The 121,509-nt window shown below is 37.3% G+C and overlaps 3 protein-coding genes and 1 long non-coding RNA gene across 7 annotated transcripts; 1 reads left to right on the top strand and 3 right to left on the bottom strand.

The window, feature by feature from the left end:
- The first annotated feature begins 5,815 nt into the window (after positions 1-5,815).
- dbh (dopamine beta-hydroxylase (dopamine beta-monooxygenase)) lies at positions 5,816-25,464 on the top strand. The gene is made up of 12 exons (XM_077242014.1): positions 5,816-6,250; positions 8,202-8,348; positions 9,892-10,149; positions 11,813-11,989; positions 13,334-13,436; positions 15,545-15,711; positions 16,267-16,410; positions 19,691-19,729; positions 20,018-20,077; positions 21,813-21,940; positions 22,463-22,622; positions 25,198-25,464. Exons 1-12 carry the CDS (start codon positions 5,924-5,926, stop codon positions 25,321-25,323), a joined length of 1,836 nt encoding a protein of 611 aa, XP_077098129.1. The 5' UTR covers positions 5,816-5,923; the 3' UTR covers positions 25,324-25,464.
- Positions 25,465-26,673: 1,209 nt separating this feature from the next.
- sardh (sarcosine dehydrogenase) lies at positions 26,674-87,552 on the bottom strand. 4 transcript variants are annotated; one of them, XM_077243120.1, is made up of 21 exons: positions 87,430-87,552; positions 85,520-85,849; positions 85,007-85,185; positions 84,507-84,686; positions 84,285-84,408; positions 83,926-84,026; positions 81,090-81,194; positions 74,955-75,084; positions 67,916-68,002; positions 58,347-58,437; positions 55,114-55,255; positions 48,178-48,261; positions 47,807-47,920; positions 47,553-47,691; positions 47,249-47,362; positions 46,939-47,086; positions 40,055-40,148; positions 36,944-37,106; positions 34,026-34,194; positions 30,923-31,058; positions 26,674-27,287 (listed from the first exon to the last, which is right to left on the bottom strand). In XM_077243120.1, the coding sequence occupies exons 2-21, from the start codon at positions 85,839-85,841 to the stop codon at positions 27,132-27,134; spliced, it is 2,778 nt and encodes a 925-aa protein (XP_077099235.1). In that variant the 5' UTR covers positions 85,842-85,849; positions 87,430-87,552; the 3' UTR covers positions 26,674-27,131. The 4 variants fall into 4 exon arrangements, with proteins under 4 accessions (XP_077099235.1, XP_077099234.1, XP_077099233.1 ...); XM_077243119.1 differs by having other exon boundaries at positions 85,520-85,846; positions 87,430-87,505; XM_077243118.1 differs by lacking the exon at positions 87,430-87,552 and adding an exon at positions 86,765-87,163.
- Positions 87,553-91,074: 3,522 nt separating this feature from the next.
- cercam (cerebral endothelial cell adhesion molecule) lies at positions 91,075-106,507 on the bottom strand. Its single transcript, XM_077243112.1, has 12 exons — positions 106,166-106,507; positions 104,887-104,997; positions 104,626-104,743; positions 103,617-103,751; positions 102,130-102,334; positions 101,788-101,907; positions 100,403-100,479; positions 100,174-100,280; positions 99,356-99,488; positions 97,637-97,764; positions 95,626-95,829; positions 91,075-92,484 (listed from the first exon to the last, which is right to left on the bottom strand). Exons 1-12 carry the CDS (start codon positions 106,366-106,368, stop codon positions 92,250-92,252), a joined length of 1,776 nt encoding a protein of 591 aa, XP_077099227.1. The 5' UTR covers positions 106,369-106,507; the 3' UTR covers positions 91,075-92,249.
- Positions 106,508-112,764: 6,257 nt separating this feature from the next.
- Positions 112,765-121,259, bottom strand: LOC143749560 (uncharacterized). Its single transcript, XR_013207025.1, has 4 exons — positions 121,229-121,259; positions 115,592-115,634; positions 115,442-115,500; positions 112,765-113,375 (listed from the first exon to the last, which is right to left on the bottom strand). It is a non-coding gene; the product is annotated as an uncharacterized LOC143749560 (long non-coding RNA).
- Positions 121,260-121,509: the final 250 nt, after the last annotated feature.

The raw sequence follows: 121,509 nt of genomic DNA, 5'->3' as shown, positions 1-121,509 counted from the left end.
GTTATTTGTTTTAAAGTGGGGCGAAGTTATTACAAATGATGTTGTAGGCTAATATTAAAGGTGAATTTCTGCACCACTAGCCTCACCATGGCTGTGTCCGAAATCGCATACTTGGGTAGGTTCTTATTTTGAATAAGTAAATGCTTCACAACCGCTAAAAGGTACATTCTATATAGTATGAGTCTGAGTGAGTAGTGGAAATGTAATTTGGGCGCACTACATTCACCATGTTGTCATTATCATGTGACCTACCAGCGTCAGTGACATCACTTCGCTGTCATTCATGCTCTCCCGTAGCCTCATGGGATAGTAAAGTGTCCATCGAATGCACATTTCAGAATCTCACCGGAATAAGCTGATCATAGAAGTACTTTTACCTACTCTTTTATGAGTCCTGTGAATTCGGACATACTTCTTTTGTCACATACTTTTTTTGTCTACTATATAGTAGAGAAGTATTCTATCTCGGATGCAGCGTTTTTTTTACACTCCCTCACCCCCTCTGTCATTGGTCGATCAAACAGATAGTTCCGCCCCCAAACACACGCCATTGGTTGAGTCGGAGTGCTCCAACAAATGGAGCAACATGTTGATAAGGCCACTCGTTACACTTTTCACGGAAGTATTGCCTCATATAGTAGTGGTCTCTGCACGTAAAATTGTCAAAATCTAAAATCCACAAATGACACACTTTACTTTTAAAGCCCCATATAGTCATAAATATCCTCATTTACATTTTAAACCTAATATTTGATTTATCTACAAGTATTTACTGTAATGGTCATCAATATTCTGATCACACCAAAGAGATCCGAGACAGCTGTTGGGAAATGCGCTAAAACCATGTGTAAGTTATATTTCCATTTCTCATTGATTGCTGTTTCCCGATTTGCAATTTGATTGAACCAGCGGCTGTTTACAGTCAACAGTGGATATAATTCTTCGTTGCAGCGATGAACGATGAGAATTACACCCGCCCTCACAGTCTCCCTTTCTCTTACATGAAATGCTGTCATAAGATCTACTGTAGATGATCATGTCATGTCAGCCACTGATTTCCTGAAATCTGGCTGAAAGGTTGTTCTGAAGGAGAACAAAAGAGCCGGGCAGTGGATCTGGATGAAGCCCAAGACAAGCAGTAGCCAATCTGTAAGGTGTGCTCATTGATTCTGGCCAACATGATAATGACTGGTAGGATACAGAGAGCCAGGGCTCAGCCGGAATGTGCCCGGCTTTCCAGCTCAAGGCACAGAATAGGCTCTGTGGATTAATGGCGGCAATGCAGTTTTGTTTATACAGTGAAGAAAACAAACCAAAAATGAATCATTGCGCTATACAGTGACAGTCAGATCTCTGAATGACTGAAACGGTCTCTTCTTAGTAACATAAATCTGGCGTTATCTTGAGGTTCAGCTTTAGTTTGGTTGTCAGGACAGGACAGATCTGCTCTACTGTTTAACCAACACAGACATTTTTAACTATTTTACGGTTTGGCGAATTGGTACTCATATAAAATCGGCGCTTTGTATAGTTACGTTTTCTCATGAGATTGGGTTGGTTTTAACTGTGAGACCTCAATTATTGATTGCATAATAAAGAAGACTTTGAACAGGTAGATTTGAAGTTTTTGATGCAATGCGTCTGTTATTGTCTGGTAACAGCTATTTTCAAGGCATTCAAGTATAGATCTTTGGCCCAAATGTTAGGGTTAGGGTTAGAATTTGTATTTTTCAGATTGGTCCAGCATTCTAGAGCAAATAACAAGGCCAAATGTAAATTCCACTACCGTTAAAACGTTTTTATAAAGAAATTAACATTTTTATTCTGCAAGGACACATTAAATTGATCAAACGTGACAGTAAATGTATTTATAATGTCACAAAAGATTTCTATTTCAAAGAAATGCTGTTTTTAAACTTTCAATTCATCAAAGAATCTTAATTTACATAAAAAGATTAGCAGCTCATCTGTTTTCAACATTGATAATAATGCTAAATGTTTGTAGAGCATCAAATCATCATTTCAGAATGATTTCTGAAGGATCATGTGACACTGAAGACTGGAGTAATGATGCGGAAAATACAGCTTTGATCACAGGAATAACTGACTTTTACAATATATTCAGAAAGAAAACAGTTATTTTAAATTGTAATACTATTTCAAAATATTACTGTTTTTACTGTATTTTTGATCAAATAAATGCAGCCTTGGTGAGCATAATAGACTTTCAAAAGCATTAAAAAATTGTACTGTCCCCAACCATTTGAACGGTGGTGTAGTTTTCACCTTGAACACCAAGACATTTTAAGCTTAGTGTTTTCTTCATGTCCTTACTCGCCTCAAAATAAAAGTATTTTTTATTGCATTAATTATTAAACTGCCACATATTAAGCTCTATTATAGTGTAAAGCTGTGCATTATACATGACCTGAAATAAAGTGACAGGACCAGAGCTGTTCCCTACCCCTCCAGTGTCTGAAACGTTTCTCCTGAGACACGAGCAAGCAGCTCTTTCTGTGTGTTTAGTGTGTTTGAGGTAATACTGACTGACTGACCGTTCTGAGCTGGATAATGTCAGTTTGAGCCTTAGGCTCTCTGACTCCTCAGTGGTGTGTCTGCATGCATTCGTCCATGTGTGTGACATGCAAAATATACACTAAAACGGATGGGTCACGACCTAGAAATGGGCTGCAGGTCTGTTCTGAACAGCAGGTGGAAAAAACAATGCTGAACGTGAATAGTAAAATCCAACTGACTTTATATGATCATAGCTTGTATCTTTAAAGGTTTAGCGGAGGATTTTCTTTTTCCGGGTGGGTAGCCTATACTATTGATCCACCTAAGTGTCAATCATTCTGGTGATATGCTTACGTAAGGCCGTCGTACGTGCTCGTCCCTATGTAGTTTTCGCTTTCTGCGCATGTGCACTTTCAGGTGTATTATGTGTGATGAGTTACGGTTTCAGCCATTCCTTTGAAAATGGCTGAGGGTCGAAAGAGAAAAAATGTATACGAAGTGTATAAGAAGAGAAAGGCCGCAGAATATAGAAACAATAGCAGAGTGATTTTGGGTGAATATTTCACACGCTGGCGTGCGCTAAAAGCACAGGTTGAGCTTCCCACTGATGCCACAGTCGCGAAGATTCTACTAGACAGGTAAAGTTTGTCATGCTATTTGGAGAAATCCATTTAAAATCACTGCTAGTAAAAGCTAATGTAAGCTATGATTAGCGATACTAGCCCTGGCACAAGTCATGCACCGCGTAGACACGGTGAACATCTCAATTTGTCTAAAGTAGCCTTATGACCAAATGGTAAATGGTATCACGCTGAAATATTCTAAAACCTTGTGTGTTCATTTTCGATAATTACAATGTGTTCACCATAGTATTTATTACACAAATGCAACAAGCTACTTCTCCATTGCATATCATGTCTTCAGTCCTCGGTCACTCAACACGTTTAATAGGCGTTCCCTATCGGGAGCAAATAGTGTTGCGCATGTGCATTTTTAAAAAAATTGGAGAGGGCGAGTCTTCTCTAAAATTCAGAAAGATCCTCCGCTATACCTTTAACTTTTAAAATGGTAGGAAAAGACTTCCCTTATCATAAATTGTTGGCATCAATGGCTATGCCATCAAACTCCGTACCATTTTGGAGTGAATTCATCTGTTGCTCAGTAGATGCCAATCACATTAGGCACAAACCAACATGGGCAGTTTATTAAAAAAAGAAGAACAAAAAAAGACATAGACACATTAAATGATACAGGTTCTCTTGATACATGGATAAATATGGGATTTATTTTTCAATAAATTGAGTGCTGAGAGCATGAAACCACCACAATTCCATTTAGAAACCAAAATTCACATTTCACTAAATTTTATATAACATTCAGAACTTCTTTTGGTCTGCCCAGGTGAGAATAAATCATAATAAACATGTTTAAGGACATATTAAATATGATTTTATCCTCCTTATTTATAAGGTTTGGATGAAGGGAAGAGGCAAGGACTCAATGATGCAGAGTTGATGGGCTTTTATTTAATAAAAAAAAAACTAAACTAAACTGACGACGATCTGGCACAGGACTGAGAACACAAGGAGAAATAATAGGAGAGGAAATTAAGAGGAATCCAATAATCAGGTAACAAGAAATGTGAGGTTAAAGGGATAGGTCACGTAAAAAATTAAATTCTGTCATCATTAACTCACCCTCAAGTTGTTCCAAACATGTATGAATTTCTTTTTTCCGATGAACACAAAAGAAGATATTTTGAAGAATGTCAGTAACCAGACAGTTAATAGACCCCATTGACATTCTTCAAATTACCTTCCTTTGTGTTAAAAGCAAAGAAAGCCACACGTCCAGAGCAGGCCCGGTTTAACGTGTCACAAGCCTGATGATCTGTTGCTCCAGCTCAAGGAACAGTCATGTCTCTAGGGCACAGAAATGCCCCTCTGGCCCCGCAACTTCATTTCATTAGCGGATCAGACCGGCATCTGTTCCTGTCTCGCTCCTCCCACGTTCACACCGCCTGCCGGCCGTTATTGCCACAGGGACCACAATAACCTTTATTCCTCAAACCAGGTATCCATGTTTCTTGATTGAGACGACACAATTGGCAGCAGCTGCAGCGTCTCGCACTGGCTCCAGGGCATGTGCGTTAAGGAAGTTATTATTGCAAGTGTTTCATCTCAATATCTTTTAATTTCTTGAAAACCAGTGAATGGTTTAAGACACAGGTGGTATCTTCCAGAAGCACTGTCATTAGAATTAGTCTTTCTCCAAGGAAACAGCAGAACACGTCTGTCACACATGCTGTGAAATATTGTGCTAACATAAAGCTCAACGAATGTCACAGTTATACCAATATACTTATACTCTTACACTTTATAATAGTTCAAACCAAACAGGTATTTATTGACAGAGAAGCAGAGCAGTTATGCAGGTGAGAAATAAAGAAGTCAGAGTATTATTAAGCAGATGGATACTGAATAACTAAAAGGCCGTTTACCCAACACCGTTTTTGACACAAAAAAAATGTTTTATGCAGTTTTGCCGTTCATTTACATGACAAAGGCATTTTGGGGGCATGAAAACGCTAACTGTTGAAAAAATAAACAATTGACAGATGTTTACTTACTAAGGCACATCCGTTTGAAATGTTTTGCATCTGAAACTTAACTGTATTTATAATCTTTTCTTTTTTGAAACTCCAGACAGTACCATTTTTCACAGACGTTTGAAGTGTATTTTCAAGTTGAAATGTTGTTTAAATTCAGTTTTCATCAAATTAATAAAAGTCATGTATATTAACCTGAAAAAAGTGTTTTTTCGTCTTCAATAAAATGACCCCTTGGTTCTCTGTAAGTGCACAAAGGACATTTTAGCCAATAAAACAGGCAAATGTAAACCGATCAAATGCAGTTTTCACATGCGTATCACCTATTGTGCTCTAACATCCCAAACTGTCTTAAATTATTTTTCATAATTAATTCCACATCTACAGCAACGAAAAAAGACAGTATTGCAGAAATCCGCCCTTCTCGCTCACAACAAGCAGATGTTGGAGAAAAAAAAAAGTTTGACCAGAGGGCAAAATAAACAATTGAATTTTCGTTAACCCAGCTAATAGAATTAGCCGGGATAAAGTAGAGGCTGTCACAGGGTAGTGCTCTTAAAAGCCAGAGAGAGTCCACAGCCAACAGAAGTGGACCAACACGAGGACCAGTGGACACCTACCAACTGAAAAACACATCTGAAACGGGATCAAGAAGTCAACAGAAGAACAATCCATTTGGGTGTTCTCAAAAGACGACAGCATAAGGAGATTTTTGACGATTTGTGACTTCAGAGCAGCCCAAAATCATCATACTAAAGACCAACAGAAAGGGCCTTCAAGTAGAAGACAACATAGGCGATGCGTCTTCTCAACAAAGATCTGCGGTTGCAAGACGTCACCCTCATGTACCTCACCGTTTTGGCCACTGTGGTGGTGCTCTTGGTGGCTTCCTACCAGGCTCCTGCGCTCCCCTCCAGACCCCCCCTGGCCTACCACATCCCCTTAGACCCCTCGGGTCAGCTGGAGCTGTCTTGGAACATCAGCTATCCCACTCAGGAGGTCTATCTAGAGGTGAAAGTCAAAGAGCTGCACCACGGCCTTTTACTGGGCATGTCCGATCGGGGAGAGCCCACCAACGCCGACTTGATCCTTCTGTGGGACGACGGTCAAAAATCCTATTTTGGGGTAAGAATATTCCTGTGATTTTATAATGGTTTTCTTCTTTATGGTGTTGGAAATGTGCTCCGGTGATAGTGTAGGATTATGTGCTTTTATAAAACACTCATTTGAGATGAGCAGAAAAATGATGCAACAAAGTGCAGAATCTTGTCAATATGAGTGTTTTTCTTTTTTTGGTAAAAGGATTGTTCAGCCACAAATTAAATGTTGTCATCTTTATTCACCCCACCATGTAATTCCAAACCTGCATGACTTCCTTTCTTCGGTGGAGCATAAAAAAAAGACATTTTGATGAATGTTTCAATTGCTTTTGTATGTACAATCAGTGGAGTCCAATGTTGTTTTGGACCCCATTGACTTGCAATGTTTACACTCTAAAAAATAACGGTTCTTTATTGGCATCGATGGTTCCATTAAGAAACTTCAACATCCATGGAACCTTTGCTTTGCACAAAAGGTTGTTTATAGTGGATAAAGGTTCTTCAGATATTTAAAGCTCTTTTAAGAACTGTTCACTGAAAGGTTCTTTGGGAAACCAAAAAATGGTTCTTCTATGGCGTCGCTGCAAAAACCTTTATTTATGGACAAAAAAATATTAAGAGATTTAAAAAAAAAAAAAAAAAAAAAACTTTCGTGTTCCACAGAAGAAACAGAAGTCATCCAGGTTTGGAACAACATAAAACATGACAGAATTCAGAGACCGTACCTTTTTTGTTGTTGACTAATGAACGACTAATGATGAATTTCTAACCTCTCGGTCACAGCAACCTCTCTCTCGTTGCTCTTGAGTCTGAAGAGTCTGGCTTTATAAATCTTGTTATGATTGCCTGGCTACAGCAGACACCTACACACACACACACACACACCCGTGCACTTCCAGTTCAGCCGTATAGTGCAACACTCCTAACATTGAGCTGAACAGCTCACATCTGGGTTTTGCCCGCCGCACCCCAAATAAAGTGGTTGAAGGAAGGTCATGCGTGTATCAAGGCCCCTCTTCATTCATTATGCATGATTTATTTCATTATTTTGGCTTTGGATTGCACTGTTCTGTCCGTTCTGAATAAATGTTGTATGGCCAGCCGCTCGCCCTGCCTCCTTCAGCGTATGTCCAGGAGAGTTACTGACAACAAGTCAAAACATTGTAGGCTTGCGGAAAATTCTCAAAGAAATATTGGTTAAAATGGACACTTTCAAAATCAATTATAAGTAACATAAAAACCATAGTAAAATATTTCTTAAGTATTTATACAAACATTTTATGATGGTTTTAACACTTTTTGGCAAATTGGTGGCAAATTTTTTTTCTAAAAATCATACATTTTTGTATGAAATAACTAACTCGTAAATTATTTTTTCTCAGGAGATTGTGTCGGGTAGTTCATATATTAATTATATATTTTAATTATATATAAACTTTTTTTTTCAAGAAAATGTATAAAACATTTATTCAGCAAGAATGCAATAAAATTGATTAAAAGTGACAGTAAAGACATTTATAATGTCACAAAAGATTTCTATTTCAAATAAATCCTGTTCTTTTTTAGCTTTCCATTCATCAAAGAATCCAATTCATCAAAGAGAAAAAAAAATGTATCATGGTTTCCACAACAATATTAAGCAGCACAACTGTTTTCAACATTGATGATAATAATAATAAATGTTTCTTGAGCATCAAAACACCACATTAGAATGATTTCTGAAGGATCATGTGACACTGAGGACTGGGTTGATGATGCTGAAAATACAGCTTTGACCACAGGAATAAATTACATTTGAATGTATATTCAAATCTAAAATTATTTTAATTGGTAATAATTTGTTACTGTGTTTCAAATAAATCAAATAAATTTAGCCTAGGTGAGGATAAGGGAGCTATTTCTAAAACATGAACTTACCGACCTCAAATAGAGAAACAATGATGATGTTTGTTTTTGTGATTGAATGATATTCTTAGGATGCATGGAGTGATAATGAAGGCAGAGTGATGTTGGACACTCGACAGGACTATCAGCTGCTGGAGACTCATCAGTCCTCTGAAGGCTTCTTTCTGCTCTTCAAAAGACCATTCAGCACCTGCGACCCACACGACTACACCATAGAGGCACGTTACTAAACGAAAGTAGAATAGAAGATAGAGGGGGTTGAGGTGGGACAAAGAGACATTTGCATGATAATAGAGTGCAATAGTCGGGTTCCGAAAGGAAAAACTCCATAGGATAATTAATTTTTGAACGATAACTTTTAGACCTTTAAAGACAGACTTACTGTCAGCTACGAGGTTGTTAATCCATAGTTTTTGCTTTTGTTGAAGCTGTCAGGCTGCATTATTTCAGCTAATTTTAACCTACTGGTGTTCTTCGGCCATTTTTGACCGAAAATCTTTGTTTTTTTAAGATATCAAGCTCAAATTTGGAAAACAACTCGTTTAGATTTATGGCTTTGATTTTCTTGCAGTTTTAGAGTAAAATATTTTTTTGAAAATATATTTTACATAAAAATTGAAAATAATATTTTTGTGCATTTTTCATAACAATAAACGTAAAATTCTGTAACTTTTTAAAACTTTTTTCACTTCAGAAATAATTTGCCAAGTGTCATCTTTGAAAAGAGATCAAACTTAACTATGTGCTCTAAAGATTTCAAGATTTAAATGTCCTTTTCAGGTCTATGCTCAAAAAGTGAATAAATGGATTACAAATACAGTGTAAATATAATTTAGTACCATAAAATCCCCTAAAAATACAAAATATTAAATAAAACACATCATCGAACTAACATTCGATTGTTATATATATTCGATATTATATATTACATATATTATTTTATTTTATATTATATATATTATATATTCGATTGTTATTTTGTACATTATACAACATAACACATCATCGAAATACATTCATCTCATTGCAAAAAAATTAAAAATTCTGTTATTTTTGACAGACACGCAAAGAGCACCTGAGGGGTAAAATAATCGTATTTAACAGCAGGATTCCTGAAAGAATACATAACCCATGATGCTGTACAAAAAATTATACCAATCAGGGAGACATAAAGTCTTCTTTTTTTAAATCCCTAAGGGAAAAATACTTTTCGAACCAGCACTGCTGAAAAAGGGGGCAGGCATTGTTGCACTCTATAGTCCTTAGTCATGTTAGACGCCATATCGAATTTAACACGGGTGAAAATGAGGCTGTGAGGTATAAGTAGACTTAGTTTTTACAATGGCATGCACTATATAAAGGTCCAGATCACAGCCTCATTTTCATTCCTGTCAAAAAATAAATATGGCGCTACCATGACTAAGGGATATATTAGGTCAGAAAATTACACGTTTTAGCTTCATTAAAAAAAAAAAACTCTATCTTAAGTATTCTGAGGTGCTATTTTTGAATTCAAAAATGTTTGACTGAAATTTTTCAGTCAAATGTATCAAAGACCTTGTCTTCATTTACTCACCCTCATGTCATTCCAAACCCTTTCATTCTTCCATGAAATACAGAATGAGAAGTTTTGAAGAATATCCATGCTGCTCTTTTCCATAGAATGATCATCCTTGCCATTCCGTTAACATGTTATTTAGTCATATGGGTCTGAAAAAACATATTGGTGATTAAATGATAACAAAAAATCCTTATTTCCAGGAAGGCACGGTCCACATAATCTACGCCTTGCTGGAGCATCCGATCCTATCTTTGCATGAGCTCAACATTTCCCGACTCCAGACTGGCGTCCAGCGGGTTCTGCTCCTGCGTCCGGACACTCTGTCCCTCACTCTCCCGAGGGATGTGCACACCCTGGAGGTCCTGGCCCCTGAAGTCATCATCCCCAAACAGGAGACCACGTACTGGTGCCACATCTATCAGCTCCCTCCTAATATGCCCAAGAACCACATTGTCATGGTAACTTGAAACTCTTGGAGCCACTTTGACCAATTATAATGCTCTTTAGTCAAACACTTTTGTAAGTTTGTACTTACACAAGAGTGATGTAAACTGAATCTTAATATAATTATGGAATTTGCTAAGGCAATTATAGGTATTGCTATTAACTCTTCCCACGCCAGCGTTCTTGGAAAAAGTTGCCAGCCACTGACAACTTAAAAAAAAAAAAAAAAAATCACAAAATTTGGCCCCCAGGATATTTAGTTGTATGAATATCTGAACATGCAATATCAAAAGAAAGAACAGACCCTCTGCGTTTAAACAAAAACAAAATACGTTTTATTCTAGCTTCATGCATTCCTTTTTTATCAACACTTGAATATGGGTAAGTTTCATAAAAAAGCAACATTTTGACGCATTTTTTGTCAGAGACTATGTCTGAATTGGATTCAAAAGATGATCAAAACACAGATGGAGTAAATTGAGTCCATCAACACCCCCTAATGCTTCACCGTCCTATACCTCGTCCTGAGTGGACATTTCATTCAGTGACGTTAGGCAGTTTTGATTTATATGCTTATTTATATGCATTGCAGTAGGTCCCTCTCTTTTCAGTGAATTGCAAAAGAGAGCCTTGTTTTTAAGTCAGAAATTTCAACGTCCATTTTGAGATTTGAACAAAACACTATGTGGCTGTTCAAGTAGAACTTTCCCTTCTTTTAAAAATGTAAGACATAATGCTGAAGGATGGAAAAAGACAACTTATGCAACAAAAAAAACAAAAAAAAAATTCCTCCAAGTATTATGTCCAAATTCATAACAATCGAAAAACAGTAGGCAAAAAACTGAGATTCTGGAGTGTGCATTTTATGGACACTTTACTATCCCATGAGGCCACAGGAAAGGATTTGTGAATAGCAGTGAAGCGACGTAACTGGCGCTTACGAATATGGTGTATCCGAATTCAATTCATACTACAATACATTCAGTGTTGCCAACTTAACGACTCTTCAGGCCCCCTTAATGACTTATTTCTCCCCCAAAAAAGTATTTAGCAATAAATCTAGTGACTTTTTGGACTGTTTAGTCAGTCCAAATGTTGTTGAAAATTTAGTCAGTCACTCACACTCGTTATGTTGTCTGACAAAAAATATGTAAATGAGATTTATTTACATCATTTATACTTTTTGACCACTGCAGTAGGTCCCTCTCTTTTCAGTGAATTGTTTTAAGTCAGAAATTTCAGAAAGCCAGAAAGTCCATTTTGAGATCCTGCATTCTGAGACAAACCCGTCTCTGGGGTGTAACTAGGGGGCATTTACATGACACCGTTTTCGAATAAAAACTAAAAACTTATGCGTTTTGACCGTTCATTTACACGACAACAGTCGAGTTTTGGGGGCCTGAAAACAATAACTTTTGAAAAAAGGTTTAAAAATGCAAATGCTTGTGTATTGTGTGTTCATTTTATAGGCGTGTAGTGTTTCTTTACAAAGTGACATCGTCAACAACTGGCCTGGCATGAATAATACAACATTTTTAGTCGTTTTCGCAGATCCTTGTGAACAGGGATTGTCTTGACAACGTTGGCGTCTGTACGTGAAAAACGCACAGGAAAAACTTGGTTTTATTGCCCCACCTGTTTTTCTGCAATTTATATCACTTCATCTTTTTTTTGCAGTACGAGTCTGTAATCACTCCTGGTAATGAAGCCATTGTTCATCACATCGAAGTGTTCGAATGTTCCCCTCAGATGGACACCGTACCTCCATACAGCGGCTCCTGCGATTCAAAGATGAAGCCCCGCAAACTCAATTACTGCCGACATGTTCTGGCTGCCTGGGCCATGGGAGCGGAGGTACACACGCAACTACGTACTGCATTTTCATAGTATATAATTAAAGCCACAGTTCACTTAAAAATGGACAAAAATGGATTTGTTATCATTAACTCAACATGACATTCAAAATCTCAATGGCTTGCTTCCTAGATAGCACACGTACGTATTGCAGATGAACAAACACTCTAAAAAATACGTCTTCCAGATGTAAACACGCACATCAAATAGACGTCTTCGTGATGTACGTGTGCTGTGGAACACAAAAAAAGATATTCTGAAGAATGTTCACACTGCTCTTTTCCCGTACAACTAAATAAATTAGGGAGTGTCAAGCTCAAAAAAGACAACAGAAATTACAATAAAAGTAAAATGACACATAAGTCTCCTGAAGCCATGTGATAGTTTTTACATGAGGAAAAGACATGAGAAAAAGAGTGAAATTACGGTCTTCCCCTGCTGTAGATCTGACACTTCTGCATATCTCTTGTCACAAATGTCTACTTCCATGGTTATCCTCTTTGACTGCATGCTTTTACAATGTTTCATCATGAGGCATATCCACAGAGGACACTTTCTACATCAGTTTCTCCCTTTTTAGTGCTAAGTTTGAGAGCTAAAAACAGAACATATGATTATCAGCATCTTTAGGAGGCACACATACAGATGGGCTTTTTCTGCGCCAATTCACCCACTCTAGGTAGGTGCCAGTCAAGGTTTTGAACAGAGCAGTGAGCCAATCTGAAAGCAGAGGCGTCCTGATAAATCAGTTATGGAGCCAAGGACCGATGCCGAGCTTGAAAGATAGATAAATAGAGAGAGAGAGAGAGAGAGAGATAGGCCTGCAATGAGATTACATGGGAGTACAACAAACACAAATCATGTGTTCTGCTAGCTGCCAATGTCAAGCTGGAGAGATGAGATTATGTAGCAAAATTTAGATGTTTTTCTTCAATAGATTGCAGTTTGCCCCCCCCCAACATTTTGTTTTTAAATGTGTTTTAATGCCTTGTGAGAGAAGGAGGAGTGAGTGAGAGCCAGGAGAGTGTGATAGAGGAATGGGAATGGGGCGAGAAACTGGAGGTGGAAGGAGGACGGTTATGTAAAGCGGTCCTTCGCACACGAGTTCTAAAACAGATAAGGGTTTAGGTTTCAACTTTGCAATCCTTCATAAGTCTAAAACGATGGTCGTGGACTGTCATGGATCTACAGGACTTTTCTGGCTCTGACTGAGCTGGAGTTGGCATAAGCTTCTTGTGCATTGGCTCAAATATCTTTTAGCCTGCAAAACATAAATCAGAAGCTTTACTGCACCACGATCAATCTTATTAAAGTTCACATACAGTTCTGTGTCTGTACGCACAGCCGTTCTACTACCCTGCCGACGCTGGTTTGCCTCTGGGAGGAGAAAGTTCTTCGAGGTTCCTTCGTCTTGAAGTTCATTACCACAACCCTCTTCTTATATCAGGTATGCAACAGGCACACCAACATTGTGAAATACTTCAGCCCAGTTGCTTATGGCTATGTTAAAAATGCTAAGTCATATTACACAGTATACACTTACTATTTATAGGCTACTTTTTTTATAAGGCTTACTATTAAAAATATATGTAAAATAGTTGATGTTACGAAATACTTTCAAGCAGTAGTATGCTATATTTTTTTATTTTGATGATATTAAGACACCTTATAATGAGGTCATGTGGCAATTATTTCATGTTTTTAGTATGGTTATAAAACCATCTTTGCCGTTCAAAAAGTGCATTGCATTATGGGATACAGTATTCTGCACAGTGAGCTGCAATATTTTCATGTATTTACTGTATATATTTATTTATAATTTATATTATATATAAATATAAATATTTTATATATAAATAAAAAAATTCTTATATGTATACATGCATGTGTGTGTATTTATATATACAAAATGATTATACACAGTGCACACACATATATAATGTAAACACAAACTTTTATTTTGGATGCGATTAATCTTTTCCCAGCCCTACTTTTTTTGTTTTCTTCTATTTTGTTTGACCCTTGTCCCAGAGCCTTTAAATCCTAAATATGAAAATTCATAATACAAATATGATTTGGTACAGTACATGTTTAATTTTGCCCATAATCCTCCTCCACCCCCTTCCGCCTAGTTTTAGCAAGACAGAAGGCCCTTTTATTTCAAAACTGTTCAAAACATTAGCACAAATTTGAGCATGAAATTGTGTGCGAATGTTTTCACTAACAAAATCATGATTCATTAGTAAATTTCATTCAAAAATATATTCCAGATTTACATAATGTAAAAACAAATAAAACCACACTTATGCAAAAAACAAAACAAACAAAAAAGTTTAGGGGAGGCAAGGCACCCACACACTACAAGATAATCAAGCCGATTTTAGGCATAGTCAAAGCCTCGATTATCTTGATGGTTCTATTATTGATGGTTCAGATTGTCATGTGGTGTGAGATGTGTTAAGAGTGATTGAATCTGCTCGGAAGAACGTTGGGCCGTACTGATGTCAAAACGTTAATATCAAGGCTTGACCGCGAAAGATTTTGCAAGATTTCCTGTGTTCACAGTCGGGACTCTAGTTCATTGTGAAAGGAATCTTTTGGACTGCAGGTAAATGAGGTCCAAATCAGAATTTTTTGTCATGATCATTACCCATGATAATTGCCCATTTGTCATGATACATTTTTTTTTTCAAATCAGTTTTTGTCATGACAGCGTGAACAACACAAACCACATGGAATATGATCTTTTCGATTACGATTCGTGCCACTTCCATATGAGGTCCTAAATCCTATTCAGGTCAGATGTTTTGCAATGCGACTTCAGTCTGAGCAGTCAAATCGGAATTCAGTACTTTTACGTCACTCTGAACTCTTTACGTCACAAATCTGCACTCATGGGAGTCGCTTCAAAGATTTTACATACCTGACGTTATTAAGACAGTTGCGAAAGGTAGTCAGTGAAGGACAGTGATGTGTCAGAGCTCATAAGTATTATAATAACAGCTCTACATACAAGCAAAACACAACATAAAAAAAAATCACACTAGAAAAAAACATGTAAACATGTCTTTAATGGTCAAAGTTTTTACTTCCGTATGACAGCGTGCCGCGTGATGTCTTTTTATCGTTCTTTTGTGCATGCGGGTCAGTCTGGGACGATGATCTGTTCACACTTGAATCTGATATTGGCCACATTTAAAACAACAATGTGAACAGCTATACAAAAAAATCATATCTGAGCAATAAATCAAAATTGAGAACTAAGACTCACAGTGTGAACGTAACACTTTGAAAACCTGATAAGAAGAAAAATCGTTTATTGTGGGCCAGCCTTTAGAAAATGTACGAATAACCCACAATTATTAGTGGCTATAGTTAAAGAAATACCCCATTTAAATACTGTTCAAAAACTGTATACTGCAGCAAGCGTAAGAATAGCATGCTAGTATGCTAATATCTTTCTTAACTCCTCAACAGCCTGATTTCTTCAGTCTACTTCCTTTGATTTCTAAATACAAAACTTTTCATCGCTCGTTGTGTGTGTGTGTGTCACAGGACGGAGGGACTCCTCAGGCATACGTTTATGGTACACTCCATCTCTGAGGAGGTTTGACGCAGGCATCATGGAGCTCGGGCTAGTCTACACTCCTGTCATGGCCATTCCTCCCCGCCAGCGCTCTTTCCAGCTGACTGGCTACTGCACCGACAAGTGCACACAGACGGTCCGGGATCCTCACAAACATTCCTAAATACTGCACTTCACTCAGGCCAGCCGAATAAATTCAAGATAAATTCAACCAAAGCTGTGACTGAAGATAAATCTAGAGCAACCAGTTCTAACTGCATTCAGACTTTGGATGCAATTAAAAAATATTGGGTGGCTTCCTGAAAATAGATTAGGACCAATTTTCAACAAATTATGCAATCAAAATAGACTAACTTACTAAAAAAAGAGAAGCAGTCCCATTTAGGGTGTAATAAAAGTCTAATTAACCAGCCCACAGTGGCAAAAGCTCATTAACAAAAGGAAAATTGTGAAAAACAAAGCATTGTTATATAAGAAAGCATACTGTTTAACTTCAAGTAACTCTGTTTGGGCTACTATATCATGAATGATAGTTAAAATCATGTGGCTTGTTGAGGTTAAGTTGCAAAAAGCAACCACTCAAAATACCCTAGCAACACCCCATCATTAAAACCACTTACATTTTCTTCATAAAATGACAAATATAGTTGACATATTAATGATGAAATATATTTTTTTTTCTGTCCTCCAGGCTCTTCCTGCTGGAGGTGTACATATATTTGCATCCCAGCTACACACTCATCTGGCCGGCCTTGGGGTGAGAACCGTCCTGGTGCGAGGAGGCAGAGAGGTGGAAGTGGTGCAGGAGGACAGACACTTCAGCACTCACTACCAGGTGTTACCAAGTTTGTTTAAGTATAGAATAAGATTTATAAGATAAAATTAGTTTATCTTTTACCCTTAATACATTTACCTGGTCTTATTGTGCATGATTCATGAGTGCACGTTATTCCAAAATAAAAGTTTTTCCATAACATTTTATCATAATGTAATAACTCTCTCTCTGCTGAGCACCAAGCCCTCTTATTTTTCAACCAATCCCCTCCAACCACATAGAGACCACACCCAGCTAACTGTTCATGAGGAAACTGCAGGGGGTTTGTGGTTTGATGAAAATCTAATAATTAATTGAATAAAAAAAGTAAAATTAAAATAACAAAATAAAACATTTTATTAACATATTTTATTTGTTTACCTGTATGTCATGTGACCATTAACCGACCCTAGACCGTAAGCAAACTAAACATGCAGATGTGCTGTTAAAGTGCCACTATTATGCTTTTTTTTTTTTTTAAATATTACCGTTCCTGTAGTGTGTAATATAGCTGTTTGTTACCTCAAAAAGTTCTGCAAAGTTTCAAAGATCAAAGTGGACGATTTTTGTAGTTATTGTCTCCTAAAAGAAAGACACGATTCTAAACTGCCTGAAAAGAGTTGTCAGTAATTCAAATCATACAGGAACCTACGTAATTTTTGTAACAAATTTGCATAATGCCAGCCTATGTTCTTCATTGGCTCCCTGCAAATAACGTCTAGTCTGACCCTCAAACACTGTGGTGTATCTGAGGCCTGGAAGAGTTTGGTTTCTGTTGTCGAGATGTTGAGAGGATGCAGTTTTCTGTGCTGTGAAAGCAAATCCACTTTGATACACTTACAAAGGATGAGGACTCACACTCGGATTGATGCCATCGTTACTGTTCATCATATCACTGTGTATCAAGTGCTAAGGATAATCTGGAGCTAAAATTCAGATATGGCAAAGGCCGTTTGGTTTCCGACAAGACCTTTAAGTGGTAGACCAATCACAACAGACCGGTCCAACTGACCAATCAGAGACGAGTTGCCCTATCACAACAGATTGGGTCATCTGACCAATCAGAGCAGAGTAAACCAATCACATCAGACCGGGTCATGTGACCAATCAGAGCAGAGTAGACCAACCACAACAGACTGAGCCAACAGAACCAATCAGGGAAGAGTAGACCAATCACAACAGACTGGGTCATCTGACCAATCAGAGCAGAGTAGACCAATCACAACAGACTCGGTCATCTGACAAATCAGAGCAGAGTAGACCAATCACAACAGACTCGGTCATCTGACCAATCAGAGCAGAGTAGACCAATCACAACAGACCGGGCCGTCTGACCAATCAGACCAGAGAAGACCAATCACAATAGACTGGGTCATCTGACCAATCAGAGCAGAGTAGACCAATCACAACAGACTGAGCCAACAGAACCAATCAGGGAAGAGTATACCAATCACAACAGACTGGGTCATCTGACCAATCAGGGAAGAGTAGACCAATCCCAACAGACTGAGCCAACAGAACCAATCAGGGAAGAGTATACCAATCACAACAGACTGGGTCATCTGACCAATTAGGGAAGAGTAGACCAATCCCAACAGACTGAGCCAACAGAACCAATCAGGGAAGAGTAGACCAATCACAACAGACTGGGTCATCTGACCAATCAGAGCAGAGTAGACCAATCACAACAGACTGGGTCATCTGAGCAATCAGAGCAGAGTAGACCAATCACAACAGACCGGGTTAGAAGAGTAGACCAATCAGAAACAGACTGGGTCATATGACCAATCAGAGCAGAGAAAACCAATCACAACAGACTGGGTCATCTGACCAATCAGAGCAGAGTAGACCAATCACAACAGACTGGGTCATCTGACCGATCAGAGCAGAGTAGACCAATCACAAGTGACTGGGTCATCTGACCAATCAGAGCAGAGTAGACCAATCACAACAGACCGGGCCATCTGACCAATCAGAGCAGAGTAAACCAATCACAACAGACCGGGTCAACTGACCAATCAGAGCAGAGTAGACCAATCACAACAGACTGGGTCATCTGATCAATCAGAGCAGAGTAGACCAATCACAACAGACCGGGCCATCTGACCAATCAGAGCAGAGGAGACCAATCACAACAGACCGGGCCAACTGACCAATCAGAGCAAAGTGGACCAATCACAACAGACTGGGTCATCTGACCAATCAAAGCAGAGTAGACCAATCACAACAGACTGGGTCATCTGACCAATCAGAGCAGAGTAAACCCATCACAACAGACTGGGTCATCTGACCAATCAGAGCAGAGTAGACCAATCACAACAGACTGGGTCATCTGACCAATCAGAGCAGAGTAGACCAATCACAACAGACTGGGTAATCTGACCAATCAGAGACGAGTAAACCCATCACAACAGACTGGGTCATCTGACCAATCAGAGCAGAGTAGACCAATCACAACTGACTGGGTCATCTGACCAATCAGAGCAGAGTAGACCAATCACAACAGACCGGGCCATCTGACCAATCAGAGCAGAGTCGGCTCTCAGAAAGGAGAGATTTAGAGAGACCGGTTCTTTTATCGAACACTTTCAGACACTGTGAGAAATGCTGAAATGTATATTATAAGAACATTAAAGTGTTTTTTGACCTTGGATACATGCAAACGTATTGTAGGAGACCTCCAAAACAAAATTAGGAGCCTTTAAAATAGCATAATAGGGGCACTTTAAATGATTTATGTATTGACTTAGAATCTCAGGGGAAAGGGAAAGTGTATATTTAAGGTGCTGTAACTGTTCACCATTTATTTTTAATTTAACTTTTTATCAGATGACTTTAATACTTTTTAAAAGTACAAATTTTCATTTTGTTCTATGAATGCAGTTAATAATAGTTTCAGATGACGTGTAGCATGTCACATTGACTGCAGCACACTGTTCCCTGCTTGAGACGTGTCAACTACCCACGTTTCCCTGCAGTATACCTGAACAGCTGACGGGTTCATCACACCCACGCCATTTTTCATGCTCACATACTCCTGTAATAAAAACCTTTAAATGAAATACAAGTGAATGTGCTCTGATTTATTTCTGTCCTTTTCAAATTACAAAAGTAACAATATTATCGCATATTATTGTATATATTTTTAGGGCACTGCTATGCGGTCGATAAAATTCTAATAGGCCATAGAAAGGTGCTATGCTAACAAATTCAGATGCATTCAGCTTGGGTTCTAATACATATTGTAAAAAGAAAAATCAATCAAATGCTAACATTTGTAACCTTTTCCTTTTTTGTGCAGATTATCCGTGTTTTAAAGAAGATGGTGACTGTTTTGCCAGTAAGTTGCTCTTCACACATGTAAAAGCTGAGGCATATTTAGATGAGAGAAAGAGAGACGCTGCGGTGCAGACATTACAGGAAACGCCTGGAGCCAGCAAGCCACCAACAAAAGCACAGATCTACTGCATTTAGACTGTCAATACAAGCACCCACACACGGCTGAGGCTGCCAATCTAATGCTAACCTGCCAAGAAACATTCATTCTAACATGCTCTACAAATAGCGGAGCGCTAAACCCCATCTGAACGTGTGTGATTGCAGCTTTGTGCGTTTGTCTACCCCACAGGGTGATGCTCTCGTCACAAAGTGCACGTATAACACTGAAGACAGGAACAAAGTTACAGTGGTAAGTCTGAGCAATAGCATATGCTTACATGTAAAATGACATGAGCTCAAATACATTCTATCGAGTATTTGGAGGATCGAGACACCACAGATTGATTGACTGGAAATCAAAGAAGTTCAAAACTCTCAGAATAAGATTGTTATCAGCCTGCACAATATAACACCATTTTGTAATACAAATTTAACTTGAGCAAAATTAAACCCACACTGATAAACTATTACATTTAAGCTACTACTGTTTAATAGGATACAATTTGTCATTCATCCAGGTAAACATTTAATATGTGCAAATAGGCATTACTGACCCAGTCTGATGTGATTGGGCTACTCTGCTCTGCTCAAATTAACGTCCCCCTGTAGTCAATAATTGTATCCTTAAAACTAATTTTTTATCACAAAAATTACATATTAAAACATTTTCCTGTAACATTTTTCCCCCTCATGCCTTAAAATAGATTGAATGTAACTCTACACCCTTGCTTCATTTAATATACGCGGCTCCATGGATATGCTAATTAGCCCCACCTCCACGCACGCCAGCTCACAGATTCACTTGGCCAATTTACTGAGGTAAACGATGCACAGTGATATCGCTCTTTACAACGTCAGACACAAGGGTAACTGACATGAGTAGCCTTTTGCTTGACTAGACAGCTGAGGTCAGGCACTGATGTTGGACGAGAAGGCCTGGCTCGCAGTCTCTGCTCTAATTCATCCCAAAGCTGTTCTTTAGGGTTGAGGTCAGGACTCTGTACAGGCCAGTCAAGTTCCTCCACACCAAACTCACTCATCCATGTCTTTATGGGCCTTGCTTTGTGCACTGGAGCGCAGTCATGTTGGAACAGGAAGGGGCCATCCCCAAACTGTTCCCACAAAGTTGAGAGCTTGAAATTGTCCAAAATGTCTTGGTATGCATTCCTTTCACTGGAACTAATGGGCAGAGCCCAAGCCTTGAAAAACAGCCCAACACCATAATAGCCCCCCCTCCACAAATCTTTACACTTTGCACAAAGCAGTCAGGCAAGTACCGTTCTCCTGGCAATCGCTAAACCCAGACTAGTCCATCGGATTGAGTCCAGTGAGAGTCCACTCCCACTGCATCCGACGCTTTGCATTGCACTTGGTGATGTAAGGCTTGGACACAACTGCTCGGCCTTGGAAACCCATTCCATGAAGCTCTTTACGCACTGTTCTTGAGCTAATCTGAAGGCCACAAAAAGTTTGGAGGTCTGTAGCTATTGACTTTGCAGAAAGTTGGAGACTTCTGCGCACTGTGCGCCTCAGCATGCGCTGAACACACTCTGAGATTTTATGTGGCCTACCTGATTTCGTTCAGAATCGCTTCTTTCTTTTAGGAGACTAAAACTCCATTGCAAATAAATTTGCAAACCTTTGACATTCACAAACAGCTATATTACATGCTACATGAAAGGTAATATAAAAAAAAGCATTATAAGGGAACTCTGAAATGAAGTTCACCTCAAAATGGAATCATTATTTACTTACCCTCGTGTCATTCCAAACATGAATGACTTATTCAAAAGGAAAAAATGGTGAGTAAGTGAAAGAAAACTGAACCTGTCAAGCTCCGAAATGACAAAAAAAGCATCATAAACTGTCCGTAGGATCTGTGTGTATTGTTCATAGTCTTCTGATGCTACTGTATATAACAGCTTTGTGTGAGAGAAACAAACATTGGACTTTTTTACAAATCAAGTGTTTTCTCACTTCCGCAGGGGGGTTTTGGGATCATGGAAGAGATGTGTGTCAATTACGTCCATTATTATCCCCGTACACAGCTGGAGTTGTGCAAGAGCCACGTGGACATAGATTACCTGCAGAAATACTTCAGTCTCATCAACAGGTACACCACAAGTCCACAAAACATCCACTCAGACTAAACTAACCATCAAAAACACCAAACATGACCTTCCTGTATGACGTCTAACACATCCCAGACAGTCATTACCTCCCAATGAGAAGAAAACCTTGAAAACGGTAAACTGCTGTTGATGTATTACACCGCTCTGATGCAGTCAGGCTAAAACAACAACAGCATACCTGAAAATAATGTCTTGCTTTGAGACTAACTGCCTGAGGACAATTGGAATACTTTCAAATCCTGTACGAATTCAGACGGAAAAACTGAAATGAGTTTTCTTCTGCAATGCATACACAAAGAGAAGGCAATGACATTTGTATTCATCCATTTTGCACGGGCAAATTGCATTTTCTAGCTTTAAAAAAAAAGCAATTTTACGACATTGTTGTGGGGTCAGACGAATTATGAAAGTGGTTTTGTGTCCATGCAACCAAATTACCACTTCTTGAGATGTTTTGGGGGTGGAAAGGTCTACCAAGTTTTGTTGTATTGTCATCTGTGTAGGTTTCAAGGACGTGAGAGTTGCAGTTGTCCTCAGACTACTGTGGAAGAGCAGTTCTCCTCAATAACCTGGAACGGCTTCAGCGGGGAGGTGCTAAACTCCCTCTACATCACTTCCCCCATCTCAATGCACTGCAACCAATCCACCGCTGAGCTCTTCCCCGTAAGCACAACATTTAAGCCAAGATTTCACTATCTCGGACAAACTGGAAGCCATTCAATTCCAACGGAGGGTAATACGGGAGCTGTGTGAAGTTATGATGACCATATGCGTATGCAGAAATTTTAGATTCAGATGTGTATATTTAAACTTTTGTGGCTATACCTCATGTGAACCACCCAAATGTATATGGTGTATTCTAATCAAAACTGAGATTAGTGAAGAACAAAGTGAGAATTAGCAATATTTCTTACAAATTGGCAGGCATTTGTTTTGCGTGGATAAATTCATATATTCATTTTACCATCGTGAATAAGCGGAGGGTAATGGCCAATATTGGTGAAAGTAACTTTTACAACATTTTTACAATATTGCGATACCGTACTCCCTTAAAAAAGTTACTAATTACATTACTTTCCATAAAAAGTAAAGTAATTAGGGCCCGAGCACCGATGGTGAGAGGACCCTATTGTTATTGCTCCGTTTATTATTATTCCGCTTCTTCTTCTTATTCTCCTAAATCAATCGCTTTTTAGAGGGCCTAAACATGCTCGAAAACTCATGATCTTTGCACACGCTTCAGAAGTGGTGAAACTTACGTGTGATATAGTTTTCAAAATTGGGTGGGGCAAATTCTGTAAATTATTGCCCCAACATTTTGCCCCGGTTCTACGTTTCAGTTACAGGTATGAAATTTGGTACATACATGTAATGACTCAATACCTACAAAAACGTCTCTTGGAGCATAGCCCTAAACACAACAGGAAGTCAGCTATTTTGAACTTCCTCCTAGATTTTGTGCATTTTTCATTATTTTCTGATGTTGTACTTTAACAAACTCCTCCTACGGTTTTGATCTGATCCTCTTCAAATTTTGTGAGTGTAATCTTAAGGCCTTTGCGACGTTAAATTGCGAAGATCTTGAGTTTTTGTCGAAAGGTGTGCTCTCGGCGGCCTGACAAATGTGTGTGGCAAAATGGCTCAATAGCGCCCCATACATTATTGCCCCGGCTCTACGTTTGACGTACAGGTGTTAAATTCGGTACATACATGTAATGACACAATACCTACAAAAAAGACTCTTGGAGCATAGCCCTAAACACAACAGGAAGTCAGCAAATTTTGAATTTCCTCTCAGATTTTGTGTCGTTTTTGCCATTTCCAGACGTTGTACTTTAACGAACTCCTCCTACAGTTTTGATCTGATCCTCTTCAAATTTGGTGAGTGTAATCTTAAGGCCTTTGCGACGTTAAATTGCAAAGATCTTGAGTTTTCGTCGAAGGGTGTGCCCTTGGCGGCCTGACAAATGTACACCCAATTTCAGCCTTTTGGTGATTTGTGCATGAATATGTCATATAGTTCAATATTGCTTGCAGTTCCGATGTTGCTAGGCAACCACAGACAGCCTGCAGTAAATCAGGCATACAATGTCCGATCTGCCCCAAACTTCACATGTTTGATAAGAGTCCTGTCCTGAACACATAACCATGCTCATATTTGGTTATAGCAATAGCGCCACCTGCTGGTAGCAGGAAGTGTGCAAATACAAATCCTTTGACATAGTCCTCCTATATTTATTATCATTAAATACTGCCCACCATGCTCTGTTTTCATAAAACCGCCGGGTGGTGGTGGCACGGGTGCAAAATTTACATCTGATATGGGTTTCAGAATTGGGTGGGGCAAATGGGCAAAAAGTTGTGCAAACAAATATTTCGACTAATTGCCCCTGGCGCTATGTTTCACGTACATGGACTAAATTCGGTACATACATGTAATAACCCAATACCTACTAAAAAGTATCTTGGAGCATAGCCCTAAACACAACTGGAAGCAATGAACTTGGCAGGGTTCATCCAAACTTCACATGTTTGATAACAGTCCTGTCCTGAACACATGACCATACTCATATTTGGTTATAGCAATAGCGCCACCTGCTGGTAGCAGGAAGTGTGGCAAATACAAATATTTTGACATGGTCCTCCTATATTTATTATCATTACATACTGCCCACCATGCTCTGTCTTCCTAAAACCGCCGGGTGGTGGCGGCACGGGTGCGAGGGCCCTCTTCATCGCTGCTAGCAGCTTTAATGTTACATTACTTTTGCATTTACTTTTCCTCTTCCAGGCCTTGCAGGTTTTTTTTACTGAGAAGTCCTTTTTTGCAAGTGTTTAAAGCACCTTCATTGTGTTTTAAGGAATCTTAGAAAGTTCAAAAGAACAGCATTAGTTTGAAATAGAAATAAATAAAAAGAACATTAGAAATGTCTTTTCTGTCATGTGTGATCAATTGAATGCATTCTTCCTGAATTAAAGTATTAATTTCTACCAACATTTACCAACAGTTTTAAATTAAATCTGTAAAAACCTGAAATGAAAAAGAAACAATATATGCCCTTGAAAGCTTCTGTAACATTACAAATACAAATATGTGAGGTTTAGGGTTCATATAAACAATTTTGAAAATGGATTAATTTGGATTGACAAAAATTAGCCAATGTAACCATACCTAATGAGAGTGCCACCTCAGGTTGAAGGATTTAGGATATCTTTACATATTAGTCTTTTCTCTTAGGGTCAATGGGAGAAACAGGAGATTCCGGTGGTGACGGCAGAGTTCCAGAGAGCCCCGTACCCGTGTGAATTAAGCCCTCGGGTGAGTGACAACCCTACAGAGGTCAGGCCTGACAGCAGCGTCTGATGCCCAGACATGCACCCGCCTCCTGCTGAGCTCGACCTTTACCACTCTGTGCCAGCCTGGTGGATCTATAACACATTCACACAGCAGCCTGTACACTATGGAGGAGATTACCACGTATTACCGCATACAGTTATCACATAAAATCAATCACTAAAGTACTGTTTTGCTTGTAGACTATTATCTTAGATATTACATTAATATTTGTTTGAGAAGGTGCAGTATGTAAAAAACAGCATTTATATGAACGAAGGTGCACTACACTTAAAACGTAACATTATTGTGAAGTATATACTGAATACTGTCTACTATTTAGAAGATAGTATTAATAGTGCACATTATGCAATGATGAACATTTCAAATAGTATCAGGTTAAATAATGCATGCTTAATTCCATCACAGTTTTCTCATAAATATTTATTTTTTACAATTTTTTCATAGTTATTTTGTTTTGTGTGGAAACATCTGAACAGTCCAATGAAATAAATCAAGTTGGTATTAAATACAGTTCTTTGAGTGCAATGCATTATGGGATATTTTTCCAAAGCAATATGCTGTACAGTATGCATCCGGGAATTCCATGTGTACAGAAGATCTACACTGCCGTTCAAAAGTTTGGGGTCAGGAGTTTTTTTTTTTTTTTTTTACAATTTAAAACAATTGTTTTGTATTTTAATATATTTTTAAATTTGATCCTGTGATCAAAGCTTAATTTTCAGCACATTTCAGCATCATACTAATATAATGATTTGATAGCATTATTATCAATGTTGAAAACATTTATGCTGCTTCATTGTTTTTTTTTTTATGAATAGAAAGTTGAAAAAAACAACATATTTCTGAAATAGAAATCTTTTGTGATAATATAAATGGCTTTACTGTCACTTTTGATCAGTTTAATGTATCTTTGATGACTAAAAGTACTATTTTCTATATATAAAAAAAATCTTACTGACCCTAACTGAAAGTTTTGAACGTTAGTGTATGTTCTCCTATAAGTCAGAAAAATACAAGATACAGATTTCACCATATGACAAAAATTTGGTTTAATTCTTTCAAATTTATCAAATTTTCACTTTCCATTTAAACAAAAAATAAAGTTAAACAGCAGTCGGCTTCAAAACCAGACTTTAGAAAGAGTTCGACTATTATTAATTATTACTAGTAATAACGAAAATAGGTTAAAATAACATAAAATATTAATTTAAGTCACAGTACATGGGTGAGGGAATAAGCTGATGACCCAACATGCAGAAATCATGATCGGTTTCTCTCGTTCTGTCAGGAAAATAGCGTACAAGATGATTTGTAGCGTACAAGATGATTTGTAACGTACAAAAAACAGACCTTCAATTCAAGACAATATCTTTATTTAATTCCATAGATATATATATATTTGGCAAACATTCATTAATCCCTATTTTTAAATTTGACGTGACCACTGAATAACATCTTTTATGCACAGCTATTCAATGAAAAAAGTCACAAATGTTCAAACCAGCACCAATAATTGAGTCAGGCTCATGATTGCTCATTAAAATATTATTTTCTGAATGATTTATTTCTGAAAACAATGGGGTTAAGGGTTCTATATGGTTAAGGTTAAGGCACAGGAAGATGCTGAACACTATTACACTGAATAACCAGTTTTTTTTTATTTTTGAATTCACATTAGTACTTTGTTCTTCTATGATCCGTTATGGTGAATCATCCCTTTAAGACAGTGAGTATAAATCCACTTATAAAGTCATTTGTTTTGTATTTGTCTTGGAATGCTGATGCAAATGTGTTGGGATAAAGGTCTAGATCAATTACATTCTGGCCTCGTGCACTTGTGGAGAGCCGTAGATGCCCTTAATACGCTTGTTTTCGGGGTCGAAGGGTGATTTCAAGTGAGCTGTAGCTTTGTATATGACGCCCATCCTCTCCAGCGTGAATTCACCACTGCGGACGAAATCAGGGCTCACCTGCAGGCCATTGAACACAGACACATTTGAGTAAGATGGATATATGATTAAAACTAAAAGGCTTTTATTTCCATTGATATCGGTGTCAAACCATGCAATGCAAATGAGGTCTGCTCTCCTCACCTCCCTCTCTTTCTAGCTTTCCCCTCCTGCTCGCTCTCTGTCAGGGGTTGCATCTCTTTTTAATTAAATCTGAAGAAGCTGCAGGCATTACCCTGTGGAGTCGAGATCAAGACGCATTCGCTGGAAAACTAGCCTGACCTCTTTAAGTGGGCACATTGCAGCATTAATGGACACATTGGTAGATGTCCACTGATTGGCGATGAGAATGAAGCAGAACGCTGTGGCTACTACTATGAAGCAGAACTACTGTGCAATGGCTCTATGTACAGATGAAACATAGTGTTTGCTCATGTTATTAATACAGAGTGCAGTGTCTTGAGCTCCACATACTCCTGGCTATGTGCATTTAAAGGTGCAGTAGTACAAAATATTAATATGCCCTTTTAACCCTCTATTAAAATATTTTGCTTCTTCAGAGAAACACAAAAAGAGACAGAATGCTGAAGCTTCTGTTTTCTATACAACGACCGAGTCGGATTCAAACTGCCGACTCACACGCAAGTTTGAAGCTGTTTTGTGAATCTTTTAGACTTACTGATTAAAAAGAACAGGTTAGTTAGAGTAATTTGTTCTTGAATTGGACATAAGGCAGGCTAGGGCATTGTTCGTTGTTGAGTGTACGAAACACTGACACACACTTGAGATGAGATTTCATAAACCTGTATATGAGGTACATTTTAAAATATTTATTTTTTATATTTGAAACCATTTTAGTCACAGTTTGAAGCCCTGGTCATGATAGCTTTGTGGGACAAAAGTGTAAGATGTTACTTCACTGAAAATATTGACATTGGCTTTAGCTCTCCTTGGTAACTTTAAGAGAATTCATGAAAGGAAAAGTGACAACTGATTCATAAAAAATAAAACTCTAATACTGCACACCGACCAGTATGGACTCCAACAGTGCTTTTACATCCTTTTGAAGCTTGAAAACTCTTCATTTCCAGTTACTACATGGAAAAGCAATGGAACAACCAGGAGATTTTTCTTTTTGTGTTCCACGGTAGAAAGTAAGTCACATGGAAACTTTAAACTAGAAACAACATAAAGTCTTATGGAGGAAGTCTCAAGGTCTCTCTTCCATGAATAATACTTGTGTGACATTATGCCCAGTGATGTGTCTGTTATCGTCTTCCGCGCTGTGGAATGGAGATGTCTCAGTTCTCCCTCCCCATCTGTCCCTCCTCATCTAGTTGTCTGTCAGTTAGCATTAACTACACATCCCCCTGTATCCTGTCATACTTGTAGTACACGGACTTCAGAGTGTCCAAGCATTACAACACACACACACTTACTTGGTCTCCCTTCCCTAAACCATCACACACACACACAGACAGACACACAGTAATTTATGTCAAGCTCTCTCAAACCTTTATATTTTCAAGTATTTTCTACCTAAAACGTTTAATTAACCATCACGCGCACGCACACACACACACACCATTTAAATATATTTAATAAATGACGAGTTAATTTCGTTAGAATTTATTACATAAAATGTTATATATTCATGGTTAAGAAACCTTGAGACTTCATTCATAAAACTTTTTTTGAGTTTCTAATTTAATAAATATATTATTTATTTTTTAATTTTGTAGTTTATAGTTTAAATGTAAAAAATGTTGAAACCTGCCTTTCTCCATTATTTAATAAATTAATATTAACATTTTATTTGATTTCTTTTCATCGTTTCTTATGTTAAAGGTTGTTCAATAATAAAATGTTTTTTTCAGTGAAATTCCATCAAAACCTAATGTGTTATTTGCAGTGATCATACGATGAGGTTTAGGTCATAGCACCCACCGTAGCCCATCGTTTGATACTGGATTAATGCAAATGAGCACTTGACAATAATGGCAGTATGAGCTCAGCAGAGAGCATGAGAGACACACACACACACACACACACACACACACACACACACACACACACACACACACACACACACACACACACACACACACAACCCTTCATCTAATCATCACTCTTTAAATGACCCTATATGAGGAGCAACTTGCATGACTCACCCTGAATCATAAAAGCAGAAAAGGAAAAATGAGTGCGTATGCGTCAAAGACCCAAATCAGCAGATTGTCTTAATACTTATCTCTTAAAAGTACTTGACCAAGCTCAAGTTCAGTTATACTTAAAATATCATGTTGATAATGACCCATTCTTATATTTTGATGTCTGATCTGACTGTGTGAGTAAGACAGTCGTTAAACCCACATTTTGTAGCACTAGCTGCAAAAAAGAAAAATGTTCTTTCTCAGTATTCCGTCTTGTTTTCCCAGTACAAATATCTAAACATTCATACATTTACAGGTCCTTCTCAAAAAATTAGCATATTGTGATAAAGTTCATTATTTTCCATAATGTAATGATAAAAATTAAACTTTCATATATTTTAGATTCATTGCACACCAACTGAAATATTTCAGGTCTTTTATTGTTTTAATACTGATGATTTTGGCATACAGCTCATGAAAACCCAAAATACCTGTCTCAAAAAATTAGCATATCATGAAAAGGGTCTCTAAACGAGCTATTAACCTAATCATCTGAATCAACAAATTAACTCTAAACACCTGCAAAAGATTCCTGAGGCTTTTAAAAACTCCCAGCCTGTTTCATTACTCAAAACCGCAATCATGGGTAAGACTGCCGACCTGACTGCTGTCCAGAAGGCCATCATTGACACCCTCAAGCAAGAGGGTAAGACACAGAAAGAAATTTCTGAACAAATAGGCTGTTCCCAGAGTGCTGTATCAAGGCACCTCAGTGCGAAGTCTGTGGGAAGGAAAAAGTGTGGCAAAAAACTATGAAAGTTTAATTTTTATCATTACATTATGGAAAATAATGAACTTTATCACAATATGCTAATTTTTTGAGAAGGACCTGTACTTGAGAAGCAAAATTATATAAGATGTCAAGTCTTCTTGAAAAACGGATTAAAATTGAGTTATTGCTTAATACAAGAAAGAAATATTTGCAAATCAGAAAAATAATAAATTTTTCCCTTTGACTTATATTTATTTTTCATACCCCATTAGCATAAACTCATTTAATTGATACACTTTTCAAAAAACAAGACTTAAGTCTCTTGCAAACTGAGTCCGAAATTTTCATATGCATTTTTTCGTATTCATCATCCATGCGAAAAATGCAGAAAATTAAACCTGATCCAAACAAAACCAGGCCATAACGGAGTTTGGAATTTGTTTGGAGTTCATTTCGAAACAGCTTGCCAAAGTGAACTTTCAGGAAAAGTTGTATATATAGTTGATGTATATAAATTTCTTTAGATAAACACAAGTAAAGATTTTTAGAAGAAAAATCAATGCTTCCAGTCTACTGTCCTACGAGCGTTCATGAGAGGAATTTTGTGACACAAGTATGTTGTGAAGAGTTTCTATGCAGCCATAAAATGCTAAACAGATAAGCATCTATATATAGATAAATAGATAAACAGCTCACTAGTTTTAGAAAGACAGCTATCGCACAGTACTTACCACACCACCATCTGGGTTGCGAATATAACCATAGCCAATGGTCTTGTCAATGGCAAACCCAAATTCGGAGCGCCGCAGGTGGCCCACAGGAACGCCGTTGCGGAAAATAGCTTCCAGACCAAACATTGGCACTTTCCTGCAGGAAAGACAAACAACACATTAGTGCTGATCAAATGAGGATCCCTAAATAACATGAAAAACTGCATGGCATTTATGCCAGATCCTAGAGGCCATATTTAGATCTGGCTGTTTGATTTTAAATTCTAAAATGTTTTATGATGATCATAGATTGATTTCAAATTCTACATTCAATTTTTACAAACTGTTTTGGATGAAGCTGTTTGGGCAATATGTAAAACATTAGACTGCTGAAATGGCAAGAATGAAGCTCTAAGCAGACAATCATGAAAAGTGGTGGGCAAAATCTCCTTGAAAGACCTTATCAGGCAAATGTAAGGTGACATATTATGGCATTAGTTCGGCATTACAGCAATTATTCACTTTTAAGCCAGACGCTCTGTAAATAAATGTCAGAAAACTTGCCAGATACCCGAGGCTATGAAAACACTGATAGCCAACATAATAGCCTGCTGCGCTTTGAATTTTAACCTTTAAGATCACATTTAGGAGTCTGAATCTGCTCAGTCGATGCTTAATTTTCACTGTTGTGATATTTTAAAGCAAAACAGAGCAATAGCCACAAAAATGATCAAAGTCAAGGGTCCATTAAAGGTGCAGTAAGTGATTTCTGAGAAACACTGTTTGTTGGCACTGTTGATGTCTCTTTATCATAGCTAAAGCGAAGCAATATAATGCTTTGTGAAAAATAAAGAGAAGACGACGAATTAAAGTCAAGGAGGAACAAAACAAAAAATGGACATACAGTTCACCAGAATATATCCAAGCAAGAGTTTATTGTTAGTCACAGGCAGCAGCACAGCAGCTCCAGACAAACAGTGACACTCATGTTACTTTAGCTAACGTTACAACAACAGCATATCTGTGAAACACAGCAAAAAACAATGTTACTCAGGTATGAAGCAGAAACAACACAAACGTGCTGTCTGTTATTCAGGCCTTCCCGCTTCATTCTCTCCAGCGCTGGAAAGCTTTTCTAATATTAACGCGGGTCCTAAATCTCTTGCCTGATCATAACCTTTCTTGCGATATTCCTCTTACCTTTTCTCTAAGCCATTTTCTCTTTCTTCAAATCTCCCTCATGCTCTCTCTCTCCTCCCCATCATGATCGGACACGCCCCCTACTGCTGATTGGCTCTCTCTCCTCCCCCATCATGATCGGACATGCCCCCTACTGCTGATTGGCTCTCTCTTCCCCTCCCCATCTTGATCGGACACGCCCCTACTGCTGATTGGCTCTCTCTTCCCCTCCCCCATCATGATCAGACACACCCCTACTGCTGATTAGCTCTCTCTTCTCCTCCCCCATCATGATCGGACACGCCCCTACTGCTGATTAGCTCTCTCTTCCCCTCCCCCATCATGATCAGACACGCCCCTACTGCTGATAAGCTCTCTCTTCTCCCCTCTATTCATGATCGGACACGCCTCCTACTGCTGATTGCTGATTAGCTCTCTTCCCCTCCCCCATCATGATCGGACACGCCCTTACTGCTGATTAGCTCTCTCTTCCCCTCCCCCATCATGATCGGACACGCCCCTACTGCTGATTATCTCTCTTCTCCTCCCCCATCATGATCGGACACGCCCCTACTGCTGATTAGCTCTCTCTTCTCCACCCCCATCATGATCGGACACGCCCCTACTGCTGATTAGCTCTCTCTTACCCTCCCCCATCATGATCGGACACGACCCTACTGCTGATTAGCTCTCTCTTCTCCTCCCCCATCATGATCGGACACGGCCCTTACTGCTGATTAGCTCTCTCTTCTCCTCCCCCATGATGATCGGACACGCCCCTACTACTGATTAGCTCTATCTTCTCCTCCCCCATCATGATCGGACACGCCCCTACTGCTGATTAGCTCTCTCTTCTCCTCCCCCATCATGATCGGACACGCCCCTACTGCTGATTAGCTCTCTCTTACCCTCCCCCATCATGATCGGACACGCCCCTACTGCTGATTAGCTCTCTCTTCTCCTCCCCCATCATGATCGGACACGCCCCTACTGCTGATTAGCTCTCTCCTACCCTCCCCCATCATGATCGGACACGCCCCTACTTCTGATTAGCTCTCTCTTCTCCTCCCCCATCATGATCGGACACGCCCCTACTGCTGATTAGCTCTCTCTTCTCCTCCCCCATCATGATCGGACACGCCCCTACTGCTGATTAGCTCTCTCTTCTCCTCCCCCATGATGATCGGACACGCCCCTACTGCTGATTAGTTCTCTCTTCTCCTCCCCCATCATGATCGGACACGCCCCCTACTGCTGATTAGTTCTCTCTTCTCCTCCCCCATGATGATCGGACACGCCCCTACTGCTGATTAGTTCTCTCTTCTCCTCCCCCATCATGATCGGACACGCCCCTACTGCTGATTAGCTCTCTCTTCTCCTCCCCCATCATGATCGGACACGCCCCTACTGCTGATTAGCTCTCTCTTCTCCCCCATTCATGTTCGGACACGCCCCCTACTGCTGATTGGCTCTCTTCCCCTCCCCATCATAATCGGACACGCCCCTACTGCTGATTAGCTCTCTCTTCTCCTCCCCCATCATGATCGGACACGCCCCCTTCTGCTGATTGGCTCTCTTTCCCTCCCCATCATGTTTGGACACGTACCCTATTGCTGATTGGCTCTCTTCCCCCTCCCCATCATGATCGGACACGCCCCCTACTGCTGATTGGCTCTCTCTCTTCCCCTCCCCCATCATGATCGGACACGCCCCTACTGCTGATTGGCTCTCTCTTCCCCTCCCCCATCATAATCGGACACACCCCTACTCCTGATTGGCTCTCTCTTTCCCCTCCCCCATCATGATTGGACATGCCCCCTACTGCTGATTGGCTACTAGTGTGTTGTGTTGGTCGGTCCAATACATTTTCTACAGCAGTTCTCAGAAATTGTGTACTGCACCTTTACACTCCTGTTAATTTACCATGTTAATATTCAACACTCACTCATCAACTGTGAAACAGACTATTCGTCTGCGCAGACCCTCAGCCTTTTGGGCCTCCAACGCATTCCGACCCAGGAAGGGAATGGAGGTCTTCATCTTACAGGTAAACGCAAGTCCCGCTTCCAGTGGAGTGTCATCAGGACGCAGATCTGCATGCCAATGCCTGTAACCTGATAGAGACAGACAGTTAATTCAAAATCATTTCAATAATAATAAAACGATTCTTATGTTCTTAGAAAATTGAATCTTTGTATTCATGTTGGTTTCATATTATATTATATAGTTTGATTTATTAATTACTACTAATTACTTAATTAAAAAACGTTTTGAACAGAATGACTTCCCTCATGTACACTACCGCTCAAAAGTTTGGGGTCGGTACTATTTTTGTTGTTATTGATTAAGAAATTTATACTTTTATTCAGCAAAGACACTTTAAATTGATCAAGGTGACAAAAACGATTTCTTGGATTCTGCTTGAATCCAATAATGCATCACAGTTTACACAAAAAAGAAAAACATTGATGGCATTTATTTGATTTCCAACATTGATAATAATAATACATGTTTCTTGAGAATCAAATCATCATATAAGAATGATTTGTGAAGGATCATGTGACACTGAAGACTGGAGTAATAAAGCTGAAAACTCTGCTTTACCATCACAGGAATAAATTACATTTGATCATATATTACAATAGAAAACAGTTATTTTAAATTGTAATAATAATAATGAACAGTAATACTATTTTAAATATTTTAAAAAAAATCTTATCGACCCCAAACTTTCGAACGATAATGTAGGCTATAAAACAATAACTTTTTCTATGGACATTTTTTAATATCAATATTTTTCAACAAATCTTTTTCTTTTTATGAAATAATAATTTAATAATTTTGATTTTTATCAAATGTATATATAATTTTATTAAAATTTTATAGAGGTCCTTCTCAAAAAATTAGCATATTGTGACGAAGTTCATTATTTTCCATAATGTAATGATAAAAATGAAACTTTCATATATTTTAGATTCATTGCACACCAACTGAAATATTTCAGGTCTTTTATTGTTTTAATACTGATGAATATGGCATACAGCTCATGAAAACCCAAAATTCCTTTCTCAAAAAATTAGCATATCATGAAAAGGGTCTCTAAACGAGCTATTAACCTAATCATCTGAATCAACTAATTAACTCTAAACACCTGCAAAAGATTCCTGAGGCTTTTGAAAACTCCCAGCCTGTTTCATTACTCAAAACCGCAATCATGGGTAAGACTGCCGACCTGACTGCTGTCCAGAAGGCCATCATTGACACCCTCAAGCAAGAGGTCTGGAACCAAGGTCTGGAATCGGTCCTTCTCCACAATCTTCCTCAGTGTCCGGTCACCTCTTCTCGTTGTGCAGCGTTTTTTGCCACACTTTTTCCTTCCCACAGACTTCCCACTGAGGTGCCTTGATACAGCACTCTGGGAACAGCCTATTTGTTCAGAAATTTCTTTCTGTGTCTTACCCTCTTGCTTGAGGGTGTCAATGATGGCCTTCTGGACAGCAGTCAGGTCGGCAGTCTTACCCATGATTGCGGTTTTGAGTAATGAAACAGGCTGGGAGTTTTTAAAAGTCTCAGGAATCTTTTGCAGGTGTTTAGAGTTAATTAGTTGATTCAGATGATTAGGTTAATAGCTCGTTTAGAGACCCTTTTCATGATATGCTAATTTTTATAGATAGGAATTTGGGTTTTCATGAGCTGTATGCCAAAATCATCAGTATTAAAATAATAAAAGACCTGAAATATTTCAGTTGGTGTGCAATGAATCTAAAATATATGAAAGTTTAATTTTTATCATTACATTATGGAAAATAATGAACTTTATCACAATATGCTAATTTTTTGAGAAGGACCTGTATATATATATATATATATATATATATATATATATATATATATATATATATATATATATATATATATATATATAAATTTAATTCAGAATTTGAAAACATGTTTATCATAAAAAGTGCATTCATGCCATTGTCTGTATGAATTGCATTTTTAGATATTTTTAAATTATATAGCTCTAAAGAGCATCACGTCATTGAACCAAATACAAAAAACATCAAAAACCCTATCCATAATTACTAGCACGCTGATGCTTTCATATAAACAGAGATGGAATTATTTCTTCATCATACTTAGTCATGAACTCAGGTAGAGTATGAATACACAGTCTATTAGGTATATGACCTACATAGTGAACAAACAGTGAGCTGAGTTGAGTCTCAAGAGTGCAGTGGAAGTGCTGAAGTGTACAGCTCCAGTAATGAGTTTTTATTGTGTCCAGCTGTCTACTTTTACCTTTAATTCCAGGAAGAGCTAAATGCATAAGGGACACCTACCAACCTACAGTACATCTGAACTGTTTTCTCCACCTGACCTCCAGCAGCATGTGTGCTTTTACTGCTGCTGGTGCAAGAGAACTGCTGCGGTTCAGTTTAAAGCTGTATTGAAAGCAGCACTAAGAATGAATTATATATGTGGCTCTATTGGAGAGCTATACAATGATGTTTTATGCTTGCAGTGTGAATCAAAAATGCATCTACAGAACTCTAAACGATCAATGGAGATCTGTTGAGAGAAACTCTTAGTGGCTCAAACAGTGTTCATCAACAGAATCCCAGAGTAAATCAATCTTGACACACTAAAAGCAAAGTTTTACTACGCCACCTGGAGAAACACATCTCATAATGCATGAGGGATTGTGAAAACATCTTTTACCACTGAACTAGATTTTCAGAAGAAAAAGTAAGGGATCGTGTTTTGGATGGTTGCTAGGCATTTGCTTACTGGCCCAAGTCAAAAGAATTTTGATAGTAATACCAATTACAGTGATAGTAATAGTAATGACACAAACCATACCTTTCTCAATGCTCAGGGAGTCAATGGCCCTGTATCCAGCATTACAGATGCCGTATTTGCCACCGACGGCCATGATGGAGTGGTAGACGGGGAGACAGGACTCTTTCGGGATATGAAGCTCCCAGCCCATCTCACCCACGAACGACAGACGCATGGCCCTCACCTACACACACACGATGAAAAAGAAATGCAACTTTATAATACGTAAAAAAGAGATTCCTGGATATTGAGACAAGTTTTATGTATAAGGAATGGACTCGTTTTCAAAGTGGAATTTTTGAGCAAATCTATAAAAAGATAAAATAATTTTAACTCAAGTATTTAATGTCCATAAATTTTTTTATTTTCTAAGTAGTCATGCAATAACCGGGATAACGTAAGTGTCAGGTGGTCATTATCAAAAAAAAAAAAAAAAAAGTGATAAAGGGTGTTAAAACCAAGACAGATGAGACTAAAATGAAACAAAACTAGAAAACAGTGTAAGCATAATATATCTGAAGTATAATAGTATCTTCTATTATTCTATAATAATAATAATAATAATATGTCATGTTAAAATTTTATTACATTTTGGATACCTGAATAAACTGTTTCCATACGAACAAATTTTGGCTGCTTTTATTTGATCAAAAATACAATAACAATACAGTAAAAAACATTACAAAAGAAATTTCAAAAGAACAGCATTTGAAATTACAAATCTTTTGCGACAATGTAAATGTTGGATCAATTCAATGTGCCATTGCCGAATAAAAGTATTTCTTTCAAAACAAAATTCTACAGACCCCAAATTTTTGAACGGTAGTGTAATTTAAAGCAAATTTTAGTGTCGTAATTCCAGGTTAAATGATTATCATGGTATAAACATGTGACAAATGAGGTGAGCTCATGTTCTTCCTGGCGTATCTGTCCAGCCTCGACAGAAAGCTCAACTGTTCATTAAACTGAGCTGAATACAGAACACACATTAACACCCAACCAGGGATCAGGATACAGTACCAACAGCGCTAAACAGTCACTTAGATAATAGGCTGGCCGCTCTCCAGAACCTGCAGCAGTAACAGACGCACCCGAGTGTGTTTGCAGTGATCGGAGAAAGCGGTTCATTGTGCCAGGCCTGAGGGGCTGGAAGAGCTGAGATCATGTGAAGGACACCATTATCAGCCAGAAACAAGCACTGCGTTCACAACTGTAACCTGCAGGGAGATACAGTGAAGCATTTCTGGAGTCGAATTCAAGACACTGTTAGATTGGTACACTGTTACCCACAATCCACTAGTTTTAGCCTTAGACAACCCATATGCAGACTGTTCACGGACCGCCTCATGCATATTCAGCCAAAAGCTGGCTAGAAATTGGTGGTCACAATCTGATTGGCTGGCTTTATGCAATTTATGTGAAACTGCACAGGTTTTTATCAGTTCGGCAGGAACACAGTTGGTATTTTTCCCAGCAGCCCTTCCAGGAAGAACTAGCCAATGGATTTGCTATATGCAATGTTCATGGCATCATATATTTGAGAGAGTTTAGTTTGAAACGATCAGTAGTTGGAATTTTTCTGATTTATCTGATTTATGATTTGCCCACCTCTAAATGTCACAAAAACTGCATTCGGGGTCAATTATATGATATTTTTTAATCAATACTTTTATTCAGCAAGGAAACATTAAATTGATCAAAAGTGATTTAAATATTTCTAATAAATGCTGTTCTTTTGAACTTTCTATTCATCAATCATAAAAAATATTCAGGAGCACAACTGAACATTTTAATGATATCTTGGAGATGCAATAATCTTTTGACAAATTTAGAAAAAAAATATTCTAAATGAATTTAAAAAAAAATCAACATATTTATTCAAGATTCAATTTGATAATAGAAAACAATCAATTAATTAGCAAATATTACATTTACCACTTACTATTACAAAACAAAAATTATGAAAAATCGTATATTTATCTGCGATTATAAAATAAGTAAAAATGCATAATCATATTTTTGAACAAATCTTTTAAATGAACAAATGATTCTTGTTTGATTTTATGTTCACTGAAGGTTGTACTCATGGTTGTAAAAGCTCTTGTGTTTTGTTCAACGGGCCGCTGATGGAGGACAGCACCTGGCCAGGGGCCCCTAGGTTATTTGAGTCGGGGCCCCTGCTGTAAGCCTTTGGTTATAAAGGATATAAATCTAATGTAACGTCTAATGTATGCATAAATAAATCTATAATGGTGCTTGATTCTATAAACTACATAAACTATAAACTATTTGGCTACTGTATTGTTATGTATGACCATGTTCTGAGGTGAGTGGGAGAAAGAGTGTGATTGGGTGAGGTGAGGTGAGCAGAGATAAAAGTGCATGACATCAGCCAATGGAGTTGTGTGTCTATATTAGAATCACAAGAGTGGAAGTAGACCATATTAGGGCTGTCAGGCGATTAGAGTTTTTAATATAATTAATTACATGATGTGCCGATTAATTAATTGCAAATTAACTACACATCAATTTTGGCTGAGCAATTACCCACCAAAAATAATTTTAAGTCATTATTTTAAGTCACTAACAAAAAAAAACATTTATACTGCGATTAGAATTGCATAAATATGGCATGAGATGAATGGGTCTTAAATGGATATTAAAGGGATAGTTCACCTAAAAATGTTAATTCTGTTATCATTTACTCACCCTCATGTCGTTTCAAACCTGTTTGACTTACTTTCTTCTGTGGACAATAAAAGAAGATAATAGAGAAATGTCTCAGTATTTTTTCGTTCATACAATAAAAGTTAAAGGTAACGAAAACAGTTTGGTTACCAACGTTCTTCAAAATGTCTTCTTTTATGTTCCGCAATAGAAAGGAAGTCATACAGGTTTGAAACGACATGAGTGTGAGAGACTACGCAGTGAGTTGTGTGATATATAAGAGGACTGTGGGTCTGAGGTGGGGCATGTACGGTAAATGCATTAAATCATTATAACACGTTATTTTTTCCATTACTAATTAATTAAATGAATGTGCAAGAACCACTAATTAGAGCATGAGCAAATGTGTGTGACTGAGCTGGAACTGCACAAAGATGGAGGACAGGTAGAAAGAGGGAGCGTTACCTTGTGTCCAGCAGCGTTCACTATCTTGTGTGTGGAGAAGGGAAAAGCGTCATTACTGAGGTCGGAGTCCAACACTTCCTGCAGGAGCTCACGGCTGTCAACACACAAATCAAACGCTTTACTCTGCCGTCACAGTCATACAACCGTACCAACAAAATCAATACTTCATAAATCAGTATCAACTTTACACGAGTTTTAAAAAGTTATTGAAATGAACCAGAGGAAAGGTCATCATGAAAGACATTTTCGTGATAACTTACATTCTACCACTCTTTCTCACTTTCATAATTATTGAATAGTTTTAATTAAAAAAATGTTAATAACATTTAATTTAATTTTAAAATGAATTAATATCATATACACTCGAAATGTTATGAATGAAAGTAGAATAAACACAGCGCCCCCCCATATATAGTAATATATATTATAAATATATATAAAATATATAATTATATGGCCATTTACTTGTAAGAAAAGTACACTTTTTTTTAAGCAAAACATTTCACCAGAGGCTTGTTAGGTTTAAAATAATAGAACTTTAATTTAATATAAAATAATATTTTAAAGTAATTTTTTACATTATTAAAAAAAACTGTTTAATTAGTGAAATAAATACATTGAATACAGAATAAATAAAGTGGCACTTAAGCCAGACTTAAAACGTATTAAATGTCATTGCATTATATATATATATATATATATATATATATATATATATATATATATATATATATATATATATAAAATAAAAAAACAGATGGCATTTACTGTAGAGAAAAGAAAACCTTACACAAAAGGCAAAAAAGTTGAAAAGTGTTGAATACTAAAGTGTATATGAAACGCAGCAAATTAACATAAGAGTCGTGGTTATTTTTTTATATATTCTTTATGGAGCGCATGAAAATGTCCCTATGTGTCAACATTATACTGTCTCCATTTCATCAGGTCAGCCATCAGTCTCTCTCCCGTTTACTCTCTCCATCAGTGTTTCTTTCTATTTCCAACCCGCGGCCCTCGTCTGACCTGCTCTTTTCCTGCGAGAGAGAGAGAGTGTGTGTGTGTGTGTGTGTGTGTGTGTGTGTGTGTGGGTGCGATGGACTTGTTCTCGCTGCATCATTTGGGGTGACAGGAACAGCTTGGCCTGTTTTGCATTAGCATGTGTGTTAACAAAAGCAGAAGGAGGCCTGACGGATGTTTGCTCAAGTGCAAGAGTGTGTGTTTGGCTTCATGCTACATGTATCTCACAGTACAGTTCTATTCCAGCAACAGCCAAAAAGAAGAAAATGATATCTGTGGAGGATGAAGGTGGATTGCCATGTATTCGAAGGACTGCATCGTGTGTGTGTGTGTGTTTGTGTGTTTAAGGAAAGTCTCCTTCCCTCCACCCACTCAAACATCACTCTGTTCACTGAAGCACAAAGGCCAACAACCACTCTAATTATACAGTGTGTGTGTGTGTGTGTGTGTGTGTGTGTGTGTGTGTGTGTGTGTGTGTGTGTGTGTGTGTGTGTGTGTGTGTGTGTGTGTGTGTGTGTGTGTGTGTGTGTGTGTGTGAGTGAGAGAATCTAATTAGGCGCTCTGCCTCTTTAGCAGTGTCAGTTAAGCAAGGATCAGATATAGTCTTAATGAAATCACTTTTCACCACAGAGCACAAACGATGAGAAATGAAGCGAGGCACTCAGCCAAAACGCTCGGAGAATCTTGACGTGCATAAATTGTACAACTCTATATTTGAGTGAAATGTTACATGAAGAAATCAACATTTAACTAGAGAATATAACAGTTTTAAATATATTCTAGTCTACATACTTGAGAATAGTATGTATGTTTACACACATTATATATTCAAATACATATTTCTATTTCAAATAAATGCTGTTCTTTTGAACTTTACATTCATCAAAGAATCATGAGAATTTTTTTTTTAGCATTGATAATAATAAATGTATCTTGAGCATCAAATCATAACATCAGACTGATTTCTAAAGGATCATGTGACACTGAAGACTCGAGTAATGATTCCGAAAATTCAGCTTTGATCAAAGGAATAAATTACATTTAATATATTCAAATAGAAAATAGTTATTTTAATAAATAATATAACATTTCACAACATTACTGTTTTTATTGTATTTTTGATCAAATAACTCAGTCTTGGGGAGACTTCTTTAAAAAAAAAACATTACAAATGATACATAATTGAATTTATATATGACTTTCTTTCTTTTTTGGAACAAAAAGATAAATTTTGTTAAATTTTCAGGCTGCTCTCTTCCATACAATAAAAGTAGGTGTGCAATAAAACAGAGGCTGTCAAGCTCCAAAAATAAAAGTAATCCATGTGGCTTGTGCACTATATTCCAAGTGTTCTTAGGACAGACAATAGTTTTATGTGAGGAACAGACTAAAATTAAAGTTGTCTTAAAAAAACTTGGGCACCATTCACTTTCACGGTTTAACAGCTTGGACATTCTGTTATAAATAACCGCTTTTGTGTCCCAGAGAAGACAGTCCAGAATGACAGACATAAGGCCGAATAAATGTCATGAATTCTAATTTTCATGTTCATTAAAATGTTCTTTGTATAAAAGAACACAATCTGCTTGCTTTGGCTAAAAATGTCCTATTATAACATGCATCTGCTGATTCCATCTCCAGACTTCATTGAAAATCATCACCCTTCGGTCAAGCTCACAGGGGTTTGGAAGCATGTCTCTAGATGACACACTTCAATATAAGCACACTGTCGCTTGCTCTGCTAACACTGCATAAATCTCACTCCCGTCCTGACAGGTTTCCATATGACACAAGGTTAATTTCAATATGCACACAACAGCCTTTCAGACAGTATGTGGCTCAGAACATCTTTACCGTCACCCCCAAATGTCTAGATATTCACAAACAACGAGATTTACACTAACAAGTTCCTTGAATCAACATCCTTTGTTGTTCCTGGAACCAGTTATATTTGGATAAAACACATTTTGAGGGAGGTAGTTTTCAACACAGCAAAAATATTGAGAAGGTCTCTCATGAGGACAAGGCTAGCTATAAAATCACACTAGAACATCATTACTCAGAGACGTTTCCTCAGCTGTATCTGCACATGGGTCGTGTCTCATTCCACTTACTGGTTCCCTATGACATGAATCTGTATATTCAACCACTACCACGTGACTTGATGAACAAAATGTAAATTAAAAAAGAAAAAACTTTTTTGAGTTCGATCAACAGCACTTGTGGCATAATGTTGATTACCACAAAAATTATTTGGACCCTTTCTTATCAAAAAAATATCTGGATCCAGTGAGGCATTTACAATGGAAGTGACCATAAATAAAATGGATTACACTGGAAACCACTCAAAATTTGGGGGTTAAAAAAAAGAAAACTTTTATTCAGCAAGGACAGCAAGTGAAGACCTCCAAATAAACACTGTTCTTTTGAACTTTCTATTCATCAAACTATCCTGAAAAAAATATATCAAGGTTACCATAAACTGTTTTCCACATTGATAATAATAAGAACCATTATAGTGAGTACCAATAATAATTTAAAGTAATTAACCATCAAATCATCATATTAGAATGAGTTGTTAAGGATCATGTGACACTGAAGACTGGAGTAATGATGCTGAAAATTCAGCTTTGATCACTGGAATAAATTACATTTTAGCATACATTAAAAAAAGAAAACAGTTATTTTAAAATGTATTAATAAAATATAAGTTATTTCATACAATTAGAAGCTTCAAAATTCTACTGCTTTACTTTCTCACTGAAAATGCCTCACCATAAACTTGATTTTTATTGCTTCTTTTTTAAAATGATTTTTATTATGGCACAAATGGTGCCAAAGAGCTTAACTTGCATTAAACCCAGAATATTCCTCTAAGATGACATAACATTTTCAGTAAGTGAACGAAGTCAGCAGTTGATTCACAGAGGATTTTATGGCACCCTGTGTGAAAATCTCTAGTGCGCGAATATTTCGGTGCAATGGAAAGATGAACAAGGGAGCAGACTGAGAACCCATGGAGTTCACAACGGGACTGAGAGCAGCTCCTGTTCATTAGAAACACTGCTGTTCTCATTAGATGTGACAGAACCACTGCCCTCTCCTAAGCCATGAGTAGAACAGTGAAGGAAAGGAGGATGAAGAGGGAGATTTCACAAAGCTGCTAACTCTTTCATCTAGCTTTCATCTGGACACGAGGAAAAGGACTGAAGGACACAGGCGAAGGGCACACTCTTTTGATGAGCAAAGCAGAAGTGCTTTAAAGGGCTCACATAATGAAACATCTCATTTCCCTTGATCTTTTGAAACAGAACCGTTCCAGAACTTCTTTCAGAACTCGGAGTCAAAAAAGATCCTTTACGATACGAAGCAGCAAAAATCCACTCGTTCTGAGCGACTGTCTACATAAAAGACAAAATAAAAGTCCATCTCATGCTTTTAAGAGGATCAGGCACTGGAAAACAGTTATGCATTTCATCAGAATATACACAGCTACTTTTGAATGACCATCAATGCAGAAAGTGTTTTTGGTTTGTTTTTTTGCCCAGAAGAATGGTGTGGTTACAGCATCTACCAGCAGGGCTTAACTTCCAACGCTAACTAGCCAAATCTTGACCCCTTGTTTGCTGTCGATTTCCAATGTAAAATATGCATTAAAAGGACAATTAAACAAAAATGTCCCACATGGTCATAGGGAGGGTGGAAAAATAGAAAAATTATGAATAAATTACAAACATATTTGTGATCCAAAGAAAAATTCGATTCATTTAAGTGGACTTGACTTGGGTTAAAAATTATGTTTAAAAAAGTACAATTTGAACAGACAAAACAAACAAATGAAATCCAACAAAGAAAGAACATTTCACCACAATTAATTTGACCTAAATCATGGCTTAATTATTTTAGGTCACATCAATAATATGTGACAGTTATACTGTTCATTTAAATGTAATTTAATTTATGCAGTTTAAGCAAACCCCCTGAGAACATATTAATTATTCTTTCCTGTATCTCTTCATCTTAACTTATTACACCTCTGAGACACACTTTATATTGAATGACTGACTGTTGTATAATATTTGACTTATGAATTATGGTTGGGGGAAGTCACACTTGGCTCCTTCACAGTTAAAAATAACCAAGATAGGAAATTAGTGGGAAATGTGAAAAAATACGAAAACTTACAGAATCTTTTAGTGGTACAAACTAAAAATCAGCCATTGTATAGTCATTGTCATAGTCACGCTATTTCACACACACACATACATATATATATATATATATATGTGTGTGTGTGTGTGTGTGTGTGAAATAGCGTGACTATAACACAGAGCAAGTTTTTTCAAATGTGTGAAATAAAATCAATAATTCAGCCACAAACGTAGAGACGATTAATTTTTTATTGAATTTTGATGTTATGTGTAACAAAATACCCTCCTCTGTGTTCAGGTTTGACTGTAGTAAAACGAATGCAAAAACCGACTTCAAATCAACATTTGAAAAAATAAATCTAACCCTTGAAAAAAAAATCTAAACAAAAAACAAAAAATCTAAACCGTGACAAAAAGCAGTCTTTGAGTAATAAGTAAAGTCAGTATAAGTCGAATAAGTAAAAATCCAAATCCACAACTTAATAAAATTATGTATTTATATACGTCTAAAAACCACTAGAGAATTTATAAGACACTTTACATAGAACTATATAGGCATCTAGTGGTTACACAATGGCATTACACAAGTTTTTATTTAAAAAAATACATATATTAGACTTTTTTTTTTCAATGGGGAAAAATAGCTAATAATTTTTTTTAATAAATATTGCATAGTATCATAAAATCCCCTCAAAATTCTAAATAATAATCAAAAATATTATTGAACAAAAATATATTACATTAATTTACTGTTGGAGGGGGGCGGGAGTTACATTTCAAGGCTTTGTACACTTTTGACCGCGAAGGAGCCAAGTGTGACCACTAAACGAAGGGTAAACATAAAAGTAAACAGTTGGGTTATACATTTCTTTCTCATTTTATTATTCAATTACTGAAGCATTTCTGTTAAATGTTAAATATACCTGTATATCAGAAAGATTATTTAATTTCTTTATTCTATTGTATATTGTCATATTATTATTTGCTTTTGTTCTTATTAAAATAGCTAAAATAACTTTATCGTGATATATATTGTTATAGTGGAAAAAAAACTCTCTAATCTTGAAATAAGATTTTGTTCATATCGCCCACCACTTCAGTAGCATACAGTAACAAAGTAAAATAGTCTATTTTAAGTTTTTAATCAGTACTTTCCAATATTGATCAAATATTCATAATCAACATTTATCCCACATTGACCACCATCTTGGATACATTTTCTCCCTGAACTTCTTGCAAAGCATTCTGGGATTACATTCTCCATGATCAGGGCTTAATGGGCATTCACACAAAGGACGATAACTATCAAGTTTTAATAATTGTTTTAATTCTACGAGACAAGCGAAATCCACACCACAACTACTGTATAATGATAACGCTAGACAGGAACGATAACGTTGGAATCATTTTTAGAACGATTTTTTTCCAGCTGACGAATGAAAAAAACATTTGACAGCCAATCAAAATCCATGTGACTTTAGAGAGCTCGAGCATTTAAAGCGGCAGATGACAAAACAGCAGTGTGCACTAATAAAAAAAAGAACATTATCATGTGTTTGGGTATGGATGCTAATATAGTTATAGCTATTGTTCTTGGTTTAAAACAGCCCTTTAGAATTTGGCCAAAAGAAGGAAAATACAGTATACTCAATTCAACAACTCAGATTTTGAACAGTCATTGTATAAGTGTGTATGTGTGTGTGTGCTTGTGCCAACCTCTTGGGTCCCTGTATGCTGAGCATGCCCATGTCCTCAGTGTGGTCTATTAGTGTGCAGCAGAAACCCTGATCCTGCAGCGCTGACTGGATGTGGCTCCAGTTGTGCTGCGCCACACCACCTCCAATGGCCAGGTAGTATGCATCACCTTCAGGACACACACACACACACAGACACACACACCCCCACGATGTGAATTTAAACTCATGACTTCCTCCTAACATGCTGATGAGATGCTCGCAACGTCCTGTTTCAATGCCTTACACATCAGTTCTGTGACCCTGAACAGAATGAATCATGTGTGTTGTACCATTAGATTGGGGTGTCAGTGGGAGGTGGGCGGGGCTTGGCTCCAAACGACTAACAGTGAGGTCAGACTCAACTCCGCCCCTCTTGTTTAACATGCAGGTGTAGACTGTGGAGCCTGAAACACACAATCAGTCAAAATAATAACACTTCAGAAAGGTTTACCACCGAAAGTATGTGGTCAGAAAGAACAATGTTAACGACTAGATATTATATGTGAAGAATAGAAAAAAAGAGTGAAAATAGATACGCTCAGTGTGGATGGATGGGAGACTGAATTGGCAGACAGAGATCACAGAGATTCTCACCTGGAGCTTTGTTGACATCAGCTGTAAACAGCCAATCAGCAGCCTTCTTTGCATCCGGCCCAGTCAAGTAAAACTTACCAAAGTAAGACATATCAAACACAGCTACAGCATTCCTACAGGTCAGACACTCATCCCGAATCTGGGACCAAACAAAAAAAGAAAAAGAAAAAGAAAAATTATATATATAAAAAAGATTAAACATATACTGGAACTGGAAACAAACACTCTCACAAACATCTACAGATGTTGCTCACCACATCATGATGTGGAGGGAAGTCAAAAGTGTACTCTTTGCCAAGTATCTGGCTGTATTTGTTCACTTCGTTCTTGGGGACGTCATAGGCTCCGTAGTAATCATAATCTAGAACCTGAGGAAAGACCATTGCAAACACCAATTTAGTAGACAAATCAATCAACCGTCAACACACGATTTCTGTCCTATACTGAGGTAATGGTGCATATGTCTGTGTGAGTCTGTGTGGGCGTGCGTGTGAGTGTGAGTGTGTGTGCGTGTGAGTGTGTATGTGTGCGAGTATGTGCGTGCGTGAGTGTGTGTGTGCGTGTATGTGTGTCTATCTTTGTGTGTGTGTGTGTGTGTGTGTGTGTATATGTGCTGAAAACTCACTTGAGCAGGTCCATCTTGGTTGAACCATCCAGGCCTCTCCCAGCCGTGTCTCTCTTGAAACACACAGCCCTGTTCCTGTAGCACCTGTTAAATAACACAACCATCAAACATAAAATATTTTGGTTTCCAGTGAAGGATCCAGCATGTTGTAGGCAGTGGCTAAAGACAGCAAAGAATCGTAAATATGGAGAGAACACCGCGACGGAAAAAATTAAAAACCCCTGTGTTTTTGTAGTCAACATTTCAAACTGGATGACAACGAACACAGTGTTTTGGCCCAAAAGGAGGGGAAACAATTGTGAGTAAACCGTTGTTCTGTCAGTTCCACCCAACTTCCCAAAGCAAAATGCCATTGCGTACAAGTAAGAAAGCTGCTACCATAGTATGTTTACCATAACGCTGTTTAAAAGTAGAGAAAAGTACGATGCAATTTTCAGTGATAAACCTACTCTTACAACACTGTATTGTTAATAACCCTTTGTCGATCCGACTCTCCGTGGGAGGGAATACAAAACAACGGAGGTACATCTGTAGTTCTCATGAAAGCCCTGGAGCTCTCAAAACTCGGATGAAGCAAAACACGAATGACAAGTAAACGTGAATTTCTCCGTCCTAGCACCAAGAAAGGGTAATCATTTTTCAATTACAGACACTATAGACACTGTGACAATACAAAACAAGTTTAAAAATCTGCAAACTTACATTATTATTATTATTATCTTTATTAAAGTCCGTAGTTTTGCCTCTTTGTCGCCATCTCTGTTCGAATTCTGCAATTGCAGTTATTCGCGGAATTATCAACTTTTCGTGGGTTGTGCCTCGGCACGGCACGGCACAGCGCGGATGAATCCAATGTTTTGAGGAGAATGTGCGGCTGGCAGTCACCACGCCGGTGTCGATACTGGCATTCACAATCACAGATTCTACTTTTTGGAAGTATGACCAACATAAGAATTTTCACCGGAAAATTTCATCTGAACAAGTAATATCCACTTTTGTTCTGACCAATTAAGGAGAAAAAAGCATTGCAGTAAATCGCGCTGATTAAATCTAACAATCGCTTATGTCACGTCAAACCGTGCAAATTATACTTTGTTCTCAAATTGTTAATGTTAACAACATCAGAATTGCATGACTACATTTAATGCCCTTCCGATATTATCCTTGTTTTCGCATGGGCGCGGTTGCAGTTGCTCTTTTTTTCTGTAGCCACTCCGAAGTCTTTTGCATTTTACCACGGGTGAATCTCCAGTTGTCACTGGTGATTTTCGTTTTAACCTTTCTGGATCCGCCATCAAATTGATAAGTTTAATTATATCAAGTGCTGTGAGAAAAGGCTATAAATCTCCACCTCCAACATCCCTACACGCAATATAGCCTACTAGCCGAGACATATGTGTACAGATGTGACGTAATGACGCAAAGACATGCTCGAATTTCCCGCGTAAATCCACCAGTACCACTGGAATTAAAATCATTATTACAAGCTTACCGTTTGAATCGAGCTAATGCAAGCGGATAGTTTTGAACACTGGCTGGTTATATACTTGCTCAAACATTTATTTTGAATAATTTTTAACCCAAAAAAGTTACGGACTGCAGCTTTAACTAACTGTTTTGTGATCCAAGTCAAATTGGTTTAATTGCTTAAAACACTACTCAACTAGTCACAATTTGGGGTATCATTCATATCTGTAGCACAAATAGAGCAGGATAAGTTATGCATAGGTTTGGGGTCCCTAACCATGTAGTTAATAGTAATAGTGATGCATGTCTCATCAAACACCCCTAATCAACACAGATTTTGAGCAGAAATGTCAGTTTAGGCAGAATAAAGAGTTAGATGTGGCATCCCTCCCTCATGCTTTTGTTTTCCACCGCTCGAAAAAGCCTATCACGATTTCTCCAGCTATTCTTGAGATCTAAAACAAAAAGAAGGAATTGGTCCACCCTCCTCCCGGCCCCCCACACAGCACCAGATTCACACTTTCCATCTCCCAGGCCAGAGAAACACTGGTTGCTAGGCAATTTGCCTTCTTTCTCCAGGGTTTTTGAAGTCCATACATTATTCTCCTGGAGTAAAGTATGAGCTGACAAGCTTTCCAAGCTTATGAGTCACGCACAGCAGCTTGTCTTATCCAGCATGAAACGCTATTATTTATTGTTTTTTGATAATGATAATGCTAGTGTTCTTTAACGGGCCCTGGCTAAAAATACTGTTCGAATTAATTAATTCAGCCACTGTTCCCATGCCAATGAGCCACCAGTATACATGCTCGGCCATGCTGTTACTTAACAGAGGAATTTAAAGAAGTATATGGTAAAATAGGTGTTGATCGAAATTTAGAAGAAATGGAAAGCAGAGGTTTCTAGTGGTAATAACAATCATGACAAGCATCTGCATGCAGTCAAGGTTTGCAAAATTGATTTCTTGAGCATTTACAATCATGTGGTGTCAGTGATAGAAAGCTTGTGAATTTAAGGGATGGTTCATCCAAAAATCATTTATTCAAACTTATGTTGGTCAAAAAGGTCCAAATCACCATAAAAGTCATTTTTAAAAGACTTTAAAAAGACATGTCAAGTCTCCTTTTCACAAATGGATTAAAACTAGGGATGTACGATATTGGGAAAGACTGAGATACCGGTCAAAAGCTTGGAAACATTACTATTTTTAATGTTTTTGAAAGAAGTCTCTTATGCTCATCAACCATGCATTTGTTTGATCAAAAATACAGAAAAAAATGTAATATTGTGAAATATTATTATAACTTAAAATAATTGTTTTCTATATATACACTTTAAAATATCATTTATTTCTGTGATGCAAATCAGATTTTTTTAGAACCATTACTCCAGTCTTCAGTGTCACATGATTCTTCAGAAATCATTCTGATATGTTGATTTATTATCAGTGTTGGAAACAGTTGTGCTGCTTAATATTTTTTTTTATAAACTGTGATACTTCTTTTGTCACAATATACTCTACCTCTCACCGTTTGGGGTCAGTAATTTTTGTCTTTCTTTTTGTTGAACGACATTAATACTTTTATTCAGCAAAGAGGTGTTAACTTGATAAAAAAGAAGGTGATAGAAAAGATTTATATTGTTAGAAAAGATTTCTATCAATGAATCCTAAAAAAAATATCACAGGTTCCAAAAAAAATATTAAGCCGCACAACTGTTTCCAGCATTGCTAATAAATCATCATATTAGAATGATTTCTGAAGGCTGACACTGAAGACTGGAGTAATGATGCTGAAAATTCATTTTTGATCACATAAATAAATTACATTATTAAGTATATTAAAATAGAAAATCATTATTTTATATTGTAATATTTCACAATATTACTTTTTTTCTGTTTTTTTCGATCAGATAAATGCAGACTTGATGAACACTTCTTTCAAAAGCATTAAAAATAGTAATTTTCCAAACTTTTGACCAGTACTATGTATATGTACAGGTCCTTCTCAAAAAATTTGCATATTGTGATAAAGTTCATTATTTTCAATAATGTAATGATAAAAATTAAACTTTCATATATTTTAGATTCATTGCACACCAACTGAAATATTTCAGGTCTTTTATTGTTTTAATACTGATGATTTTGGCATACAGCTCATGAAAAACCCAAAATTCTCAAAATAAATTAGCATATTTCATCAGACCAATAAAATAAGTGTTTTTAATACAAAAAAAGTCAACCTTCAAATAATTATGTTCAGTTATGCACCCAATAGTCAATACTTGGTCGGGAATCCTTTTGCAGAAATGACTGCTTCAATGCGGCGTGGCATGGAGGCAATCAGCTTGTGGCACTGCTGAGGTGTTATGGAGGCCCAGGATGCTTCGATAGCGGCCTTAAGCTCATCCAGAGTGTTGGGTCTTGCGTCTCTCAACTTTCTCTTCACAATATCCCACAGATTCTCTATGGGGTTCAGGTCAGGAGAGTTGGAGGCCAATTGAGCACAGTAATACCATGGTCAGTAAACCATTTATCAGTGGTTTTGGCACTGTGAGCAGGTGCCAGGTCGTGCTGAAAAATGAAATCTTCATCTCCATAAAGCTTTTCAGCAGATGGAAGCATGAAGTGCTCCAAAATCTCCTGATAGCTAGCAGCATTGACCCTGCCCTTGATAAAACACAGTGGACAAACACCAGCAGCTGACATGGCACCCCAGACCATCACTGACTGTGGGTACTTGACACTGGCTTCAGGCACTTTGGCATTTCCTTCTCCCCAGTCTTCCTCCAGACTCTGGCACCTTGATTTCCGAATGACATGCAAAATTTGCTTTCATCCGAGAAAAAAGTACTTTGGACCACTGAGCAACAGTCCAGTGCTGCTTCTCTGTAGCCCAGGTCAGGCGCTTCTGCCGCTGTTTCTGGTTCAAAAGTGGCTTGACCTGGGGAATGCGGCACCTGTAGCCCATTTCCTGCACACGCCTGTGCACGGTGGCTCTGGATGTTTCTACTCCAGACTCAGTCCACTGCTTCCGCAGGTCCCCCAAGGTCTGGAATCGGTCCTTCTCCACAATCTTCCTCAGGGTCCGGTCACCTCTTCTCGTTGTGCAGCGTTTTTTGCCACACTTTTTCCTTCCCACAGACTTCCCACTGAGGTGCCTTGATACAGCACTCTGGGAACAGCCTATTTGTTCAGAAATTTCTTTCAGTGTCTTACCCTCTTGCTTGAGGGTGTCAATGATGGCCTTCTGGACAGCAGTCAGGTCGGCAGTCCTACCCATGATTGCGGTTTTGAGTAATGAAACAGGCTGGGAGTTTTTAAAAGCCTCAGGTATCTTTTGCAGGTGTTTAGAGTTAATTAGTTGATTCAGATGATTAGGTTAATAGCACGTTTAGAGACCCTTTTCATGATATGCTAATTTTTTGATATAGGAATTTTGGGTTTTCATGAGCTGTATGACAAAATCATCAGTATTAAAACAATAAAAGACTTGAAATATTTCAGTTGTTGTGCAATGAATATAAAATATATGATAGTTTAAATTTTATCATTAAATTATGGAAAATAATGCACTTGATCACAATATGCTAATTTTTTTAAAAGGACCTGTATATACATACATTTTGTTTCTTTTTTTACTATGATGTATATTTCAACATGAAAAAAATACTTAGAATACTTAAATAGCTAAATTTGGAAAAACTAATAGGGTTAATTTACCCAAAAATTCAATGTGTCCATTGACAGAAAGGTAGTAAAAATATTAAAGTAATCCATGTGACTCATTTGCATATAATCCATATGCAGTCATTTAACCTAAATGTTATAAAGTGGCACGAGGGCTTGCTTTGCGCAAAAAACAATTTACCACTTTATGTACAAAATATAAATCTCAAATGCAGTTCATGAGGGCACTAAAACGCATGCTTGTTGTTTTGAGAAAGAGCAGACGTTGTTGTGTGAACATGCGTTACTATGTTTTTATTGCGCAAACAAAGCACTCGCGTCGCTTTATAAAATTGAGGTTAAACCACTGGAGTCAGATGGATTACTTTAATAATGTATTTCCTACTGTTCTGGACCTTGAATGTGGTAGTTGCGTAGCTCTGGAGGGACAGAAAGCTCTCGGAGTTCATTAAAAAGATCTTCATTTGTGTTCTGAAGATGAATGAAAGTCTTACGGGTTTACAACGACATGAGGGTGAGTAATTATTGACGGAATTTTCAATTTCGGGTGAACTATCCTTAAACATTCTAGAATGAATAGGTGGTTTTATAGCACAATGTTAAATTATTATACTACTTAATTTCTTCATTTTCAAATGATAAACCATTGAGATTTAATTTTGGCAGTTTGCCAGTTTCAGAGTGAAGTGTGGCACTGTGTTCACATATGCAGCTCATGATCAAAATTGTGCATATATTTACTTATATTTCACAACCTTTACAATTAGTGATTGCATTAAGCCATATTGCATTATCGATTATATATCAATGTACTACAAACCCAATAAAAACCTACATTATATGGAAAAGAACAGCCTTTACATTCTTCAAAATAGCATCTTGTGTGTTCTACAGAAAAAAAGTCATACAGGTTTGTAACGAAATGAGAGTGAGTAAATGATGACAGAACTCACATTTTCTGGTGAACATTTCCTCTAACACACAAAATAATGTTCAACATTTTTACATATTGATATAAATGAAGGTTGAAAAGTTAACTTTTGAGATTAGATGAAAGGCAGGTGTCTTTTTAACCAAGTTATCAGTATCACATCCCTTTGCTAGCACTTAGCTGGATTAAGATTCCCAAGCCGGAAAGAGATGAAATATTCAAGAGAAATGTCTAATTTATAGTCATCTTAGAGAGGCTCAGTGGTCTAAATGAACGCAGAGTGTTATTATTGCTAGCTATCTATATTTCAGCAGGCTATTATTCACTAGGATGAAGCCTTCTTGTGCGGCTTCACGCCTGGAGCCTAGCCAGAACAAAGTGGTATTTTTGGAAACACTTAAACATCATCTTTTTAGCAGTAGCTTAGCAACAAGTCTTTTGAGCAGCCCCACAGATGCTGGCAGCAAAACGCTGGCTAATAGATTCACACATAACACTTTTGGCTAGCTAAGTGAAAGCTAAGTTGCCAAGTTGTGAAATTTCTCAAGTTAAATAATGATTTACACTTAAAGGATGACGTTTTGATGTAATTAACGCAACTTGTTCTCGGATCAGGCTTGTGGAATTCAAAATGACAGGAAGACGGATGTGAAAGCAGGACACTGAGACAGAAAGAGCAAAGAGGAAAGAAAAAGAAGGAGTATTCATTTCACATTAGTACGGTTGAGAACCACTTGTCTAATGCACATGCCTGTACAGGAAATTATATATGATTATTTTGGACCGTAAAAGAAGCCACTTGAGTCAGTGGTTGATAAGAGGATAAAGAGATGGAAGAGAAGAGCAGAACCTGGTGGAAGGGATCTTTCCTCATGTTGCGGCTGGCCAAAGGTTCATCGAAGGGAAAAACTACCGAATAGTTTTTGGCGTATGACTCATGACTTCGCTCTCGGATCCAGCGGTTGTTTTCGGTCAAGGAATGGTGGAACCGCCTGAGATACAGACAAAGGGAGATGAAATTAAAAATGGAGACACGCATATAGTGCACAGACACACACACAGTCATTTTAAGGGCAGTTTCAATCGCAAAATCCTAGCAGTGCATTGAAATGTTAGCTCCCTTAAAAGTACCACAATGCACTGTGAAAACCAGAGAGCATCGATGCTCACTATGTTCCCTTAATGGAAGTTCTGAAGCATGAAACATAAATCACCAACGCACTACACAAAGACACGTAATAGATGTTTTTTTTAAAATACAAATCATTATTTAATTATATTTCAGCATACTCTTACATCACTAGACAGGTAATGAACAATCTAGCTAACATTTATAATGTATTTACGACTGAAGTTTTGCACATATATGTAACAGGCAAAGTATTTATCATAACATATATTTAAAATACCATTAAAAAAAATAAGTTAGAAAGATATCAGTTCTGCTGTTTTTCATTAATACCAGTAGTGACGATGTACAATGAGGACTTATAGGGTCTTACTGATACTTATTTCAATCATGACAACTCTTGAAATAGTTTTAGTTATGTTAATGAAAATGTCAATGTTAATGGATTTGTCTTGGCAGACTAGATCTGCTACGCTGCTGCTGACCTGCAGAGCAAGTATGGACTTGTTACTGCTAACAGATACACTGCTGTGAGCATGTAAGATATGCTGCTGGTGCTCCTGCTGCATGAATAGACATACATAAATCCTGTAGCAGATCTAGGCAGGTGGAGCTGGGGGAGGTGAAGGATTACATAGTAAATCTGCCTACTAGCCTACAGCTAACAGTGAACCAGACAATTTAAATGTTGAGCAAGCAATCTCATTGGCTGCAGGAACAGCAGAGGCCAATCAGCTTGAGCCATGCGGTAATGATTTGATTGTTTGGAGACCTATCAACCTAAGTCCTGTAGGGTATGGACCAATCAGACACATACTATTTATTCATTATATACAAAGGTTTATGAAACTCCTCACACAGCCCAAATGAACAAACACAAGTGAAAGAAACAGTGTCATGTTACAGGGCATGATAAGGAGATTTTACGACCTCCGAGGAATGTGGCCACATACTCAAGAGAGAGACTATGAAACAGAAACCCTCTTTAAAACAGACTTTGCTGCGTTAATCATAGACTAACTGATCTATAAATGAACATGCATAAAACTGTGAAAGAAACAGTGTAAATGGTTTACTGTCTCGTGTACTATTAGGTATATATTATGGTATGTATCCTGGTATACAACCAACTAACGATCAATGTAACCTCACCTGTATAATGCCTCCTACCTAAATAATCCTCATTTAATGACTCACACTTTGATGTACATCACCTTCTTCTAGAATGCAGTGTGGATGTGTTATAGCTATTTTAGCATTAATGAAGGTATAATCATATTATGGGACAAAGATCCGTAAATCAACTAAGAGCCACTTTCCCTCTCAGACATGTCCCCTTTCTGATTGGTCGAGTTCAACCCTTAGGGGAGGATCTTCTCCAGGCCTTATTAGAGACAGTCCACATGTGACCTCCCTCTCTTAGTTCTTTCATCCAGCCGGAACACTGTTCTGGTGTTACTGGGGAACCCCCTTCCCCCTCCACGGGGGCCCCAGGGCCCAGCAGGCCTCGATTCCAACCAGATATGGGCTCAGGCAGGAGAGAGATGACTCTCTCACAAAGAACCAAGGACAATCTCAAGAGTTTAGGAACAAAGACTCCAACCAACAACGACTCCAATCACCCATCCTTCCGACTTCCTCACTTCTCCTGGGTGCTCGGCGTGGCCTCAACAGAGTCCCAGGCCTTCACCAAACCAGTCATGCGTTCCTGGAGAAAGAGAACGCTCAACCAACTTCCACTTGACACTGCCGTAACCATCAAAGACTCCAATTTTCAACAACTTCAAGAATTGTTCCCATTACAAATGCAAGTATTCAATTCAATGAAATGTGAAAATGAAATTCTGATGGTTCTTCTCATAGACCCTCTTCCGGTTTCCAATTTCATCCTATCACTAACCTATTTATGTATTCATGTGTGTATGTTGTTTAGTTTATTTATATTCATATAAATATCTATATTTAGTTAATAAAACTTGTACATAATATGTATTTGGTTCTGTTTTGTTTGCAATACAAGTCACTTTACGATCACGGTTTTTGCTACTGGCTCAAAGTACTGTACAGGCGAAGAAATAATTATTCTTCGGTGGCCATGGAAGATACCCTTTTCTTAGAATAAAATAATAATCAAAAGAGTTCGTTGGAAGAACTGATTAATTGATTGTAATATTAATTCAGCCACATCAAGTTAATCCAATTAACTGACCCAAATATTTATAATTAATAATAACAAGATATTATTGATTATTAATATTTCCAAAAAGCTGAGTTCCTTACAGTCCTCTAGAGCTTCATGACTGAACTTGATATTTAGTAGAAAGCATCATCTTCATCATGTTTAGTTTGGTTAACAATTCTTGAATGTCTGAATTCTTCCACTAGTGTGGACGCCCTTAAAGCTTCTCTATGGCTGACTACAGCTGGTTTATAAGTGATTCTCATTACAAGTTTGGCAAGATAGTTGGCGCAAATTGTGTTCACAAATCCACGTTATAATTGATCCAAACTCAGAGCATATGAGCTCAGCTCACATGTAAATTAGCACATGTAAATGAAACGTAGCCTTTGCAATATGATAATTGCACTAAGTCATAACTCTTCTTCAGTTTTAATTTGTTTAAATGTGTTAAATGTAGTCTGAATTGTGAACTAACGACTCTTGTGGAAAAGTGAAAACTCTTGTGAAAAAGATTCACAAATCATCAGTTTGGTTTAAGTCATGAGTTATTGCTTTCAATCATCTAACAATTGTTCTGAATAGTTCTTGACTAACTGAACAATAGGTAAATTATTAACGAAATTCGAAATTCATGTTCGTATTAATGTAATGTATGACTCAAAATGTTGAAGCTCCCAATGGGTCTCCCATTGGCCGGGCAAACACATACCCCCGCCTCAAACACAGTACATAAAGTAGAACACACATGAGCACTTGCTCACACTAAACGTACCTGATATCGTATCCGTACATGTCTTTCTCGGGACGCCCATGAATGATCCAGTGAGCCAGCTCTTTGCCGCATCCTCCCCCCAACATCATACCTGCAAATCAAATCACAGAGCATATGTCAATCATCATCCCACTACATCCATTATCCTGACTGATTCGATCAGTCAAACTTGTGTACGACCCTAAGCAACAAACCGCACCGTTTAACAAAGTACCTCTCTAGAAACATTCTGACAGAGAGTTGCCAATCAATTCACCATGAACGTTACCCGGAAGAGTTGTGCTGTCAGACTGAATCAATCTTCACGAGCTCAGACAAGAGAAGAATAATGAACAGAGGTAGAGGAATACCAAGGAGAAATGAAGGACATTGTGAAGTAAGAGACACATAAAAGGGGCGTGAAACGAATGGGCGAAAGGATCTTGGAGTGTAAGAGCCGTACTTAGAGCCCGTGGTGTCTCTAAAGGACTTCTGCTTCATTAGCTGGCTGATAACTTCATTAACATTAGCCAGCAACCGCAGAGTCGCTGAGTAATGGCCACCTTGAGTTCCATGTCGTGTCACCGCTTTATCTCTAACACACTCTGTGTCCCTCACGCCAGACAAAGTATTTCTAGAGCTTTCATGACAAAGCAGAGAGACACTAGGCGGTCTAACCAAGAACTCTCTAATAAAGAGGTGTCTTAGGTGCCAATCATACAGAACATGCTTTTGCGTTAAACAAATGAGATGCAAAAGAATGAAAAGAAACACAAGGTTTAGAAACATGCTTTGAACCATGATTTTATTGTGTTGATACATCACACATTTTATTGAAAAGCCCAAACTGAGCCAAAATATGCAATTTGATGCAGTTGCTGATGTTCATTAGGGGGGTAAATCTGACGTTTTGTCACAATACGATATTGATTCTCTTAGCCAGCATTACGACTTTTGTTACTTCCACAAAATATTCTGTGATTCTATTAGATTCAGGGGTATGCCAATCAATATATATCTTTATTATGTCCCTATTTCACACAACCAGTTACATTTTCATTAACTCACAAATGCGTCCAAAATATATAACATGAACATTTCTCTGAAATTTTTCATCCTGTATTCCAATTGGGAAATCCATGACAAAACAATACCTATTATGCAAAATTCACTTTTATATTGGTTTTGAACACATTTATTGGTCAGCAGTGTGCGTACAGAGCCACCCTATTGTAGTAAAAATCCAACCATTCAGTTTGTTATTTTCCACATAAATCTGAAACAGTGTCTCAAAATGAGCCGTTCAGGAATGTGCTCCAGTGTGACGTCACATTGCAACAGGCTCCGCCCACGACTGCTGACAGAATCTGCCCTATTAGCATAGCTCCTCCCCTAAGTGAGCTGAACACAGTCTGCCATGTTTAGCATTTAACAGCAGCATTCAAGAAATGTATTCTTATATAAGCATCTAAAGTTAATTCAATCAAGAGCAGTGAGTGATTACCTGTTTTTCTTTTGTTGTTTGATTCATATTAACAGCATACAGCAGTAGGCACTGTATATTGCGTTGCTGTCACTTTAATACACAGATCTATTAAACACAAACACGTGCTTCTTTACTTGCTGTTTAGGATAACAGACATAACGGAGTATGTTAACTTTGTGTGTTTTTGACTAAACCTTGTGTGTATTTGACAGTTTAAGCGCAAGACGTGAAAAAAAAATAGGTTTAATACTCACGGAACCCGCAATCTCACATCCAGCTTTCTATGTGCGTGCTTCGGATGTGTGCGGAAAACCATAAGCAGAATTTTAGAATAATATGGCCTTAAAATGCATGCAAATAAAAAACTTCCATGACGACGAAGAGCGTGGCCGTGATAGAGGTGATAATCAAAACCAAACAGATGTTTTGGTTTTTGGCAGAGTATCCAAGGCACGAGCTGCTTCTGGAAAACGAAGCGGGGAGCAACAGCTCATTTGCATTTAAAGATACATGCACAAAAACAGCTTGTTTTTCCTTCCACTCAAAAATGGCCATTTACAACATGGTATAATAAATGATCTGTGGGGTATTTTGAGCTGAAATTTCACATATACATTCTGGGGACAACTAAGACTAATATTACATCTTGTAAAAGGGGGCATAATAGGTCTCCTTTAAATAATATCAAAATCAAGTCACACATGAGATCAATAATATGATGACAGCTTATGACATGACAACAGTCAAGAAAGTCTTTCAGGCTTGTGTGTTAAAATGTGCAATGTGTAAAATCTAGTGCAAATCCTCATTAGCAAACAACACAAATTAGGTACTCCAGTTCTTGTAAAAAAAAAAGAAGCAAGAACAATATGTATCAAACAGTCCATAGGTGATGTGTCTGAGCCTACAGATGTCCTTGATGAAGTGTGCAGCACCATGACCTTCCCCAATGACTGCAGAGGCTCAACCATTTACTCTTTGGTCAGTGGTTTGCTACAGCTGAACTATTGAGGCTGGTATAAGAGTTAAGCGTTGCATGAGTTAGTGCTACAACACACACACACACACACACACACACACACACACACACACACACACACACACACACACACACACACACACACACACACACACACACACACACACACACACACACACACACACACACACACAGCAGTTCTCTTTTCTTCATCAAAGCACCAACCGAATCACTAGCAGTATTTCTGCAAATGTCAGGGGAGATGAGAAAGAAAACAAGGGGGAATAAAATGAAAGAGAAGGAGGTTGAGAGAGAAGGAAACTTCAGAGTGCTATATGAGACATGCGGATCACATCAATGTGTGTGTAGGTGCATGAAAGTACATGGTTCTGTTCCAAAACCTAGAGAGCTGCCCTGCTGTTTACCGCCAACATAGGCAGCTGCCTTCTAAGACAACATTCTAAAGCACCCGATACACTTCAAGCGAAATTGAAGAACGAATGCATGTGACGTAATTTCGAACAAAATGTGGCCAAAAGGAAGGTCTTTTGGAGTTTGTTTCTGTAGTTCGAAACAGCTTGCCAGCGTGAACTTTCCAGGAAAACTTCGCTTAAACATCTTCGAAATGCCATTGGTCCATGACAGTGATGTAATAGGTAGGTGTGGGTCTGGGGCTCTGCCTTTGTTCACTCAGTCTGACGATCAGACAGGGTAAATCTTTTCTCACCGCTGTCATTTGTCATTTTTGTTGTTTTATTGAGAGGAAAGCGCACAGCGTATATTTACATATTCCTCTAAATGCTGTTCTCAGCAACAAGGGCAGCGTCAGGATGTTTGCTAAAAGTGTACCATTGCACAGCTATTTACAAACTTCTTTTTACCCCTGAACGAAGAGCAAAAAAAGAACTTTGGCTCAAGTATATTGGGGTCTTAACAGTGGAACCTCATGAGGGAACTGAATCGCTCTACATAGGCAACAACTCAAATTAAGCCAACAGCAAAGCTCAACTCACAACTGATTCCAAAAACCTTTGATGTTAACATGTTGCTAAGCTAGCAACCAATTCATTTTCCATTACACTGAACTATTTTTAGTCACTTCTTATTCTATTAATTAAATAAACATTTCTCTCTCATTTTTGACCATCTTGAGTGATTTTCCCACCACTAATCTTGCTGTAATGTATTATGGGATTAATTTCTCCTCAAAGATACTGTCTAAGAGACCGTTTACACGTAAAACTTTTTATGTGTTTTTGCTATTCAATTACACAACAACGGCATTTTGGGGGCCTGATACCTGAAAACAGATTTTACAAAATGACCTCAACACCTACTGGCCTGGCATGAATAATACATTGCTTTTAGTTGTTTTGACAGCGTTGTAGTCTATACTCGAAAAACTCGATTAAACACGTTAAAATACATAACGTGAATGTATAAGTGAATGTATATTTTTTGCCTACCTTAAAATGCTGTCAAGGTAGGCAGCTCACTAGGTTTTGAAACAGAAGCTTCGTCTTAAATTGCATGTCTGAGTACATATGAGGAACTAACTAGCGACCATTAAAATAAAATGATGCTTTATATAGCATGATTGCGATTTACTATGAATGAATCCCGGAAGAACTACATCATCCATGTTATCATTGGCCCCTATACGCTGAATCGCCTCCCTATAACTTTATATAGTGCATTATTTGAGGGGGCTATTTAGGTCTGAAACCATAGAGGACATTGAGTGCGCTCATTCAATCTCATAATGCACCTCAATAGAGCCCGACCAATATATCGGCGAGCCGATATTATCGGCCGATATTAGGCATTTTCATAACTATCGGTATCGGCATTTATAATGGCCGATAAATGAATATAAAAAAAAAATGCGGCGTGCGGTGATTCATGTAAGGGTGGCGCTGCCAATAAAGCACCTAAAAGCTGTCACAATGAACTGTCAAAAGCAATGATATGAATACATCAAATATAGCAAGGAGACATTTTAATTGTCTATTAATAACAAGTGTTTTCAGTCATTGTGGGCTGCAAAGATGAAGTTGAGGATGCGGACTCGCGATCTTTGAACGCGCCAGAGAGAAATGTACATTTCAGAAGGATTACATTAGCAGAGAGCAGTTTGTCTTTCGTTTTGATATGTTCTGTTTAAAAGTAGACATTTCAATAGATATATTTCTCAGGTCTATACGCTGAGTTTCGGTTCATTTATGAGACGAGTTGCAGTTCACTCGCCGGCGCCTCCGTTTCGAGATTATCTATTGTCTGTTATATTTACTTCTTATTTATTAAATCCAGGCATTTGGTTGATGAAACATTGATTAAAATTAAGATATAATTAATACAAAACGAAATTGACTTAAATGAAAGGCTTTGTGCTTTCTGTTCGAGGTCTATGTGAAAGTTTTAAAGCACTTTAGTGCCGCTTTCGGAGCTTGTCATGTCCGTTTTATCCTCATAAATGCGAACACGAAAAATAAAATAAAATGAATATTATATGTTCTGTTGAGAGCCAACCCTTCTTCATCCAGTGGGTAGTAGACTTTTACTTTTGATTTGCGCTGTGTAATTCACTGAATTGATTTCTCTGCTGCCAGCCTCTGTCACGTATTGTGTGAGCTTGTGACTATTGCAAGCGCGCAGCTGAGAAGTCCTGATTATATTGTCTGCTATATTTAGCCTACTTCTTATTTATTAAATCCAGGCAATTTATTTATTAAACATTGATTAAAAAATGCGTGGCGCGAGCGACAAATCTCCGACAGTAAACGGATGGCCCATTCTGCTCTGTAACGGGTGCTTTTCCGCGTCTCGGGTAAACTGCTGTTGCGACTCACGCGAGCAATAACGGCCGCGGCCGGTGTGTAGACACAGTGTTAAAGCTCATTCTGCCTATAACGCTACGTTACAACATCAAGCAATATTCCAATAATTTATATAATTATAACACTTTATATAGGGCCATTTTGCATTAAGAGTAGCCTAGTTTCACGTTTAGTAGGTACATTTTGCTTACTACTTATTTAAAATAGTATAAAAGTCTGTACATTATGTAATTACAAACGTTTTCATTATGATATTATACATTTTACTTTAGTAAAAAGATCTGAGTTCTTCCTCCACTGGTAGAGATTAGAGGAATTAAGACTAAAAATAGAAGATAATGTCAGTGACACTTTTGATATATTTATTGATACAAGTTGTTTTATATAACGTGACTAAATTAAAAGACAAAGTCGTTAGTGAAGATTATGCAACAGTATTTAGAATATAATATAATATAACATGCAATGCAAACTAGTTTGGTTACAGCTCAAATGTATCATTCTCCTTCTATCATTCCCCCTGCCTCCATTACATATCTTTGTCACACAAGTGTTTGATCACCACATTTGAGTGATCATTGCAAAACGTTTATATATTTATTCTGTTTAAATACTGTGTATTCTATATACAGTACCCATCAAAAGTTTGTACACACCAATAGGAAAGTATGTCCAAACTTTTGACTGGTACTGTACTATAATACACATAAATAATATTGCTTCTGTACATATAAATACTATCGGCCGATATATCGGTATCAGGCTTTTTTTATCGGTATCGGCCCCCAAAAATCCATATCGGTCGGGCTCTACACCTCAATAACGAGTGTAAAGCCATGTACACTCAACAGCTAGTTTCTAGAGAATAACCACGCACACTGTGAGCATTGTGGCGAATCCAGTGTCTCGCCAGAGGAAGGAGTTTGCAGCACTAGTGTCCGACTTCACCCATTCATCCACTCATTCAGTGCACTGTATAAGTTGAGTAATGTACAGTTAGGTCAAAAGTTAGTGTTAGGTAAAGTTATACAATAAAACGATATGCATTTTATAAGTTTTAAATATTTTTATTTGCAAAAACATCCAATATATTCGAAGAGTCAATATTTATAGTGTTGAGCATTCTTCTTTATAAACTTCTGCAATTTGCTCTAGCATACTGAATATCAGCTTCTGGGCCAAATCCTGACTGATGGTGATCCATTATTGCCTTATTAGGGCTCAGAGTTCACAATTTGTGGACTTCTGCTTGTCCACTCGCCTTTTGAGAATTGACCACAGGTTTTGTATGGGATTAAATCCCAGGGAGTTGCCAGGCCAGAGATCCAAAATTTCAATGTAATAACCTCAAAGCCACTTCATTATCATCTTTGTCTTGTGACATGGTGTGCCATTATGCTGGAAAATGCACGGATCATTACCAAATTGCTCCTGGATCGTTGGGAGAAGTTGCTCTTGCAGGACGTTTTGATACCATTCTTTATTCATAGCAGTGTTTTTGGGCAGAATTGAGAGAGCCCACTTCCTTGGATAAAAAGCAACCCCACACATGGGTGGTGTCTGGATGCTTCACTGTTGGCACGACACAGGACTCATGGTAGAGTTCACCTTTTCTTCTCTGGACAATCGATTTTTCCGATGTCCCAAACAGCCAGAAGGGACTTCATCGGAGAAAATAACTTTGCACCAGTCCTCCTCTGCCGTCCAATCCTTGTACTTCCAGCAGAATTTCAGTCTGTCATTGATGTTTTTCTTGGAGTGAAGTGGCTTCTATGCTGCCCTTCTTGACACCAGGCCCTTGTCCAAGTCTTGGCCTCACTGTGTGTGAAGAAGCATCACACACACCTGCTGCCAATGTTGAGCAGCTCTGCACTGGTGAGACACGATTCCATAGCAGGTTTATTTAAAAAAAAACGAAATGTAATTTTCTGCAAAATACCAGAAATTTCGTTGCATCAATAATAAATGCAACGAATTTGGACACACTACTCATTTTATGTACTGCTTTTAGCCTACTATATAGTAGGGAAGTTTGCAAATTCGGACACGTGAGAGCCTGTGTGTTTTCTACAGAAGGATAGCGGCTCTTAGCAATCACATCACCAATGGGTCACCATCTGCCTCATAACACACACACACACACACACACGCACATTTAACTAGTCATCCTAAAACTCTTCAACTCAACTTCCACTTGAATAGTTCTCTGTCCCAGTCCAATGGTGTGATGGTAGCACTGAACAGGGGATAAAGAAAGGCTGAAAAACCAGACTGAAGACAAACAGGGTGACATGGTGGAAGCAGCAGAGACGGACGACATCTCTGTGGTCATGCATACTGATGGAATCCTATGCCCTGGTGCACACACACACACACACACACACACGCACAATAATAATATCCAACAGTTCTGATGCAATCACACTCAAGGAGAATCCCTGATCAACATCCTTAAGTACCAGACTAACACCCACTTTAAGCACTTTTCATTTCAGTTTTGACATTCATAGGGTGAGTGTTTCTGCATTAGAAAGTACAGTTTTTCTTCAAGAGAATATTATGGAGGTATTCATCACAAATGTCAATGCTTCTTTGAATGGTTTATGGATAATATAATGGTTCGTCATTAATTGAAGTTAACTAAAAATCTAATAGTGTCATAATTTAATTGACACTAATGTCATTCCAATTCTGCATGACCTTATTGAGAAGATTTAGCAGAAACATTCTTCAGAATATCATCTTTTGTGAATAAAGACGACACACATGTTTGGTATCAGTTAAAATAACCAAATTTCGACTGGTGCTGTATAAATAACAAGATAACCAATCACAGCCTCTCGTACTCTTTCTTTCCAGGAAATGAGTTTTGCATGCTGAGGTCAGGAATCAATGTGTCATTAAAAAGCAAGCATGCATCTAATATCTGACTGTGATTCCTATAGCTATGTATTCCGATCTGTTCACGCGATCATAGCCTGTTGTCCGTCAGCATGTCTGAGGCCTGCAAGGTGACCCGGCCCACGCTGAGCACAATCAGCATTACTCCAGAGCCAGACTGAGTTTCATCTGACCTTCAAAACCACGAGCCATCTGCATCCAAAAATACCAACGCAAATGCCTTCTTTTAATCTTGCACTTGAATGTAATGTGATTAGTGCTAGGCGAAATAGCTACAGTACAAATAAGATAAAAAAATACAATATAAAATCTAGTTAAAATGGTCACAGTAAGCAACATCGCAGCCCATTTAAGCTGCACGATTAATTGTGAAAAGATTGTAATCTCGATTCAAACACACACGCAATCTTATTTCTAAATAACAACAATGTGGCTGTCTAATAAACTGATCACAGTGAACATTCAGATCTGCGTTGGTGCTGCCGCTGACAGAGAGAGCAGTTGTTATGTTTAGGTACGAAACAGCTTCACATACAGTCTCATTATTTCTGTTACAATAATTCAAATGCTCACAGAAGTGCAGGGATAAAAGTGTATAGTTCGGATATAAACACTGATGTCTATGGTAGCGATCAAAACAGAGGAAAACACCTTATGAAAGTAACAACGCTTCAAATAAAGATTGTATCAGTTACATTGTTACACCAGTAGGTGGCGACAAGGGACTTGATTGTATATGTCATTGAATCATTCATTCAAGAGATTCGTTCAAAACCACTGATTCATTCAGTAATGAAACAAGTGAAGTGTGTATGAGTGATTGAATCATTCATTTGAACCGATTTTTTTATAATAATTTAAATTATTTAAAAAAAAAAATTAAATAGACTGCAGCAATTAGAATTTTGTCAGAACCTCCAGTAAATTCCATGTTATTTTGTTTAGTTGTCTATTCAGAATCGTGGGAGAATCCTGATCTCTTTTTTAAACACAGAATCGTAATTCTTAATTTTACAGAATCGTGACTTTTACAGCCCAGGATAGCTGATAGTGAAGGACTTGCACTGCACAGGAAGAGATGGATACAACTGCAATGGAGTTAGATCTCTGGACATGCAGGGATCAGAGATCAAGTTGCGTTGATCTTGAGTAGGTGGCGTGTACATGGAGAGTGGGTGAGACTGAATTTAGCATGTGATCTCTGCAGGGTTTCAGGGTTAAATAATTCATTTGGCACTGGTCATCTCTGGAAGAGAAAGGCGCGCGCGCGCGTGTGTGTGTGTGTGTGTGTGTGTGTGTGTGTGTGTGTGTGTGTGTGTGTGTGTGTGTGTGTTCGTGGGTTCGTTGGTGTGTGCATGGGTGTGTGTGTGTGTGCTCCATGACCTACCTGCACTGTTGAAGCCACATCCAAGGAAAAAGCCTCTCACTTCAGGAGCTTCACCCATCAGAGGCTTGTGGTCTGCAGTGAATGATTCTGCAGGGGGAAAGGGTGTAAAAATACACTATTAATCTGGTTCCCATGGCTGTATTATTTTATCAAATTTAAAACTATAGGACGAAACCAAATATTTTGAAATCAAAGAGATCAATGGAGTACATTGGTATACGCTAACATTCTCAATGCAAAACTCTTCAGTCTTCCCAGATCATTGATGGAAACCTGATTTACTGTATAAACCAAGCACCTTTATACAGTGGGGAAAATAATTATTTGATCCCCTGCTGATTTTGTTACTTTGCCAACTTACAAAGAAATTAAGGGTCTACATTTTTATGGTAGGTTTATTTTTACGGACATTGGCAGAATATCAACCAAAAAATCCAGAAAAACACATATATAAAGGTTGTAAATTGATTAGCATTGATCGAGTGAAATAAGTATTTGATCCCCTACCAACCAGCAAGAATTCTGGTTATGTGCCCATGTGAAACAAAGATTAGCCCTGTCACTTTAAGAAAGTGCTCCTAATATCAGTGGACACCAGTCCACTGTATCTTCCCTTCCAACCTCTCCACCATTATTAGCAAGACCAAAGAGCTGTCAAACATCAGGGACCAGATTGGAGACCTGCACAAGGCTGGAATGGGCTACAAGACCATCAGCAAAAAGCTTGGAGAGAAGGAGACTTTTGTTGGTGTGATTATTTGTAAATGGAAGCAATACAAAATGAAAAATCAGTCACCCTCGGTCTGTAGCTCCATCCAAGATCTCGCCTCATGAGGTACGGATGATCATGAGAAAGGTCAGGGATCAGCCCAGATCTACACAGGAGGAGCTTAGTGCTTAGTTAGTGATCTCAAGGCAGTTGGGACCACTGTCACCAAGCAAGCCATTAGTAACAGACTTACGCCGCAATGGATTGAAATCCTGCAGCGCCCGCAAGGTCGCCCTGCTCAAGAAGACACTTGTAGAAGCCCATCTGAAGTTTGCCAATGAACATTTAATGATCAATAGAAGGCTTGGGAGAAAGTGCTGTGGTCAGATGAGACCAAATTCGAGCTCTTTGGCATCAACTCAACTCGCCCTGTGTTTGGAGGAAGAGAAATGCTGACTATGACCCACTGAACACCATCCCTACAGTCAAGCATGGAGGTGAAACATCATGCTCTGGGGCTGTTTGTCCGCTAAGGGTACAGGACAACTTCACTGTATTGAGGGGCTGATGGACGGGGCCATGTACCGTCAAATCTTGGATGAGAACCTTCTTCCTTCAGCCAGAACACTGAAGATGGGAAGTGGATTGGTCTTCCAGCATGACAATCACCCAAAACATACCACCAAGGCAAATAAGGAGTGGCTCAAGAAGAAGCACATTAAGATCTTGGAGTGGCCTAACCAATCTCCAGATCTTAATCCTATAGAAAATCTGTGGAGGGAGCTGAAACTTTGAGTTGCCAAGCGACAGCCAAGAAACCTTAAGGATTTTGAGAGGATCTGTAAAGAGGAGTGGACCAAAATCCCTCCTGAGGTATGTGCAAACCTGGTGACCGAAGAAACGTCTTACCTCTGTGCTTGCCAACAAAGGTTTCTCCATCAAGTACTAAGGCATGTTTAGCTTGGGGATCAAATACTTATTTCACTTAATGAAATGCAAATCAATTTATTTATTTTTTCTGGATTTTTTGGTTGATATTCTGTATCTATCCATTAAAATAAACCTACCATAAAAATTATAGACCCTTCATTTCTTTCTAAGTGGGCAAACTTAGCAGGGAATCAAATAATTATTTTCCCAACTGTATATTAAGTATACAGAAACATGGCCCATTCTAATAAACATTGGGACAGAAACATACTTTGTGCAAGTTCGCAAATGCAGACATGGCCCTGTTGAACATACCGTTCAAAATTTTGGGATCAAATTAGTACTTTTATTCAGCAAAAACCCATTAAATTGATCAAATTTGGCAGTAAAGACATTTACAATGTTACATTTCTATTTCAAATAAATGCTGTTCTTTTGAACCTTCTATTCAACAAAGAATCCTGAAGAAAAAATGTATCATGGTTTTCAAAAAAAAATATAAAGCAGCACAACTGTTCTCAATATTGATAAAAAAAAGTTTCTTGAGCATCAAATCAGCATATAAGATATTACATTATGCAATGAACTTTAAGAGCAAAGATTATTTTGTGTGTTTGACATGGTAATGTCACATTATCATGGTAATGTTACATTATCATTTGCAATGCATATTGCGATATGCAATATAATGCATATAAATGCAAGTATTGCATATTTACCTTAATCATTTCAATGTGGCAACCATGCGTTCTCTCTACACTGCGGAAGAAGCGACCATGAACTGAAAACAGGCAAACACGTAAGCAGGAGTTCAGTGATCTCCATTTGAGATGTTTTGCTTAAATGAAAGCGCCATTCAGGTGGTCTGTGTTCCTTCACAAGCCGCTTGTGCTGTTCGCTGTGACTAAATCTGCCATCAAAACTTGATTGAACTAAGAAATCCAAACATGCATCACGGCTATATTGTTTGCGATTGCGGTTGCTGAATAAATCAGATAGAGCTGTTAAACAAAGAAAGTAAACGGTATAAAACAGTAAAATTAGGAATTCCTCCATAGCATTAAGGCTGAGGAGCGTCTGGACTTCCGAGCTGGTCCATCTATCGCTGTTTTGCGATATATAGGCTCTAAACTGTGTGTTTACACTGCTTTTTAAAAATGGCGGTGCTGGTGTTTCGCATGCGTTCGGCCAATCAGTGTACACTTGCGTCACTGGTAGTTATAGTTCTGGTTTAGACCCTAATTTAAATTAATTTACCCAAAAGGAGTTCCTAGAACTGGCGAATATGCCAAAAAGCGGGTACTTCCGCCATTAGTTAAAGAAACTATGAAAAAGTTCCTCCTGTGCGAAAGCCTACAGAGCCCCTAAAGGGACCTTTGCAAAAATAAAAAATATAAAGACTTGCGTGTCTACAAGAAACTTTTTGCGTGCTCAAGAGAAACTATTTAGAAACTATATATAACCTATACCGGAAATTTTAACACGTGAGTACGCAAACAAATTTTTGTGTTCTTACACGTTACAATTTCTGGTTTATGTACACTATAACCATAAAGAAAACGAGAGCATGTGCGTGAGCCTGCCTTTTATATAACGCAATGCTTTCATAAGTCCTTTGGCTCTAAGTGTCTATGGCTCTCCTCTGTTAGAATTGAATGAAGAAACACAGCATTTCTCCGACACCTGTAAGGATGCACTAAATCTGACAAAGTGGTTTAATAAAGGGTGTTTTGATCTTGTGAAATACAAAATGTTTGTACATTTTACTGTGCCAATATTTTCTAATTGGCCGTTAAAATTTTATATTGGACAATAAAAATGTACTGCCCTAACAAAATCCAAATTTTGATAACTTTTTACAGTACCAATGTGTTTTATGAACCATTGAACTTAGCATATAGGACAATGGGCATTGAGACAACTATTTCGTGGCGCGGTTTCTTGGCCGCCACAGAGTTAAATTCGTTAAAGCGGACATAAGGCCATGATATTAGCGGTATACTGTCCTAACAAAAGCCAAGTCTAGCAAATACAGCTTTATAGAAAACGAGAGTATGGATGCGCATGAATTGATATAGTAAAATGGCAGTGACATACAAAGCAAATAGGTTATAGAAAGTACACATAAACTGGAAATTGTAACGCAAAAGTTTGTCGCGGCAAATTTTTTTTTTTACAAAAAAAAAATGTTTTTGGTCAAAAGACCAAAAAAAAAAAATATATAAATATGAAGGTCCCTTCAGGGGCTCCGTAAAAGCCCCTATGTCAGTCAATTGTATTTTTATAACATTTCCAGTACTTCACGAAAAAATAAATTGCTGACAGTTTATAATACATAAAGTATAAAAGGAAACTACATAAGTGGGAGAGTTGGGAAACGTATGACACATGGTGCTGCCGATGGGTCAGATCAGATCTTTTTGAAAAACTCTTTAAAAATGCATTGCTGCTGAGCGCTCACTTAATGGTCTATTCATAATGGTCAAAGCTTTCAGTGGTAAGATATTGAGGGATGACCCTCAAAAGCATCGAAGAGAAATGCAAAGGAGAACGCGTGTGAAGAGAAACAGAGGACACGAGAGCAAGAAAGATTGAGAGGTGAGACAGAAAAAGAGAGATGAAGAATAAGTGACACACCTTTTCCATTACTCCACATGAGAAAGTGTTTTCCAGAGCATCATCTGCTCTTTGTGAGAACGACAGAGAGCAAAAGGAAAGGGTGATGTTGCAGCTATATTTTATTTATCCATCTTCCCTCCTACTCATCCATCACCACACACAGACAGCGATGGCCTCTGAGGAATGACCCAAGCGCTCTGACTGCCCTCAGTGGATCACACTCACGCTCAAACATATCCTCAACATCAACAGAACCATTTCTGAATCTGAAGGATCATGTAACAATGAAGACTGGAGTAATGAGGCTAAAATATCAGCTTTGCATTACAGGAATAAATTACACTTTAAAATATATTAACATAGAAAACATATTACTGTTTTTACTGTGATTTTGATCAAATAAATGCAGCCTTGGTAAGCATTAGAGCATTTAAGAGCATTTTAAAAACGATTCAACTGCAGTGTGCAACAAGGAGGAAACACAATTAAATCACATCCGGATGTCAAAGTATATCAGTAATCATACTATTCGTTTAATGTGCAGCCAGATAATTAAGGTAATTAAGTCATCAGTTTTCCAATATTTAGTGGATCAAGACCTCTGCCTAATGTCGACGATATACTGGCTCACGTCACGGGAGGTCAAAGAGACGCAGCAAGAATGTGAGCACTTCACAAGGACTATTTACTCTGAAATCATTATGAAAATAGCACTGCGTACAGGTGCCCTTCAATCAAGCAATCGTGTTTTTTAAGTGTAGATCTTGACTCAAATGGATGGAGTTAATGAGTGCAGTTCACACCAAAAATTTATAATTATCATGCGTTAAAATGGGATTCATACAAAAGTCCAATGACAGCACGCCTGAATTACACATTTGCTCAACATCTCCCTTTTAATAGTTGATGAGTGGGTGAATGGAGCTGTTCATAGCACTCTTGAAATTATTTGAGGAGTGCTTATCCACTGACCCGAAACTCGTCTGCAAGTGACCGACAGTCACTACAGTGTGTTAGCGGCATTTCACACCTGTCATCCTTTATTACAGCCAGTAAAGGTTGACTGAATCTCTGGGGAAAGCCGGAGCTGTGACCGATCAGCCAATCAAAATGCGCAGTGTCATTTGACTGGCGGTCTAGTTAGCCTATCACTTGAATATATGGACTTGCAGAGCACAGCGAGATGAAACTCGGTCAAAAGGTCTGTATAGTGAGTTGATGAAGATACTAGAAGTACTGCATCGACTATAGAAATACCCTAAACTTTGCACTACAATGAAAATGTGAAAAGAAACAAATGACTCACATGAGCATGTGATCAGTGAATTTGATTCCTCAATGAATGATTGTTAGGTACTGGTTCTTTATAGTGATTCAAAAACATACAGCGTAAAATATGTATATGTTTGAGTCCCGAACAGATGGTTCTTATGAGCCAGCTCTTTTGATTCAAAAACATACAGCATGATTTCTGAACAGATGACTCTTATGAGCTGGTAATTGTTCGTGAGTCAGAAACAGACCAGAAACCATGACCAGAGTTTCCTGAAAAATTTACTCTTATGGAGATATTTTTAGAGCCAAAAACATACAGCTTGAAACTATTGAGTTTGATTCCCAACCAAATGACTCTTATGAACTGGTTCTTTTTAGTGACTCAAAAACATACTGTATAACAGGGGTCTCCAACACGTCGCTCGCGAGCTACCAGTAGCTCGTGGCCTGATTGGAGGTAGCTCGCCAAGGGGCCGATCGCGTCTTTTGCATGCTCAAGTTCATTATTTCAAATGTAGGAAGCTCATAATTGAAGCGACGCACTCTTTTTTTCCAGGCGCAGCGAGATGAAAAAATCCATTAAAACTTTGTCATTGTGGAGAGCGCAGTGCATGGTTGCATAGCAACGACAAATGCCACGGGAAAATCGGACCGAATTTTACTATTCATAATAAAAGGTAAGCTAATGTGCATTGTAAACATCAGTAATTTATCTTTTTTGACTCATTATTTTTATTAATATGATTTAAAGGCTGAAATATGCAAGGTTTCTTTATATAAATCTTTTTTTGTCAAAACTTTATTTGAACTTGTAAATGTTAGTAGATAACATGTCGCAAGACACTCCTTTAAAATCTGGACATCTGAAAAGTCACAAAAAAAGTGCATCACAAAAAGTGCATATTAATGCTAATTACATTTGTTATTTGCTGGTTTTCGAAATAAAACTTGTTGAATTGATTTTATTGTGTAGTATTAGTACTTTTTGAACAGGATTCTGTGATAACCGTGATCATTTTGGTCACTATAATCATGAAATGAAATTTTCATGCCATTTCATCTCTAGTTAAGATGCACTGTAAAATCAACTATAATTATGTGTTTTTACAGTATAATATGCCATGTACAATTTTCTATAAAAAAAATGAATCTCTGGCTCTGTTCTTTTCTCTGACATTTAAGGGTGACATATAGGCCTACAAAAACTCTTTTAGGTCTAAAAAAGTTTAGATAGTTGTTAATATGAGAGTTATGAGACATTATTTAAGAGATTTAAGTACTGCATTACATGAGTAGCTCTCGGCCACTATCTTTTTAAAAAAGTAGCTCTCAAATGAAAAAAGGTTGGAGACCCTGGTATAACATGGCCAATGTAATTCAATTGCTGAACAAATTACTCTTATAAGCCAATTCTTTTTAATGTATCAAGAACATAACGTTGTAAAACGGGCATCTGATGCGTTTGTCTGTGTGTGTGTCTGTGTGTGTATGTGTGTGTGTGTGTACCTGGACCACAGACAGTGGATTTGATTCCAGTTTGCTCCAGAGCAGGCACTCTGTTAACGGCTCCATCGATGTGTTGCATAAAGACGTCCCAGTCCAGATCAAACAAGCTGAAGGCAAACTTATCAGACACCTACAGGTTCAGAGAACAAATACACAATTTTATAATCATACTCAATAATGGAGTGGCCTGGTGAGCTCATAGCTCACTGCTGCCATAAATCATACATCGATGATTCAGGGGGAAGGTCTTACTGGGTGATAACGTCACTGACGTAAAAACACCAATCAAGTTAAACTGCTGGTGTCCTATTGACCCTTCGCTGAGCCCAGCCTTAAAAACATCACTGACCAATCCTTAACAACTGTGGCCATTGTCCATTTTCTCAGATGTGCATTATTTTTTAATGTCTATGGAGGATCTGTGTGTTTGAAATTATAAAAGTAATTTGTCAGAAATTATTCAAAATTACAGTCACTTATAATAGTGACGCAAGGTCCCGAAGATTTAAATATATATATATATATATATATAATTATTATTATTATAATATTTGAAGCACCCCTCCCCCCTTTTAATTTACAGAATTAAGAACATCAATAAATTAAAATAAGTAACTAAAATAATAATAATTAATTCAAAATAAAATAAATAATACAAATATTAATAATAAATATTAATAATAAATAAATACAATCACACCGTTAATGAAAATCTTCAGCTTATTCTTCTGGAATGCTCTGTAAAGCTTGTTTGAGGTAGCAACTATAACCAGCTTGGTGAAGTCAATTTAGATTGCATGTTGATTTTAAGGTGCAGACACCATCTCCACATTCACCCCCGATCCACCCCCCCCCCCCCAACCTGCACGGCTCGAAATTCACTTTTTCACAACAAGTATGCTTTTTTCCATGAACACTTTTCAATTTGAGAGCGATGTATAAAAAAAAAAACTCCCGACATCACACAGCAGACAGACACGCTCACACACGCTACGTTTGGAATCATATAGCATTACTTCTTTCTGCAGTATGTAGTAAGTATACCGTGCACAGTATGTGAACTTTCCTTTTGTGACGAATGAACTGGATATTAGTGATGTAGGAACTGATCAGATAGAAATGACTCCTTCAAACCGTGAAAGAGCCAAATTCCAAATCAACACTCAGGAACCCTAATTCAGATGATCTGTCATTTGGGACGCCATTTAGCCTGGAAACTAACTAAATCTTCTATATATAAGACAAAAAACGCTTGTATGAGATGATTCCAACTAGCGAACGAACACTGAAGATGTCAACATTAGGCAGTTTTAAAAAGACGGATTGGTTTGGAGATGGCGCATCTTGACTCGCACAAGGAAAATCAGGAGTTAACGCCAAGGATTGTTTGATTACCCATCTCGAAGATGTCTGTTTGACCTTCCCTTAAACGCAGGACTACAAAATCGTCTCTAAAATCCAGAGACGGCCTTTACACATCAAAATGCATCCGATCGTTCCAAAACAATGCTAGATGGACTTATAATCAAACACTGTTCAACAGCATAATTCTATATACTGTTACAACCTATATATGTGACTATTATGCTTAGATCCCACATAATTCATGCAATTGTTATAACTATCAAATGGTGATTAGAAGTGTGTTTTGTTTCCTATCAGCGTGAATGATCTATGAATCAAATCTGTGTAAAATGTATTGTTATCATGTTTAAATTGTACTCTACTAGAGAGGGAAAGTTTTAAAGAGGCCATGTGTCTAATCAGATAACATGAAATTTCTGTGAGGGGAGGAGAAACATTTACAACCTGAACTAAAGACAATTTGGTCAGAACTCCTCCGAAGGATTGGACAAACACAAACAAAGCATTAGACGAGAAGACAGGTTTCTTTTCTTTTCCATTGAGAGTCTCGTTTTCCAAAGTTTTGCCGCAAAGCTTCAGTCAATGACTCTATAGTCTGTGCCCACCTCAAACATCAAACTTAAAGTCTCCCTGTGGTCAACCATTTTATCCCTTAAAACTTATCTTTGATCACCAAAATTGACCCATTTTTTTCCTTGGAAAAAAAACCGGCCATGCCTTAAAATAGCTTGAACATAACTACACCCTTGCCCCATTTAGTATACGCGGTTCTATGAATATGCAAATGAGCCCTGCCTCCACTCACTCGCAGCAGCTCAGAGATCCACTAGTTGACGATCACACGTTGACCTGATTGGTTACAAGGTAGTTTGTGACGTCAGAAACACCAGCGAATTCAAACCGTCTTTGGTTCAATGTAGTTTTAAGGAGAAAATACTCAGCAATGGTGTTGACTTATGAATTTGCATAGTTTGTCTTGAAGCAAATAAAAAACACTGCATAGACATATAAACAACATTAAAAGCTTGATTTTCCCCACAGGGGGACTTTAAGCCATGAGAAAGACTCTGTTTTACATTCATCCACCAGCACACCAGAACGTGATTGGCTTCCCAAGACGTCACTCCAGACACGAAAAGACCTCCAGCCAATCAATGAACCCGAGAAACCCAAACCACGCCTTCTGGGATCCACATTCAAAGACACAAACAACAAAAGCAAGTAACGCCTCTAGATTCAAGCTGAACTGGTGCATTGATATAAAGTTAAATAACCCTGCCTAAGAAACACTAAATTAATGATTGATGGCTCGTTCAGGTCATGTCTTATAAAGTGCATATACTGTAGCATATACAAGAAACTTGGGATTTCATGATCTCACTCTCTTTAAACTTCTTGAAAATTCTTTCCTCACTTTCATTCTTTCTGCAACTCGTGTGAATGTGTGCGTATGTTAGATATTAGTTATATGTGTTAGAATAACCAATAGAGTCTCATTCGTATTTAAAGAAAAGTGTTATGTTCTTATGAATTTAATGTCTTAAACTGCTGATCTTGTTACCATGCTAATAAATAGTGTTCCCACTACAGTTTGGATATTAATATCCGCTACAGAGTTGATAGATACGGCTTATTCAATTGAGCACTGGACGATTCATTTGTTCGGCAGTAAAATAAGTGACTTTTTCAAGATTTTCTTTGAGCTAAATTGACCTATTTCCCTTACAGTCATTTTAGTCTCATCGGTTTAAATTAAATCTCTTTTTGACTTCTTATTTGACTGGAATGCAAAATTTTAGAATTTTTTTACACAAAATTGCATTAAATGTTGTCATGGAAAAGTGTGACCATAGCAAACTATATAAGATGTTTTTTGAACATACTGTAGCAAACCATTTAAATACATTTTTGTCTTTCATAAAGGAAACTCTAGCTTAATCTGTGATGAACACATGTTTGTGCTTAGCCTTGAACGGTTATCTGCAGCCTTGTTTGTGCTCAAGTTGCCTTGAAAACAGTCGAGCCGCAGCTTTGTTTTCACTCAAGGTGTCTCCGCTGCAGATAACACCAACTAAAGAGTTGTTTTTCTGTTTAAACGAAGCCCTCACACGTTGACTGAAGGGGATGAGACCTATAAATGTGTGAGTGTAACTTTGCTGTGCGTCTCCTCTTACTGCAGAACACTCGGCATGTCAGAATTGACCTTCTTGGCAAGAATAAAAGCTTATAAAGACACTTAGCTTGTGTTTTTTCAGTTTCAGCCTCACCAATAATTATTGAAGTTGATTTTTTCCACGACAATACGTATGCCAATAACCATTTTTATAACCAAATCCATGAAAGCGTGATGAGGACACGACTGTTTGAAATGATTATCTTAGCATAAATTACACTTTAATATTCAGATCATCAATCTAGAATCTCAAGACCCACCAATATATTTGAAATTAGAAAACAATTGACGTTACTGTACGCTTAATCTTATGGCAGAAATAGAGTATTTAATTAAACTAATGTTATTTTATAGTACAACTGTAAAATTTCAATACTAATATTTACGTTTTCATCTCTTTATTTACAGATGATAAAGAGTATATCAAATATGTCCATAAAACTTAAAACACGCACATTCTGGTCCAGATATGAACTGTAATCCATGCTGTGAGTGTTGTTAAACTTGTTCAACTCATCGCAGTGTTCAGCGCAGAAAACGTTCTCGTGTGTGTACATGTGAAATACTTTTTATATATTGGTTGGTAACCCTCTTTATGTGTCTCTGAAAAGACAACAGCGCTGAGTTGAACTGACGACAGATGAATGAACACACCTGAAACAGCCTCTCGAGACACTTGAATTCTCAGGTGTAATGCAATCTTATGCAGAAAACAGCGCAGTGATTGGAGCGAATGAGTTTCTTCTTATTAATAATGCACACCGAGCCACTTAATAATGAAACGAGTCTCTCTTAGACCCTCACAGTCGCATCCGCATTTCAAAACACAAATCGCACATTTATTTAATTAAATCGTGGCCTTTGCCATTTGAAAAATCACACTAAGCAAAATTAGGTTTTCTATTTAATGTTGTAATATCATCCAGCCCTAGACTAAACTGTGTGTGAGGGTGTGTGTGTGTGTGTGTGTGTGTGTGTGTGTGTGTGTGTGTGTGTGTGTGTGTGTGTGTGTGTGTGTGTGTGTGTGTGTGTGTGTCATTCACTGAAACACAAATTTAGCTGCAAATTACACTTAACCAAAAGGTAGAAATGTGGCTTTAGCAACTAACTACAATAAAATACGTTTAAATTGTATGTTTAAAAAGTAATAAAATTACTAAAAATAAAAAATGAATTAAAGCTGAACAGAAATATCAAAAAAGTGGCAAAAGGACATAAAATTACTAAAACAAACTAAAATATTTAACTAAATAAATTAAAATGTAAAAAAAGCCAATTCAAAATATTCATAAACTCTATAATGTATGCATTATCTGTACGGATTTGAATTTATATGTAAAAATAGGAAGAAATTAGCATGCATAACATCAACCAATAATATTAAAAAACTAAAATATTAATTTCAGCCGAAAACCAATATGATACATTGTTAATCCCTAGTTCAAGTTCAAGTCTTTATTTTGCCAAATCGACGCAAATCGCCTGGAATTCATTTCAGTGATTTGGCTCACTCAAGACAATACAAGACAGTATTGGACAAAAATGACAACACATCATTAGACATGGCATACACAATAAAAACAGAAAATCTAAAATAAGAAAACAAATCCTTGGGTTGCTACTACCAATGAGTAAATATAATAGATAATCAAATAAATAAATCAGACAAAGTGCTAGTGCATTTAGTGACAGTGAGGAGAAGGACGTAGTTGTGTAAGCAGAGCAGATAAGGATTGTGTGAATAGAGGGACCTCAAAGCCTGCGGATAAGTGCTATTTGAAAAACGGGTGGTTCTGGATCTGATACTTCCTAACCCTTTGCCTGATGGTAGAGGGGTGAAAAGGGAATTAGCGGGGCGTAATGAATATTTAAGTATTATCAGTCCAGTTTTTAAGTGGAAGGTGTTGTAAATGTCACAGATCTTAGGGAGGTCCAGCCCAATTATTCTTGACGCTGTCCTAACTACCCTATTCAGTGTAGATTTATCAGTTACCCAATGATGGAGAAAGTAAGTGTACCCTCTATCACAGCCCTGTAGAAGTGGAGCATTCCCGCCTTGGACACTTTAAGTTGTCTTAAAAAGAAGAGTCGCTGGTGAGCTTTTTTAACAATCTGGCTGATATTGGTGTTCCATTTAAGACTGGAGGATATGATGGTCCCAAGGAACCTAAAACTTTCCCCCAATCTACAGTTTTGTCCTTGACGGCCAGGGGCTGGAGCGACTTACTATTTTTGCTCCTTACGACTTACTTTTATATTTCCCTAATGAGAAAGATAAATAATTTGATAAGACATCAATTACAAACCTAATGCACTTTTTGCTCCTCATTTTGCGCAATAGCTCTAAACAGTGGGAAGAGGAAAAAATATGAAATCGCTCCATGCACCCATTTTATTTGTACCAAATCACTTGAATGCACAGCAAATAGAGAGGTAAATGGGAACTTCCTGATATCTGGATTGTGGAACTCAAACCAAACACAGCAAATATACAATATAAACAACTATAGCAAAAATATGGAAAGAATAACACCTTTTATATCTCAGACTCAGTAATATTTTTTCTGTTTTGGAAGGAAACAGTCATTACAACTTACATCATCCCAGAATATGGGGTTCTGTTCATAGCCTCCCACAGAAAGAGCGTCACCTTGGAGACGGAGGTAGACAGATGCATCATGGTCCCTGACGTTGGGCATATTCTAGTGGAAAAAGACATATTAGAAAGCTCATTATATTCATGTATGACAAAGAATTTTGTAGGAGCAAATATGGCGAAACTATAACGAAACATGACTCCATCTCATCAGATGATGATACGATCAGTGTGTACAGCGATACTTCCACTCTCCTGTGTAATTTATGGAAGCTTATTTCTGACATAGAATATTGTTCTCTTCGACTCACTGGATGGAAATGGTGCTTTATTCGCAAATGTTTTATGTGATATTCCAATTTTGCACATAAGTTATATTCGCAACTTTGGATGGAAACATAGCTATAAGGTTTTATTAATTCACTACATTACTTAACATGAACTAATAATGAACAGCACTTCTACATGTATTACCCTTAGTAAATGCTAATTTCAACATTTACTAATACATTTAATAATTAAAATCACGCTGTGTTTGTTATCATTAGTTAATGCACTGGGAACTAACATGAACAACTGTATTTTTAACTATCATTAACAAAGATTAATAAATATTGTAACAAATGTAGCAATACATTATTTAATGTTAACATCAAAAACTCGCAATTGCCAGAACAAAGTCAGCATTGCGAGATAAAAGATCACAATTACCTTTTTTATTTGTTTTATTCCGTGGCAGAAACAAGCTTCCATAGTATGTTAATGTTGGTTTGAGGGCTTAATATTTATTTTGCAGTTTCACAGTCCATTCAGAAGCAAAAGATCTATCAATTTCACTATCACATCATGTGGATGACAAACATTTCATTACTTGAGATTCAGTGATGACACATTGGCCATTCTGTGAGGAGTAACATAGCGGTCATCAACCATGCATCAAACTACAAGCGCTCTCTCTCTCTCTCTCTCTCTCACACACACACACACACACACACACACACAGTGTTGCATAATCCAGAGGAAGGCTCTGAGCTAAGTGCTTATGCCATGGCTGCTGTTGTGATTTGCCACAGAATAGAGCACAACGCCCCATGCACTGAGCTCCATGACGCACTTCCGGTTTGAAATAGTACAACTCATTTATTTCCAGTTAGGTATATTTTCAATGTGAGGTAGTCAACTAGTTGACTAAACACCACCTACAATGCGTGTCGAATTTTCTAATGTTCTGAACATAAATGTAATGTGGTGCTGCTGCTAGAGAGAGAGAGAGAGAGAGAGAGAGAGAGAGAGAGAGAGAGAGAGAGAGAGAGAGAGAGAGAAAGAGAGAGAGAGAGGGAGGGAGAGAGAGAGAGAGAGAGGAGAGAGAGAGAGAGAGAGAGAGAGAGAGAGAGAGAGAGAGAGAGAGAGAGAGAGAGAGAGAGAGAGAGACCATGTAGCAGATCGAGGCAGGTGGTGCTGGGGAGGTGGAGGGGTAGAATAAGAATCCAGACGGCGCGCAGAGTTAGTGTATTTGTTTGGATGCCATGGTTACAAAGGGTAATGGTAATGAATACATGAAATTGATTGCCTGAGAACATTATATTAAACGAACCAATCAGAACACGAATAGAGTTTCATGACTGAACCTTTCATTTAATTATTATGTAGTTATTTAATTATATTATTAATTTACATAATTATTTTTATTAAATGTAAATATTAAATACTATTAATAAATTGTTAATAATATTTGTTAATATTACATGGAAATGCATATAAATGTAACTATGACAGCTATAAACTGCTGAAAAACAGTAATCTAGTGTGAAGCATTACTGATCTGTTTATAATTTTCACACCATTCCAACTGATGCTGTCACATTATCCTTGGTTTCCTTGATAACACATTTCAATTAGTACAAATCATTGGTTTCCTTGGTAACATAATTAGCACAATTCAATAGACACCGCAGAAGCACGAAAACATATATACAGAAGATGTAAAATGTAGTATCAATGCAACACATGTGGCCTGAAGCTCTGTCAAACTGGTCATCAGTCCATCCTCTTTGTTGAGCCCTGACCTACTTTTCATGGGTGTAGAACATTAATTACTGCAGGCAAATAGCAGTTTTTGTAATAAGGCACAATAAACAATAATCTTAATTAATTTAATTAATTCGTTTGCTTTTTTAATTCCACACAAGCTTCTTTGGTTATTTTCATGGCCAAAAAAAAAAACAGTTATTAAAATTTTAAATAGAAACTTCCGTTTTACCCATTTTAATAGAAAGGCCCATTTTGTCTAAAAATTCTACCACTAAATTTGGATTAACTTGATTAAAAACCTTAAAACAAGATGTTTGCACTAAAATGAATGCTAATACCTTAATTTAAATATGTCTCAACGCAATTGCTGCACATTAACCGGCTGTTAAAATGTTGGACTCTGTTTCCCAGGATGCATCACTGTATGAAAAAAAAAAAGGCAAAATGCCTCACTGTTTTTGTATTATGTGCATCTCTCCCCTTAATGGTGTGATTTTGAGTTTTCCTGATGTTTTTTAGTGCATGGAATTTTAAGGACCATGTGCACATGGTTAAATGTGTTGATTCATCTGACATCATGGCGCCTTCTTCTGCAAAGATCCTAGTGTTTGCTGTTTACATAGCCTAGGACAAAGGTGTGATTACTCAAGACCCCAAAGAGGTAGTAGGGGCATTTTAAGCACGTTATGTCCACCACAGAGACTTTAGGCTACAACCAAGGGCAAAGACATGATTTATTATGATTGTTGGTTTGTGATGTGTAATACTATGCTGAAATGGACAGTGCGCGGGATTTAATAGATTACCTGAATTCCCTCGATTCTTTCTGTGACAACATAAGCATGATGCATGGCTACCAATGGAACATTGACGCCTGCCATTTTACCCAGCTTAGTGGCCCAGACACCTAAAAAAAATATAGAGAAGTATAAGTGACAGAATTATGCTGTATTGGCATGAAAACAGACAGCTGATGAAAATTGATTATGATATCCATTTAAAAAATATATATATGTGTGTGTATGTGTGTGTATTTAAATATTTAAAAGACTAAGAGGTGAGGTGACATTGGTCAAAAAGTTTGCTTTTACAGCAATACATGTGGTTAAATGCTATTTCACTATCACAGACTGCCCTCTGCTGGTGAAGTCTGCATCTTTCTGACCTGCACAATTCACCACACATGGAGTTTGGATGGTCCCATGAGCAGTTTCTACAGCTTTCACTCTCTTCACGCCAAAATCATCAACCTTAACCTGGACACCTGTCACTGGACAGTTCTCGATCACCTGAAATCAATAATAATCATGTTTCAATATGGGTCATGCATTCAATCGTAACTAAAGTCAATCATCAATTGAAGAGAGTATAGAGTATGGAGGCGTACAGTGGCACCCCGTGCAGTGGCTGCTCTGGAAAGGGTGGTGCAGGTGCCAGCTGGGTCCATGGTGCCGTCTTTAGGCACATAGAGTGTGCCATAAAGATCTTTCACATTCATCAGAGGATACAGGTCTTTAGTCTCAGCTGGCGACAGGACGTATGACTCAATGCCGTACACTTTACCCAACTGAAAAGCAAAAAGTGTGAGTATCCACTTATTAGATTAGATTTCAAATTTCATTCATTATTAACACATGCCTCTTTGAAATTTTTGATTCTGATTAGTCAAACACTGCATTCATTATAAAAAAAAATTGGCACATTGGATTCCAGTGGACAATATACATAAGAATGAATCTTTGAGCAATTTTTACAGAAATAAACTCTTTTTTTTGTTGCAAACACTGAATTTCTAGGTGAGGCAGAACCTTTTTTTGTCTTTGTTATTTGACTGTGCAGTTCCATTTCTATCTTGCCAAGATGTGTGGTTTAGCATTTGTGCCATACCGACATGAGGCGCTTGTACTCGTCCAGTCGCTGCTTGTTGGAAGCGATGAACAGGCCTCCATTTTGGATCCAGCCCGTCTCGAGTCCAGTCTCCTCCTCCAGCTCTGAGCTGATCACGTTGCGAGTGTGAGCCAAGAGTTCCACCTCAGTATCACTTGGTCTTAACTGCCACAAAAGACCTGTGAAAACATAAAAAGAGTTAGTATGTGATTTAAAAAAAAATATTCAAAAGACAAGCTGGAACTCATTTGTATTTGACAGACTGCTACACCCATGGAGTAGTCTTTAACTCTATTATGCAACCAGTTATGTAAGCCTATTCATGGACTAAACACTTAAACTAAACTGTTACAAGTGGGATGTTAAATCGGACTTGCTACCTAGATTCAGTTTTACCTTACACATTGTTCAATGAAAGTTAAAAACTGATGTGCATCTGCCTTTACTTTTTGCAGTTTTTGGTCGCAGGAAGAAACTGTAGTCTCTAATCACAAATTAAATACAGTGCAATACCCGCCGTGTGCCAGGTGGTGCCTGCAGTCAATCTGTCCCTCTCCAGCAAAACCACATTGGTCATGCCCATTTTACACAGGTGGTAGAGGGTCTGGCAACCCAGGCTTCCTCCTCCTATCACCACAACATCTGCAGACTTTGGCAGTGGTTTGGTGGGCCCACTGATGCCATCCTCCTGTTTGAGGGTCTTTTCATAGGGGACGCTCTTCTCTGTGGTTTGTGTAGACTGGGAGCTATAGCAGCGGTTGGTGAAACGGAAGAGGGTCGAGAGGTGCAGACGGGATGCCGTCACCCTCCACGCCACTGTCCCCAAGAAGGTCATGGCCCCTGCTACAACACAAGACCATAAACACGCACTCTTATTATATAATGTTGAAGTCCCTCAGGGCTCAGTACTGGGCCCACTTTTATTTGTTGCAATTACTTTGTGTTTTCTACATAAGATAAATTGTCTACCCATTAAAAAAGTATACTTTAAAATACAATACAGCTGCATTTATTAACTGAATAAGTTAATACAATGGAAAATCATTCTAAAACATTTATTCATCTTTATTTATTCAACATTATTTAATGGACCTGAGGTGACATGAACTAACAATGAACAGTTGTATTTTTATTAATTAACGTTAACAGATATTAATAAATACTGTAACAAATGGATTGCTCAGTTAGTTTTAGTTAATGGATTAACTAAAGTTAACAAATGGATTGGGACCTTATTGTGAAGTGTAACCAATTAAAATAAAAAAATAACAAGCCAAGCACAAAGTATTTTTAATCTTTATTATCCATCTATTTATGTCTCATTTGAATGCATAATTTCTACTGTATATTCTTAACATTCTTCACTTTGAGCACCATGCGAGTCAGCTTATCTACACTAATAAGCGTTTTAGTTAAGCTTTGTCATCTGAAATGTTTTACAGACAAAGAATTCAGTTTCTTATTTAAGCCTACTCACTGGTCAACAAACGTGTCGCCTGAAAATAATGCAATAATGACCAACTTGTCTTTGCAAAACGTGATGAAAAAGCTTGTTTTAGGTTGAAGCATTTGTGCAATGCAAGCACGATGAAATTTGTATTAAACTAAATAGTAAAAACGTGCAAATAAACAACAACATTGTAAAACAAATGGGCATGCATTAGATAACATGTCTAAAAAAACAAACAAGACAAATAAAAAAAACTATCAGCGTGTTAAGTGATAGTTCAGTGGTAACTTCACATCAGTGTCGCTCACCTAAAACTAAGTAAAAGAGCAGAAGTCCTCTGTTTGTTAACTGCTTCTTGAGACTGCTGTTGAGATATGCTCATAAACAGAGCAACCGGTGCTCAAATATGGCTGTTTGCTGATTGAGCATGTGGACGAACACAGCTGTGTGTGTGGCGGACTTCAGAACTGCAGACATGCGTGAATGAGCCAGAAAACAAACAGAGCTGCAACGTGCCTGACGAGGATTTCATACTTAACGGTGTGTCTTTCGAATAGAGTTCCCTCATGGCGACATCATTTGCAAACCCCAGGTGGTATACGTACATCTTTGCCTATTAATATCAATCGGACAGGTACAGCATGCCACGAGCACAGATTTAGTATAGGGCATGTTACACACACACACACACACACACACACACACACACACACAAAAGTAGCCTATTAAAAAATACAATCCGCCACTCTGCATAATTTTTTCTTCAGACGCTGAAACTACTAAAAACGCATTGATAACGTTATTTAATGCGGTACTGAGGGGGGTTATGGTCGGTTGTTTGTTGCTAAACAACTCGCAGCGGTCCAGCATTTAATTTTACACTGTACAATTCGGATTTCAGCAATTTGGATTCAAAATTACAAGTGTGAAACGTTCAAAGTGGGTTAACTTAAAAGTGCATTGCATTGCTTACCAGTCAGATGAATAAATCCACCTTGTAAAGAAAAAACACACACACACACACAAAAGATTTTTGTTGGTGCGGACGTTGTGTAGCCTACTGCTTAGTGCACACTGCAGCCCAGATCCATTGGTTGCATTGCAGGCTGCCAAATAGACATGTTAACCCTAGTGTAAACTCTCCACCCACCAACAGCAAGACGGTGGAACCAATGGTATGTTGGGTTGAGGAAAGAAACAAAATATAATTTAATGTTTATTATTATTTTATATATAATAAAATAGTAAATAATATATTTTTATTTTTATTATATATTGAAATAATAATAAAATAAAAAATATATATATATATATATACATATACACATATGTTATATGTGTATATATATATAGTATCATATATATATATTATAGTATTATATATACATATATATAATATATATAATACATATATACATATATATGTATTACATATATACATATATATAATACTATAATATTTTTTATAGGCTATATAATGGAAATATATATTTATATTTCATTTTATAATTATTTTCTTAATATGTAAGTGTATAAAATAATCATAATTACTTGATTTTAAGCATTTTGTAGATTGTAAAGATATAAACAAAGATGGGGAGATTTAAAAGTTTAAGCATTTAAATGCACAATGTTCAAACATTAATCTTAAAACTCATATATGTGGGTTTCAAACCTTACGGTTTTACATTGATGTATACATATGTACAGATTTATGTGCTTGGTGGATGTTGAGACTCAGCTGTCAGCTTATGCTCAGAGCAGATCACAATTAGAGCAGAAATCTTGATCTCAGACATCTGCTCTAGTATTACAGGAGGCTTCACTGCTACTGGAAAATATTGAGAACATGGATGAGGATTACAGGAGGAATATAATGGGACTCCTAACAGGATTTCTGAACATGCATTATACAACACAAATGTGAATATGCTGTATAAAATGGGTGTCAGTATGCATGCAAATAAGCACATACATATGGCATCTAATTATTCTCATTTCATGAAAAAATAGATTTTAGGAATGGTTTTGTCACAATTTTGACTTTTAATGTCATAATTATTACTTAAGTCAGAATTTCAACCTAGCGTCTCATAATGAGGACTTTTATGTGATAATTTATTCTTTTAATCTCATCATTTTGACTTTTTATGTAATAATGTGATTTACGAAATAAAATGTTTTTCTTGTGTGGCAGAATGGGCCTCCACACGTTTACTAAAATGGGATTTTGAAGGTTTTTATATGTAGCCTATAGTGTCTTACAAATCAGAGAGAATAACAAGTTTTCCAGATACCATGTACTTTGACCATTATTGGCTGACCTATTTCTACATGCACAAAACATCCTTGAGAGCGTGAAAACTCTCTGTTTCAGCCACACACATGGACAGGACACTGAGTCGCTGACCTCACAAAACCTTTCCTATCTGAAACAACCAATCAGTAGAGGTATAGAGAGCCCCACCCTCGGTCAGAGAAATATGACAACACACTGGATGAAGCAATGACAAACTGTCATGTGATGTGATGTGATGTGATGTCATCAGAGCTCTACAACATTGGGTAAAAAGCCAACAGTTTGACATATATCATATACTACGCAGACAGAGGACCAAAGCCATCTGATGAGACATTTCAAACTGCTGTTTCTGTGCAATAAGCTTAGCCATTGGTTGTGTCATTTGAAAATGAACGGCTTTGATGCAATGGCATTTTGCTGTTCTTATGAAAGAGGGTTCACTGGGGTCACGATGGGCAATGGATGGTGTTTTAGAAATGGCACAACCCTCCTCCTTACCCCTGAGCTGTGGTCACATGACCCCTGCTGGCTGATGGAGGAGTCATCTATATTAATCATGTTTACTTTCAACACCTAAATAATGTGAGAGAAACGGTTATATCATAAGAGGCATTCAGTAGCACTGTAATGTTTGACTCGGGTTTTATTTTTAACTAAACATTTATTTATTTTAATTTTGTATTGTTTCCTGTCTTGTACATAATGTTCAAGAATCTGGAACTGAAAAAACTCAAAACTGGTTTTAGCCTACTCATTAATGTTAATCAAATGGGAATTCTCTCTCTTGTGAATAATGAATAATCTCTCTTGTCAGAAAGCTTCAAACTTTTGTATACTTTGCATATAAGCCATGTAGGCTACTGTAAATTGATCCTCATCATTGTTTTTACTGTTTTTGTCAATGTTTTACTTGTAATTATTTGTTTTGTACGGAGCCCCTAAAATGATATGGTGATGAAAAAAAAACATGAGATGGGAGAAAATATATATTTTGCGTTCTCTCGCAAGAGAGAACGTTCTTTCCCCGAGTAACTGCGTTCGCAACGCAAAATCATTGATATAATAGGCCTTTCACAGTGCATTCTGGGACTTTTTACGGAGCAAGTGTTTCAGTGCATTGGATTTTTCGATTCAGACAGCCCTTAAAATGGCGGAATCCCTGATCAGTGCCCTGACTCTTGAACTAGAGAGCTGATTCAAGACAAACCCTTGAAGTCATTATGCACACTTGAACACTTTGGCCACATCCCTGAAATAAGTCATTTGAAGGAAAAGTTCACCCCTAAATGAAAATTCTGTCATCATTTACTCACCCTCAAGTTCCAGACCTGCATGTTTCTTTCTTCTGTTAAACAAACATGGTATGTTGAAAAATGTTGGTAACCAAACAGTTGACTGTAGCCATTGACTTCCATAGTTTTTTTTTTTTTTTCCTACTATGGAATTAATTGCTGTTTGGTTAAAATGTTGAACTGACAACTGACAATACGTTTTAAGTTTACTTCTTTTATTCTATTTCAGTTAGTGTTTATTTGATTTCAATTAGGCTAATGAATGTTTTTTTTATGTTTCAGTTTAAGTCAACGATAGTAATCCTGCCTCACCATCTAGCTGCATCTGTTTATTATTTTTTTAAATTATTATATACTTATAAAAAATATTTTTGTGAATAATACATTTAAATTTAAAAAAGAAAACAACAATTGAATCTTTCAAAACTACCATTCAGAACTAAATTGTGGTTGTTGTACTTCTGTGCTCTAACCAAAAGATGGCAATAGAGATGCAGAAGTCGCCCTGCTTTAAAAGGATAGTTCACCCAAAAATTCAAAATTCTGTCATCATTTACTCACCCTCAAGTTGTTACAAACCTGTATGAGTTTCTTCTGCTGAACACAAAAGATGATATTTTGAAGAATGTACAGTTGACTGTAACCATTGACTTCCATAGTAGGAAAAAAATACTATGCAAGTCACCTCCCAGAATGTGTAAGGGTAAGTTAGTCTTATTAAATAACTCCTTCATATTTTATTCTAGGTTTATGGATTTACTGCCTCTGCATATATATATATATATATATATATATATATATATATATATATATATATATATCCTTTTTTCACTTTTATAAAAGAACAGCCATATTTTTTCACATAATTTATTTCTATTGATCAATTTAATGAATCTATGTGAAGTAGACTGAAAAAAAAAGTTTTCTCTTTTATGGCTAAAAAAAACTTACCATCATATAAAGGGCTGTTAAGATCAAATACTGTTCTTAAAAAAAAGGTATGTGACTGGTATCCAATTTGGTCATTTTTCAAAAACATTTTTATTTCAAAAACAACAAATTGAACAGAACTGCCAGGCACACTAATGTAATGTAATTTCATTTGGTCCCACTGTTCACTTTGGGGAGTTAGAGATGGGAATAAGACAGGGAAGAGAAATAAATAAGGATATTTGATTATGATGGGATCAGTGCAAAAGTGCACCAAAATAAAAAGTTCACCACCACACAGATCATTTCAAATATACAAGCTCTGTTTGTTTGATTGTCTGAGCATGATAGTCCCACAACAGCTGTTTAAACTTTAAATAAAATCCAGTAATACAATTCTAATACACCACTTCAAAAAATGACCTTTTTTATAGTTAAGAAAAAAACAAAACAAGGAAATCTCTCACTATCAATACTTGCAAACGACTATCAAAATTTTATTAGCAACGTTTCAGTCTCATGACCTTGGTCAGGCATCTACAATGAAGGTCATGTGACCGAAGCGTTGCTAATATCATTTTGATTCCTCGTTTGCAAGTATTGATAGTGTGCGGGATTTCCTTGTTTCTGTTTTTGTTTTTTTACCTGACTCATTTGGTCTTTTCTCCCACACACCAATCACCTACAGGTGTTCGATGGTGATTGCTAATATATAGTTATGAAAATAACCAAAAAAATGGTCCTAAAATACAACTTTTTCCCTCTTGAACTGAGGTCAAATATAACAGTCCTTGTATTGCCTTTACAGGATCTTGTTTTCCATTAATACTATTTTTTTCTATTTCAAAATTGTATCTTTCTCATTGGAAAATTGTGTTTTGCTTGTTTGTGTGTTACTTTTGTTTTTTGCCATAAACCTCACTGCTTTTGGTTGAAAAATGCCAATAAATTTCATTCAAGATATATCATCTGAAAACATGTCTTAACATCTTGCAATTAAATATCTTTTTTTCTTTTACTTAACAAGAAATTGTATCTTGTTGGAGATATTTAGTCATCTATACTGGAAAACAAGAAAAATACTGATTTAAAAATAGATTTTTGTTGTTGTGGAGTAAAAGTGTCCTCCTAATGGTTGGTCACAGGTCTCGCTCGTCTCATCCACAGTTTTGAGGTCTCCGTGATGAGTGGCATTTGTCCTCATAAAGAGCTGCGCACTCATTCTAACCCCTCCACTCATTTCTGATGCTTTGGGACTGTACAGGTACTTCACAATTCGTCCTTGTAGGTGGCGCTCTGCAGACCGGCCGGTGGCTGGGAACCCTTCAGAGTTTTATGGGACCCCCTCCAGTCCGTGCGCACGTTGTCATCGTCCCACAGCGTAGAGGTCTCGGTGTCGCTCACCCACTCCGGGTCCCCGGCGTAATGGCAGGGCTGCACCAGAAGAGGGTGTGTGGAGTACGCCATCAGATTCCGATTGGGAAAATGGGATTTGTAGTCCTCACTGTTGATGGGTGAAAAACAGCTAAATAAAATGGTTTTCAGTAGCGGGACTCATCTTTATGATTACAGGCTAGAGCAGGGATATCCAAACTCAGTCCTGGAGGGCCACTGTCCTGCAGAGTTAAGCTCCAACCCCAATTAAACACACCTGGACCACCAGCTAATCAAGGTCTTATAGTCTAGAAACTTCCAGGCAGGTGTGTGTAGTCTGGCTAGAGCTAAACTCTGCAGGACAGTGGCCCTCCAGGACTGAGTTTGGACACCCCTGGGCTAGAGGAATTAGGTCAATGTGATGTTATAATAGAATAGAAATATAACATAAATGGGAATATTTATATATCTATATGAGTGTGTGTGTGTGTGTGTGTGTGTGTGTGTGTGTGTGTGTGTGTGTGTGTGTGTGTGTGTGTGTGTGTGTGTGTGTGTGTGTGTGTGTGTGTGTGTGTGTGTGTGTGTGTGTGTGTGTGCACCTAACAAGGTGCTGAAAGCATTCTTTAGAAATGTTGGCCCATATTGATAGGATAGCATCTTGCAGTTGATGGAGATTTGTGGGATGCACATCCAGGGCACGAAGCTCCCGTTCCACCACATCCCAAAGATGCTCTATTGGGTTGAGATCTGGTGACTGTGGGGGCCATTTTAGTACAGTGAACTCATTGTCATGTTCAAGAAACCAATTTGAAATGACTCGAGCTTTGTGACATGGTGCATTATCCTGCTGGAAGTAGCCATCAGAGGATGGGTACATGGTGGCCATAAAGGGATGAACATGATCAGAAACAATGCTCAGGTAGGCCGTGGCACTTAAACGATGCCCAATTGGCACTAAGGGGCCTAAAGTGTGCCAATAAAACATCCCCCACACCATTACACCACCACCACCAGCCTGCACAGTGGTAACAAGGCATGATGGATCCATGTACTCATTCTGTTTACGCCAAATTCTGACTCTACCATCTGAATGTCTCAACAGAAATCGAGACTCATCAGACCAGGCAACATTTTTCCAGTCTTCAATTGTCCAATTTTTGGGGAGCTCTTGCAAATTGTAGCCCCTTTATCCTATTTGTAGTGGAGATGAGCGGTACCCGGTGGGGTCTTCTGCTGTTGTAGCCCATCCGCCTCAAGGTTGTGCGTGTTGTGGCTTCACAAATGCTTTGCTGCATACCTCGGTTGTAACGAGTGGTTACTTCAGTCAAAGTTGCTCTTCTATCAGCTTGAATCAGTAGGCCCATTCTCCTCCGACCTCAAGCATCAACAAGGCATTTTCGCCCACAGGACTGCCGCATACTGGATGTTTTTCCCTTTTCACACCATTCTTCGTGAACCCTAGAAATGGTTGTGCGTGAAAATCCCAGTAACTGAGCAGATTGTGAAATACTCAGACCGGCCCGTCTGGCACCAACAACCATGCCACGCTCAAAATTGCTTAAATCACCTTTCTTTCCGATTCTGACATTCAGTTTGGAGTTCAGGAGATTGTCTTGACCAGGACCACACCCCTAAATGCATTGAAGCAACTGCCATGTGATTGGTTGATTACATAATTGCATTAATGAGAAATTGAACAGGTGTTCCTAATAATCCTTTAGGTGAGTGTATACTGTATGTATAATTGATTATATAGTATAAATATTATATTAAATATTCATGCTATTATTACTACCCTTTTTGCCTTGTGAATATTAGATTATACTTCAAGTTAGGGATATATATATATAACTTTATAACTTAAATAATATATAACTTTATAACTTAAATATCCCTAACTTGAAGTATAATATAATATTCAAAAGGCAAAAAAGGTAGTAGTAATAATAACATTAATATTTAATAATATTATATTTATACTATATAATAAATTATACATACAGTGTATATATATATATATATATATATACATATATATACATACATACCATACATACATTAAAATATACATTAATTGTATATGTATATATAGTTATTTAATAATATAATATTTATACTATATAAAACATATGTATAAATCTAAATATAAGTTCATATTTTAATCCTAAACCAAGGTATGAGCAACTGAAATATAATATAATATATAACATAATATAAGGGAAATCGACTGGACTGAGTATATTTATAAATTCCTAAAAATAAAATTTAAAATACATATTAGTGATGCTTACATTACAACCTTTCTAAAGCAAGAGGTCACCGCTTATCTATTTAATGTCTCTTTTGGATCCAGAAGAGCAAATAACTTTAGGGCTTGTGCAGCTTGACTTTACCTCAATAAATGAATCAAGTATCAATTATTTTCAACAAAAGCCTGTAGAGGTACTGAGGGTATGCATGTCCTGGGCCAGCTGGCAGACGGCCCGTAGCTTTGTCAGATCTGGAAGGAGAGCGAAGCAAATGCCGGCTAAAGTAGCTGCTAATTTGGCTGGAATGCGGAGCGGGGAAGCTGGGGCAGGGCAGGGTGTTTCACGGGTTAGCCGTCAGCGGGGCAGTAGCAGCACGCCGGTCTCTACCGGGAGAGCCGTGAATCGATGGAAAGATTGAAAAATGAGAGGAGAATACTGCTCTGATCTGTCTCTGTGGGGATGAGGAGCTTCAGGCGGGACGTGTCGAGCAGAATGAATAAGAGCCAGAGATGGAGAGGAAACGGACAGAGGAAAAGGGATGGCATCATGCCAACCCACAGCACAAACAACCAGTCACGCTGAGGAATCAAAGCTATTGCCAGCTCAAGATCAGAGTTTCTTTCTTGGCTTAAGTCTAAAACGCTCTAGCCATAAAACTCAAATGACCTGTACAATTACATAGTGAAGAAACTATGTAGAGTTTTTAGAATAAAATTCTCCAAATCAAAGCACACATTTGTGGTGAGCAATTTCAGTCAGTCCTGCTTTGCAAAAATATGTTCTCTTATATTTCTGGACTGTAACTTAACTAAACTACTAACATTTTTAAAATAGACTTGTTTAACATATAATCAAGGAGAAAATCCAAGTATGCATATGCCTTTATGGTGAGAGGGCAAACTTTTGTCAACTAAAATTAGAAACATCACTTCTATAAGGGGTTTGCAACAAACCCCACAAATCATTTTAACATTTAAGGTATGTTTAGTCCCAGTCTCTGGAGACTTGAGTGTCATACTCACTTTGGGTGCTTGTCATACATGATGGGTAGGAACTCATCCACAGGAAGCATCTTGGATATGGGTTCGGCGTTGAGGAGCTTCTGAGCTCCCTGGAGAGAGATGGCATAAGACAACGTCCAGTAGGAGTAATCGGCGTACACCAGATTCCTCACGTTCTCCACTGCAACCTCCTCTCCAGGGTGCACCTTCTTCCTGCCCAGGTATCTGCAACAGATCCCACAGCAGTAAAGCCACCTGATGGGGCGCTATATCATCTGTCAGGAGTTGGACAGCTGGATTACCCAAGCATATTTTAAAGTGCCCCTATTTTGCTATTTTAAAGGTTCCCAATTTTGTTTTGGAGGTCTCCTACAACAGGTGTACATGCATCCAATGAAAATACCATTTCTCATAATATACATTGCAACATCTCCTCTTTTTTACACAGTGTCTAACGGTTTGATCAAGGATTTTATCTCTCTAAACTCGAGAACTTTTCGAGAGCCTACTCTGCTCTGATTGGTCACATGACCCAGTCTTTTGTGATTGGTCTACTCTGCTCTGATTGGTCACATGACCCAGTCTGTTGTGATTGGTCTACTCTGCTCTGATTGGTCACATGACCCAGTCTTTTGTGATTGGTCTACTCTGCTCTGATTGGTTAGATGACCCAGTCTGTTGTGATTGGTTTACTCTGCTCTGATTGGACAGATGACCCAGTCTGTTGTGATTGGTCTATTCTGCTCTGATTGGTCAGATGACCCAGTCTGTTGTGATTGGTCTACTCTGCTCTGATTGGTCAGATGACCCAGTCTTTTGTGATTGGTCTACTCTGCTCTGATTGGTTAGATGACCCAGTCTGTTGTGATTGGTTTACTCTGCTCTGATTGGTCAGATGTCTGTTGTGATTGGTTTACACTGCTCTGATTGGTCAGATGACCCAGTCTGTTGTGATTGGTCTACTTTGCTCTGATTGGTCAGTTGACCCAGTATTTTGTGATTGGTCTACTCTGCTCTGATTGGTCAGTTGACCCAGTCTGTTGTGATTGGTTTACTCTGCTCTGATTGGTCAGATGACCCAGTTTATTGTGATTTGTTTACTCTTCTCTGATTGGTCAGATGACCCAGTCTGTTGTGAATGGTTTACACTGCTCTGATTGATCAGATGACCCAGTCTGTTGTGATTGGTTTACTCTGCTCTGATTGGTCAGATGACCCAGTCTGTTGTGATTGGTTTACTCTGCTCTGATTGGTCAGATGACCCAGTCTGTTGTGATTGGTTTACTCTGCTCTGATTGGTCAGATGACCCAGTTTATTGTGATTTGTTTACTCTTCTCTGATTGGTCAGATGACCCAGTCTGTTGTGATTGGTTTACTCTGCTCTGATTGGTCAGATGACCCATCTGTTGTGATTGGTTTACTCTGCTCTGATTGGTCAGATGACCCATCTGTTGTGATTGGTCTGCTGTTTAGTGCGTGTTGGAAACTAAATTAATAAATTTCAGCTTCCAGGCCTCATCTACAACTACAGCGATTGAGGGTCAAAGTAGATGTTGTTTACAGACAGACAATAAATATGTCTGGCATTATATATGGCTGGCATATGCAAATATGTTACAAACCTTTGTAGGTTCATGCAGGAAGTGAGACTGGAATTACTGACGACTCATTTCAGGTTGTTCAGAATTGCTTCTTTCTTTTGGTAGAAAATAACTCCATTTATAGTCCACTTTTGATCTTTGATTTTCAGACCTTTTACAGTCACAAACTGCTATATTACAAACTACATGAAAGCTAATATCTGAAAAAGCATAACAGGGGCACTTTAAATAAGATTTTTAAAATGTTTACATAGATATGACAAGTTTATCCTATACAATTATAAAAACAGAAGTGTGTAAAAAGTCTATAAAACGTAAAAAAGTGACAAAGCCGAATTTAAGTTTTCCTTAAACTGCACCAAAAGCAATATTCTGATTCTGGTTCCCTCAAGTCTCCACGCCAACCGCGTGACAGACAGGTGTCACTCACATGATGTCCCAGTCCAGCTCCACCTGCTCCACCTCCTCCATCAGTCGCATCAGACGGCGTTTAAAGTTGACTTGGAAACGCATGTCATCCTCAAAGATCAGCGCCTTTTCTAGCTGCATGTCTACCATCTATGAGCAAGAGATGACAAATAATTGACATACTAAAAACTTATTTTATTTTAATGTTTGGGGTCCGTAAGATTTAATTAATAATTTTATTCACCAAAGATGCATTAAATTGTTCAAAAGTAACAGTAAAGACACTACTATCTCAAATAAATTCTGTTCTTTGAAACTTTCTATTTATCAAAAAATCCTGAAAATTTGTATCTTGGTTACAAAAACTGTTTCCAACACTGATAAATAATAAATGTTTCTTGATAATCAAATCATCATATCAGAATGATTTCTGAAGGATCATGTGACACTGAAAACTGGAGTAATGATGCTGAAAATTCAGCTTTACATCACTGGAATAATAATGTAATTTAAAATACATTTGCATTGTAATAACATTTCAAAATATTACTGTTTTTTCTGTGTCTTGTGATCAAATAATAAATTCATCCTTGATGAGCATAAACCTTTAAATGGCAATCTACAGTAAAATATGCTGAAAAATGCATGAATGCAGTGGTGTAAAGTATTTGAGTAAATGTAATCAATTAGATAGGTAGGATTTATTGTCTCCCTTAGGAGAAATTTGTTTTAGATTAAGAGAACTGCTGCCGTATCAACACATAACACATGTAACAAACAACAATAACAAACATTTCAAATCATAAAAAAAAACAGTACATCTCATAACACCACACTCAGTTATGACTTGTAATTACTGTGCTTAATTATATTTTTGGCTACTTTGTAGTTTTACAGAGTATCAAATATATTAGCAACTTTTACTCTCTACTTGACTAAATTTTTTAATAAGTACATGTACTCTTTACTCCAACACATTTGTGGTAAATAATGCAATTACTCGTTACATTTTGCATGCCACCTATCTTTTTCTCCAGTAGTTTATTTCTGCTACAAAAGTGCATACAGGGCACTAAAGGTACTGTATCTTGTGGGTTTTGCCCGTGTTCACCCAAAGCTCGTCAACAGGGCTACTCTACACTAATGCGAGTGCATTATTAGCAGGTAGTTGCTGAATCGCAGGTGTTTCTTATATAAGGCGAGGACATGCCGAAACCAGCACGTCCAGTGCAAGTAGACTTTGACTATTTAATTTGACTAAACATTATTTTATTTATCCGTTATATAGAAGAGACCTTTTTGAAGGATGTTGGTTTACTTATGCCCTTTTTGAGCAGTTGAGCTTAACTGAGAATTGTGTCTTTGTAGACATTTAAGAGTGACCTTGATTTATTGCATTTTCGAGGTGTTCAGATTTATTTTGATTTAAAAAAAAAAAAACCATCTGATTGCTCTCCTCACAAATCAACTGTATCTTGTTTTTCACTGGCATTGAGGACTGGTACATCTTTGAGCCTACATTCAGTCTGAGTAAAATACTTCAGTACTGTTAAAATCAGATACAGGCGTATTGGAATTGGTGACTTGTAAATTGTAATGGAGTAATTTTCGCTGTACGGTATCTGTACTTTAACACAAGTATGTTTTTCAGGTACTCTTTACACCTCGGTCTGAATGACACTGCTTTACATAAAATACCAAACCAAAAGGCATTTGTTTAAATAGTTTTGGGGCCACTGACCTCTTTCCAGATGTAGTAGTGGCTCAGGAAGCAGCCCACCTCTCCCTTAGTCAGCGTTCGCCCAGAGAAAGGGTCATAGTAACCAGGTAAGAGATCGACACCTAGAATCTTAATGTCGCTGCTGTTCAAAGCGCTGCATCCACACACACAATTGAAAACACAATTATTGCATTATCAGTAGATATAAACTAGAATGCATGAAGATTCTTATAGCAGTAAATGTCTATTAGAGCTACATGATTAATTGTTAATAGATCGCAAACTTGATTCGGACGCCCTCACAATCTCATTTCTAAATGACAACGATTAGCCTTTTCAACCACACAGCATCATTATTTCTGTGTTATAATAATTCAGATTATCACAGAAGTACTAGGATATAAGTTCATAGTTCAGATAAACACTGATGTCTGCGGTAGTGATTGGTAGAGGAGTTAATCACCTTTTGAAAGAAACTTCATTCTTCAAATTGATTGGGCAGATTATCTGAACGTGCTCCAACCAAACTTTGTTTATAAAACATCATGAAAAAATTTACTCTAAAACACTGATTCATCCAGTAATGAAACAAGTGAAGTGTCTATGAGTGAGTCAATGAATCATTCATTTGAACATTCAAATTCATTAAATATTTTTAAATAGATTGCAGAAATTATCATTTTGTCAGAACCTCTGGAAAATTGCATGTTACTTTTAGTTGTCTATCTCTATTTTATCGCGATCTCTATTAAAAAAAAAAAAAAAAACCCTGATTGTCAATTTATTCAGAATCGTGCAAGTGCAGCTCTGATGTCTATTGTGTTTTTATCTATACTTACGCTCCATCTATGGCATCCACAACTTTAGCATCAATCTCAAGCTCATACAACGACCATAACATCCTGTCCCTGCGATCTGGACGTCTGCGCAGGTTTACCAAGTAGATCTGAGGAGAACAGACACACACACACACACACACACACACACACACACGCAAAATATTCTATCAAATGTAGTGATTGCTGTAGCTCACAACAATGGTAAAAAAAGACAGAGTATGCACTTTACCTCATCAAAACCCATGAGATCTGACTGTTTGGGAGGAACGTGGACATAGCGAGAGACGTACATGGGCGGCCCATGGACTGCGGGAGAAATGACCTCAATTAGGACTCAAATCCTTGACAATGATTCTGTTCGATTAAGGAGCTAATCGCTAACTAGCACAACCTTAATACAATCTTCATATACAGTGGGGTCCAAAGAGTCTGAGACAACATTGAAAATCACACAAGAACATTCCTGATTTATTATGATCATTTAAGTTTTGTAGAAGTCATTGCTATGAAAGCCTGTTTCCACCTCGGAGTAAAAAATTAAAGCGGTTCTTGTGACTTTATTTCTTATAATTTACTTTAACCCTAAAAAGGGCAATAAAGAGAAATCAGAAAATGTATTTATTGCTATTTTCCATCTTATTAGGACACAAATAAAACAAATAAGTTATAGTTAATAGCAAGTAAATAGTGAAAATTGGACCCTAATCTAAAGTGTGCTAATTACTTCTATTGTCTTTGACATATGGGATAACTAAAATATACTTTAGTGAGATTTCTATTCAAACTTGTATGTTATTCAATTCAATTCATATTTATTTGTATAACGCTTTTCTCAATACACATCGTTTTAAAGCAGCTTTACAGAAAATGCGAGTCCACATTACAAATTAGAGTAATCTGTCATCAGAGGTAACTGTCTAAGTTATGTATTTCAGAAATGTACATATACAAAATCATAGTTAGCGAAAAATGTATTAATTTAAACAATGTAATAATTTAAGGCAGAAACAATGAGCTCCTTGAAGTAATGAATACTTGTTTGTTAACAATTGATTATGACATTTAGAAGTTTATGAATTTAAATACATTTCTAATTACACATTTGTTATGAAGTTGCAATTTAAAATACATTAACTTAGTAATATTGTAATATCGAATAACATGCTACAGTTAAAATGATAATCAAGTACTTTACATGTGCTTTAGTATGTTAGCCAACACATCAAAATAAGTGTACTTTAAATCAAGACTTTCAATATGACATTATTACAAAGTGCACTTGAGTGTCCAGAAACATATTCATGAAAGTGTACTATCTTTAAGTACACTTAAGCAGCCTTATATATATTTCATATTTTATTATCTGCAAGAACAGTTTACAAGTACAAAATATTTGTAAAGTTTGAAGTATACTACAAGTGCACATTCAATACACATGCACTTCTTTTTCACAAGGGAAAATACATGCTAGCTTAAGTGCTGTTATCATTAAAACAAAAAAGGGGACATGCCGAATACTACAACATTCTGAAACTAATGTACATTTTCAAGTTATTGCAAAACTGTTATGCTGATATCATTCAATAAAAAAATGTAAATGTCATTGTCACTCACTCAAAGATTCCAGGTAAAGGTGGACAAAATTGATTCGATCATCCTCGACCGTCTGATGAGGCTTCGCGGGTACATTCACATACCCATAACGCTCCTTGTTGCACAGATACATCTGAACCTCTGGTTTAAAAAGCGAATTATATAAGATAAATAAATATTGTCAGAAATTGTATTCACTTTGTCAGCTGTTTCCAATGCTATTTGACTGTAAATCCAACAAAATGTTGGACACAGATAAGAATTTTCCCCTCATTCCCTCCAAACTAAATCCAAATGTTAAACTCATCATATTGCATAAGGGAAGTGAGATACGTTGGAGTCATCCAGAAGGGGGCACTGTACCCGATATCCTGCAGGAGAAGGCAAAAACGATGATGTCGTCGAAGGGCCAGGAGTAGTCCTTGTGAGGTGGGTGAAAGGACACTTCCCTGGTGCCCTGTTTGCGCAGGTCCAGCAGGATAGTGGAGTGGACCATCGGGACAGGATAGCAGCCCAGCCTTTGACGTTGCTTTGTGGGAAAGTACTCAGCGGTACGACGATAATAGCCCTGAAACAGAGAGAAAACTGAACAACATAGTCAAAAAACAAAGTATCTGAGCAAACAGCATCCAAACAGATCCATAATGAACAATTACCCTCAAAAGTTATGTTGTTGTTTTTTTGGAGATATTCACTTTAACTGAATAGAGGACTTGTTTTGTCACATTGTTTGCGCACACAGCTTGACTGTCAATACTTGCTCTCATAAATGTAGCATTGAGAAATCTGATTCCATTTGAATGTGTTTGTATGGACAATTCATGTAAATGAACCCATTTTTTAAAAGAATTATAATTTCTAAGTTCCAATGCAACATTTTATGTCCATTAGTAGCAAAAAAATATGTGATGGCAAAAGGAATATATATATATATATATATATATATATATATATATATATATATATATATATATATATATATATATATACACACACACACATTACTGTTGAAAAGTTTGGGGTCGGTAAGATTTTTAAAAGAAAAGGTTTTTAAAAGTCTCTTCTGCTCACCAAGGCTGCATTTATTTGACACAAAAATACAGTAAAACAGTAATATTGTGAAATATATTATTACAACATAAAAAAGTGTGTTCTATTTTAATATATGTTAATATGTAATTTATTCCTGTGATCAAAGCTGAATTTTCAGCATAATTTCTCCAGTCCAGTGTCACATGATCTTCCAGAAATCATTCTAATATCCTGATTTAATACTCAAAAAAACATAACTGATTGTTATCAATGTTGTAAACAGTTGTGCTGCTTAATATTTTTTGTGGAAACCATGTTACTGTTTTTATTCGATGAATAGAAAGTTCATAAGAACAGCATTTAATTGAAATAGAAATATTTTAAAACACTATAAATGTCTTTACTGCCACTTGTGATAAATTCATGCATATTTACAGAATAAAATTATACATTTCTTGAAAAAACTTGTAGTGACCCCACTCCTTTGTATGGTACACACACACACACACACACACACACACACACACACACACACACACACACACACACACACACACAATGAAGTTAGCTACTTTGTTTAAGCTTGCCTGTAGACTAAACTAATTTAAATCACCAGTAGTCTATAAATGTAGAAAATACCATTTCAAAGTAGCTTCTCCAATGCTCTTAATATTATACAGCAATAGTGGAAGCTGATATGGCCACTTTATTGATGTGGCGTATAGCAAGATGAAATGTTAGCTATCCCTCATTGCGTTTCAATAACAACATACACACACTAATACACACTTCCAAGCTGGAAACTCATGGTTCTGTACCTGTGGAGTGATGCCACACCAGAAGTTGGAGTATGCTGACTGTGAATCCAGCATAGGTGCAATAACAGACTTATTCTCCGCCATCAGGAGGTGCAGGGTGTCCGGGTTGGTCAGGATGTTGTCTGTGTCTGAATACTGCAGATGAGGAAATAAACACAAAAAATGTCATTAATAGTTTTGATATCATAAAATTATATATTTGAAACATTTCAATTGGGGTTTAAAGCAAATCACAGTAGTAGTTCTGTGAATTTAGTGTTTAGACCTCAGCACAGCGTTTGACACCATTGATTCCGATATCCTTGTCTCTTGCCTAAAAGAGATGGTGGAAGTTTGGGACATGGCATTTGAATGGATTAAAATCTTCCTCTCTAACGGGTCTTTTTCTGACAATTTTGGTCAACATCTTTTCCATTGTATAGTGGGGTTCCCCAAGGATCTATTCTTGGCCCATTCCTGTTTTCATTATATATGCTACCTCCTTAACTATTGAATTTGTTTACATCAAATTAAATCATGGATGGTTTGGAACTCCGTACATAAACTTTTTCCAATCTGGGCATTTTGGCCCAGTTCTGTAAATTGGTGATAAAGAATTTTGGTGTACAGTTTGATACTTCTCTGAAATTTGATAAACATTAATTCTGTGGTTAAATCCTGTTTTTATTTTTCTATCTGAGATCAATAGCAAATGTTAAACCATTCCAGTTTTCAGTAAACGTTCATTTCCAGTGAACGTTCGTTTGTAAAGCACAACGGTCAACATCCTGTTGTTTTAATAGTTCTTTATAAATAAAACAAACATACAAGATATTCGCTAAAATTATTCTAGTATATTCCAACCCCTTTTTCAATTGTGACCCCAATAAGAACTGAACCTCCATGAACCTTTGAGAATTTGGACCTGGTTTTAATTTATTTTTTTATATTTTTTATATATATATTCTTATTATAGATATTTGGGTTTGCATGACCCAAAATCAGGGTGTATACTTTAACTGGGTCATACCAGAATGTAGTCAGCCCAGCGTTTCTTGGCGAAGTTCAGCGCTGCCTGTTTGAGCTTCATAACATACTCATAGCGGCCGTTAGTCCAGTGCTTGGGCCCCAGCTCACCAGCATAGGACCTGTGCAGATAAAACAAGCAGTCGAATCAAACTTGACTGGTGGTAGTACCTAAACTTACAAACACCCAAAAGCATTTAAGAATTGTGCTTTAATCAGGACAGCATATCTTCCAATCGTGCATGTTGTGTGATGATCGTCTCACGTGGGTTTATCTGAAGGTCTCCACTCCACATAGTGATATTGTGTTTGCATGACAGTGAGCCATTCTCGCAGGATTGCTGTTGTGTTGTCAGTGTTGTGGTCTGTTGCTGCCCTACAGGAAACAATAAACAGAGAGACAGCAATTGATTAGAGACATTGGTGTCATTCAATTGTGGTGTATCCGACATGCAGAAACATAAACAACATAAGACAGGAAGTGATATCATAGTGAGGACCCCTGATCACCTTCATGACTGCATGCTAAGGTCAACAAGTCTCTTAATATGGATAATTTGCCCTTTTTATGACAAGGAAAAGTTACTTCAGGTTGTAGAATGTCATGTGGTGCAACTCCCTCCAAAAATGCAATGATAGTTATGAATTAATATATACTTTTTGATTTTATCTTTAAAAAATATAACTAACTTATATTTAACTTAAAAAAATAACAATGAAAGGGTTAGTTTACCCAAAAATAATAATAATCCAATAATTTACTCACCCTCAGGCCATCCTAGGTGTATATGACTTGATTATAGTTTGTAAAGTAATAAATATGAATATTTTTCTAACAAAAACGCATCGCTTTGCTTCTTGGAGCCGTATGGATTACTTTTATGATGGATGATGCGCTTTTGGGACTTCAAAATCTCAGGTACCATTCACTCCCATTATAAAGCTTGGAAGAGCCAGGATAACTCTGATTGTGTTTGGCTGAAAGAAGATTGGCTTGAGGTCGAGTAAATTATGGGATCATTTTCATTTTTGGGTGAACTTAACCTTTAAGACGTGTACATTTATGTATTCGAGGTTAAAGGAAATTAAGGTATTACTTTTTACTTGGTAGTTACACCACATGACATTTTTAGAGTACTTAAAATGTAAACTTTAGTTGGAAATGGTATAAACGTTTTTCAAATAACAGATTATCATATTTGTGATGTAGCATCTGACTTCTCTTGTTTAAGTCACAAAATAAACGACTTGCAGCTATTTTGAACGTTAAATCGAACTATATGGCATACTTTTTGACTAGTATATATTTTCTAAAAAAAAAAAATAATAAAAAAGTATGTGCTAGAAATATAATAAATGTATTTAAGTAAATAAACGAACACATCCTGAACGTAGTTAGGGGGAAGAAGGTCTGCTTTTGGGGGAAAGTCTGCAAAAATCAAGGGAAGGAGGTGATGAAATGCAAATAAGATTGACCTTTTGACATCTACAAATAGTAAAATGATAATCGGCCATGTTAAACTGCAGGGAAGTAAGTCACCTACCAGATAGAGATGCGCTCTTTGGGATAGTTTAATCTCTCGAGAGCTCCGAGGTAATATGGTAAAGAATGAGCGGCGTTCCGTGCGATTACAACTATAACGACAGTGGGCGGCTGCATCTTTGACTCATCGGTATAATTTTCCTCGGAAAAGTAACATTGTGCTACCGCAAGAATGGTCCAAACAGTTATAATCCCAGATAACATTGTTGGATTTTCGATGGCCCGCTGCGTCGTTGCACAAACAGTCCCATCCGCGTCAGCAGCTGAAGGAAAGAGGGTTCTTCCCTAAACTTCTCACTCCCCCTCAGTTCTCCGTTCCCCCCCTCAAGGAGCCAACGTGTTCTGTTGGCGGTGTTTGAGTTACAACTTCCGTGTTAGGATTTTTTTTTTCTCTCTAAACTGTTCCATTATATGTTCTGTGTAACATTTAGAATGTTCGACGTTTTTTGTAAACCTCAACCGTTACATTTTAGAATGTTAAATGAGTTGACGTTTCGCTACATTGTTTCGCTAGCTTAACGGTTTTAGGGCGGAATGTCGACGTTTGAGGATTTTGTTTGAGGATTTTGTCGGAGCGTATAGTGATTTTCGCCACCAAAGAGTCTTAGCCACTGCAAATTTAGCGATTATACAAAATTTACTATCGAACTAAACCAGACATTAAATAGAGATAGAAGACTGTGATATTTTAATATGTTTAGTCCAAATTCCAAGAGCACAACAGAACTAAATTCTTTAAACTTTTTTCCTTTGTCACTCACTGACTGAAAGAAACGACGAAATTGATTTTAAAAACTGTATTTAAAAAGTGTCAGAAACTAAAACCACGGTATCATCAGAAAGCAACGAAGGTCTGATTACCTAAATCGAATCTCGTACACTAACAAGCAAATTTCAAACAAAAATATATATTATGTAAGTGCTTAGATGTAAAAGGTTTTATTTTACAAAACAGCCACAAATTTCTAGCTGCGTCTTTCATCAAACGTTTTCCTACAGTGAACAACCACAAGAGGGATGTGTTGAGCTTGTTTCACAAATGAACCAAAGGGAATTTAATATGATGCGTCTCCATCGGTTTGACATTAGAAGAGCTATTTTTCAGTATTATGTGTAGCTAAAAAGATAGATAGATAGATAAATTGATTGATTGATTGCTAGATAGATGTTACACTTTAATTTAACCAAATCACTTACAAAAAAACTCCATATCTATTCAATATTTTACTGGTTGTTCATCTATAAAGGAATGTGAAATTGAACATTGGCCATCCACACTATTGAGTCCTTGTCTTTATGAATGCTGAGCTGCTCCTTACAGAGAGATCAAGTGAAAGAGAGAAGCTCAATAACCAGATGCCACAGAAGAGCAGAACCTTGGAGGGTGTAATCAGAAAAGAAAACAGCCAGCAGAGAACAAAGAGATAAAGGCGCTGAGAGAGAGAGAGAGAGTAAACGGAATACAGCTGACATCCAGCCAAACTGATTTCGAGTGGCCCTTCTATCATTGGCCAGCCGCATTGCCTGTAACAATTAAATTAGTTGCGTGCTCAGGCTTGGTCCGGAGACTCGGGTCAAAGGGAGTGTCGTTTCACGGTACCCACGCCTACCCCTCCAACCCCTGGCCCTCGGAGGGCACTTTCCCAGCGCCTTCCGCACAGCCAACCCTGAGAGAGTTCACCAACATCCCAACTAACTTTTCACTGCTGGGTCAAAGGTCTGAGGAGCAGGGCAGCAGGGTGTGGCGGGGGGTCGAGGGCACACAAGACAACTAGCCCGGGCCCAAACATTTATTCAGAGAAGGAGGGGGCCATTTTCCCCTGGACAACTTTGATTAAGCCACTTTATCCTATGCCTAGTGGGGGGTCTGCCGTGAGCCTATGGATATACGAAGCCATGTGGCATACAAAGTGAAAGGGGTGTCCACTGGTCCCGCACCTCGGCAGACTTCTTTCTTCACTAGGTCAGTCAAAATCCCTAAAAGGGCAGCTGCAACACTATGGGAAAGCCTCAAACTTCGTCCAGCATTGCGATAATCAATAACATGTTCCCATACAGACGTCTCACGGCTCATCAGCTCAATAACTGTCACTCACGGTCCCACGCTCAGCTCAATCGCACAGACTCACTCAGCAGACGTGAAGTGACAGTCTAACACTGAATGCCAAATTAGTTATGAAGCTATTTTGGGAGGCTTGGTTTGTAGAAAGACTGGCTGTGTTTTCAATAAGTCTACAAGCATATTGCTTTCTGGAACAGTAGTATGTTTAATGCCATTGGAAAAACACGCTTCTACCTACATTTTTGAGAAACTCCAAAAACATACAATTCACTGCAGTTTATTGCCAGTCTTTGCACAATACTATGTGATGACCTCAAAACACAAGTGCATGATTTGTAAACTAATACATTTTGAAATTTACATCACCTAACCAGCTGTGTGTGGCTTTTCAGACGTAATAAACTTGCTCTCTGGTACTGCAGTGCACTGCACTGAAACATGAGTCACAATAAAAGAGCTCAAAGACTTGGATAGGCAGCTAAAATGGCATGGTTGCCTCAGCGTTTTTTAGGGTTTAGTGTAGGTTGTACGTTATTTTTAAATGTGATAGAGCATTAATCCTTTAGCGCCACTCATCTGATATCTCATTTTCAAACTGCTGCAAAACATACATTATAAAACATTGGCAGAATCATATTCATCTGTTTAATCATTTTGCAGAAATGTCCCCACAGGCACATTTTCTCAGTGTTCCCACTTTGTTTGTCACAAAATGTTGGCACAAATCTAGCTGGTAATTAAGTGTGTAGTGTTCACGTATTGTTTTGGAAACAATTATAGTTCTTTTGAATAAAATTATAAGCAAGTCTTTGTGTCTTAGTTCCTTATATCTCAGTGGAATCTATGGATCAAGGTGAACAAAACAAATTTCAGTGTCGTCATGAAAAAATAGTATAGTATATAGTATGAATGTGTGTAGTATGAATGTAATCTGGACATACTACATACACCATGTTGTCATTATCATGTGACCTACCTGCTTCAGTTGCGTCACTTCACTGTCATTCAGAAATGCTCTGCCGTGGCCTCATGGGATAGTAAAGTGTCCATCGAATCCACATTTCAGAATCTCTCCGGAAGAAATAGGTCATCGGGTACTAAAGGAAATCCAGTACTGTAGATTCGGACATACTTTTTATTTTGGTCACATACTGTTTTTCGCCTACTATATAGTAGGGAAGTATGCGATTTCGGATGCCAATGATGGCATTACGTTCATACGACACAATTTCCTATTATATAAATGTACTTTTTTAGCGGTTGCGATGTAATTACTTGCTCAAATAAAACACCTGCTCATAGAATATGTGATTTTGGACACAGCCTAAAAGTTACCAAAATCTAGTTGAGTGCATTCTAGGGGTATTCTATAGAAAATGTGCATGCTTTTTACTGGAAAAATATAAGAAGAATAGTAGTATGTTATTTTGAACATACCCACCACTTTCTGAAGCTCAAAAAAGTAAGTCTGACTAATAATACCATCAGCACTACTGTGAAGGCACAATGCATTTCAATTATTTTCTGTCTTTGTGGCTGATTCTGCAAAAAGATACATCTTAAGGAAGGAGAGCAACTGGGGATGTGTTGATAGAATAGATAAATTGACTGGTAATCAGACCATTGGGTACCTCATATGTTCCCATTTGGCCAATACTACGAGATGACCAAAGCACTTAGATGAAATTGCCTCTGTAAATCTATTGCAGTGTAGTGATTTTGTTCCATCAGTAGAGTGGGATTCAGTGACACCTTTTTAAGCAGACGCATTGCTTAACACACATCTGAAAACCACTGCTTTTTCATATTGAAGTGTTAAACTTTGCTGAATAGAGACCCACCTAACAATATTCTGATATTACACGTGATGTACTGGGTGATGGACACCGCTAGTCTGCCTTCGGGCTTGATATTTTACAAAAGGCCTTGACCAATAGTGAAAAGATTTATCTTGAACTCTGACATGGAAACTATTAAGTACAAACGTTAATTAAACAAATTAATAATCAATAAAAAAAAACTATACATGTTACGCTGTAGCCACACAGAGGAAGACCGCGAGTGTTTAGTGTGTTGTTTGGGACAGGGCCAATGTACGCTCAACAGCTAGAGAATACCCAAAATGCACTGTGAGAGTCGCCCATCAAGAGAATTCCCGCCTCTCACCAGAAGAGCTGAATCATCCATTCATCCGTTTTCCAAACCACTGTTCCAATGTGGCTATAGTGTAATATCTTACAAGCATAAGTTTTTTTAACTGATTATTAATTTGTTTAATTAAGTTTTATACATACATAGTTCAAAATAAATCTTTTCATCTTACTACTGGAACTGCCAGTTTGCTGTTTCAAATGATTATCAAACAGCAAGCACAAACTATGCAAAAGCAGCAGCCACTGTTTTTCACTGTTTTGCCTGTGTTCTTTTTCACTGTTAGTTGTCATGGTTTCTGATTAGTCCTCACCTGTTCCCTGTTTTGTTCATTAGCCCTGTGTATTTAAGCCGTCAGTTTTCCTTTGTCTTGTGTTAACGTTTATGGATCTTGAGCTATTGCTCTTTGTGTTATTTAAAGTCTATTATCATATGTCACGCATCACCCTTGGGATTGAGGGTACGTTTACACGAAAACGATATGCTTAAAACTGAGAAATTTTTCCTTTGAGTTTTCTGCGATCCCCATTCACACGGATCCGCGAAAACGACTGAAAACCATGTATTCTGATGCCAGGCCATTAAATGGCGATGAAACACTATGGACTGAACAAGTAATGCGCATGTGCATGATGTCATTGTCTTCAGAGATCAGGTTTTTGTTGTTTACATGGAGACCATTTTCAAAAACTTTCACTCTGAAAACAGTTTTCAAAAGGTTTTTTTTAGGCACCCAAAACGCTGTTGTCGTGTAAACGAAAGGACATGATTGAGTTAACTTCTGTTTAATGGTGCATTTTTGTGGAGTGTGACAGTCACTATATGCTTTCTGGAACAGAGCAGCATGAACACCCTTCAAAACATCTTTTTTTGTTGCTCACAAGAATGAAAGGTTTTGAACAGCATAAGTGTGAGTGATTCATTATAATTTTGTTCCTGTAACTTCTATCAGTAACTACCGAAAGGTTTTCTTGGCGTCTGTGGACAACATATGCACAGACTGTGCAATTTGCCTAATGGTGAGACCAAGTGCACCTGAGGACTCCAAACAGTGCCATATTCTCTATTGCTTTATTACTTTCTCTATGATTTAACTGCTGGCAAATGGCATTATGGCCTAATTAAGTCCTTATTCAAGAGTTGCGGTCAGCTCCTTTAAACAAACTATCCAGCAGTGTTAATTTCAAAATAAAAGCACTCTCGCGAAGGCTCCTCTCAAGTTTTATTTGCGCTGTATCTTCTTGACTTCTGTGAATGGACAATGCATGACTACGAACTCTTACAATCCGATTAGGACACAACTGAAATCATGTTGAAAAGCCAGAATCTGTTGTTGTATCTGTGTTTTGTGTTGGTGGCTTTGTTTAGAGTGCTGTTGGAGCGGATGTGTATACTTTAAGCACGGTGGCTCTATGATACCTACAACGAGGAATGAATTTCCCAGTAGCCTCTTTAACCTAAGTCACCGCCGCTTCACTTACTGTCCGTGTTGCCTGGCAACCAGCCAACCACAGTGAAAGAATTTGTTTTTTTTCCCCCTCTTAGTGAAGGGAGAGGGAGGGGGAGGGGAGGAGAGGGGGGACAAGAGAAAGTGAGAAAGGGAGAGCAAGAGACTGTATACACACCCCTCTCCCCAATTTGCCAAGTAATCATAGGGTTCCGGAAGTTAACAAGAAGCGTCCGGAATGCTGGAAACCAGAGGAGTGCCAGAAGTTAATTCACACACTTAATAATGTCATTATCTTTGATGATGTCATCAAATATTTAGCACTCTGATATTTCGGCATACTCAAAATCCCACATAAGGATTGTGATATGGATTAGGTCCATGTTTTAATGTAAGCCTATGGGATTTATTACAGGTCTAATTAATTTGAAAAGTATTTGATGTGATGCATCCCTTTTTCTTTCATATCTGTAACACAAGTTGTACAGTAAAAGTGTGAGCAATGATAATAATGACACTTCCCTAAGCAAACACTACTAGAAAAGTAAATGACAAAGTGACAACAGCTTATTAGCTAATTGACTATTATAGCACATTATAGCATATTATCAATTAACTATTATTCATCTAACAGTGAAAACATCACTCAGTGTTTCAAATCTGATATTGTAAAAATTAAGCTTTTCACAAAAAAAAACTACTGTGAATCTATATTGAGGAACTGATGTTTCTCGGGAAATCATAAACGCCATAAAGATGGTCAATGTTTAAGATATCTCGGGGCTGTTGTTCGCATCGTTTTGTTCTATAATATATCCAGTCCGGGCAGATACTCTATACTATTTATAGATTGCACTTATGTGAAGAAAATCTATAATGCAGTTGTGATGGAATAAAGCCAATGGCGAGCAATGAAATATAAACTGTGATAATAACGGCGTGAAGAATATTGTTTTATTGGAAACAACATTGAGCCTTTTTAGACACACATAACTTAAATGTGACAACTTCAATTTCAGTCACCCAGAAAAAACACATTTGGCACACATACAAATACCAAATCTGCAATGTACAGCAATCATCATAATTCCCAGCACAAAAGAGAAACACAAAGTATTTCATCATCAGACACAGTCACATTAGGTGCGATTTACAGTTATAGTTTATTTAGACCACTTCTGCATGTTGCGTAATATGTTGGCTGAATTAGGCCTTGAGAAATGTCAATAACAGAATGAAAGCGAACAAATGGTCCTTTATGGTAATTTACAGTCGATGCATAAAGAAAGCTATTACATTTTCTGTAGCTCATAATCCTCTATAAGCATCTTTCCACAGATGGTCGGAGGTGTACATTGATCCACCCTGTCCTGCTTAGCTTATATAGTGCGCTTGAGATGTTTTCATCTGGTCAGGCTTATTTCAGAATTCTCCCTGGTCCATTGTTCCCCGTCCTCCTCCTTTCCTCAGAGGGGTAGTTTCATTGCCTATCCCGTGGATCTGGACTCCTCTCCCCCACTGCTCCTTTCAGATTCTGGGTTAAACATTTATCTGTGAATAGGGAAAGCACAGTGCCAAAACAAATCAATGTTTCCCACTGTCCTGATGTGCATGACTTGACAATATCCTTCCCAGCTGGCCTACTGGGCAACTTGAGTATTGTGTACTTTTCTCCCTGCTAGAGGTTTGTTGCATCTGAGCTTCAAATTTGTTGAGTACAACAATGCAAATAAGCTCACTGTAAAAAAAAGTCGCTCCCTTAAATTTTTAAGTACAATCAACTTGGATGTTTAAGTAATTTCAACTTAAATTACATTAAACTTACTTGAAATTAAGTTTAATCTTTTAAAAAATGACTTTAATCTTGTATAACTTTATATTAACTTATTTTGATGAGTTAAAGCAATGTAAGACACATGTTGTCATAACCAATTGACCATTTAATGTTTTACAGAGCCTATAGAACACAACAACTTACTGGTGTAAAACCATACTTTTTTTTTCAAAAACATTTTTTTTTGTGTGAATACTATTCCAATGTCTAATATATATAGATAGGCTATGTACATAGCAGTTGGGTTAAAAAATAAACTACACTGACATTCTATTTTTTTTTCAGTTTATAACTACAACAACTATCCAGTTATCTACAATCAATTACATTTTTGCATATTGTTTTCATATCATCACACAAAGTTGTCATTTATGCAGTGAACTGAACTGTAAATGTTAAACAGCTTTTATTTTGTATAGTTAAGCCTTGTATAAACTGACTTTCAAAAATAACCCCTAAATTCTAGAAAAAAGGTTATAGAACCTTAAAGGGTTCTGTGGTGCATCACACTTATAAGTTCTAAACAGTACCAAATTAGGGTTCGTCAGCTTTAAGCTTGTAGCAGAACCCTTTTTGATGATAAATAGAACCCTTTTAATAAGGTTCCATAAAGAACAATGCTTTAAAAGTGCTATAGGAGCTTAATGGGGTTATAATTCACTTTTAAAATAATAGTTTATATTCATTAGTATATTAGTATCTTCATTTTATTAATATTGTTTTTGTATATTATTTAGTAAGATTTATTTTGCTCCTATATCCACCTGGTCTTATAATTTGTTGCCTCTATTTGGGTTTTACAAAAAATAAAAAAATTATATATATATATATATATATATATATATATATATATATATAAACCAGCATGTTGTGTCAATTAGATACTTTTATTTTTTATTGACATGGCAAATTGTAGAAAAAAATGACAGTGCTCTAACAACAGTTATTAGCGGAATATAATAAATAACAGTTGACATTGAACATGATATAGATAAAGACCAAGTTAAATATCTTTACAATCCACTATGATGTCTTTATTTCCATAATTATTTCCATTTATTTCCGTGTGAGTGGCAGTTTCTCTTTGCAGATGATGAGGTTATACATGACAGCAACTCAAATACACAATTGAATTTAGAGTTACAGTGTGTCTCTTCCATTTTTGTAAAAACAATTATGTTTATGACTGCCAAAATTAGCAAAAATGGACAGTATGTGAGCCTTTTACCATGGTAAAAGGAAAAAGTGATATATAGTCATGGGATAGCTTTAATGTTTCTTTGTGACTGGGTATGTTTATGCATAAAGTAAGTTAAAAAAATTAACAATATGTGACCCTGGATCACAAAACCAGTCTTAAGTAGCACGGGTATATTTGTGGGAATAGCCAACAATACATTGTATGTGTCAAAATTATCAATTTTTCTTTTATGCTAAAAATCATTAGGATATTAAGTAAAAAAATCATGTTCCATGAGGATATTTTGTAAATGTCCTAATGTAAATGTATAAAACATTTATTTTTGTGAGTGAATGCAGCACAATCGCGAACATAAATGGACAACTATAAAGGCGATTTTCTCAATGTTTCGATTTTTTTGCACCCTCAGATTCCAGATTTTCAATATTTTCCTATCCTTCACAAACCATACATCAATGGAAAGCTTATTTATTCAGCTTTCATGTGATGTATAAATTTAAAATAAAAAAAAAAAGACCCATAAGACTGGTTTTGTCACCCAGGGTCACATATGATTATAAATTCAATATCTCTATTACTTACTTTGTGGAGAAGGAAAAATTGTATCCTTGAACAGAGTTGCTCACACATGTTCTGTTAAACTAAAAAAGAGAAAAATACATTATTGTTAGGAAACCAGTAAATAAATGCAAAGTTACAATGTATAGACATTTTAAGAAAGAAATAATTTACCAGTTGAGTGTGTTGACAGTCTATGTAATTGAATGGCTGAGCTCTAGAAATGAGTAATGAGTAATGAGGTGGAGTTGACAGTTACAAATTTGAAAAACAAAAAGGCGGAAAAAAGAACCCTAAACTCTAACACAAAGAACTATTTCAGATAAGGAGTTCTTCAGGACAACACACATCTAAATAACTGTTGCTAAAGAACCTTATTTTTTCTTTCTTTTTCTTTTTAGAGTGTAGAACCTTTTAGGGGTTCCCACAGGGATCATTTTATGGATTCAATTTTAAGTAGCCTAATTAATTTTGTTTTCATTAATTTCTCATTTGAATTACATTTTATGATTTGGCAGCTAGCTAAAAATACTTTATCACTAGAAAAAAAATGCAATCATTTAAGACATTTTTACATAGGCATAGAACCTTTTTTGCATAAAGCGTTCTTTAAAAATGAGTCAATAAACCTAGGGTTCTATATAGAACGCAATATAATCCCCCCCCTAACATTCGCTCAAGCAGCTAGTAATAAGTGAGTCAGTTAGCACAGACTTTCTCTTTAAAATGTAATCAAAAGCATAAACATCTTAAACTACACAAAAGCCATAAATTATACGTCTAAACGCCAATGGGGTTCCATTAATGCTTCTATTAAATGAGTATTATATCTGTGGATAGCGGTTAACCCTTTCAAGTATAGGCACTCAGGATTGACGCTCGTGAAACGCCTGTGTGAAAAGGCGGCAGCGGGAAAGACTCTTTTACCGCCAAATGAGCAATGGATTGCACGCGGGCAAGACACCCCGCGGAACTGAAGAGGAGGTTAACTCGCTTACTTCAGAGAGACAGATGAAAGGATAAATAGTTTCACTTTAAGAGGGAGGAGCAGTGCCCAGAAGGCGGGAGTTAGGCCATGATTTATTAGGAGAAAAAGACAGCGAAGGGATCCTTCAGCTCGCGCTTGTCACGCTGACGGGTTCAGCGCTCTCTAGACTGTTTTGGATATTTTACCTCAGTACTTTGCTAAAATTTTAAGGCTTATTATTGTAGGTTGAGTGGTAGAAGTAGTAAATAACCTTCAATGTTTCTCTTTCAGGTAGGCCTCCCAAGCACCTGCTTATCAAATCCACACTAGAAAAAATATTAGAACATATAGCCTACTAATAATATACTAAAATATACTATAGGCTAGGCTACTATACATAAAAAGCGAAGTGTTCTCGCGCTGTCTGAGGTAAAGCAGTGTGCTAAAATAGGTTTATAGCCTATCTATTGTAATAAGAGAACGTTTAGGGAGTTGTTTTTTAAGTAAAACAAACACGCTATGTAACATGTTAGTCCTGTAGAGAAATCATTATGCATTTAGATTGTAGCCTATATACCATAAAACCATTACGCCTATGGTGGATGGTGGTTTAATAACAGATTTAGGCAACAAGCAAACAAACTTGGATTGAAAAAAGAAAAAAACTGGATGTCAAATGCCAGTTTTTGTCACCCAAAATATGCAGTGATTTCACCTCTCAAGTAGCTTGGCTATAGGCCTATTATAGTTTAGCCTATATTTAGTAGCTACCTAGAGATATTTATAATTCTTGGTATTAGAAAAATTGTGGCAAGAAAAATCGTGTTTTGTTAACTCAAAAATTACAATTGACAACAGGCCGACTAAAATCATGGATTTTTACGATAGGCTATACATGTTAGTTTTCTTTTAGTTCAGCAAACTCTTAATTTGCAAAAAAATATCTTTAATCTAATGTATTATAGAAATAATAATAATAATAACAACAACAATATTATTATTAGGCTATCATTTTCTCATTTTTATGTAGCCTAAGACATTTAGGCCTATTGTTTTAAAATGATCAAGTGGTCACGTATTTTACGTAAGTGCCTGGTTACAGCGTTGTACTAGCTTTCCTCACCCATAAAGGTGTCCAGAAAACAAACGTCATGCAGTGTGTGTCAACAGAATAAACAGTGTATGGATTGTGATCACTGTTGAGGAGAAAATGAGGCTGTTGTGTCTTTAAGAGGCTGCTGGTCCCTCTCTCGCAGCTGCTGGCTTGTGTGCAATAGAAGACAGTGGAGATTCATTACTTCTACAGCACAATGGACATTTATCACCCCATGGTGTTATTCAAATTCAGTACCAAGCGAAGATCATCCCCACTCCCTCTCGCCGTTCGTCGTGGCAACACCGGTATTGTTACGAGAGCCTGAGAAAAGCCTTCATAGGAACGTGATAGTCTGTGCCATTCCATAAGAACCGTCCCATCAAGGCATTGCTGAGGGCGTGCGGACTCCTCGAGCGACCCAACGCATCCCTCCTTCTTGCATTTGACCATTTTCTCCACTTGCGTTAGTGAGGATACAGCGCTCGCGCGCACAGGACAGAGGCTTCCTCGCATTTTCATCACCATTGCGTTGTTAGAAGAGGCTTTGCTATAACATCATCACACTACGGGCAGCACAAGTGTCGAAATGGCTCGACTGGAAATGGTTTTTGATAGTTTTTTCGGTTTTTGCCAATATCAGATGATGATATTGCTGGATGTCGAGAGGTGGAACTACAAGGATGTGCGCCCTTACAGGTGCAGAAATGGCGAAGGGCTGCTTCTGTTACAAGGACTTTACAAAACAGCTCCCTAGCTGATTTTATTTTATTTCTCTTTTTTTTCTTCAAATGTGTTTCTTGTTTTTATAGGGTGATCTGAGGTTTTGCATTTTTTTGTGATTTACAGGCTACTATTTTTTTTTTTTTTACAAGCGCACTGAAAGAGCGTCAAACTTTTAACCCTCTTAAAGGATATGTTTTCTAAAAGGACGATAGAATGCGTTCCAAATTTAGAATGTTTCTGTGGGTTAAATTAAAATAAAGTTTGTTGTTTGTAGGTTAGGTTTCTAGGAAAGACCAATTGCAACTTTTTTTTTAAATTAAGAAAATAGAATTAGAAATCGTTCGTTAATCCTGAGGTAAAATGTACGTACCAGAGATATAAACTAATGTCAGTTTGTCTGTTTATTTCTTCACAACAAACAACCCGATATAGCCTAGGTTATTTTCGCCTTATGAGGTAGGCTAATTCAAAGAATGGGAAATGCGGAACGAACGTGTTTTAAACAGGCTTATAATGATATTTTGTGTGAAAATCTACTAGGCCCAACAGCCACAGGGACACAATGAGAGATAGTATTTGTATTTACACGTGGAATATATATTTTCATGGAGTTTTTTGTTGTTGTATGTAGGTTGTGACCAAATTATTCCTTTCAAATGGTCCCAGAGATTGATTGTCCAAACGCAATTCTTGTCAAATATAATTGAAATCCAAGAATTGTGCCTGGACATCTGTTGCTGGAGATTCAACATCTTCGTTCTGGAGGACAGCTATAGGCCCTGCTGTCTGATTCTACTGTAGCTACACTAAATATTCATTTTCGTAAAGTTTCGCTAAAGGTAAGACGCTTAGGCCTATGATACAGGGACGATTATTTTACTTTATTCACATAACTTTGAATTAATGTTCCTTAGAAAATGCAATACATTAAAATAATTATCCAAACACTTTTGTTTTATGCTTTCGCATCATTGATCATATTCGCCTGGGAAATTGTATATTGTTTATTTTCGTTGAAACGAAAAAGGCTGTATGTAGAACAGCAGTGGTTATTTAAATGTTGCTCAAGTTATAGCATATTTAAACAACTTCCCAAACGAAATTTGTTGATTGTAAGACTTGTTTTGTTCGTGATAGTATTTATGCTTTTCTCATTGTGAATGGTAAGTGAATAAAAAGTCACGCTGATTATAACAGCATGGTGGGAAAATGCAGTGAGCATGCTTGAGTTTCTCATTCGCTGCAGACTGCCATCTTTTGCCCAAAGCTGCATGGTAAAGGACTTTTCCATCAAACGGACACTAAAACGCCATTAACTGAATTCGTTTTTAGCCTCATACTTGCTTCACTCCAGATTATGTTTTGGTTTTTTTATTCTTTATTTAATGTTGTATTTTAGCCTACACTTAAATTTGTGTGTTTCAACGCACTAGGCCAGAATGTGAGACAGTGTCAGGCAAAATAAGTGTGTGTGTGTGTGTGTGTGTGTGTGTGTGTGTTGGCATCTGCCTGATTTTCCAGGACTAACACTAAAAATTTATTTGAAAATGAATTTTCTTTAATCATTTAACTAAATGCAGTTTAACAGCGGGCAGCTGTCGGTAAATAGTTGTTTTGCTTTAATTTGATATTCCATTTCAGACAGTCGATTGATTGTATTGGTAACTAGGCTATACGTTCCACTTGCTGAATCAATAAACTGCTAATTACACTACAAAGTAGTTTCAGTGACGTTTTTGACAACGGAAAACAGAACACCAAAATGTGCAACGCCCCAACGGGATTTAGTTTGATTCGGAAGCACCGACTTGAGGGTGAATTAAACCTTTTCACCTGCACCACGTGTGGTTGAGAAACCAAAAGAAATACTGCTTTTAAATTAATTCGAAACACATGTGCACTACCACTCATTTCAATTTAGGCCTACTCTTTTGTTTTACCATAAACTTAATCTTTTGTGGATTGTGATTAAAGTCAAATGCAGGGCCTGCTGGGCCCCACAAATTCTTTGAATTAGGCAAGCCCTGAATAATATCAGTGTAATTTATTAACAGCAGAAGTTTAATCACATTGACGACTGTTGGATACAAGCCAGACACAAGTTTTTGTACACGCATGCACGAAATATAACTATTTAACAATTTTAAACCTAATGATTGAGGTTTCACCCTAAAGTGTTAACGTTATCCAGGGGAGGCCTATCTTGACTGTTTAGAGAGAAATTAATTCATAAAAACTTACATAATCTGTTAAATCAAAGTATAGCTAGGCCTAGCCCCTTTTCCCCTTCGCTGATTTAAAAATGTTCTAGATTTCAGTTTGACTGCTAATAAATTCTAAATAAAATAAAACAGAATAGGCCTATGTATTGGCTATAGGCCTACTATACATGTCTGAAGAAATGTCGGTGGTGTTTTTTTCTGCCGCTGTTGTGTTCAGACGTTTTTGAAAAATGCTATTGCCTTGCCTGCCGATGGCGCACTTCTAACGGTTATCGACGTGCAACCGTTGAGTGACTAAACCAGCTCAGATGGAAGCATGGGCCTCCAAAAATTATGTTTGAATGCTAATTCATGTATTAATACAATCATATTCTGATGGACTGGTGATTGAAGAGAGAGGTAGTAAACATTCAGTAGGCTGTTTACTTTGTAGCTAGCATTTAGTTTCAGATCTGAACGTACAAAAGTGCCAAGACACAAATGGTGTATTTGGTATAAATATGAGACACCATAATTATAGATTACATGATCGACAAATCACGATTTTGAATGTGTGAAAAATAGACTAATAGGCCTATTAATAAAAATAAAAAAGGGCTAAAATGTTGCTAGCCTATTTAGCCTAGTCCGACAAAACAACAAGCAATAATTCGGAATGTAGGCCTATAGACCTAAATGACAATTACTGCGTTATTTTAATTTTCAAATGGCCTATATAAATCTATTTTATGCTTTTGGCTACGGTATTTAGGCTAATACTAGTTTATTGAGTTTTTTTTCTTTAATAGAGGAAAATGGCTTACCGTGGTCCATTTTGTAAAATCGGTGTAGGCTGTAATCACGTCGTCTAACAATAGTTTAAACCATTAATTTATTACGCTACGTAATTCAAATTGTTACTTTGACGTTGTTATAAGATCTACATTGTAATTTCTACATAAAGTTACATATTCGTATTGTTTGACGTGGTATTATTTTTGGAAATGAATTAATAGTTGTATCGTTAAAAACATTACAATAATATAGGGTGCTTAATTACGTGGGTTAAATTCATTCTTGAATGAAAAAAAAAAACCGACGGTAA

The sequence above is a fragment of the Siphateles boraxobius genome, unplaced genomic scaffold, assembly GCF_051911475.1.
Source record: "Siphateles boraxobius isolate OS27281-9 unplaced genomic scaffold, OSU_SipBor_1 25, whole genome shotgun sequence".
Lineage (NCBI taxonomy): Eukaryota > Metazoa > Chordata > Actinopteri > Cypriniformes > Leuciscidae > Siphateles > Siphateles boraxobius.
The sequence above is the reverse complement of the archived record's forward strand: the minus strand, read 5'-3'. Positions and strand labels throughout refer to the sequence as shown.

Bases quoted from the DNA above. Each gene is read 5' to 3' on its own strand.
- cercam (XM_077243112.1), bottom strand. From the start codon at position 106,368: ATGTTATCTGGGATTATAACTGTTTGGACCATTCTTGCGGTAGCACAA. The intron at 100,281-100,402 runs GTAAAGTGCATA...TGTTCTCCTCAG, and splicing joins ATCTCATGGGTTTTGATGAG to ATCTACTTGGTAAACCTGCG. The intron at 95,830-97,636 runs GTGAGTGACACC...GATCTGTTGCAG, and splicing joins GAGCTGGACTGGGACATCAT to ATACCTGGGCAGGAAGAAGG.
- sardh (XM_077243120.1), bottom strand. From the start codon at position 85,841: ATGACCTTCTTGGGGACAGTGGCGTGGAGGGTGACGGCATCCCGTCTG. The intron at 85,186-85,519 runs GTATTGCACTGT...ATGTTTTCACAG, and splicing joins CACCACCTGGCACACGGCGG to GTCTTTTGTGGCAGTTAAGA. The intron at 81,195-83,925 runs GTAATCTATTAA...TTTTTCCACTAG, and splicing joins AAAGAATCGAGGGAATTCAG to AATATGCCCAACGTCAGGGA.
- dbh (XM_077242014.1), top strand. From the start codon at position 5,924: ATGCGTCTTCTCAACAAAGATCTGCGGTTGCAAGACGTCACCCTCATG. The intron at 19,730-20,017 runs GTAAGTTGCTCT...TCTACCCCACAG, and splicing joins AGATGGTGACTGTTTTGCCA to GGTGATGCTCTCGTCACAAA. The intron at 20,078-21,812 runs GTAAGTCTGAGC...TCACTTCCGCAG, and splicing joins ACAGGAACAAAGTTACAGTG to GGGGGTTTTGGGATCATGGA.